The 144,179-nt window shown below is 33.6% G+C and overlaps 1 protein-coding gene across 1 annotated transcript; it reads right to left on the bottom strand.

Annotated features, from left to right (window-relative positions):
* Nucleotides 1–25,941: 25,941 nt before the first annotated feature.
* Adgrl4 (adhesion G protein-coupled receptor L4) lies at nucleotides 25,942–129,810 on the bottom strand. The gene is made up of 16 exons (XM_076863669.1): nucleotides 129,707–129,810; nucleotides 128,209–128,358; nucleotides 75,265–75,417; nucleotides 69,247–69,396; nucleotides 68,596–68,666; nucleotides 67,499–67,678; nucleotides 67,207–67,390; nucleotides 65,777–65,893; nucleotides 61,474–61,679; nucleotides 54,693–54,866; nucleotides 53,249–53,452; nucleotides 51,444–51,664; nucleotides 51,246–51,312; nucleotides 29,205–29,296; nucleotides 27,690–27,858; nucleotides 25,942–27,363 (listed from the first exon to the last, which is right to left on the bottom strand). Exons 1-16 carry the CDS (start codon nucleotides 129,726–129,728, stop codon nucleotides 27,301–27,303), a joined length of 2,223 nt encoding a protein of 740 aa, XP_076719784.1. The 5' UTR covers nucleotides 129,729–129,810; the 3' UTR covers nucleotides 25,942–27,300.
* Nucleotides 129,811–144,179: the final 14,369 nt, after the last annotated feature.

The raw sequence follows: 144,179 nt of genomic DNA, 5'->3' as shown, positions 1-144,179 counted from the left end.
GGTTGATCCCTTTCATTTCTCTTCTTTTCACCCTTATTTTAAAGAAAAAAGAGAAATTTTCTTTTCCTTTGATCAGTTCCATTTTCTTCCTCTTCTCTGTTTTTAAAAATCTTTTTCCTAGCTTTTATTGTGAACATTAGTGGAATTTTCAGCTAATTGTTTTTTGGCCTGAGAAAGATAAATTCATTCAATTTCTGCATCTCATGCTTTTAAAGATTTGTCCAGGAGGTGGCAATAAAGCACTGTATAAAGCTTGAGTCACAACTATCAATTTTAAAATGTTACCTGAAAAAAAAAAAAACTCTGAGGGGTCATGAGGTTTTTGCGTGTAAAGAAGATATGTTTGCAAACAAAGAACATTTTTCACTTGAAAAATCGTAACACTGCATAGATTTAAACTACTACCAATAGTTTAGTTAAACCTTTTCTTCTGTACAAAAAAAATCAATATTGTGGAAATAGCAGGAGTCTGTATGAGTACATGTCTTTGTTGGGGAGAATTAATTGAGACAATCTTTGTCTCCAAAGAGTTTGCTAAGTGTTGTATAAAATATTATGTTAAATCTGCATAAAATCAGAATTAAAAATGTATTTATTAGTATCCATATGGTTATGTTCTCATTTTGACACAAGGGAATTGGTGTGCATACTCTAACTCCTATTAGTGTTAATGGGAATTATATGTGTAAATCCCCAAGTCCCAGAGCATTGAGATGAAAATCTCCATAAGGATTTTAAAATCTGTGTTTGTATTGCTTTTGGTTATGAAAAAAACCCAAAAGTATGGTAGTGGTTCTTATATCTTTAAACTTAGTAGGGATAAGTTGTACCTGAAACAACAGACCCTGAAGTGCTATTTATTCCAGTTAAACATTCGGTTTTGTGTGATGATCAATTCAGGGCCAAAAGCTAGAGAGGTTTCTCAGATTGCCAACCCGGAATCCTGGAATTTAGCCATCCCCAAAGAGCTGCTACAGCTGTTCCCATAGTAGCAAAGGTTGCTCCTGGGTCTATCTTCCAAGAAGAAAAATCTTCTTTTCGATGCCAGTGCAAGCACGTTAAAAATAGCAAAGCTTTTTCCTGTCTCCTGACCCTTGTCTCTGCAGCTTTTTCAGCTTCACCTAAAGGGCTGTTCACTCTCCCTTGCACCTGTTGCTCCTTAGGTTCTCAGAACACTACCTGAATTTGAAGCTGGTTCACAGTGGCCTGTAGAAATAGGTTCTTTCCAGAATGGCCCAGGCCTAGGCAATGAGGATTAAATGTGAGCTACACTGCAGCAAGCAGCAGCTCCTGACGGACAGTTCTGGTTTGGCATTTAACTGGGTAAGTAAAGAGAGAGTTTTGACAGCTGGGAGATCCCCTGCCCTACAGACCCAGAAAATTCTTGTGCCAAAAAAGAACCCTTCCATCTAAGAAGGCAAAGAGCCAGCCAGTCTTTCCCTTAGCCGACTGTCTTCCTGGCTCTGTTTTTGTAAGCTTTGCCGTGGTAGATAACTAATAAGCAAGATGGCTTGAAAAATCTGTGTGGTCTCCAAGCAGCTGTATTCTATGCCTCCGGTGCCCCCAAAGTCTTTCTGGCCTTAGTTAAAAGCCCTTCTGTGCTTGAGAATATATTTCCAGTAGCTGGAAAATTTAGGTTCCTGTCACTGGATGCGATGATTAGCCAATATTTATTGAATAGATCCAATGAGGCCAGCACTGTTTTACACAGATTAAATGAGGGAAGGGGGAAAGATTCCCAGTCTTTTCAGTTTTTCCTCAAGCCTCTTGATTCTCACTAACTGGCATTGAAGTAAAATTATCTTCTATTTCCTTTCCTTCTTTTAAATTGGCTGTATCAACCCTTTCTGTTTCTGCTTGCTGTATTTGCCAGGGTGATAACTCTCCCATATCTATTTGGCCTTTGTATTAAATGAGTTGGGTTTTCAAAGGCATGATTGGAGACAGTGTATACTATAGGTAGAAAATTCCCTTTGGTTTTAGGGAAAGAACAAAGCTCTTTTGTTAGTCTGGATATCCACTCTTCTTATATCTTACAGGTTTTTATTTTCTGAAGTAAAATTAAAAAAAAAAAACTTTATTTTTTTTTCTTTTCTACTTCATGCTCAAGATAGAATGAAAAACTGCAGCAGTAGCACCATGTGTTTAGTAATGATTTGCTTCACTGATAGAGCAAATTGGTTGTTGACAATGGTTGACTGCCCGTGTCAACTGACATTGCCTAATAAGGGAAAGAGGCATTTATTGATTATAAGACAAGAACACCCAAACTGGGGTTTGTCCCTTTAAATTATATTGACTATAAAATGTAGACCTTGCACCTTTTAAGTTTGAATTTAGTCTGATATTACTATTACTTCTAATATTTCCTTATTCATGTTCCCCCAAAGAGTATACACATTTATTCACAGAAAAAAAAAAAAAAACCCACAAAAAACAAAAAACAACCACCACTCCTTAGCAGGTTCTTTACTTGGGAATATTTACACATTCCCACATGCAGAGAAAATTCAAAGAACAAGATAAATGTACTTTCATTTTAAAGGGCATTCTGAGGTCATTGCTGAAATTTTTTGATTTGATATCATTGCTTCCCAGTTGAATATAAAATGTATTTCGTTAGCAGAGGATCCTCAATCCATATCTCGTTTACCGTATTTAAATCCTTAATCCTCTAACACCAATTCAAATAACAGTCCACTTACTAGATTCCAGCTTCGGGTCACCATTCAATGAGAAGTGACAGGCAGTGAAATCAGAAGAACTCACTGGCAGGTAGATAATGGATGTCAAAGAAAGCCTGCAAGACTCACAAACAGCCAGGGTTTATAAATTATCCAGTAAACAAATATTTTCTGAGTACCATGCTAGGCAGTGACCGAAATAATCACCATTCTCAGAAAATTGTCACTGTTCTCAAGGGGCTCATGGTCTAGCAAGGCAGGCAGATACAGAGAGAACTATAGGAGCTAATAACCATCATATGCCTAGTGATTCTAAATGTCACACATCTGCTAAGTACCTAATTCTCACCACCTTGCTAATCTTCACAACCACCTTATGAAATATATATTATTACTTCTATTTTACCAATGAGATAATTAAAGCTCAAAGAGGTGACATTACATGGCTAAGATGTACCTTATTAAGTGACAAAAGCATCATTGTAACCAGGGATTGTCACACTCCTGAGCTGGAGACCTTTCTCCATACCTTCCAAGTTTCTTCTCTTGGGAATGCAAATGATCAAGTCAAATTTTCTGCCAGGAACACTGAGGTGAACAGGTAAGACTTCACAGAGAAGATATCACTTGGGACTAGGAAATAAATTTTCTTGGCACATTTCATTGGCTAATTAAAAAAAGAAGTGCTGGAGTGTTGCTAGGTAGTTTATATTTTATTCCATTTCAAGTTGGGAAAATACCTTGCTTCAAAGCTTTGTTTTTGTATATATTTTTTTTTGTGGGGTGGATTGCATTATAGGCAATTTGGAGAAAATGTTTATAGTTGTACAGGCTGAGAATCTGGTTCTTCCCCAAGACATATTTTAACATATAGCAAAACACAGCCACAATATAGTCCTGCTGTTCAAGAAGCAAAGCTTGATTCTGGGACATATACACAGGAGTGTAACTATTGGAAACATGAGTTAATCATCACACAGTCCTTAACATTTGTAAAGCTTTTATTAAAGCCTCATGTTTTCAACTGGCTAATGCAATTTAAACAAGATATGTAGAACCTGAGAGAAGCCAGAGAAGAGAGTCAAGAATGATGTAGAGTGGCTCAGTCTGCTTCATATAAGAAAATAGTTCTATTGGACAGATCCTCATGTGTAAGGTACCACAGGAAAGATAGTCCAGGGGGCTGGCTGGCCTGTATCTTTTTTGTTAATTAATATGTACACCATTCTTATTCCACAGGAACACCTGCTGCCATACATAATGAACACCTGCATCCATGCAAAATGAATCAAAAGCCTTAGAATCTGATAGGGATGCAAAAATAAAAGAAGACCCGCAATACCAGGCATTTCATTCAGATGAGGGATACAATAAGTTTACAAAGGAAAGAGGTAAGTGTTTCATTCTGACTAGTTATCATTGAAGGTGTCATGGAGAAGTCTGGTGTTTGAGATTGGCTTTGAGGCTTTGGACTGTGGGGGTACTTTCTACTGGTCAAGGAGACAGTGGGAATTTATGGTTGTTGGTTCAGTCTGTGAAAAGACATAGAGCAGAAGGGTTTATGCTGTATTTATGGAAGTTCAGATGGTAGAGCTACAAAGTAAAGTTCATGGTAGAAGTGAAATAGAGGGGAAAAAAAGAAGGACAGTTAAGATCTCAGACCATGAAAGGCTCCAGGGTCACGCTAAAAAAACCTATACTTCTATAGGTAGTGGAAAAATGAGAGCTAATGTTTATTGGACTACAGTAATATCAAGTTTTATAGTGAGTAAATATGCATATATATAATATATAATTTATTGACAGGTGCATGGACTGGTTTCATAACCCAAGTTCACATATTGTGTTTATAGCATATCTGTGAATCTAGATATGCACGCTTTAGATCAAAGGCTGTTAACTATTAGTTGAAACTTCTTTTTTTTATCAAGTTTTTTGGAGGGCAAACTGACTCTATTGGAATCCTATTTTTATCATTTTGAAGAATTAATTAAAAATATGGAAAAATAGAAGTAATGAAATCAGTAAAATTACTCCAATGGTTCAAGCAAAATGTCATTTGAGGCATAGCTGCAGAAATGGCAGCTAAAGGGGAAACACGATTGAGGTATAAAAGCAAAATCAAAAGTAAATAAGGTCCAAGGTTAAACCTGGAGATATAGGTGTCATTAGTTCTATGAGTAAAAGAATTCCAGAATTGTCCTTTTTCTAGAAATACTGAGTGAACTTTCTGTCCTATGGTTGGGTGAAGTCATGTGTTTAATTTGTAACAATAAGTTGTATGTAGAAGTTAGCTGTGTTATTTCTAGCCTGAGTGTTTTTGGCCAATGTGTGACTGCCAGGAGGGTTCCCCCCGCCCTCTCTCTTTTTTTTCCATCTTTGTGAATGACAAGATTTGAGAAAGTGGCTCCTCTTTTATCCTGGTTCCAGATTGCCTACAGGGAGCCTGTTGACCTAGAAGAGATGTGTGAAAGACAAAGAAACCTCTGTCACTGTAGACCACTGAAGCTTTAGGTTTGTTTGTTACTGCAGCAAACCCAATCTGTCTTGACTGATATAGGTGAAGAGGGAACTAACTAACTTTTATTAAGCACCCACATGAATTATCTTATTTAGTTCTCAAAAGGCATTATTAAGTAGATACCACTGAATCCCTATATGAAGATTTGAGATGTATCATTGCTAATAGAACTTGGATAATGATTAGTTAAATAAAGTCAGAATTTGAATATAGGCAGATTTTCCCCTTTATAAGACAAAGGAATTGCAAGTGTGATTAAATCTTGATATGGAAAAATTTCCTAGATTTTCTCATTGTGCCCAAAGTAATTACAAAAGAAAGAAAGATGGAGACATGATTCTGGAAGCAAGCAGAAGTGTGAGGGTTGGGGTTGGGGGGAATCTGAAGATGTGATACTGCTGGCTTTGAAAGTGGGGTAAGGGGCTATGAGCCAAGGAAAGTCGGTGGCCTCTGGAGCTGGAAGGGCAAGGAACAAAGTCTCCCATGGAGTGCAACCCATTTTTGAGCTCTGATTTCCAGAACGATAAGATAAAAATCTTTATTGTCTTAAGCCATTAAGTTTGAGGCAATTTATTCTGAAATGATAGGAAACTAATACAGCAATACTACTTGATTTAGGTATTTATCTGAAGAGACTGGATAATTGACCTGGGGGCTGGTGAGACTGTCCAAAGAGGGAATGTTAAGTGATGTGAGAAGAGCTAAAGACTGAGCCTAGGACAACTGTAATTGACTAGTAAAAGGAGAACTGGAATTTGTTCACTGTAGATCTGCTGTGAATTTGATACTACCTAACTATGGAAGAAATGATGAAGTTGATTCCTATCCAATCACAAAAATAAAAGCCCAAGAATCTAGAACACTCCAGTATGGAAGCCTGACCCAGCCATTATTCTGTAATGACAACAACAACAAGAAGGAGAATTTTATTGTGTATATCATATGCTGGATTGTGTTCTAGGTGCTCTATGTGTGTTAATACTTTTAAATATTGCAACAACCCCTTTAAGATATGCACTCTTATTAGCTTATTTTTGTAATGAAGAAATTATTTGTGTCAAAGCACAATTTTAAGTGAAAGAGCCCAGGTCAGAACTGGGCAGTCTGGCACAGTCTGCTCTTAAGCCAAGAACAGATTAATATATGAGAAATGACAAAGAAGCTATTCTGAGTTCAATTCCCTGTGTAATCCACTTAGTAAAAATTGGGATATTTTAAAATTTGAATTCTTGTTGGTTTCCTTTTTTCCCTGTTTTTAAAGGCAAGCAAACTGATTATAATACCTATTTCATGTGGTTACCAAGAGGTGTACTGTTCTGGACACTACTGGTTAGAGATGATACAGACCAAATTTAGAAAACTTAAAACCACCCTCTCATCCCACTAAAATGTAAAAGGTGGATTTGCTGGAATTACCTTGGATGTTCCCAGCATGGAAAGAGGATTGGAAACTCTTAGGAAGGACAAAAACCAATGCATATCTGGAATCCCAGCAATTTAAGCATCATTAAAATTTCTGCCAATCTCTCCTTCCTACTTCTATTAGCATATAAAAAATCTTGTCCTCTCCAACAGAAGAATACCTCTTTTAATTCAGTAGGAACAGGGTGGTTTGGACTTTTGGAGTTCTTCCTTACAACTTCATGAATATTGGTTGGCCACAGGATTTATTTCTCAGATCTCATTTCCTTCCACCCTTCTAGCCAGTTACACTGGTCCCCTTGCTCTTCTTTGAATTTTCCAAGCATCCTATCATTGCCAATCCCCTACTATAATTATCCACCCGCAAGATGACAACAATAATAGCTAAGTCTATTCGTTACAATCAGGAACTCTTCTATGGACTTTAAATTAATTCATTTAAAATTTAACATTAAATCTATGAGGAAGATGTTATTTTTATTCTCCATTATAACTAATTCATGGAAAGGTATCTTACTATCACATAGTTAACTAATAGCATGGTGAGATTCAAGCCCTAGCACCTGGATGTAGAATCTATATCCTTAAATCTTAACCTTTCATTTTTTTAAGGCTGTTCAAATACCAACACCTTAAAGACCTGACTGCCCTATCTAAAATGATACCCCTGTCATTCTCTATTCCCTTTCTGCACTGATTTCTTCTAAGTACTTACCAGTTTTGGGCATTACATTTATTGTTTGTTGTCCATATTCTAGACTAGTATGTAAGTTCCATAAAAACAGAGACTTGATCTGTTTTCTTAACGACCTGGTACATAGTAACATTCAAATATTGGTTGGATGGATTGAAAGACTGAATTGTGTCTGTTTACTATGTGCCAAGCATTATTCTAAATATCTGGTGTATATGCAAGACCCTTGCATTTTCACAATGCACATTACAGGAGGATTTGCAAGGAAGAAAGCAAACAGCAATTATAACATAAAAGTAATTTTTTTAGTATGCTTATAGATGATCAATTCTAGGAAAGGATAGTGAAAAATAATAACAAAAATGTTATTTTGGAAATTGGTTTCTAGTTCTAAACTAAAACTTGAAGATGAAGGGGTGAACTGTGTGTATATGGGGGTGAGGGTTGAGAGCACACAGCAAATGCAAAGGCCCCAATGTTGCAGTTAGACTACTTTGGTTGAATGAAGTGAGGAGAAAGCTGGGAGTAGAAGCAGAAAGAAGGGAAGGGGGTCAGAAACAGAGAGAAAGAGAGAACCAGTTCAGCAGAAGCCTTGAGAATTCCTGTAAGTAGAGGTATTTGAAGAAAGAAGTGATAAAATTTTGCTGAATGAATAAATCATAGAAAGGGAAAAACTATGTTATTTTAGGTCCAGTTTTTAAAAAATCCTGGGAATGATTGAATGGCTCTGCTATAAGATTTTGTCTGTGTTTGAACAAATTCTACCACAACAAACAAAAATCTAGGAGCCAGATCAGCTCAAAGTTGATCAGTTGCCCACTTTTCAAAGTGGAAAAAAAGAAAGAAAGAAAGAAAGAAAGTAAAGTCTTGTTTCTCTGTAAAAATGTGGGTTTATAGTCTTTAATATTGAGTTAGGTTGGAAGAAAAGAAATAGTTTCCCAAAGGTCAGAATGGGAGCTAGATAAGTCTTGGACAGTAGATATTAGGAGGGATAACCAGACAAACAGTGAATGGTAATTAAATTATAATGCTTTTTTTTTATCTCTCTTATTCATTGGGAAACATTCTATTTGCACTTGTGGCATCAACTTTAGATTATATTTCATTAAAGTCACTGTTCCAGGCATTGGGGACATAAAATTAATTGACCAAGACATGCCCTCAAGAAGCTCACAGTCTAGCAAGACAAAATATAAACAAATCACATTAATACAGGGTGCTCCTTCGCATAATGGTGACACACTGCTTGCTCTGGGGACGACGTGCTGGATAGAGCATTTAGCTCATTTTCACAATCCAGAGTTTTCCACAGCATTGTCAATGGATTGTCTGTATCAGAATCTCCTGGGGGGAGATAGGTATTTATTAAAATCCTGGGCCCATCCAAAAAATACTGAGTCAAAATCTCTAGAGATAGGGCTTAGAAATCTAATTCTATAGTTAAGAGTCCTAATAATTCTTACCCACAGTAAAATTTTAGGACTTCCATCACATATTCTTCCTTTCCTCCAGTGCTGCCTGGTAACAGTGCTGAGCACAAAACCAGCTGCAATGAGCTGGTTTACAGCTCAGTAGAGTGGCAAGGGAATTAGGATGGTAGTCATTCTGCCACAAGCGCATAGATCTGAAAAATTCAGAACTGAAAATAGAACAACACAGATCCCCAAGCTACTCTTCAGATTTTAAGCCAATGCTCTGTTTGCCTATGTTTAGAACCTAAATATTACTGCGGGTGATATGCTTCATTATTTTTTTATTGTCCATTGTGACTTAATTATATCGGAAAACACTAGGCTTTTGAGAAAGTCATTCTCTGACCACTGATAGGCCAATTGTGGTTTTCCTGAGGGTTAAATAAACGTAGTTATCCAAGTTAACCTGATTACCTGATTGGGGTTGGTTTTTCCACCAATATATTCCTCACATTATAAAGAAGAACAAAAGAAAACCAACAAAACCAACAAAACAAAACAAAACAACCCCAAAACCTTCCTCTTTCTTTGCCTCTCATTAAGTTTTGGACATAGGCTTTATTTATCTCTCCCTACAAGGTGTTTGCCTGTGGGATTTGTTATGGTTTAGATGTGGTGTCCCCCAAAAACTCACTTGTAAGACAATTCAAGTAGGTTTGGAGGAGAAATGATTGGGTGATAGCCTTAACCTAATCAGGGAATTAATCCCCGGTGGGATTAACTGAATGGTAACTGGAGGCAGGTGGGGTGTGGCTGGAGGAAGTGGTTCATTGGGGGTATGTCTATGGGGTATATATTTGTATCTGACAAATGGAGTCTCTCTCTCTCTCTCTCTCTCTCTCTCTCTCTCTCTCTCTCTCTCTCTGCTTCCTCAATATCATCTGAGCTGCTTCCCTTTGCCACACTGTTTCGCCATGATGTTCTTCCTCACCTTAAGTCCAGAGTAATGGGGCTGGCCTTCTGTGGACTAAGACCTCTGAATCTGTGAGCCCTCAAATAATCTTTTCTTCCTCTACAATTGTGCTGGTCAGGTCTTTTAGTAATAGCAGCAAAAGAGCTGACTGAAACAGAATTCAATTAGGGAAGGCCTCTGGTGAAGGTCAGTCTAGTCTTTCTGTACTTTCAGGGTCACACATTCATGTCTATGCATGTTCATTTCCATTACCATAGTCTTTAACCCTCAAGTTCTCATATCTAGCTGGCTTTGGTATATTGCTAGTAGTTCCTTTGCCTTCCTTTTACTTAGCTCCAAGATTTAGCAATGCCGCCTGATAAATATTCCTAAAGTATCACTTTCCTAATGTCAATGTGTTAGGCTTATCCAGCCAAAGTACAGAGCTTTTACATTAAATACAAGAGGATTATTAAAAGCGACTGTCTACTTTTTCAGTCTCCATTGTGGTCTATGTGGTTTCATGACATTCTGCTATCTGTAAGCTTCCTCTTATTAACTATTGCTTCCACCTGCGCAATCCTTTATACAGTCTGATTGGCTTAAACCATTGCATCACTCATATTGGGCAGATCCCTTGTTTAATCACTGAGTTGGGTACTCGCCCTGATGTAGTTAGTTGTTAATGTAGTACACTGAAGTGTCTCTCTTCACTTCCTCAGCAGGATGCTGTAGGTGAAGGTTCTTGCAACTTTCCTATTCAAGAACCTAAAATGAATCTGTTAGCACCAAAGCAATGTTCACTTTCTCTCCTTTGATTTCAGTTTCCCTGATGATATGACTCTTCCTTTAAATTTTCAATTATATTATTGACTACATTTCGATGTGCAGTGAATGCTATGTTTAGATAATTTTGCTTTCAATCGCTCTGATAGACCATGCAAGTTCCTGGCCCATAATGCTTATTTCACCAAAGGAGTGCACCTCATTCATTTCCATCTATTGACACATTATATGAGCCACAAATCACCTATTCTGCAAGAATCAGTTCAATCTCCTTTGTACAGTTTCTCAAAGGGTTTGTGTCATGTTAAACCCCACTTTCCCCATTCTTTTTGAACACTGTAAATATTATCTTATTAACTATATCTTATTATTGTGTTCTTTATTTAATGTTTTTAGCTACTTTTTGTGCATCTTATTATACTCTAGTACTCTATTCTTTGTGCATTGTATTATAGTGGGTGATATAGTGTGTCCATCCCAGTTTTAGAAATATAATTAGTGCTCAAATAATCACTATCTAGAAGACACAAACAGAATAATCAATTGCTAAACAGGGAAACCTTTGACTTACAGCTTCAATGAAGATGGTCAGTAATATTCAGAAAGTCAACTATGGATTCAATATGAATCCTCATTTTTAAAAATAAATGATTTTTGTCAAGGATAGTGAATTTTTTTATCCTTCCTCATCAATGCATCTCAAAAAAAGTGTTGTTCTGTTTAAAGTGTAGAAGATAGAAAGTTCCTTGAATGAGGCAGAGGACTTAGGTAATGAAAAAGAAATAGGAAAGACTGAGAAGAATAATATTTACAACACCCATCTTAATTTAGAATGACATATTAATTAGATTAATTTTTGTCCCATGCTACTTTGTAAGATTGTATTTTACCAATGTGGATGTAGCAAATCTTTTACTTCTCATAATTTTTTTCAGTATTATCTTACCAAGAAGAGGTGAAATGTAACTTGTCCCAGTGCTCTTTCCTCTAAATCTGGACTTTAATCAATAGAACATGGCAGAAATGATGCTGAAGGTAGGTTAAAAGTCTGTCAGTTTCTTCTGGGGTTGCTTGGGATGCTTATCCTCTGAATGTTCTCTCTTGGAACCCAAGAGGCATACTATGAGAAGCGCAAGCCACATTCCTTGACCCCCTAGAGATATTCTATTCGATAGCCCTAGCTAATCCCAGCCATTGAGTCATCCCTGCCCAGGCACCTGCCATTGGAGTTAATTGGCCATCCAGAAGAGAGTCTCTAAAACCTCAGCCTTTTCAGAAATCAGTTGTTTGTGTCACTGATAACTGAGGCACCAGACACAAAGATAAGCCCAACTACTGTGTCCTGGTAGAATTTGTGACCTCCAAAATTGGTAGGCATACTGAAATAAAGGTAGTTTCATGATACTAACATTAGGTTGGTTTGTAGGAAGAACAGATAACTAGAACATGCTCCATGCTGCAAGTGCTCAGCATAAGGTTTTACAAAGGACAGAGAATAGTTTACCTCTGCCATTTGAAACATGATTACTTCAAATGAGAGAAACATAGCCTGAAAACAATATTTTAAAATAATTCATCTGATTTTGTCTACTATTCTCTGAAATACTGTTAGTGAGAGTTTAAAAGGGTAAGTTTTGAATTCTGAAAGTTGGTGAAGGACGTTAATTAATGCAGAGAAATGCAAAATAAAGCCCAGAAATAGAGAGTTTAGCAATCAGTACCTGTTTGGGAGAACAATAAGTAATGAACTTGATTGAAATATATAGAAGAAAGTAGTAATGAATTTCAAAAAAAGGAGCAATTTATTGGGGCTTTGATTACTTTGAAAATAAGTTTAGGTTTAGATAAGGACCAATATAATGGTGCTGAAATTCTTTTTTTGTTTGAAAATTACATACAAAACAGGGTAAGAGATTTTTGTGGCAACCATATTTAAATGACAGTGAGGAGTTCAGACAAGCTGCAAAAGTAAACAATCTCATCAAACCGTGAAGAAAATGTCTGACAGAAAACACAAGAACTTGGTGTAGAAGTGGAAATGTTGGAAGAAAAATAAGAAAATCCCGTGGCAAATCATAATTAAAGATTAATTGTAAATTCTTTATTCCTATAGACGAATATTCTCCATAATAATTCCAGAGCATGACAGTAGTTAGAAAGGAGGAACAACTAGGAAAAGAATGATATTTTGAGGGGACTTCAAGTGTTAGTAGTGATTGGTATGTTTTTCAAAACTAGTATATGAACAAAATATTTTCACAGGGCAAATTAAGGTTTCACAGATTAATATACTGTGTTGTTCCTCAGTAGTGGACTTTTTGGTTAGAACTTCAAAATTTTAGTTATTAGCTATTAAGAGAGCAGAAGGTAACATTCTTAGAACTTAGTTTTATACTGGGAAACTATTAGTTATTTCACTGATTTTTATGGAAGAATTTGATGAATAAATAGAAGTGGAAATGTTTTTGCATACTGTAGAATGGTATTCAGATTGTTAATATGAAACTATATAGTTTTGGAGGACTCAGAAGAATAGGTTAGATACTTCAGTTATATCAAAGGATTTGGTTATAGGGATAGAGCCCTGAGAGGTAGTGAAACTGAGCTGGTGTCTGAATTCTATGGGGATATCAAGAATGGGGTGAGATTTCAGCCCAGATTTAATACTGAGGAATACAATCAGGTATTGGGTTAGATGGATCCATTGTAAAGAAAGGAATGGGTGTGGAGCAGTGGGTGCCAGGCAACCCATCTTGGGTAGAAAGTATGCTGAATCCAAAGGTAAGAAGTGTAGGGTCAACAAAGATCAGTCAGAAAAACAGATGTACATAGATGGAAAGAATGAAATCAGAAAGATATTATTGAGGATCAGGACGAGAGTCAGTGACACCAGTATGATAACTTTTCTCTATCTGTGGTTCTCTCTCTCTTTTTTTTAAATTTGTTCTTTTTAATTATACATTTCAATTGAATTTATTTTGATATTATATATACAGGGAATATAACTTCTCATTCTTGTGGTTGTACATGATGTGGAGTTACACTGGTCATGTATTCATATAAACATAGAGAAGTTATGTCTGATTCATTCTGTTTTTCCCATTCCCATTCCCCCTTCCATACCTTCCACTCCACCCTGTTAAATCTGATGAACTACCCACCCACCCTACCCGCCCCCCCCAACACACACACACAACACCTTGTGCTCTTGATGTGGAGTTTCCACTCAATGTTAACAGAACATTCTTAGAAATGATTAACTATTAAGAGTTATATCCTCACTTTTATAATTCTCAAGATTGCTATAGGCAATGTACTATGTCATAGAATTATATGATCTTGTCACATTCTACATTATATCCTGAAATCTCTCAACTTAACTAAATCATCTTTTAAAATTTGCAAACTTTAAGGCTTACTCTTTGTGCTACAAATTTCTATGGGTTTTTCTAAGTACATACTGTCATCTACCTATCATTATGGTATCAGACAGGATAGTTTAACTGCACTAAAAAATATCCCTTGTATTTCACCTATCACCGATCCATCTATCCACTGTCCCCTGGAACCCATTGATCTCTTTACTGTCTTTTAAGTTTTGCCTTTCCCAGAATGCCACAGGTGTCGAATGATCTGGTGTATAGTCTTTTCAGGCCAGTTTTGTTCAGTTAGCAATATGTTTCTAAGTTCATTCGCGTCTTCCTACAGTTTCAGAGGGCATTACTTTCAATCACTGAAAAGCATTTCATTGTATGTATGTCCCACAGTTTGTTTATCCATTCACCTATTGAAGGATATTTTGTTGATTATGAATAAGACTTTTATAAACATTCATGTGCAGGTTTGTGTAGACATTATTTTTCAAATCAGTTGGATGAATACCTAGAAGCACAATTGCAGGATCATATGGTAAAACCGTATTTAAATTTATAAGAAGCTGCCAACCTATTTTCCAGATCAGAAGCATTGAATTTCCACCAACAATGAATGAGAATTCCTATTGTCCTGCATTCTTGCCAGGAATTGGTATTGTCAGTTTTTGAGATTTTGGTCATTTTAATCAGCATGTGGCACTCTCTCACTGTTGTTTTAATTTGCATTTTTCTTAATGATAAATGATGTTGAGCATCTTTTACATGCTTATTTGGAATACATATAGTGCATTATCTTTGCTGAGGTGTCCAGACATTTACCCATTTTTAAATTGGGTTATATTATTTTTATTATTGAGTTTTAGAGTTCTTTGTATATTTTGGATACAAGTCCTATATCACCTATGTCATTCACAAGTATTTTCTCACAACTTTGGCTTGTTTTTCATTTACTTGACAGAGAACTTCAGAGAGCAGAAGTTATCAAATTTAATAAGATCCAATTTGTAAATATTTTTCTTTCATGAATTGTACTTTATATTTAAAAACATCATCAAATTCAAGGTCATATAGATTTTTCTCCTATGTTTTCTCCTTGAAATGTTAGACTTAAGCATTTTATATTTAGGTCTATTATCCAATTTGAATTAATTTCTGTGTAGGTATAATGTCTGCTTCTAGGTTCTTTTATTTATTTACTGTATTTGAGTATCCAGATGATCCAGCACTATTTGCTGAAAATATTGTCTTTTTTTATTGAACACCTTTGTGCATTTATAAAACATCTCAGTTGAATATATTTGTGTAGGTCTCTTTCTGGAGATTAGCCATTGACACAGTGCGAGGACATAGGCCTTGCAAAAATTCTGTCATTAAAGACACCAGGCACTATTTCAAAGGATCCCCAGGACCACCCTCACTTCAGGTTGGCTGCTGAATTTGTTGGTGAAAGTGTCCACCTGCCTAGCACCGTGTGGGTATTTTATAGATGTGGTTAGCATCTCAATCAAATTACTTTCAGGAAAGATCACCCTCCATAACATGGAAGGCCTCACGAAAAAACATTGAAGTTTCCCTGGGAAGAAACACATTCTGCCTTGAGACTATAACATTAACTCCTGCCTGAGAGTTCAGTCTGTTGACCTATCCTACATGTTTTAGACTCAAGTCTGCCTGAGTTTGCACCTTACTGATCTACCCTATAAATTTTGGACTTGCCTGTTGTGTGAGCCAATTCTTTATAAAAATATCATATATATCAGATTATATATACATATAAATATATATCAGGTTATATATAAAACCTGTTTATAATCTAAATACATTACTGCTTTTCTTGATAACTTTACCTAAAATAGCACAAATTCTGAGATCCTCACAACCACTGAAGAGTGATGATTCACTGAACAACTAGAATGCAGGAACACACCATACTTAGGATTTCAGTTTTGTTTTAGTGAAAGTACATGAATTAAAGTCAGCTAAGGGAAGACAAGAGGGTCCTCTCTTGGGAAGTCATAAGCAACACTACCTTCCAGCCAGGATGTGTGACAACATATATAGAGTATTGCCAACCAGGGAAGCTCACCCCAGCCTTTGGCATGCAGTTTTTATTGGGATTTAATTATATAATGCGTTCACCAGCCCTTCCCAGAAGTCAGGCTAATATCCTGAGCATCTAATTCCTCTGGATTCAGAATGAATATGCCATGGTTCAAATCTCCATCATAAATCACAGTGTTAAACTCCCTCTTAGCTAAAGGTCCTAAGCGCCCACAAACACATTCTTATCCAATAAGATATTGCAGGGACCTAGAGATCACCTCCTAATGATTGAGAGCAAAAGTCAAATCTTTCTTTGGGCAAGGTTGGTTCTTCGGTACTTATCACTTAACATAAAAAATAGGTGAATTTGAAATTTCATGAAATTATATTTAAATATGTGTGATAGCTACAATGTTTATAGGTCTTAAAAAATATGTACACTTTGAGATTTTTAAAGATATTGTACTTTTTCCTATAAGAAAGTGGATCATAAGTTATAATGTGTTTAAGTATTTTGTAATACTAAGTTGCCAAACATTTTATTAAGAAAAGTGCTAAAATTGGTCTATTCTGGCATCTTAGAAGTCAAAGCCTATCTATATTATATTATCTAGGATAGGGTTTATCTCTCACATTGTAGGAAAGATAAAACAACACACATGGTCTTTCCTTCACAAATGTATTCTTCCAACAGGATGGCAATTCTTCTAAAGATAGCTGTTATTTTTATTTTTACTTATAATATGATATTATATTGGTCTTTCCCAGGGATTTCATTGCTACACTTTATAAGGGTTTCCTCACTGGTTTCCATTAGCTTACAATGCTTTTAGAATATCACCTCTTGAAAACACATTTAACTAAAATCAAAATCATCACATTAGATTTATCACATTAGAGGCAGCCTAATTCTGTTAGGAAGCAGACTAACTTTTTTTTAAGTATTTATTTTCTCTTTAAAAGTGAGAGGTCTAAGATATGTCAGGCCACCTGAAAATTTATGCAATGTTCATGGGCTGTGGTGTTCTGGTGGTTTCCAAGAAAAACATTTTGCACATAAGATATTTCACTCTTCCTCTATTCTCTCAAGCTGCCCCTGCTGGGTCTGTAGGGTTATTATGTCTGATTCAGTAGTCTGTAATACTCTCATCTCACTTGGAAGTGTTGCATACAAATCATCCATTAAAAGGGTAGACTAGAAGATATCATTGAATGCTGTTTTAAGATGCGGTAGATGTCTTTTCAATTTTGTCTAGCTTCAGGGGAGGCATCCCTGCAAACTGCTTTCATTTAAAGCTTCTTTCATTTCCACACTAATTCATAAATTTGTTTTCCCTTAAACATAACTTCATCCTTTCCCCTTTTGTACGCTGTTGTTGTAGTGAAGCAGGAAGGGACCTGAGAGTTTAATGTCTGGGGTAGCACATATAGTTTTTCAGTCAGTCATCTTGTCTTAAAAACATTCTGCAACTAGATCATCTAGATGAAATCTAGTGTTAGTGCCACAGCCTATTGTAGGTCACAGCCTTTGACCTCGGGGGTCATGGAAAGAGAAAGAATTGAAGTGATAGGCTGACTTTTGGTTTCACTAACTATATCAAATATGAAATAGATTCTTATATTTACAAACATTTCTTCCTAACTTTTCTGATATTGAATATTTGTCTTTTATTTCTAGCCCGACTATGTTAAAATATGATTTTGTAAATGGCACCAGTGGCCGAGAGCAGTGCCAGAAGTGGATGTGATTATACAACCTTAAAAATGCTTGAGTGTGCATTCATTTGTCATGCTGAATACTAATCAATCCATTTTAGCTTAGAGGATATAGCATTATTAGAAGTCTTGCATTGTTAAAATTATAATTGTAGTAAAAATAATACAATTTTTCATATCTCTGGTTGTATTATTTTGTTATGCATTCCACTGTCATATGTAAATTAGAAAATAAAATAAATTAAAAAAACACAAAATAATTTATATGCCATTCAAAGAAGAGAAAAAGTAATCATTAGAATTTTAGAATTATAGATATTTAGAGAATTAAATATTTACAATTGTGCTCTGAACTTAGAATTATTTCCAAAGTTATCCAATACATTTGTAGTTTTTTACATTGACTTGGGATTTTACTTTTATTACTTTGAATATAGAATTGAGATCAAGGTACTTGTAAAAGTTCACCTGACCCTATACTTGTCTGTATATTCACCATGGCAGGATTTTTTTTACTAAATCATTCCCACCATAATATGTATATGGACTAAAACTCTGGGATTTCAAATCCTTCAATCAGTTGTTATGTTCTGTGGGTAAGGAACTCACTGACTTACCTATTAATGAAGCTAGATCTTCTTTTGTTGTTACAAAAGAGTATCAACTATACTGCTGGATTAATTGAATGCAAAAGGATATTACTTCATACTAACAGGCACTTGATTTAATCTCTGAACTAAAAGCTACTCAATATTCTGGACAACTCAACTGATACCATCAAGAATTATGATGAGTGACCATGGAAGAATGTGTAAACTCTCTATTGTACTGTGTCAGTACTTCCTGATGGATACTCTGTGAGGTCCCTCAGACTTTAATTGGACTACTCAAGGGAAAAAAAAGTATTCTGTGTTCAAAAAGGGGTATGGCAAAATGCTGTTAAATTAAATTAAAAATTTTGATTTTGTGTTTTCTAAAACAGCAACAATTCTCCAAACAATATGTTAAAAATTGACAGGCTGACTTAAGTTGATATTGGAATTAGGAAGTGGGAAACAATGAACTATGCAGGATTTCTCAAAAAATATTTACTTATAGAGTGTTTTTTTCCCCAACAGGGCCCTATTACCATTAATCAGAATATTGGTATTCAAAATGTATAGAACACTGATATAGATTTCAAAAATCTACATGGGATTAAATTATAATATCAAAAAATGGTTGTCCAGTCCATATACCTTTGGACTTGTATGGCCTTTATTGCTTTGACTGAAATGTTCTTTGGTGTGGTTTTATGGCTTGCATCATAAACCCTATAGGGAAGAGTCTTATGAAATTCATTGCTTTGTCTAATGTAAAGATATTATTATGATAAGTGAATAAGAACAAGAACATAAAACTTATGGCAGGTGGTTTTCCAAAAATAACCTCAATAATATTTCCCATTCCACATATACTTATGCAATGTGACCTTGCCATTCCTCCATTTAGCAGGCCCATTTCTCCTGTCCCCTAAGCCTGGATGGGCTTTGAAAATGACTGCTTTGGCTGAAGTAAACTTGGTAGTGAGAAGATGTCCAGTCTATACTAATAACAAACCTTTGGAAATATTTGCTTTGGGGATGTTTCCTCGAGGCCCCCAGAATGCATGGTGTATGAAACTCAGGACATGGAAAGACTTGAGTGCTCTGTAGGCAGCTCCTGTTGAGGTTGTAGTGAACAATCATCTGAGCTTGCCGAAGCCCAAGTTAATATCTGACTGCAGTTCATGAGAAATCTGGGGTGATAACTCACGTAGTAAGGCCCACCAATGAATAGGTTTGTTCCATAGTAACAGATAAACAGGTCAGAACTTAAATGGATAGAGCTCTCATATTTTACTGAAGTTTTTAACCTTCATTTTATGACTATGCCTTGTTTTTCCTTTGACTCAACTCTTTATGTGCTTCATCATCGTATTATACATTTTACACTTTATTTTTCCTTGTAAAATGCCTTATATTCATTTTATAAGGAAGTAACATATACACTATTATTTAGGAATGAAATTCATATCATGTCCAAAACAAAAAAAATCCTTATTAATTCACTTGCTTTTTCTTAGTCTTAAAAAGGAAAATGGAAGTTTATGAAGCAATAACATTATACTCCTTCTTTCAAGGAAATATGGTTTTGGTGGGCAAGAGAGAGCCTCTTATGTGTTAAGTGTTGTTGTGGTAAATAAAAAAAAAAGTTTGTCTATGTAGAGTTATTCAGCTTATTCAATCTAGGTAAGCAAATCTACTTGGAAAAGAAAATCACACAATGCTACACAGTTTAGCACAGAGAAGAATGAAGGACCATTTTTTAATCTCTGGGGCTTTTTTATAAGAAGGATGAGTTATGCAGATGAGGTTGGTAGGTTTAGCAAAACATCTGAATTCTCAAATTGGTAACTAATAAAATTCCTAGTTCATTTATCTAAAAAAAATATGCAATATCTGGCTTACTAAATATGGAAACTAGAAATTACCTTTACATAATAACAAAGAAACCTTATTGTTCAGGAAACAATTCTGAATATTTAAATAGCATAAATAATAGCTAAAACCAAATGCATTTTACATACAAGGAACAAGCATTTATTAAAGAATATTTACCCCTTTCTGTTGAAGATTCCTGTATTATTTTTTCCCAAGTATTACAATAGCTCACTTGCTTTTGCCTTTTAAAATAACAGAATTGTGGTTGTGTTTTTTGTTTGTTTGTTTTTCTTGGTGGTGGGGATCAAACCCAGGGCTTTGTGTAGATTTATGTATTAAAGGTGTATGGTTTCTATAGCTTTACATTAGGAAAAATCAAATGAAATTAGTGTAAAATATCCTGAACAAAGAATTTGAAGTGGCCACATAATGCCAGGGTGAATTTCTCCATCTTTTATGAGAATATATGGAAATTTGAGAATAGCAAGATATCTTTGTTTATATGTAGTGTGTTTAAAGAAGATGAAATATTTTTCAAGTTCATTTAAATGCAAATAGTATCTCTATTTAAACAAAAACAGGTTGATGCAAACTTGTCCAAAAAAATCACTTTAATTAATAAAAAATGAAGAACATTAGCCTCTGCAGGGGCAGAGTTTGTACATACATAATGCAATGTGGAGTCTGGGCGGCAAAATCACCTTAAAGAACATACCTCCTGGGGCTAGGGATATAGCTCAGTTGGTAGAGTGCTTGCCTCACATGCACAAGACCCTAGGTTCAATCCTTAGCACCACACACACACACACACACAAAAAAAAAAAAAAAAAAAAAAAGAACATATCTATTGCTGAACATTTAAAATTCTGTGTGACATACTACCAGTTCAGCAATGAATAGCAATGAAATTTGTAGTTACAGGTTTTGAGTAGGGCAGAAAGGGAATTGGGGAAAGTAGATTGTGAAATTGTAGAAAATAGAGGAAGTAAACCCACAATTTGACTTCATCGTTGCTCCTTTTTCTTTTCCTTGCTTGTTTTAGAAATAACTTGCTGATAAGTCAATAATGTGGAAAATCTCACTCCTATGTCTATCTATATTAGTGTGTTGAATCTTTATTGGTGAAATCCTCCATATACACACATACAGTGACTGGCATCTAGTAGGTACACAATCCATCACTGTTCATCCAGATTCTAAGAATTATAGCTAATTTTAGATGTAACTTGCCATGTGCTAAGCATCATATTGATTATCTCCCCTGTATTAAGAGCTTTGATTCTTACAACAATGTTATGAGGTAGGTACTATCTTCATTAAGAGCTTTGATTCTTACAACAATGTTATGAGGTAGGTACTATCTTCATGGGCAAGCAACTGAAGCACTAGCTGAACCCTGCCTGGGACTACATAGCTTACTGTAGGTGAGAGGGAATTCTAATCTGGGCAGTCCTGCCACAGTCTGACTTGTATACACAGGAATCACTGCCTCTCTGAATGTAAAGTTCTAAACTGTGAGAGGTGTTTATTTATACATTCCGTTAGGAGAATTTGGGAAATTGATGTGAGTGGGAAGATCAAATTGGGGAACATTTAGGTGGTTCTGCAGAGAAGTTGGAGGCCCTCAGGGAGCAAGAAGCATTGTTGTTTTGAATAATTACTTTCCTCACTCTGGTCACATAAGGTCTTGCAGAAAAAAACCTCCTGCATTAGATTGAGTGAAAGATGTAGTTGTTATGATTGCCAAGTGGGCTGAAATGACAGAATAAATGACCTCATCGGCACAGCACCACTCTCCAGGAACCAGGCTATACAGAAAAGCAGGGGAATTTTAGGGTAATTTGAACAATATTTGCAGTGGTGGCAACACATGGCTGTTCCTTCACAGTAGGCAGTGGTGGCAGGGAGTCTTTTATAGGTCTCTGTTCTTATCACCTAAAACTTCCAAAGCTTAACTGACTGCCAGGATAATTAACCCCCCTGCATACTGGAGGTTCTTTTAGATCCACTTCTGATACATTAAGGAAAAGAAAGAAAATAATCATTTCAGGTTGTGCAGCCTGGCCCTTAGATGCTGATATATGGCAAATTGCAGCCCAATAGGAAACGAAACCACCTTTCTTAAGGACAATTTTGAAAGAAACCTATTATTTTTTTTCCTATTATTTTTTGAGTACATGAAATTGTAATATACTTTGTAGATTTTATTATTTATAATGCCTCAAAGTAGGAGGTTGAAATTAGAAATATAGTACATTGGCACCAGAAGAGATCTGTTGCAGCTAAGCTCACCCTCTCATTTTATATTAATCATAACTATCATACAAACCTATGATATGTAACATCTGAATGAAATACCAAGTAAAATGTTCCACACATTCAGTTTGACACTGATCTCAGTGCTTGTTCAAACCAACAATCTATGGTAAATAATTCAAGTTCTTTTCATTTAAATGAAACTGCTCAAGGAGCTTTGTGGATCTCAAATCTGTTCATTTTCACTGAATACCTACTAGAACAAGCAAGCTATCTTTACATAGGTGAGAGGGTTATTGTGCTAGTTAGCTCTCTGCTACTGTACCAAAATACCTGAGATGATCAATTCACAAATAGGAAAAAGTTTATTCTGACTCAGTTTCAGAGGTTCCAGTCCGTGATCAATTGGCCTTTGTTACTGTATTAGGTCTATGTTGAGATAGCACATCATGGTAGGGAGTGTGTGGTAGAACAACCTTCTCACCTCTTGGCAGACAGGAAACAAAAAAAAAAAAAAAAAAGGGGAGGGGGAGTCGGGGGAAGATAAAGAGTTTAGATTCCCATAGTCCCCTTCGAGGGCCCATCCCTAATGAACTAGCTTCATCACACTAGGCCTCACTTATCAAAGGCCCTGTCACTTCCCAACAGCACCAGGGGCTGGGGACAAAGACTTTAAGACATGGGCCTTTGGGGAACATATCCAAAACACAGCAGTTATGGGGTTTCAGCTTATAGACATTCATTGATGGTTCACATTTGTCATAGAAAAAAAATAACCGTATTTGTTATTTTCTACAACAAAACCAACCTGTATATCTGATGTTATTTCTAAAGGCACTAAAACTTTCTAGTATGTTATTGCATTAATCCAAGATTGTATACTAGCTATGAGATTCATGGTTCATACTCAATATGGAATAGGATTCAGCTGCTACAAAGAATAAATGAGCTAGCAAATCAGAAAAGCAAATGACAGAAATGTCCTCATGATGAGATTTCATGTGAATGATTTCAAGACAATGATATTAGCAGGAAAAAAATATGGAAGAATATACTGCAGTATTTATCAATGAATTGCCTGGTTGAGGGAGTGAGTGGGGGGCAGGGGTAGAAATAAATATGTAGAAAAAGGGCAAATGGGAAATCACTTCCCTTAAAGTATATGATATGCACTTATTTCAAATTACATGCATATGTAGAAAAGACATCAAAAGCACATTATGAACTGGGGTGGTGGCTCATACCTGCTCAGAAGGCTGAGGCAGGAGGATTGCAAATTCAAAGCCAGTCTCAGCAATTTAGAGAGCAAATTAGCAAGACTCTGTCTCAGAACAATAAAATAAAAAGGGCTGGGGATATGGCTCAGTGGTAAAACACCGTGGATTCAATCCCCAACTTCCTTTTCCCCCACAAAAAAAGAGAGTGCATTGGGCTTCCTACATCCACAAGAGAACACAATTGGCAACAGAAATATTGTTTTTATACTACATAAATATGTGTCTGTGGGGGTGGACAAATCTTGGGCATGAAGCTAGACCTTTACTTTCTACCCACCTGGATGTTGGGTTTTAACACTATGAAGGTTCCTAGCTGTGTGACACTAAGCACTTTTCATATACTGACCAAGGAAGTTAGAATTGCCTATATTACTGTGACAATTAAATGAGTTAGCACAACTCAACAACAGAAATCTATATCAGCTTTCAAGAAGAAATCTTTGCCTTTCAATGCTATACTAAGTTATTTCTCTCACATCTATATTGCAAAACTTAAGGTTTAAGCTGGAGCTCTGAATAGTGACTCCACAAGGAAGTCTAGTCTGTACCCTGTAAGTATTACAGTTTTAACTATGGTGGAAATTCATGAGGACCAAATCAGAGAGACTTCATAGAGTTGGGGCGGGGGGGATTCTTGAAGGGTACGTATGGTTTACATGGGAGAAGACATCAGGTAGAAGAAGAATGCCTGAACAATGGGACTCTTTCTGAATAAATTCTGACTTCAATTCATAATCTAGGATTTCCTCAAATTTTCATGGTGGGAAAATTAGACAATAATATTGATACTTAACGGGAGATTTGTAGGGCATTTAAGATGGCTATAGTAAGGTAGATGGCATATATAGAAAATTAAAACTAACACATATTGTTTCATTTTGAATGGCATTGAATCAAAAAGGGCTAAAGAAATGTCATCATCAAATTAGCATATAAGGCTTCTTGGTTATGCCTATTGTGTAGACTGGGAACTATTTGCTTATAGGCTTTATTATACTTTTAATAATTAGTATATTACATGTAAATAAGTCTTTCCTAACCATAGTGTAGTCATTTAACCAACAGGTATTTTTTCTTAAGGGATTATGGTTTCTGTAGTTAATGGTGAGTTTTCAGTCAGGGAAGTTGTATTTCTTTGATGTCCATTTATCACAGATAAAGATACACTAACGACAAGTAGATGTTTTCCAGAGTAATGATTATCACAGGAGCAAATTCCAGAAAAAGAGAAATTGGTGCACTGTAAGTCGTGGGAAAAGTAAAATGTTTGGTGAGACTGAAGCAATTGGGAATAGGGTGAAAGTGAAAACTGGGGAGGTGAGCAGTTATGAGAAGATCTTGACTGCTGTGCTAAAGAATATAGGCTTTTTTGTTTAATCAGTTATACATGACAGCAGAATGCTCTCTGACTCATTGTACACAAATGGAGCACAATTTTTCACTTCTCTGGTTTAAACGAAATAAAGTCATACCATTTGTGCAATATACCTGTTCCTAGGCTTTATTCAACCATGTATAAGTGAGGGTGATGCTGGAGTTAAGCTTTATCTTCACCTGAATACTGTAAAGATGCTATTACATGAATATTTCCATCGTACTGAGTCCCTGTTGCTGCTATAACAAGTTATCATAAGGTTAGTGGGTTAAAACAATACAAATTTTATTACCTTACCATTTTTGGAAGTTAGAAGTCTAACACAGGTAACCCTGGACTAGAAGGAAGGTCTATAGGGCTGATTTCTTCTGGAAGCTCAGGGGAGAGTGGGTCCTCTGCCATTGGTTGTAAGCTTCCAAAGGCTACCTGAATTCTGTGATCTGTGGACTTTGTCTGCTTCCAAGCCAGCAATGGCTGGTGAAGTCTGTCACACTGTATCACAGTGAGTCTGTCCTTCTTGACTCCCTCTTTCACTTTTAGGACCTTTGTGATTACACTGGGCCCACCTGGATATCAAGGATCATCTCCTCATCCCAAGGTCAGCTGATTAACAACCCTGATTCCATCTGTAACCCCTTTCCCCCTCACCCTGTAATCTCACATGCTCACAGATTTTGAATTAGGATGTGGATGTTAGGATGTGTTAGGATGTGGATGTTTTTGGAAGGCCTATGTTCTGCCTACCATGCGTGGTGGTTTTGTATACATTGATTGAATAGATTAGTTTTTCAATATTACATTCCTTTTAAAACTAGTCTGTAAGGACAATGATAATAATAGGTCACAGGCTTAGAAAGTAAAAAATTATAATGAAAAATTATTCATGGGTTCTCTAAAAGCATAAAAAAGACCTTGGCAAGTAGATCATCTTTCTTGAGAAGTTTTAGAAAAGCAGGAACAGGATTGCTTCATTTAGGCAATATTTTATTTGTTAGAGCAAAATTTGACAAACTTTATTTTAATAGCTAAAGGAATTGATTTAAAATCACAATATTCAGGGTACTGGTACACTTTTACAGGCTGGTAGATACAGAAAAATTACAACTTTTTGAAATAAATTCACTGCTTCTACATTTTAATAAGAAGATTTGAGAATAGATAGAAGCCATACATTGAAGCAGATTTGCTTTAATAGATAATAGAAAACTGTTAGAAAATAGATCCACTGTGAAAACTTCTATAGTTCTCAGTGATTTCTTTGTTATAAATAACATTTTTAAATGTGTACTTTTCTGAACAGAAAAAAATAGCAATTCACTTTATGAATACTTTCATATTTACAATGCCCTTTAAATTAAAAGGGACTATTGCAATGTGAATGATAGTATTTCTAAAATTAAAAATAATAAAGCATTCAAATGTACTAGTCTACCATGATAGGATAATTTCACTACACTAGAAAGTTATAGAATAAAATCCTTCAGCTTTATACATACCATTTTTACACTTCCAGGCATAACAACATTATGTTTTGACACTTTTATATTTTACTGATTATGCATCTGAAGTTACAATCTACGAAATAAGTATAGAAATACCATATACCTCCATCTAATGTTAACTTAAAAATAGTTTTTTTTCACTTGTGGAGTTATTTCTTAGAATATTATAAAGGAAAATGGATATAGCAAATAGAGGTCTAAGTTGTTTTCGTAGAAATTTTAAGTTCAGAGCAATTCACAAAATGGTAAGAGATTTTTATTCAATTATTTATTTTATCTCAAAAGTCTCTCCTCTAGTTTACAGAAAAGCATGTTTATTCAAAGTACATTTCATTGTTACAACAGCCATTTCCTTTTTTGCTGATTGATATTCTGCGCCTTCATTCTCTTATGTTCCTTTTTCTGTAACGGAGCTTATTACCAAGGTGGTAGGGGACTAGTTTCAAAGGCAACATGAGTCACAAAAATATCAAGCTAGTGGTTTCCTTCAGGACATTCATATATTTCTTGTGTTAGAAAGAAAATCTTTCCTTGGGCACAGTGATATCACTCCTGAGAAGCCAATTACTTTCCAAATATCTGCAACACTATTTTTGACATAACTAACTAAGGCATGTAGGAAAACATACTATAACTACATGGTATGTTATTTTATCTCCTATTATCTATATTTCTTAGACTGTAAACAGAAAAACTGATTTAAAAATTGTGATTATCTAATGATTAATCACTGTCGAATAGGATTGAGTCATTTTTATGCATTGGTCATCCATAGCTTGGATTTTTGGTTTCCTTCAGCTATTATCATCCATAATTCTCCATGTTTACCTTAAACATCCAAAACAACAAGGGACATTTTTGAACAATCTGTAATACTCTTCTTGAATCTTGAAAAAAAGAAAATGAAAAGAAGAAATTTTAATCATAATCATGACAATCATATCAAATTATATTCAAATCACAAACTGTATTTGGTTTTCTAAAGCATTATTATCTTCTGATTATCAGAGTATAATAATTAATCTATATTCACATATCTAATATCAGTTTTTTAAAAAGCATACTTCCCTAGTGTTCTCTTTTAATTCTAAAATGCATTATATTTCATTAATAAAGATATGTCATAAATCTATGAGAATATGAACTTTCTATCAATTGTTAGCTGATGCTATATAAATGTATTATGGTGTTGGCAAAATAATAAATTGCTTACCTTTCTAGATAAAACACACAGGAATAAGAAAATGAACATGCCCTGGAAGGCATTGCTGACTGTGAAGAGGTAAGCTGTCACCACAGATGCATGCACTACATGGAGAACCCCAAAGATCCAGGTAGTGCCAAGAAGGAACAGCAGAGCAAGGGCACCTCTTGCACAGGACCTGTAAATGTGTTTGGAAGGTTTCCATTAAGAAAGCCAAGTGTATTCCCTGCATCTTTCAAATTCCTTAAAGTGTATGGGAAATGAATTGTTTGCAAAACCAAGATATCTTTGACAAAGACCATTGATGACTTTGAAACTGACAAGTGTGTGCTGTACTTAGATGGGATAGTCTTAAGGGTCTGCTATTGCACTGAGGCAGGATGTGATTCTAAAATCAAAGTCCCACTATTAAAATATGGCATTTTTACAGGAATTATTGAATCTTAAAACATTTTTATATGCTATACTGCAGTGGGTATGCTTTGATTTCAAATGTAACATATCAGTTAGTTCCCAAAGATAAAATATATCTATCAAGAAGTATTTTTCCCAAGAAACTTTGAAAATTATACTGAGTGTGGACTTGGGTCAGCACATAGCCATGACATCAAAGGAGGCTTCTCCTTTTCATTCAGGTTTAGGAGGAAAAATATAGAATATGAAACTGCTTTTGCAATGTAGTTAACTCAAAATAAACTGATGTCAGAGTACTGATTTTTTAAAAATTATAGAAAAAATATACTCAGACTTACATATTTTCAACTGATTGCCCCTGACTTTGGGTAGTATAATATTCAATCCTGCTCACTGAAGGCACTGCCTTGAACATGAAGTAACTAGTGATTATTCTCATTCATTTTCAATCCAATCATTCTTTACTGCAGAAGGTGTTTTAGCAATGTGCCCCAGAAAATGAGTCATTTTCAACTTTATTAAAACCAGCACACAACATGAAGCTATGAATGGTGAAGACTAAAAGAAAGTAATCGATCAAACATTTGCTAAATCCCCACTATAAATCTTGGGTGAGGATTGAAACTACAGGAGTGTTCCCAAGCAACACCAACAGTCAGCTGTTTCCCTTGTTCCCTATAGTACACTTCAGCTTTTCCTGAACAAACCATTTTTTGAGATCTCAATAAATCAGTTTTAAAGAGAGAGGGTTAAAGAAAAAAAATCATGGCAAAATGCAAAAGGAATTACAAAAAAGAAAAATTGACTAAGTACTGAGAAATGTTTTATAAAGGAAAATTTTAAGACTCATTTTTTTGCCTTAAAACATACTCATCATCTCTTCCCTTTCAAAAGGAAATATATTTGAAAAGACTGCTTCACTTACTGTTTAATCTGTGGTATTTATAGTCTAATTACATACATTAAATATTTTTACCAATAAGTATTTTAAATATGGTGAAGAAAGTGTGAACCAATCAATTAAAAAAACAGTAATTCCAAAAATTATTGATACTTCAAGCTACTTAATCTTTTAATTACTAAAGTTCATGAGCATCAAGAAACACTAACCTTATGTTCTCATAGCAACTAACTTCTGGTTTTAACCCAGCAGTGTGACGAAAGACTTTGTATATGATAACTCCAAAAGCCAAGAGGTTAACCTGCAAAAATATATTAATTTCAAAAATTAGATTATTTTCATAATAAACTGTTTATACACAAAGGAAATAAATAAGTAGTAAAGATTTCAATAAGAGAAACCAAAAAACATATTTTCATATGTTACACTGTATAAACCCTCTGATAGGCAAGTCTGGCTTATCTTTACAATATCACTGAACATTGTTTGTTAGTGCATAAGGTAGTAGTGCAATTGCTAGATTGGGCTAAGCTGCTGGTTCAAGAAACTTCTTTAATTGTTACAACAACATCTACATATTGATGAGTATTATCTCTTGCCAGTAATATGACTCATAAACAATTTAAGACAAATTTTGATTGGAAGCTTCATAAACACTGAAGGAAGTAAATTTTATTCACTGTTTCCTTAAGAAGAACTATTAGAGATAATTCAGCTCTTAAAAACTTTAGTTTGGAAAAGAAAAATTGAAAGCACATTATAAAACTCAACAAGATATCTCTATTTCTATTGCTAAATTTTTTTGAATGTATTTTCTTTTTATGGTTCATCTGGATAATTCTTCTATATTTATATTGAGATTTCCTTTCCCCAGATTTAACCTTAAAGGTTTCAATGTATCAATTCATGAAATAAATATTTGTTGGGAGGCAAATAAATTTTAATAAACACATTCTATTTATATTTTATACTATGAGCTAAATAGAATGTGTAGTGTTTTTACCCTTCTCAATGTGACCACATTACGAAATTTCTTCTTCTTTTCCTTCTTTTTCCTATGGTTTTGGAAATTTCAAGTTATATTTGCAGTGTTAGAGGATTAAATGAGAGGTATGCTTTGAATGTGTATCTATTCTAATATAAGAATGCTAATCATTTAAAATATTAAGTACTATGGAAATATTATCTGATTAATCATTTATTGAATGTATTTTATTAATTCAAACAGATTTTTCAAAAGCCATTTTGAAATGACAGCAGCCAAGCACAATGTTATAATTTTCTGTTAATTCTACTAGTAATTTAGAAGCTTATTGCTATACAAAACTATTTTTTCTATATTTAAGGAGTTTATATAACTTCTCAAAATGAAATTAGGTGATTATTATTATAACAAGCATATAAAATAATGGATCAGAGATTTTCATGTTGTCATTTCTCTATGGGGAGTCCTTGAGAGGAAATCTTAGAGAAATAAGGGGTCTAGTACTTTCTTTCTGTTTCTAACTGTCTATTACTTCTAATTATATGATTAATTAACTCTAATTACACTAATGCTTCCATACAAAGAAAAGACATTAGCAATAGCAAAGGAGAGATAAAGTATAATTTAAATTGATTTAGTTGAAATAGTTTTGCCCTATTTGTATATTCAAATAATTAACTGAAGTGACAATTTAATAATATTTAATTTTATAAACTCTTTAATACCTACAAAAGAGAAATACTTACTATTTTCTAGGTTTCAATAGCTATAGCTATTTGGTATAAATTTAGAAACAACTGTACTTAATTTTACAAATAAATGCACTTGTATTTTTAAATAATAAAAATGTTTCAAGTTTGGTTAGTATAAAAGTGAATGCCGAATCACTGTTGGTTTGAAAAATCTTTAAATAATTTTATGAGGTTTTTATATTGAATTTGTTATGTCAACCAAGAAACAGCTGTAAGATAAAATAACTTTAAATGATTAAAAATGTTTTCTAGATCTATAATTTTCCACTTAAATTAGTAATTTAAAATATTTTCTAAAGTTTCCTAGACTTTTTGTTGTTGTTGTTAAAACTAAATATGGAAAGCAGCTTACACATTTTGGACATACTTTTCTATATCACATGCTAAAATATTGAAGAGAGGAAAGGGAACATTCCCTGAGGGAGGTCCAGATCTGGAAAGTGCATTAATTTTTCTGTAAAAAGGGAAAATATTTACATACTTATAAAAACCAGGTGCTACAAGGCAAGTAGGAGGCTAATTCTTATTCCATAAGCTCATATTTTTTCCAAAAGTTAGAAAAAAGAAATTAAAGCATTTTTATCAAAAAGTGTTACAGTTTTATATAATCAAAAAAATTACATATACATTGGTTATATTGCTTATATACATGGATAATAATATAAACATATGTATTATAAATTTTTATTTATTCTAAGAACTTTCTGAAGGACCTAATAAGTACTACAGTAATGAGGGCTTGGTACATACATATTAATCAATAAAATTGATATGATCTTTTGTCTTCATAGATTCAAGTAAGGAAAAGACTCTATAAGTAATCATAGAGATGTTTGTAAATTCCTAAACTATGATATTAATTCACAAATATAGACTGTTAGGAGAGACAAAAAAGAAGACTGAGGTTGATTAGCATGAAGTTTCAGGAAGTACACTCTCTTAGGACTTCCAGGACCTGATGAATTGTAAGGTATTAGAAGCTCATAGAATGGAGGGAGAAAGATTTTCCATGAGGAACAGCACAGAAAAAAGCCAAGAGACTTGAGGGAGTTGAGAAAGTGTCTTCCTTTTAAACAGCTGATAATGATGGCTAGTTTGTTAGTGAACAAAAGTAAAGTAGCATGCATTGTGGTGGATGAGGTTTGCAGGGACAAATATCACTCAGATTTTACCTTTTAAATGCAAAGATTTTTTATTTATTCTTTCATTCAAGAGTTTTGAATGCACCATGGGCCTTTTCCTCAAGAAACATGGACTATAATGGAGATGACCAGTCAATGGGCAAGTGCAATACAATTCAATAAGGTCCGCACACAGTGGGCATTTGCCCAGCAACAGGAAAGAACAGAAGGGACAGCAATGGAAAATAGGCCTTCTAAGCCAATCTTGAACAATCAGAAGAGACAGGAGAAAACAGTATAGAGAAAATAAGTGATCACTTGGAACCTTGGTCATGGATCCAATTTATTTTTTATATTAACATTAAAAAAAATTTTTAATTTTGTATAAAATTAGTTATACATGATAACAGAATGCATTTCATTTCATTGTACACAAATGGAGCACAACTTTTCATCAACTTTTCATTTCTCTGATTGTACATGATGTAGAACTGCACCATTTGTGCAATTGTACATGTACCTAGGGTAATGAGGTCCATCTCATTCCACCATCTCACCTACTTCCATATCCCCTCCCCTCCCCACATCCCTTTGCCCAATTCAAAGTTCCTCCATTCTTCCCATGCCCCCTCTGCCCATTATGGATCAGCATCCACTAATCAGGGAGAATGCCTTTGGTTATGGGGACTAGCTTACTTTGCTTAGCATGATATTCATATCCAACTCCATCCATTTACCTGCAAATGCCATAATTTTATTCTCTTTTAATGCTGAGTAATATTCCATTGAGTATATATACCACAGTGTTTTTTTAATCCATTAATCTATTGAAGGGCATCTAGGTTGATTCCACAGTTTAGAAATTATGAATTGAGCTGCTGTGAACATTGATGTGGCTGTGTTATGATAGTATGCTGATTTTAAGTCCTTTGGGTATAGACTGAGGAGAGGCATAGCTAGGTCAAATGGTGGTTCCATTCCAAGTTTTCTAAGGAATCTCCACATTGCTTTCCAGATCTATTTTGTTCACTCACTTTTTATGTTATCAGACCCAATGGTCCAAAATACCTTCTGTCCCTAGATCCAATCTGATTCCTCCACTTGGAATTTTAATAGTCATTGTTGAATTAAAAATGTCAAAAAACAAACTACTGTTCTTCCCCCAACTCATTTTTGCTGCTTTATTTTGTTCATTAGTGCAAGTTATCTAATTTTTCTGGTTCAAGGCATATCCATTAGCCAACTCTTCATCTTTACCTTCAAAAAGCTTTCAGAATATGAAGACTACTTACCCACTTTCACAACTACTACCCTGAAACTGGCCATCATGGTGCCTCCCCTGGGCTATTGCAAAAACCTCCCCACAGATCTCCTTGTTGCCATCCTTACCTTCCTACAATCTGTTTCATCTTAGTACTCTGCCTTATCTTTTTACTTTTTTTTTTTTTTTGCACTGGGGATTGAACCCAATGGGCACATTATCACTGAGCTATCTCTCAGTTATAAAAAAAAAATTAAAAATTTTGAGACCGGGTCTTGCTAAGTTGCTGAGGGCCTTGCTAACTTCCTGAAGCTGGCCCAGAACTTGTGACCCTCCTGCTTCAGCCTCCCAAGGTGCTGGAATTCCAGGAAGGTACCCTGATCTTTTTAAAATGTATGTCTGACCATATTTCAAATCCTCTAGTGGCTACCCATCTCATTTGGAGTTAAAGTCAAAGATCTCACGACTGATCTGAAAGGCCTGAAATGACATGGTCTCTGGAATTCCTCTTTCCTCAGGTCCTTCTGTCCAAACTTTGCCTGCCTCAGTCTGCTCACATTGATTCTTTGCTGTTCCTCCAGCACACCAAGCTTGCCCCCAGGCAGCTGTATTTGCTTGTCTCCAAAGCATTGCCATGGTCATTTCCTCACTACGTTGGTTTAAATGTCACCTTACTTACATAGAGCTTTCAGAGTATTTTTATTAAAAAGCTGACAATGCAAATTATAAAGTCAGACCTGAGTTAAATTCTATGGAAGTGGAGAGAATGATGGGTATTTACTATTTTTGGACAATGCAAACTCCATATGACAACACTTTCTTCCTTTGCTTTAGTTACTAGAAACTGACAAAGGTTGTCCCCTTGACCAGATGTTAGACAGGCTCCTCTCAGCCCCTTCTTAACTAAGCCTTGACGATGGGATTCACTGTCCATCCTTGTAGAGGCTAGTTTTGTAAGTAATCCTGCTAAGTCAGTTTACAGAGAATCTTCCCTCCTCTGATATCTGATCATTCTCAATATGTAATCAAAGGACTCATCTCTCATCACTGATATCTGATCTCTCCAGGCTGCTGTTCAGCAAGAACCTTATTAAGTCAGTTTAGCAAAAACTCCCCCTACCCTTGATGTCTCTTAGTAATTATCCCATCACCCTCAACATGTTCCCAGGCTATAAATCCCCAGCTGTCTTTACTGCTTTGAGAGTTAAGCTAATCCCTCTCCCTTTCTGCCAGTTTTGACATCTATCATAATAGCCCTAAATAAAGTTTTCCTTACCACTTAGTAAAAGTCAAAGTGATCTTTTAAAAAATTATCAGAATAATAATGATTTTTACTAGAATAATCATTTTTTCAAAAATTATTATTTAGAATTTTGTTCAGTTGTCTCAAATTTGCTGAATATTATAATACGATATTGGATCATATGATCCAGCAAATCTGAGGTGATTGGTAAAATCTACATTTGCTCCTTTTACATTGCTTGCATTTTTTCTTTATCCATAAATAGATAAGCTACTTTAAATCCTTTTTCCTAACAGAGCCAAAAGCCATATATAAATAATCAGTATCACTTAAAGGTATCTAAAGGCACATGACATTATGTCAAAATTAAGTTAAAACTCTGTAGTTTTCATGGAATAGAAAGCATATTTTAGAAAGGAAAAGTTTTATGAAGTAAGTAAAAAGGGCCTGAAATGAGACAAGAAAAAATAGCTCAAAACAAAATTATATAGAATTAAAAAGTATTTCTGGAAAAAAACCCCCAAAAAACAGTTTGCAATTAACCCAGAGAGGCAATAGCTTTGAGAATATTTAAAAAAATCTATATTTCAGGTTGAACAGTTGGAAGATATTATTAGCACTCCACTTCATGACAGTGGCTACATCTTAACAGCAGACTTGAGTACTTGAGTCATCTTTTGAAATAGGAGATATCACCTTAAGAAAACAATGTCTTTGCAGTTGGGGTTATGGATCAGGAGTAAAGAGTGTGCTGGGCATACTTGAAGCCCTAGGTTAGTTGCTCAGCTCCTCCTCCATCACCACCACAAAAAGAAAAAGAGAAAGGAAAAAAAAAAAAGAAGAGAAAATGGTGTCTTCAAGACAATATGTTTTGCTTACTGGTGTTTAGCTATGTGTGCTTACTTTGTCAGCTGTGTTCCTTCATTATTTATCTCCAAATGTTAGTGTCACAGAAGCACAGAGGCTAATTGATGACTTGAAAACGAACATTCATTTGTTACTATTTTGTCTCAATTTTTAAACACACTTTTAGAGTGTTAACTAGGAGTCTGTGATACCTTTACAGGAATAAGCAGGACAAGGACCTTAGATGGGAATCGTAAGGATTCTGAAATTTATTACTGCACTTTAAAATACAGAAAAGAATGAAAATAGCTGTGAAGAAAAAAAAAATAATCATTTGAAACCATGAACACTTAATCCTAGAGGAAAAACGATATTTTAAATTTGAAATAATTTCTCTTGCTTCATCGTAACTGATATTTATCTCTACAGAGATCTGTTTTTGAACTTCAGGTAGATGCAGTTTAGCAAACACATTCTGTTGTTTGATGGTGTGTTAAAAACTTTTAAGAGCCTTATTTTTTGAAAACAAGAAATCGAAGTAGACAGTCAGTGGAAATGCATGAGCTAATTCTGAAGGATTAGACCTTCAGGTACAGACAACCCAAGGGCCCCAAACTCAGACTTCCAGATGAAGCATCCCAGTCAGTCATTTTCTTAGTCTGTTTCTCAATAATTAATGAAACCATCTATATGCCCTTGTCAGATCTTACCAAAAAGAATGAGAAAATTTCTCTTACAGCACTTTTAGATCCGTGCTTTAATTTTTCATATACATCAAATGAAATCTGGTTCATTTAAGAATGTGTCATGATCTGAACTTATATGTCTTTTTAAATAGTTTTATTGCCTTTAAACTAACTGGCTTAGGACAAACTGCATCTTCCATGAACAAAGGGTGGGTTTCAACTGGGCTACTGAAGGGTCATATAAAATAACTATCCATTCTCAATTTTTAGACCACTGTACAAATAGTGAGGGAGCTATCGATTTAAGCATCAACATTTAAAAAGTATGCTCTATTAACTGTGCATAATTCAAACTGGAATAAAATAGATGAAGCTTTGTCTTCTGTTTGGAATCATCCCTTTAAATGCCTTAGTTTCGATGTCAATCACATAGAGTATCTGAAAAATTGGGAATGTGGTAAGCAGAATAATGTACCCCCTGAAAAAATAGTCTGATATTCTAATCTTAAAATCTGTCAATATTTTAAAAAGGGATTTTGCAAAATAGAATTAAAATTATGGGCTTTAAGAGAGATGATTGTGAATCATTTCCTTTGGGCCCAATATAACCACATGAGCCCTTAAAGCAGAAGAGATTTAGCATAAGGGAGGGCAGGAAAGATGGGGCAGAAGTGGAGAAATGCAAGTAGAGAGAATTGCAGCATGGGAAGACCCCACTAGGTGTTTGGCTTTGAAGACAAACGGGCCAAGTTTTAGGAAATACGGGAGGCCTCTACAAACTAAGAACAACCCATGAAACATCCAGCAAGAAAATGGAGCCTCAGTCCTACAATGACATGGAATTGAATTTGGTTGTCAACCTAAAAGAACATGAAAATAAATATCCTGCAAAATCTCTAGAAGAACTGATCCGGTGAGTTTAGCCAGTGATTTAAGCCTTCCCTCTAAACAGAGAAACCAACTGAGCCATGATGTTCCCAGACTTCTGAGCTACAGAACTGTGAGATCATAAGTTTGTGTTGTTTAAACTGGTAAATTATGCTATGCATTATGGTAGAAAGAGAAAATGAATACAGATAGTGAAACATGGAAATCTAAATATGTTCACATACATACACATTACACATATATATTATATGTACATTATACATGTGGAATAATGAATAATTAGTACTAATACTGAATAATTAGTACTCAATATTCTTAAATAAAATTTTAAATCCATTTTAAAATAAAGACTTTTTAAACTCATCTACTATTGGTGTTTTACATTTGATGAGTAGGCAATTTATATAAAGATTTCTTCATTATTCATGGATTCTTCCATGTTTCTTAAAATAAAGATGAAGACAATTATAACTAGTAAAATATTTCTTTTTCAGGAAGTCATATTTGCATCTTGTACTTTTAAGTACCTACCACACTTTCTTCTGTATAATACTTTTCTTCATAGGATGGCCAGATGTAGTAAATACAAATGTTGGATATCAGTTAATTCAAATTTCGGATATACATTGAATAATATTTTAATATAAGCATGTTCCCTATAATAATTGGACCTTACATAATTTATTGTATATCCTAAATTCAAGTTAATTGAGCATCCAATATTGGTGAATTTGTGAATCTCAAATTTACATATTCTTCGTTTTATAACTGAGAATACTGACCTAGTGGAAAACCCCAAAGCTGTCACGCTTTCCAATAGGCTGATATCTAGTCGTGTGAAAAGGCATCTCAAAGGATGAGGGGGAGATTTTTCAGATGCTTCAACTGTTGTGAATATATATATATATATATATATATATATATATATATATATATATATGGACTAATAAAATATTCCACAGTCGCTCAATGGATGAAAGGGCACATGAAAAAATTGAGTCCAGTAAAGACTACATCCAACTTAGCAGAACTCTTTCCCCTTGATGTGCATGGTGGAGCTAGGCCAGGAAGCAAAGAATTGGGCTCACACTGACTAAATAGCTTTTGTTAATAGAGTAGTGGTTAGAAATAAAATTGACAGAGCTTTGGTGTAAAATGGCATTAGTATAAATTTCATAAAAGTCACATAATTTGGTGCTGCAGTGTTTCTTGACCTATTGACAGAATCGTGAAGAACCAGGAATAAGTTCTTCCCCCACATATACCTGTGCAACACTGCTAGGAAGTGTCTCTCAACATCATGAAACTTAGAGCACTTACATGGCTCAGAATTAGCAGCCTTGGGTTATTAAGAACAAAATTATATTCCTCTGCTGAGTCTACCCCATCTTGGAAGTGGATAACTGCAGAAAAATGGGGACATTGTCTACAATCATAAGAAAAAATGTTGAGTAACTAGAAACATGTTGAAATATTTGACACGATTTGAAAACATAATAGATGTATTCAAATTGATTATAAATATCACAAGAGGAGAGGATCCTTAATAGAACACTCTGGGATATTACAGTTTTTGTCATACTGCAATGATCCCTTGAGATTTATACTTTAGAAAATATCAGTGTTCTCTCACCAAGCACTGTCTGCTGAAGAGTACAATTGGATAAATAGTTGTTCTAGGATAATGTACATTTTGCTTGTACTTAAAAACTACTGTAACATTGAGAAACAAGACACTGGCAAAAATATTTTTGAGCACTAACACTTCTTCATCTTATATTACCATTACCATTATTGTTGTCAATGCTATTATTATATTTGTTTCACATTTATGGCAAAAGAGTTTAAATACCTTGCCCAAGTTATAATTAGGCAGTAGCAGAGCTGAAATTCATAACTAACAGATTATAGAGTCTACATTCCTGAGCACTTTATAATAAACTATCAAACTATAGATGAAGGACCAGTGAGGAGAAGCTAAACTGACATCTGGAACTTAAAGAATTTAAATTATGTAGACATTTATTTATATGAGTGGCTAACAATTACTTAATTTTAGAAGTGGTTAAAAAGAGAGGAGTAAACTACTAAAGAATGGTGATAGGGTTTTCCATTTGGCATTGGCTTGCGTTCACTGGATTTGGAACCAAGTTCACTGGACAAGATACCAAGGCTGAAGTGTTGCTAGTAGTGGATGACCTAAAGGACAGTGCCAGCAGTCCTCTACTGGAGACTCCTGTCCTCACCGCTCCTGTGAATATGATACTTTATCCTGTGCTGGTGAATAGCAAGGCCATACCTGTGGTAGAGTCCAAGTATTGTTTTTAGATTCATGCCATTGATTTCCATGGTGGGATGCCAAGATAAACTAAATGAAGAACATTTCAGAATTCTGATTTTCCTGGGGAAAACATAACATATGAATGACACTGGTACCCTCACATTCTCTATGTCTTATGGAGTCATGTCAGATGAGCCATTGGTTGATGGCGGCAAGGTTCACCCCCTATGCTGCCTTCCAGTCCTCTGTGTCATACTACATATATGCCTGTTAAGGGGACTTTGAGAGCACATTATGTGGTTTAAAAAAGTAACTCTAATGAAATGGACAAAGTCTTAAGATGTCTTCAAGTGTACTGCGGGTTATTTTTTAATACTGATAAAGAGCCTACAAGTGAGCTACTTGCTGACTAGGTCACAATTCCATGTCACAAGTCCATGCCAGTCAGCCAGGTTAAAGTCCATGAAGATCTAATCAGACTTCATAGCACATTATGTAAACATTCAAATTATTAAGTTATCAAAGTATGGATTTACATCCGGTTTTCCATCATATTTTAAAGCATGCAAAACAGTTCAATATATAACTTCTCTAAAGTCAGTACTATATGTTTAGAAGTATCTCTTAACATTTCCTGGTTATAGTGTTTAAAACAATCACATACTTCTTTGAGACGCTCTGTCCTTATGATGAAGTAAGTTAACTGAATCCATACGTGGAAAACAGTATGATGCCAAATGCAAGTGTCCTTTTATAAATTTAAATGTATGTCTCTTTCAGGAAATACTGTTTTAAAAAGCAAAGGAAAGCATCACTGAAGGGATGGGTATTAGAAGAGAGAACTCAGTGAGTAAATCTGCCACACAGTAACATGAAAGTATGGATTTAATTCATCCTTGTGAAGTTGCAGCTCTGATAGTCATTAAATCCAAGTGAAAAAATAAAGTGAACTTACATCTACATCTTTGAACTGCTGTATTTAAAGTGCAATATATATACTTTTTAAAAAATGAAATACTAATGTTTTAGTGAGGATCATATTGAAATATGTTAAATTTTGTTATTTCACCTTTCATTCTTGAAATTTATATTTTCAAGTATGGTTTATAATGTATATATCATATGTAATATGAGGTAATATGTATACACTAGCAAATGTATACATTTTTTCAAGAAGCAAACATACACTTATTAAAGTATATACGTCTTTACTGATGGGTTATTTAATCAAATAAGTATGGAGACCACAGCTTCATATAATATGACAATTTTAAGAAAGCAAAATTTGTACCTTCAACATTACTGGAATAATTGGTTTCTAGAGCCATATTCATCTCATGTATTCAAATTCCAACTGAAGTTACCTGGGCAATTTAGAAGTCTTTTGTGTTTTGCTTTCCTGGTATATAAAGCATGGGTAATATTAGTACTACTTATCTACTAAGTTTATTGTGTGCATTAGATTAAACAATTAAAATACTTCAAAAAGTGCACAATATGGTTTTTCTTGGGGGAGGGGGTGGTGCTGGGAATTGAATCCAGGACCCCAGGACTTTGCAAGACAAGGCAAGCACTCTACCAACTGAGCTATATCCCCAGCCCAATATGTGAGTTTTTAACAAGCATCAATTATCACAACCATCTAGAATTATGTTCTTCTAAATTGTATCAAATATTTAAAGTGTTGATATATTTACATTTTTATTCAACAGTTGGTCAGCATTATTTTGTGATATAGTTTCATTGGACCTGTAAACCAGTCACATGTGCAGTGATCATTCTGACTTCCACATGTGGATGGTCATGACAGATAATGAGCAATGTTCAACCTCTCTTTTCTGATCCTGTGCAGAGGGAGGATAAGCTTTACTTTTCATTCAAATACACTTAGCCGTGTGGTTAGGGACAGCTACCTCCTTTGTGCATTGCAAGTAGTGAAGAAAGATTCAAATGGCTGATACTGTCAGCCATATGGTGTTCTGTTATAAGGAATTTTTATTTTTGAAAAGAAAAACAAATCTAGTTTTGAAAATGGGTATTGGAGAAAAGGTGTTTTATAAGTCCAAGTTAATAAAACAAACTTGAAGTGGTTTATCAGCCACTTTCACTTTCAAATGTCTACATCTTGAAGATAAATAAACTAATAAGCTCAGTCTAACCATAAGCTGTGTTAAGGGTTATGAACTTGATCCCAAGAACAAGGCTAAGCCAAGAAATATATAAACTGGAGCAGGGTGAAAAGATGATCACATGTGAATTTCTAAATATGACTTCAAGCTTACTAATATGTTACCTTAGAGATGTTTATATATATATATATATATATATATATATATCACCTTGATATACTTTTTAAGAGCAAAGTCTCTCCTTCATTTGTATCCACTCAATTTCTAACACAAACTTAATGAGAGCATTAATACTTGATAAAATCTTTGACCTACAAAATATCCAAAGAGTAGTACCTAATTTTGCAAGTATTTTCATTCCACACTACCCAAACTTTTATTTAATTATGTCTTTATTGATAGGGTTATTGTTACGGAAACTTATACAGACTTTTTAAAGGATCTAATGGAACACATTTTTTCCTCAAATAAAGTAGATCTTCAAATTAGAAGTATGAAATGAAGGACAATGAAAAATGGGTGAAGTAATAACTCAAACTTTCAAAATTATTTGCTACAAGAAAAAACAAAGTGGAATTTGAATAATTTGATGGATTGAAAGTTACTTATTAATGAGTATCATTCAAAAGAGCAAATGAATACCTAGACTATAAGTATTGCTTTGTATTCTGATGCATTCAGAATTTTAAGTAGGATAGTTTGATTAGTTGTTGGAGATTCTTAGCAAGCATTTAAGTAAACCAATACTAAATGGAGGCAGAGATATTTATATTAGCAATGTTTTCTTCCATTTTCAACAAGATAAAAAGTATTTTGCTGCCTTCACCAAGTCAAATAGAAAATTTAAAGTTTATGAAATATGTGTGTGTCGGGGGATACTGGGAATTGAACCCATAGTGCTCTACCACTGAGCTACATCCCTAGTCCTTTTTTATTTTGATATGGAATCTCAGTAAGTTGGCCATAGTGGTCTCAAACTTGCAATCCTCCTGCCTCAGCCTGCCGAGTCTCTAGGATTACAAGTTTGTGTCACTGTGCCTAGCTTATGAATAATATTTATAAGATCTGAGTTTTTAGCTCTCCCACAACTCATCCTGAAGCCATTTCTGCAAACCAGAAGGCAGGCAGGAACAAGGTTTACATAGACCTAACAATCTACTCCCTTCAAATTTGTGTGCAAGGAGAGCTGAAAGGACATTTGGCAAGGAAACTGTGCAGAATGTGAGCCCTGAACCCTTGAGCTGGCTTCTGCTACTCAGTGGTTGGGTGATTCTGAGTACACTGCTTCAGCTCATGCAGCCTTGTTTTCTACCTACATAGAATACAGTACAGGCATTGTGGTAGCTGTCATCCACTGAAATGTGAATTAAACTCTAACAACTAAAAGCTGCGTGTAAAACTGAACAAGTTGGGTTCTCTTCTTTATCAGTTACCATAGGATGCATTTTTTTGTTTGTTTGTTTTGTTTTATTTTGCATTATAAGATGTGGAGTAAGAATTCTGCAAGTGTAATAAAGACTGATTCAAAGAACGCTTCACTGTTGCAAGTGCACTGTGTTACACTCAGGATGATAAAATGATCACCTAATGACAATCAGCACATGCACAGTGCTCTTGGTCAAGTTTAAGTGTTTTTATGAATTCTTAGTGAACAGATGCTTGAAGGCTTTATCTGTTAGCTACGCAATAATGCACATAATATGCTTTAGTGTAATCAGTACTTTTTAAGGAATTTGTTCTTTAAATTATAAATAGCAGAGTCCCTTTAGGTACTTACAAACAGATAAGTCAAGATTATAGTACACAGTGTGGAAATCTAGTAAAGCATTATCATTTACTAAATGCTGTTACTATTTTTATTTTATTGTATTAGAGAAACTCTGTGAGGATTAACTGAGATATATTAAAAGGTTTTGAAAGATTAAAAGATTATACAAGCATAAAGGGAGTAATACTTCTAATGACTGTATTACTCTTGCATCATCCACAGTGTTTCCCCTTTCACCATAAAGCTACCTTCATAAGGAAGTACTAGTTATTTCTATTTAAAACAATATTTTTGGATCTCTAATATCTATAAAGTTATTCAATTCTTGTGAAACTTTCTACTGAGTCCCAAGGATACTATTTTTGAAAGTATTTATAATAAGAACATAACTGCCATATATGAGAACATATTAAAACTATCAATGTAATTTTTCTGTTGTTTTTTTAAAAAAACTCCAATTGATCTTTTCTTTTAAAAAAAAATTCTAGCTATTTTTTTTCAAGGAGATCAGAATAACATGAAAAAAAGTAAAGAAATGTTATAGACACTGAAATGCTTATTATAATTATAAAATATGGGGAAAGGTTAGATAATTAAAGTGCCTGGAACCACAGAGGTCACTGAAAGATGCACCTAAAAAGTATGATGCCATTAAATTAAAATATATAATTGTAATATTGATGCTGTTATCCACAATATTTAAAATTACAGTGGGCAGTATTTCTAATAGCACTTTAATGTGGTCATTGAAAGTATAGTGTCCACACCCTGATTGTAATTATTTTTCTTAAGTCTATGTTATTAGTTGAAGAGTCCAAAATGCATTCCTACATGTGGTACTTAATGTCCAAGTCTAGACTACTGGTTCAGATGCACAGAGATAGTTTGCTCCAGGGGACATTTGGCTGTGTTTGGAGATGTTTTTGTTTGCCACACCTAGGTGTTGGTACCACAGGAATCTAGTGGATACAGGCCAGAGATGCTGCTGAGCATCCTCTTATGCACAGGATAGCCTTCACAACAAAGATTTGCTCCAATACGTCAACTGTATCACTCTTATGAAATCCTGGCCTATCATCCTTTCTATTGATTTATATTGTTCAACTAAGCCATTAGAACATTAGTAGACAAAAATCTATTGATGGCAAAATGTCAGAAAAAGAGCATTCTCTCCTTCCATTGGTGTAAAACTCTATTAAAGAAGTTGTTTTGAAAGCAATTTGTAATTTAAAAATCTGTACATACTTGCATTTCTACTTCTGAAGAGCACTTCTTCACAATTATATTTAATGCATAGATGCAACTGTACTGGAACAAGGATTATCTGTGTAATGTTATTTGTAATAAGATAACATTGGAAGCAAATTAAATATTCACCTCTAGGGAAGTGGTTAAATATCACTGCACATTCATAATATGCAATTACAAAATGGTGAAATGATAGATGCTAATGAGGAAATATCACTAAGATATATTATAGGTTACAGATGATTCACCTAGTTCGAACTTGGAGTCAAATATATATATACATACACACAGCCAAGATCTGAAAAGGTATAGAGTACATATGAAGAAATAGACTATGAGTACAAGATGGCATGCACAATTTTTACACAATTTTGTAGTACTTACATTTCCTTTAATTTTTTAAAAATTTGTGTAATTAAAAATATAAACAGAATATGTCACATAACAAATATCTACATAGACATGGCCTGTCTTATAAGAGTTACATAGGAATTCATTCTTAGTAGGTTTCAGTAGGTATCTCCTGGGGAAAGGGAATGAAGACTTTGTAGACAAAGAAAAAGCAATTATAGAGGAGACCACGACAAAAAGTGAAGGAAGTTCTGGGCAAATCTTGAAAAAAGTATGTAAGAGTAGCAATATAACAACACTCAATTATAAGAGTTTGATTTAAATTCTAGTGAAAGCTCACATTTTTTTAAAAAGAAATGCCTTATTTGGACATAGCTTAATTAGTATTTGCTTCAATCAGGCAAATTCTATTCTTTAATACTGAACATATCTATGGGAAAGTTCAATTTCTATTTAAAAGTTAAATTATTTTTACAAACTCTTTTTTATATTTGTGTACTTGAATCTAATAGCTTATGTAGTTTTTGTTGAAAGAATTCAGCACTAAAGATTAAAAATATTGAAGAAAAATTATAGAAATTATCTTCAGTTTGCAGCTTGCTGTACAAAGATTTAGAAGTCTCTTTCTTGTACAGCTCACTCTTTCAAAAGCATAGAAAGGCCTTTTCATGTAGAGTTACAATCTTAAATTTTGAATGTAGTGATTCATAGATAGAATCAATGGGGTCACTGGTTCATTTTTCAGAATTTAAGAGATCCTTAATATTAATGAGTCAACACCTGAGGAAGTACTTTCATATGATCAATGCAGAAAATGTTGCTGTTCAAATAGCTAAGTAGCTAACACTTATCAGAGTAGATTAAAACCTTGAATATTTGTTTGAAACAACATACCTGGGGGTAGAAAAAGCCACCAGTGCTGAACTAATTTGTTTTTACTAATTTATATGTTGTCTCAAAGGGTTTTTATATTATAATCTCAAATCAGGCATACCCGAGGCTCCATCCTTATAAACAAGCAAATACAATTTAAGGTACCCAGTCCTTACTCTATAGATGAAATGCAATATTTCATGAAAAAAATGAAAGAGATTGCAGTGTTCTATCGTGATTTCTTCTCTGGAGTACAAATCTTCCCAGCCTTGTTTAAACAAAAGTATAAAAGAAATCTTATCCCTCATTTAAAGCTATAAAATGTTGCCACTGATTATCTATTTAAAATTGAAGGTTCACTTATATTTTATCTTTGTTCTAGAAAATAAATGCTCTTTAGTTCCATTAGGTTTCTATAGTTTTTCTTTGCTTTATTTAGTTAATTTTTCCTGGCAGAGTTTACTTGAGACATAACAAATTCTATATAGTAATAGGCACATACATTATAATTGCATCTTTCTATAATTAAATGCTGTCACATATTCACCAATATTTTAAAAGTCAATGATCTGCACATACACACGTTCTATATTCAATCTTGCACACATTCAATTGCATATAATTTTTTGGCTATGACATTTTTGGCTTTAAAATTTGTCTTTCATTTCATTTTTGATTATTAAAGATAAAAATAAAAGGGTGATAAGCTTGTCCTTCAAATCGCTATGCATTTTCCATTTTTAATTGTTAATGGATGCTTTTTCAAAAATTTGTTTTTGCTTTTACTATCATCTTGTTGTATTGGGCTAACATTATTTATCTTCATTTACCTATTAGGAACCAGGGCACAGATTTCACAAATAGCTTAAGATCACATAGTATTTTCTTGCTGTTTCATATATTACTATGATTTTATTAATGGATCCATTAAAATATACAAATTATCACAGAGGTCTTTCTAGTTACCTCTATATTCTAGGGTGAACAAAAAGTAGTGTTATGCACATAGAAAATTAATATGTGCTACAAAATAGACCATTAAAAGCACTATATAGGGCTGGAATTGTGGCTCAGTGGCAGGATGCTTGCCTAGCATGTGTGAGGCACTGGGTTCGATTCCCAGTACTGCATATAAATAAATAAAGTCCATCGACAACTAAATAAATATTTTTTAAAAAGTACTATATAGAGTTAGAATCAAATTTCTATGGGACATGTTGGAGAAAGTTTTCATGACTCTGTGCAGTAAGTGGCAGGATTATTGAGTGCAAGGAATCAAGAAAACATACAAGGGAAAGGAAGTAGTGTAACAAGGATAAAATTCTTGAAGAGATTGTGGTGTGAAGATATGCAGTGTGAAATAGGCTGAGAATATGCAGGTTACTGGGAACTTTATACACTAACCTACAGCATTGAACTATAGGCAAAGGGGAATTAGCAGCACTGGAATTAAGAAAGCAGATAATGAATTCAAATCCAAGAATGAAGTTCTAGTTAGGGTTCTTACTAGCTGTTGGTCGAGCAGTGTAAATACTCTATTCCTCCATTTATTCTTCTTTGAAATAAATTAAATCACACATTAAATGCGACACATATAATAGCTCTCATTGAGGTATTTAAACCGCTGAATATACTAATACACAGAGAATGTTTTGATACTGACCATGGACAGACATACTATGGATTAAAATTAATATTCCCATTATGTGAATTTGTTTTTGGGCAGTATATTCTGCATAGTTTAACTTGAAATGAGAAAGAATAGGAGCAGAAGGATAGATCAGAAAGCAATTGCAAAAGAAGTAAAATAAAAGGTGGGTTCTATATTAAGGCAAGGAAGAGTTTCAAGCTTTCATGCCAACATTTACTTGTAGATCAATAGTTTTAGGCCAATCACTTAATATCTTGAATCAAAGACCTGTTTCTTTCAATATAAAATGGCATAATAAAAATATAAGTGATTTAGGGAGATTGAGAATTAAAGTATTAACTATGTGTTTCAAAAGTAGTGGATACTCAATAAAATGAAAATTTTAAAAAATGCTTATTATTTTTATTAATACTAGGCACTTAAGAAAACAAAGGCCAGAATATAGAAGTGGAGGAGAAGAAACAGATGAGTTTATATATGGAGGTAAAAATTTTATAATTACTGACAACCTAGACTCAGGAGTGAAGAATCTATGAAAAGATAATTCTTGAATTTTGCTAATAATAGAGTAGCAGTGATGCTTCAGTTTATGTCAGGTATGACCTGGCTTTCAATGCTGTTTCTTGCCTTGCCCTTCTTTCTCCCTCAAAAGGGATCTGGCAGGCTTACAGGGTTATTTGATAGAAGTTTACGGTCACCCTTTTAATCCTCTCCCCATTCCTTGTATAAAGTAGGATCTACTACTCACTATGCCCATAAACAAGGTCTTCCATCTGATGAAGCTCTGTTGAATGCTTATGGTGACTTATACTGGTGGCTCCCACATCTTACCAGTATCACTTAAATGTAATTATATATTGTTCTTTTTCATTTGTTTTGTCTTGCTCTCTCACTGATACTCTAGCAGGTTGGGATAATTCTGGTTATGTCCTTTATATTCAGGGCACCCAATTAACATGGTGAACTTAGTTATCTGTCTTGTCATCTTTACCTACTAGAAAACTCCCAAACATATGACGGTGATTTTTCAGTCAGGAGATAACTCATATCCCCAAAATGTCAAGTGATCAATTTTGAACATCTGAACCCATTTTAGAAAGAATTTTTTACTTGTTTTATAACATAAAAGACAAGTTTTTTTCCCCTTTTAGACTCTGACAAATCTACATGCCTTTGCTTTTAGCAATTTTAGATGAAAAAGAAAATCTGGACTTTACTCCTTTTTCCATTCCAGGACTTTGGAGTACATGTGGTTTGTATCCATGCAGATACATTGAGATGTTGCAGTAAGTAAGTGAGTATGGTTGGTTTTCGGATAATTTTTTCCATGGTCCAGACTCAGCTCATCTCCTCTTAGAGCTAGAAAATTCTGGTCACCTATCAATGATGTCGAAGCTTCAGGACATCGCTTTAGTTTAATTTGGTTCTTATTCTTGTCAATACTCTTGGCTTATAAAATGGTCTCCACTTAGGTAGTAATATCAGTTTGTGGCATTTATATAGTAGTTCATTTCTATCTTAATCCCTTCTATTCTTCAGAGGGAGGCAGCCATGTCTCTATTCAACCCCTTCCCTTAGGTGTATGTATATAATTTCATTTGATCTGGGCAGGCGTGTAATTCCTTTTTACTTCTCTAAATTTTCTGTGTGCATAGAACAGCTGAAGTTTGTGCATTTCCCATAATTTACTCCTAGGCCCACCATATGATATCTCTTTCTTTTCCTGCTACTGGGGATTCCAAAGCAAGCATGCAGCCTAAGGGAAACTCTAGACAAAAGTAGGTGTTATATGTTCACATTTGGCCTCAAATCAGGAGACACATGTCAAACTCTTTCCAAAAACTGTTCCTCCTACTCTGTTCTAATATACCAAGGAGACATGGAAGTTCTACAGTCCCACCAGCAAACAGGGATCAGGATGATCATTTTTCTTTTACCATGTCAGATCCACTTTCTGCAACATCTTTGGAGTGCCCCTCCTCACCTTCTCTTCAGGAGATGGGGAGCACCAATTTTCTTCCTCACTAGGTGGGGAAAAGAAGAACTTCCTATAGAGGACATTGTATGTACTTCCTCAAAAGCCAAGGATGCCTCACTCTGGGCCATCAGCTCTTGAGACCCTCTCTCCATTCTTCTTTTTGGACTACAGCTGTTTCTACTGACTCTTAGTGAGACCCATGGGAAGTGTCGGGCCAAAAATACTTGATCCCCAATCTTTTTTACTTTATATTTGGACTAGAAACTATCCTTGAACAAGAGAAAAAAAATCATTTAACATCACATTATCTACCTTCCAGCATTGGTATTGAATGGATATAACCAGAGTTAATTAATTCACTTTGCTTCAAAAAGAGTTTCTGCTATTTAAAAAATACTATAAATAAAAGCAATATTTAGGTTTAGAGTAAAACTGAGGTGCCTTGCCCATTTCTTAAGTATCCTGACCTTCTGGTTAACTTGGGGATGATTATCATACTGCAACTGTACAGAAGACAAATTGGTTCATTAACTCCAGACTGGAACAGTATGATGATGTCCATTTAGACTTCTGGAAAGTTTTCAGGACTCATTTTTAGATAAGCCCAGCTGAAGCCTGAATACCTTACTATAAGATAATCCAAAGTTATCTTTTCACTTATATAAATAACAGTTAAAAACTATTTCAGAGAGCACTTTCCCTTTCTTACTTTAGAGAAACATGCTCCCATTTTTCCTGTTTTTAACATAATTTCCAGCCTGCTATTTTTCACCTAATCTTTAAGAATCGCTATTTCATAGAACTTTTACTGGTAGAAAACAGTTATCAGAGATTGTCCATGCTGGAAAGAAATAATCAGTAAAGTTAGAATATCTGTAATATATCTTCACACAAAATTCTCATATCAGCTGGGCATGGTGGCGTGCATGCCAGTGGACAGGGAGTTCAAGGCCAGCCTCAGCAAAAGCAAGATGCTAAGGAACTCAATGAGACTCTGTCTCGAAATTAAATACAGAGTAGAGCTGAGAATGTGGCTCAGTGGTTGAGTGCCCCTAAGTTCAATCCCCAGTATCCAAGGTATAGGAGAACAGGATGCTATTCAGTTTGTATTCTTCTGTGGGCTGAAAATACTGCAGTTATAATAAATTAGCTGAAATTGTTTTAACTGAAATCTACCCAGTGGCTTAAAATATTGCTAGATTAATTGTGAGAATTAGAAACAATTTTCTGTGATGATTAGGGAGTATAATTTCTGAATGCACTTGATTTTATCCACACCATTAAAAAATAAAGCTTGATGAAAATTCTCTGCTTTGCATTTCAAGCTTTTCTCCACTTATCAGTTCTCATGCAACCATAAAAGACTCAGGGAAAAGAATAAAACAGAAAAAAGATATTAAAATCATGGCTAGCTTTTGGTCAAAACATAGAACAAAGTTGTCCAAAATATTGTCACAATTCTTCTACTGACAATTCATTCCATTCTAGAGTCTTGTCATACCTCCCGGATTCATTGTCAGACTATTATATTCAGAATGGCTGTTGAAAACTTTTAGCACTTAGAAATGCTCTTGAGACATATAAAAATGTCTTTATTTAGAATGGAACATATAATACCTGCCAAATTTGTAGGTTTGAAACCACCTTCAATAAGAATTAAAAGGCCCTCTTCCTTGCTGAAATAGGACTATCAATATATGACTTGTCTGCTTCTGAGAAATAGTGGGTTCCTGTCTCTGACGTTGCAATTTAGTTTAAAATCACTTTATGATGACAGGGTACATAAAGATGATAAAACTATAAAGATGACAGTCTAATCTTCAAAGATGACCGATCATCGATAAAAGATTAAATAACGTAAACATCTGCAATACCAGATTATCAGCTGGTTGGCACACTCTTAGTATTGAAGTATACCAAGAGGCTCTTGATAAGTAAAATGCTTTTTCCTATGTTATGCAGAAATCAATCCTCCCCCAAAAGGGGCAAATGAATTATAATTGCTTAGAATTTATAAGGTATATATTTTTCTCAGTTGCAATGCAATATATGTAAAATATTAATAAATCATATACTGTACAGTGTTCAAAATCCTTTCTCCTTAAAAATAAAATACCTGATTGATGGAAATTTTAAGCACCCCTCAATCATATTTTTTTAATTTTAATAACAATTTTATATATACGTACAAGAATGATTAGACATGCTGGTCCTATGAAACTCCAAATAAAGTTGTTTTCTGTGCTAAGCCAACATCTGAAAAAAAAAAACACAAAAAACAGTAAAGTCAATAAGTATGTTTTTTCCGTACTTTAACAAGCAACATTTTCAAAGACATGCTAAATATATTCAGAAATGTCTTTCAAATGTTTAAGAACTTAACTTACACTTTGGTGGTGCCATAATATCTATATCCTAATGCTGCCGAAAATCCAACCACCACAGCTGGGCTGAGATAGCCAAAGATATAAAAATTCTTGTGCAAAAATCCCTTGTTGTAGATAACTCCCACAACAATGAGATAGAGGTGTATGCCTTCAATACACATCCATGCAAAGGCAGCTAAGAAGAAGTAATGAAGCAGCCCAGCAATGATTGAACAGAAGAGCTAGAAATAAAAGAAAGAATCCATAAGCATTTGCTTTTAAAATTATCATAACATAAAATCTTGAATTCCTCAATAAATTATGCCACTATGCATGATGGATGACATTAAAATACTCCTGTCATGTCAGTTTTTAAAGATGTGCTATTTCTAGTTGATTTAGAAGAACTGTGCTTCAACAATAGAAGACATTAACTAGTCCTGTGATAGAGCTAAGTTATGGCCCTTGTGCAAAGACATTCTTTGTATAAATTTACATTGTGTAGAAAATTGTGGGTTATTCACATGTAAACCATGGTATCCTGGTGATTATGTTATATTTAAGTTTACTTCTGCTTTGGACACATCTATCTTCTCCTTTATTTTATACATGCTCAAAAAAGAAAAAAAAATATTTGTAATAAACACTATAAGGATTATTTTTGGAGAAAGGATGATATTGGGAGACAACTGAAAGAGGAAATAGGCATTGAGGGAAGGTGGGAGGTGTATTAAATTGAAAGATGTCCTAATAATGTTATAAAACAAACAAACAAAAAATTAGGTTAGGAGTTTATAGTCCAGTGCATAGTATTTAAAATAAATATGATGGACACCCAATTCCCAGAAGAAAACCTTGATAATTGATTCTTAGTTTCAGTCCTTGGGACTTTTCTAAGGAGAATGGAATTCTGGAGGCATTTTGCCATTGTGTGATCATGACAATACAATTCTGTAATCTCCAACTTCAAGGAGTGCAGAGACATGGTTCCAGCTGCTGCTGTTGTAGGGAATCCATTACCAAGTTCGAATTCCTGCTGGTTGCTGCCTGCCAACCAGCCACCAATAGAGCAGGGCTACTACCATGTTCCTGTTCCTGAGAGATAAGGATACCTTGAACCAGGTGACTTTGGTTCACGGACCTCTCTAAGAACTCCTTGGCAACTGTGCTGAACTTCTTTAGAATTGTTGTATAAACTCTTCACCCATTCCTGTTTTTCCTCTTTTCTTCAATTCCTTTTTTCTCCTCCTCTCTCTCAGCTCAAACCTGCATGGTGCGCTCCTGTGGCCCATTTTATCCTCATAGTCACTTCCACTAAAAAAATTATTGTATATTTGATCCCATTTCAGTGTCTGCCTCTAGGAGGACCTAGATGAACCTAATATGAAATTGTTCGGTAAGACTGCATCCATAGTCACAGGAAAGGGGCATTAATAAAACTTAGGGAATAGGTAGAACCAATTGATTATATTTCATTCTATGAAGTCTAGCTGCTTTTATGTTCTGTTGGATCCTAAGATGAACTTTGTTTCCAATTCTCTCTCTTCTTGATCTTTAATGACCCTTAAAACAAAAAACATTCTTTAGTTTGTTGTGAAATTTTAATTTGTCCCAATAATTCAAAATAATGAGGAACATTTTTGCTTAATGGACTCAAGTTGCTTAGACACATTAGTGTTATCAAACTTAGGAAAGATAACTTAAGAAAAATTTGTACAGTATGTTTGACCCATTAAGACCTTCATTACAATTCATGTTTCTAGGACACAAATATTTAAGAAAGAGAAAAATTTTAAATAAAATAGAGAGTAGGTAAATCTACCCACCTTATTAGTATTTGTATTGATTCCAACAAGAAAAACAAGTTCTGCAAGGAAGAGGCTACAGCAGAGATTTTTGTGAATTGTTGTCCTGGTGCTTTGAATTTCACTGAAGAACCAGAAGGTAAAAATACATATGGCAAGACAAATCAGTGAAATAATTATTCCTAGCTGAGTGATCCTTGTAAGAATATTATAATCTTTAATGCCCTAAGGGGAAATAATAATAAATCTGTTAAAAGAATAACTCAGTAACCTGTCAAAGAAATTACAACATGTAATGAACTTCCTTTTTTGGTGAACCATTAATCAAAAATGTTCATAAAATGTAAAAATACAAATGTGCATTTAGATGAGAAAAATTTTGTACTTTTGAAAATACTCAATATCCAGAAGAATGTGATATAAATCACATAGCACTCAATTCAACAGTACTCTAATCAGTGATTTTTCCCCTTAAACATAGTGTTTATTAGTTTATGGTTTAATGATATTATCATCATTGGTTTCATGATATTGGAAAGACAATTTATTGTTATAATGGGAAATGGTTAATTAAAATGGATTTATCAGTGGTAAGTCCAACTCTTTTTTCTATGCAGTGATTCATCTAAAACACATTAAACAAAGGTATAAGAAAAGCTGAATATGTGGAAGACCCAAATAGCATAGTCCAAAGACTCTGAAATGGAAAATGTTTTATTCTAATTAGATAAGTATTTATCTTTACATATAGAATAGAGACTTCTTTGCTTAATTAACACCCTGAAAAAATAATCTTTAAAATTGACATTACTTTAGGCAGGCTTGTTGGGCCATTTTATAAACTTAATAATGAATTCTAAGTATGAATGGATGCAAATCTATAATCTCATGAAGATATGATTCAGAGATATAAAATAACAAAGCATAAATAAGTAAGTAAAATATTACTAAAGGAAAATACACTTTATGAAATTATTCATCTTAGATTTTTCATGTTTTAAAATATTGCAGGATTCTATATTGCTAAAAACATGATATTAGTTATGTGTCATTTTTGAATAAATATTAAATATTTGAGGGTACTCTGTTACTGTTAAAAATAAATTTTCAATACAAAGACAAAGACCCTTAGATTTCATAAATCATTATAATGTTCAAGTGACGTAAAACACTAAGAATTTATAGATGGATATATAATTTAATATGTAATCTACTAGATATTAGAGATTAGATAAATCATAGATTAGAAATAACCTAAAGTCCAAACTAGATATGTCTTATAAGGCAGGGAGAAAGACAAGAGACTAAAAGAAAGATAAAATATTTTTGGTTTTATAATTATATTATATATGCTATTTATATCCAAGAAAAACATAAAATTAATTATTCTTTTGAACTGTATGGAATAAAAGCAGAAAAAGAAACATAGTCAGATTTATATATATGCAGTGGGAAATTGTCTTACAATTGAAGAACTAGAAGACATCAAAATTGCAAAATGGGTCAGGTGGTTACAACGACAGGAGGTGTGGGTCTCATTTGAGTAGATCAGCTCACAGCCCTCCAAAGACCAGCTGCCATTCATGGTATCAGGTGAATAGTTCCAAAATGCACACTGAGTCCTATACTTATCTGTGATCTGAAAAAGAAACATTTTATTGATGGAAAAAAAGAAAAAGTTACATAATGTTGCTTTAATTTTATTTAAAATACCATTAATACAATTAAAATAATGTCTAGAAAATAAAGCATAAAATGAATTATAATAAATGCAGGTTATTGCTATATGAAAGAATTGAAATTTGTCTTGCAACAATGTTGTTTTATCAATCTTATGTCACAGAGTTGTGATCATTTATATTATTTAAGGAGATCATGGGTAAATTCTATAACTCAATGTATAAACCATCATATGTATCTTTATTTAAAAATGTTCATTATTTACTGAATGTTTGCCATATTTATGTATTCAAAATATAATACTGAACAAAACATATGAAAATGTTTGTACCCGTGACCTTATATCCTAGTTGGGGATGAAAAGTTATTAAATGTAAAAATTAAATCTGGGAAAGAGGAAAATGGAAAGGAAGTTGGTGTGAGGAGGTGGTGTCTAAACAGATAACTCCATGAAGGAGGAGTGAGCCCTACAGACTGGGGAACAGAAGGTTCCACATAGTTGAAGTGGCAAATAGAAAACCCCTGAAGTGAGATGACAGGAACCCTCCAGAAATGTCCAGAAGCCAGTTAAGATACAGCACCATGAACAGGAGAGAGAATACAGCTGATGAAATCAAACCAGAGCTCCATCACATAGACAAGGAATGGTTGTTCGATAAATAGCAGAACTCTTATGGGCAACAGTTGGAGCACTGACACAGTCTGAGTTTGGGGTGAGTCTGAGAAGACAAGGATGGAGCTCAGTTGAAGAGATGACTAGAAGGTTTCTAGATCAGGCTACATGGAGAAAATGAAAGCCTTTATCTAATGGACTGGAAATTCGATCCAATGCCAGTGGAAACAGAGGGACTCTAAGACTGGGGGTCCAAAGTCCACTGAAAGCACAGATGCCATTCAGGAAAAGAGCAGTCAAGTGAGGTCTGTTTACACACTGGACCTCCACCCCCGACCATCCCCCACCACCCACATTTTCTTAGTTCTCTTAATCCTTGAAGCTAAGCTACCAACTTTATGCAGGAAAGGAAAACTGATAGGCTCAAGAGAAATTGGCTTTTGTTACTGATCTTTAAGATCTTCCAATACCAGAGCCAGGAACCTCCCCATGAAAACTCTCTGGTGAAGCACATCACTGCCACAAACCTACTGGAGCATGCTCTGCCTTAGTATTAAACACGATGGATAGCCATGAACCACTAGACACCAGAGAACAAGCTCTCCCCTAACACCAAAGAGGTAGGACCAAGGCTATCCAGCCAAACAGGAAATCAGGAGGAAGGCAATGCAGGCTGCAGATAATAGTTTAAAAACATACACGAAGTATATCTGACAGAAGAGATACTACATTTGTTAAACAATATTAAGGTCAAAAAGAGTGAAACTTTTCCATGAAAATTGTATATAAAGGAAAACTAAAAAAACATTTGGATGAAAAGAGAAATAAAAAATATGAAACTTTTTTTTAAAAACTAGAAGCTTGAATTGAAAGTCTAATAAAGAAAATAAGGAAGAGAAAAAGAGAACAGAGAAACTGGACAAGGAGAAGGAGAAATCAGCAAAGAATTAACAGAGTAGTTTCTAGAATTGATGCCAAAACATTTTCAGACTCTACAGACTCTCAAAATTTCTGCTATAACTAACGAATAAAGACCCATACTGAAGTCCAGCTCAAAGATTTTGGAATACTGAGAATAATTTTAAGATCTGAGAAGTCTGAAAGAGAGACAGAGAAAGAGAGAGAGAGAGAGAGAGAGAGAGAGACAGAGAGAGAGAGAGAGAGGGGATAAAGAGAGGGAATGAGAGAGAACATGTAAAAGACTATAAATTTTAATTAAAATATTAATTGTGTTCTACTTTTCCAGGGTAGCCTTGAAGTTAGAAGATATGAGAGCAAGGTCTAGAAAGTTCTGAGAAAAAAACACATTTATGATTCATAACCCAGTGTCATGCATCATGATAATATCTTGTAGGGACAGATGGGGCAAGACACTGAAGATAGCAGGAAACAGTTTTATTTAGCTGTAGCCAGGTTCAGAGGGCACAGCTTTTGCTGTAATCAATTAATCCCCTGAACCCCAAGTTCAGGTAGTTTCAGAATTTTATACCCAGCATGTAAGAGCAGTGGCTCAGAAGTTCACACTCTGCAGAAGTTCACATAAAAACAGCTTTTTCTTTCCCTGTTCTGGGCAAGTTAACCCTTCAAGGACAACACCCGAGAAGGAGAGAGTGTCTTCTTCCCTTTCTTTCCTCCCTCTGCCAGATGTTACCAATTGGTAACTTCTCTTAGAAATGTAGTCATCTCTGTGAAGCCCCAGCTCAAGGCCAGAGGCCTTGTTAAAGGACTTGTCTTTTTTTTTTTTATCACATTTTGCATTTACAAACATACTTCTACAAAGTACTATACTGGATTCATGTTTGTGAAAAACAAGTAAAGAGCGTTTAGAACCTGGAGTGCTGATGTCTTCCAGGCCAGTGGCCAAGTAAAACAGGGCAACAGGAAAATAGAAAGTTTAACTACATTGAACTTTTTTTGTAGAGTCTCTTTTGCTTATAGTCTTAAAATCAATTATGATGAAGATTTCTGGCAAAGCTTAGTTAAGATTTTTTTGTGTGTGAAGGAGGGGTGCCACTACAATCTAGAAGACACCATGGTAAGGTATAAACACAAAATATTGATACATAGATAGATAGATACTATAGATAGATATGTAGATATAGATGATATATTAATATATCATATGATATATTTGATATATAAAAGCCTATTAGTTTTTCTTTCCTGCATAAAGGGCTGTAGCTTAGCTTCAAGACTATATCTCTCTCTCTATTTATATATATAGAGAGAGAGAAAGAGAGAGAGAAAGAGAGATGATATATATAGATAGATAGGTATATATAGATATGATATACATAGATATAATATATATATATATATATATATATATATATATATATATATATATATATCTCACACACACACACACACACACACACACACACACAAGTATCAATGAGTATTTCATACTCACTATAGCTACATCTCTATGAGATAAATAACCAGATAATGCAAGGGCTTAAAATGTGACCTTCTATGCTTCTTTTCTCAAGTAGCCACCAGAGAATATGCCACCAAAATACACACATAAACCAAGAAAAAGGGTGAGATTGGCTTGGGGAAACATGGAGCCTGATGCAGAAGAGAGGGGACTGTATGTATAGGGTAATGGTGAGAGGACAGTGAGGCTCATGGTGGCACAGCAACCATAGCATAGATCATAGGGACAGCAACTTTACAGAAGAAAAACTTCTGACAGAGAATCACATTTACTTCTGTGTTTTCAAAGGCATCGGGTACCATTATAGAGTTTGGGAACAAATTAGTAATGGATATACAGAAATATAAGCAAACATGTATCAATTACTTTATAGGAAAAGATTCAGCCTCATGTTTCAGCTGCAAATAACACATTCCAAGTTGCAACACTACAGACATTGAAAACTGATTTTATTGGAAATTGGAGGTAAGCATGGGATGATGGGTGGCTCAGGAAGTTTGTCTATCATAGGGGAAAACAGGTAAAAGAACTAAATCTGAATCTTTCAAAGATGACAGTTAGGAGGTAAGACCTATTTTTAGAAGTATAAAATGAAGAGTTACTGAGGTTTGGTGAGATAAAAAGGCAAAGAAACTTTAAGAAGTCAGAGACTTGAATATATTCATTAACTAAGACACTGGAGTAAATGTAGAGAGATCCAGGAAAGATGAGGTAATGGCTGAAGCCAATTCTCTTGGGAATTAGATAGTCAAGGATTTGAAGAGCACCAGACTGGACAGAAGAACGAGGGCTATTGAGAGCAAGGTTCTGAAGGAAGTCTGCAGAGAAGTGCTATCCTCTCCAACTGATTGCCAACTGACCACATGCAAATTGTTTAATTTCCTGAAGACCCAGCTACCTTGTGTATAAAATGTGATAACAGTATATCATGCATATGGATCTTATGAGAATTGAAAGCTTTTCTTCAAAGTAAATCATTTAGAAATGGCATGATAACACTGTTTTGTACTATTCACTAATATTTTATTAATAATATTATTAATATTATTAATATTCCTCTGAGGTAATAAAAGGTGCATAACAGTTAGTCAAGTCACAGATAAATTATGGGAGATTCAAGTCACTAATGCTATTATGTATGAGATATCTTCTGTTTTCTCAGGGAAAATAAAAAGGGGTCAAATTGTCATTCTCAGAGAAAGAGGATGCAGGGAGTAAGTAGAAAGTAAGGGTCATTATTTTGAGTTACAAAACATTTGTACAGGTGGGCGGATCAAGGACAATTAAGTCTTTCCATGAATTATTGTGAAGAGGGTTATTTTTTCTTTTCACATGCATGCTTTATGTTTTGGTTCTTTTCAAAAGAAAAAAAAGTGAAGTGGGTTGTCTTTGCAACTTTAAGCTACAAAAACATTTAGTATCTCTGATCACAAAAGCACGAGAATCAAAACTAAAAATAGACAAATAAGATTACATCAAACTTAAAGTCTTCTCTACAGCAAAGTACATAATAGAATGAAATAACAAGGTACAGAATAGGAAAATATGTTTGCTAACTACACATCAGGCAAGGGTCTAATATCAAGTATACATACAAAACTAGAAACGAAAAAAAAATAGGAACAATAAAAACAGCCTGATTAAAAATGGGAAATAGGCATAAATAGACATTCCTCAAAGAAGATATACAAATGGCAACTTGTTTGAAAAAAATTCCAACTTCACTAATTATCATTGTGAGATATCACTTCACATCTGTTAGGATGGCTATTACTAAAAGACAAAAGTTAATAAGTGCTAGAAAGGATGAGAAAAGGGAACCCTTGAACACTGTTGGTAGGAATGTAAGTTAGTACAGCCATGATGGGAAAAAAATATGGAGATTCCTCAGAAAAATTAAAAATGGAACTACTATATAATCCAATAATCTCACTAGTGATTGTATATCCAAAGGAAATGACAAAAGCACGTTAAAGAGATATCTGCACTCTCATGTTTACTGAAGCATTATTCACAGTAGCAAAGAAATGAGAACAACCTAAGGGTCCATCAACTGATGAATGGATAAAAAAAAAAGTGGTACATGCACACAGTGGAACACTATAAAGCCACAAAAAAGAATGAAATCCCACCATTTGTGACTACAAGTATGGAACTGGAAATAATTATGTTACATGAAGTAAGCCAGGAACAGAAAGACAAGCATCATATGATCTCACTTAATCATGGAATAAAAGATGATGTCATAGAAGTTGACAATAAAATGGTGGCTGCCAAAAGAAAGGAGAATTGGAGGAAGAGAGGAATGGGGAAAGGTTTATTATTAGGTGCTAAGTTATGCTTGAAGAGAAAGAATTTCTGTTGTAATACTTTTCATAGTTGAGTGACCATGGAAAGATGTATACTGTATATTTCAAAAAGCAAAAAGAAAAGATTTTGAATGTTTTCATCATAAAGAAATGAAGTTTTAAGAGACAGATATGTTTAACCTGATTTAAAACATTATGTAATATATACATGTATTGAAATATCATGATACCCCATAAATATATATAATTTTTAAGTATTAAATATAAATTTAAATAAAAAATGAAAACTATGTCCAAGTTTCCATTCTTAAAAAACTCACACTTCTTTTTCTCTCTGTAATGCTTATCATTATTTACCTATTATTTACTGGAGTTTTCTATACATTTAGTTGCTTTCCTTTAGAAGTCTTCATTGAACAATGACACATCTGCATTATGTGTATGCATATGTATGCTTTTGGTTTAGAAAGTTTCTCCCCACTAACATGAACACACGAATATAATGGCCAGCTTCAAGGTTCTTCAAATGGAGTTTTGAAAGTTTCTTTGACCATGTACAAAAACCAAAATTCTGCTGAAAGCCCAGGAAAATCATCAATTGTACAAAGGTAGCAAACAATTCATGATTTTTGAGTTTCCCTATTCACTGGGAACTAAAATAGCTTGGCTAGTTCAAATGGTGCTTTTTACTATATAGCTTTAATTATATTTAAATTTAAAAATGATTTTGAATAAAAATAAAAGAGTAAAGTGGTTTTGGCTATTTATGAAATTTTATAAAAGTCTATATGATTTTGTTTTACTCCACACCCAAATTCCTACAAACATTGTTTTAAATTACAATTATAAACTAAGGACCTCACTTATTGAACAAGTGCATTTATATCTTCAACTGTGATACTTTCTCATAATTCATTTCTTGAAGGCATGAAAACTTCCAAAATGAATAGTGTACTTAAAAGAATAAAACTGAAATATAATAATTTTAGAGAACCAAATATGTAAATTCTTTGGTACTGATCAGAAACTTCAAAGAACACTATGAGTATAAAAATGTTTTATAGAAAAGTTAGTTAAAAACATTTTACTCTCTTAATTTTACATCCATATTTTTAAGCTATAAAACTCACATGTATAAAAGTGACACCACCACAACAAAAAAAGCATTTCTCTGAATGTATCACCATCTAAAAACACAACTTACCTTTATGTGACTTAATGTAAATGTTATTTTTTCCAGTTCATACAATGTGGGTGGATTTGAGTTAACTGAGACAGAAATGACTGAAGAGACGACTCTTTCCTCCTCTTCAGAATTATCAGAAGATTGAGGTTCCAATAAGAAGTTGTCAGATGATGAAAGCAAGGGGCCAATACTTTTATAATATAAAAATGCGACTGCAACATTGCCTATTAATCAAATTCATATGCTTAGTAAGATTCTTATAAAACAAAAATTCTATTGAAGCTTTTAAACATAAAAATTGAATGAACAAAGATTTTACTCTAAGGAAGTCATACAAATACACAGATACCGAAGTTCGGGCCACACTAAGCCCATGTATACATTATAAAACCCATGGAAAGACTGCTATTATTGTCTGATCTCCATGAATCTCAAAATGATCATGAACTGTAGGTTTCCCTTTGCACACACAATAGTTAGAGAAAAATAGTCCCAAATTAAGTTACATCTAAATCTTAATCAACCACAGTATGCAGCATATTCCCTTGAAAGGTAAAATTTTGAGTTATTATTTCCATGTGCAAATATATGAACTGGAGAGATACTGAAGGAAAATTATCACAGATTTATGGAAATCGCCCATTAAGTCTCAAATTTTCAGTTCCACAAATATATCAACAAAATTGACACAAGTAAATTAAAAGAGGTTGGAAATCATAATCTAGAGCTTATATGTGATATTAATATTATTACAATGCAATTACACTATAACATAGTTATATTATTATGGAAATTTATATTATATTTAAGTTTTTGTGGATGTTCCACATCTGGGCCAGTAGGACAAAATGGATTAAGAAAGTTTAAGTTTGCATGAGTCGTGACTTGTCACTGAGTTTAATGTTATTCTCACTGAACATGCTCTTATTTAATGTGTGCCAGAGGAGGAAGTGGATTGACCTGGGATGTAGCCATTTATGGGGTCCCCTGACATTCTACAATGCAGTGTATTTGAATGTAACCCAATACTGCAGATATATAAAAACAAATAATGATACCATCATCAAAACAAAGTCCTATGAATAAAACTGGAAACCTCCTCATCATACTAACAATATGATTCTTAATATTAAGAATTAATAAATAATAATATTACTACTATTAATATCTATTAGTATTCTTCAATATGATTTTGTAAGGCAAAAGTTGCCAAAGTGTATCCCTATGCATATTTCTTATGGTAATTTTAAAAGGCAACCATTGGAGATGTTAACAGATTGCTTGAACTACATATAGCATGAGAACATTTTCCTGACCTGACAACTTTGTACACTTATATCAAAGAAACAAATGGGTGTTAGTGTAACACAGTTGGACTAGTGCAATTAGGACTCCAAGAGATTTAGACAATTATCCCAGGCTTTGCTGTGGAGAGACAAGGGCCTAAAAACCTTTTCAGTCAATACAACATCTAGTTGATAATAGTGATTACTTTGGGGTCGTAATAAGAGATGTCTGAAATCAAATGAAGAATTGAGAGAGCAGGTGAAATAAAAAATTCTATTACTTACTGCTATCTTATCTAAAGACAAATATTATTTAACATCTATTTTTTTACCTTGGGCAAGGGGTACCATAAAGATGCTCAAAAAATCCCTTCGATTACCTTTAAGACTACTGTTTCAATATTTGTTCATTCTCAAACTTTTGAACCTTTTCCAGTTCTCATGATTTTTCACACATTCTATCCCTGATCTAGGTTTGAGCTCTCTTACCAAATCTGTATCTTCTTCAAAAACTAGGGGTCAATCACTAATGGAAGAAATTAAAAACCTGGAGTAGTATGAAAAGAATAGGTCATTTGCTATTAAATCATTACCCATTTTCCCCCATTTTTCTTCTTAATAAAGTTTTATGTTAGTCTTTTTTTGTGCTATGATCTTTCTAATATCTATTAATATTACCATACTTTTTCTAAGAAGTAGATATAGCCTTTAATTCAATGACTAGAACCAATACTTGAGCATTTTCTCAATGGGAAAAAACCGCTAAATTCTGGAGGGATTGTACTTTAAATTAACAATTACATAAATTTGTTAAAGGGTTGTCATTCAGTAACTGTTTTTCCTTAGATTTACCTATTTTGTTTTTTGGCCTCTATTTCCTTAAGATGATATTTAGAAATTTTTTATTACAATGGTCCAATTATGAGTTGCAGTATAAACTACTGGAAAACTATTAGTATGACAGAAATTATGTTTTTCTATATGTTAAAAACCAAGATCAATTGTTTCAAACTAGACTATGCAATGAACTCCTTAGAGAATCATTGTTCTCACACTTCTTTATTGCTACTTCTCTTGAGAATAACTAAAAGCATCTTCTCAACAGGACTTTGTATGCTTCTCTATTTTGTTGTCTAAATATTATTCGAATTTCATAAGTAATTTAAAAGCAAGCAGGTGGAATCTCTCAATAAAAGTGTATTATCTTTTTATTACAAAACCATGGTCAGAGTATTAAATCTTGTTCTTTTCATCCTCAGCCCCTTTCCTTCTTTCTTCTAAAATTCAGCCTATAAAAAATATTAAAAATCAGCTGTTCCCCATGGACTTACTACATATTCCTAAAATGGCAATGTGCATGTTTTAAATAAAACATGTGTTTTAGTTATGAATGCTGTCAATAAGTGAAATCACACACAAACATCACTGAGAGGGTATGATCAGTTTGTTAGATTTGCCCTTATATTTAAGATCCAACCTTGAGGAAAATACATTTTCTCATTCTGTTTTATTGAGAGCTGATATTACTATGCCTTTCAATGTCAGTTTATATGTGTGATCATTAAATATAACAAAGCTACCATGCAATCAGACAGTATCCTTTTGAGATACTAATTCCATGACAATTTCATCATCTGTCACTATAATGGTTATTTTCAATGTTTTTTTTTTTTCCCCAACCTCTAACAATGTCTTTGAAATTTCAACAGTTTGTGTCATTTGGAATAGCTATTAAGTATTATATATATAGACTTAGCTAATTAGAATGTGGTATAATAACTTAGTGTCAAGGGTTCAAAGTCAGTGTGGTTTAGTTATTTTCCTTCGATTATTTTTTGGGGGGAGGTGGTATTGGGGATTGAACTCAGAAGCACTTAACCACTGAGCCACATCCCCAGCCCTTTTTTTTTTTTTTTTTTGTATTTTATTTAGAGAAAGGGTCTGAGTTGTTTATCTACTTGCTAAGTAGTTGAGTCTGGCTTTGAACTTGTGCCTTAGCTTCCCCACCCACTGGTAATACAGGCATGCACCACCACATCTGGCTTTTCCTTTGTTTTATGACTATACGTTTCTTACAATTGTATAGAAAATGACAGGAAGAATGGAGAGGATAATATTGATGAATGAGGGAAAAAAATCCCTGGTTAGTGCAGTGGAAACAAAACAAAACAAAAAGGCTTTCTTCTGAGAATGGATGTATACCATGTTCTTAATAAGAAAGAAATCTCATCTTTTTTTATGAAATAGTGTCTACACATGAGACTCTGGGTGTCTTGTATATTTTTTCATTTGTATTTATGACCATCCACATATTATTTGAAGATATATTCTGATTCATGTTTTCCTAGATAATATATTTTTACCCACATGAGAACAACTACAATAAAAATTCTTCTATCAGCAGAGATTTTTCTAAGCATACTGCTCTGAGAGAGCAGATAAATGGTTAAATTTAAATAGTAGCTACTTGTCTGGTTCTGGTTAGTTGAAAGGGAAAATATTGTTGGGCTGACTTATTTTTTAACATCTTTCTATCTAGTACTGGTTCTGTACTAGATTCTGATAAGCATGGAGATGAATCCATTAAATTTGCACCTTAGTTTCATTATCTATAAAATGAGATATAAATTATATAGTCATTAAGTTAGCTGTTGGTGCTAGCATTCTCTGATTCAAGTTTTTAAATAATGCTGTCTTTAGGTTAGTTAAGGGTTTACTGTACAAAGGCTAAGAAATGACAAGTGAAAAGAGAGGTCTAAATAACTTAGTATTTTATAAACATGATCTATATTTTGTTTCACACAATCTCAAATTTGTTTTCATGAAGAAGAAAAAAGACCCAAGTCAGCTAAAATTTTCCTCAGGTACTAAAAATGAAACTCTTAAGTACAAATTGTAGATATTCTGTAAATAAACATTAAATATTTTTTATATAGGAAAACACAATTATATATGCATGTCATATAATCAAATGCATGACAACTTTTTATTGCAAATTCATTGATACATTGTATATAAGATTGTTAAAGTCCTACCATCTGAATTGTATGCAGCTTTTCTCTTTGGAAAGATCTTTATATAATCTCCGTCCACATTCATATGGGGATGAATATGTTTCATGTGATATGAATCAAAACAGAAAACTTTGAAAGCTGAAACAAAACCATGAAAATAATAAATTCTCCAAAATTAGTTTACTCACTATTCATAATCAATGTATTTGTTTATTGAGAGACAGTTTAATCCATCATAATTTTATTTCAACTTCCTATTGAATAAACATATTCTGAACATATACAAGCAGTATAATTTTTTGTTGTTATTGTTTTGGTATTGGGTATTGAACCAAGGGGTGCTTTATCACTAAGCTAAATCCCAGCCCTTTTTATTTTTTATTTGAAACAGGAGTAAGTTGCTTAAGGCCTAGCTGAGTTGCTGAGGCTGGTCTGAAACTTGCTTTTCTCCTGCCTTGGCCTCCCCAGTCTCCGGTATTACAGGCTATTACAGGCATGTCTCAAAGTGCTAAGCAAACAGTATAATTTATATCTTGAAAATATGATGTTTTAATTTTTCATTTCATTATAGCACTCATGGTTTAATTCATACTGAGTTAAATAAATGATAAAATACATATGCATTCAAGGGCCTTCATACATAATTACTAAACCCAAGATAAGCAACATCTACTTAGAGTATGTTATCTATAACATACCTTACTATCTGAAGAGTGAATGAATTGAATTCGTGTGAGATAATTCCCTTAGCTGGTGATTTTTACCCTTTTGGAAGCAATATCTAGAAATTTAGGGCCCTCATATATCAATCAAAATGCTTACAACGCTAATTTTGATAAGTGGTGAAATCTTGATAATTATTTTTGTAATGTACCATTACATAACAGGTCATAACCCAGAAAATGTAATAACAAAATGCAACGATTATTTCAAAAAATATATCTTGCTTCCTTAGGACAACTTTATAGGTATCCTTAATTTAACCCAAGATCATGAATGAGTTTAGTAATTTAGAAATTGCATCAAGCAGGAAACTTTTTAACTTACCATATTTACTACTTCATATTATCAAAAAGCAAAGGGTTCCTAAACAGATATTTGAATATACTAAGAAGATCTGATGTCACTATCTTTGGTCAAAGTAGATTCTAAGAAGTTATAACATAACTGACTGCAAATAACAGGAAGGTAGTGTGCTCTGTATATTTAAATGCTAAACAATTCAGGGATGGGAAAAGATGGATGTGTCAGGAAGGAAGCAGCATCTCTATAGTCATTTTTTTCTGCTGTGCAGCACTTTGTTCATATAGCTCCTGCACTATACATCGATATTCACTTCTACATTGATAAACCTACCAATTTAATCAACATTGTTTTAAATACCCATCCCTCCTTTGGAGACTGGCTTGGCTGAAAACACTATTGCTTTGAAATTGACCTTCAAGTCTTACCTACATCAGTTGAATTTGTATCAAATTGAGTGCTCTTTTGGAAATTCTGAGAAATCCTTAACGTAACTTGTTCAGCAGTATGCATCAGTTTTGTAAGATAAGCTCTCCTGTGATTCGTGGACAATTTATCCCAGATTATTAATGTATCCTTTTGAACAAAATTATTCATGGTTTTTACAAATTCCTATAAAAGAAAGTAAGTCTTAAAAATATTGGAATCCTTCACTAATCCCAAATGTAGGGAAAAATGTAAAGATGAATTATATTAAAAGTTAAAGCTCAACATACTCACAGTTAGAGTTGCATTAGAAAGGGTGTCCTTGGCTGAGATGGTGTTATTCATGTAACCTAGTAAGGGGGATGATTCAGCTAATATTTCTATATATGTAATTACATCCGTCGGTGAAAGCTCAGTCACAGAATTTCTATAGACTTCTTGTAACAAAGCCATAGGTTCTTTTATCAGTCCCATCTAAGCAAAAATGAGTCCAGACAGGGATCCAATTTAGACTTTTATAGCTTTTCAAGAATAAAACTCATATGTTAAGTTTATTCTAATGTTGGTTTTCTTGTCCTATACATATATATTTAATTACCAGACTAAACTTAAACCAAAACATGCATCAATTAAATCTGAATTATTTTCAAGGGATTAGTAGATAACTTAAAAAGCATAGAGTTTTCTTCAGAAAAGACACAGAATATATTTGAATAAACAATTAAAAAAATCACTTTTAAAGTAACTTTCTATATTCCAATATGGAATTATATCTTAACCAAAAATATGTTAATATTTAAGTTCCTTACTCCTTATAAATATTGATATCCTAAGTGATAAATTATAACTTAATAACTTAAATTAGATTTTAATCAGCCAAAGAAGATTCCTTACTATGTGATCAAAGAGAAATTTGCTTTAGCTGATAGTTGATTGCTCTTGTTAAGATTCATATTTTCAATCATATGACAATAATTTTATAAATGTCTGACTTTATTTGCTCTTTGAAGTATTCACTTTGAAGTTCAAAATCTAATTGTATTCAACTATGTCTTCTTAGAATATAGGATTGGATCAGGAGTCAAAGAAATGTTTTACTATTTTATTTAATAACTTTCTTTATAGGAAGAAGGTAATTTTCCAGTATACTGAATAATGAACAAATTGCATAAATTAAACCTGTAGAAGTCTTCCTCAACACTTTGGAGATTTTAAAACTAATTCTATTTGTAATGGCTACACAATACTTATACCTTATATGTAAACAATTACCACAAGTTGAGAATGAATTCAACTGATACTTACTCTTCTTGAGATAAGACATTGGAAGGATTTTAATTGCAACCAAAATGGCAAAAGAGAATAAATTTAAACTCAGCTTGTCTACTTACTTTTTTTAACGTTTTATTAATATTTTTGGCAATGCAGGCATTATCTAAGTGGCAGTTTTCATTCACATTTTCTGCAGGAAAAATAGATTACATGGTAAGTTTAAAAAATATTTTCCTAAGTTAATCATATTGATGACAATGATCTTGCTCACTCATTCATAAAAATTCATAAAATCATCTTCTTTAACACTAGAGTTTCCATTTCAATTTTAGAATACATAATGGTTTGTAGAATGGAAGAAAGTAGTTTAAAGGATTAAGGAATGAATATTAAATGCATAAAACATGTTGCCTACCTCTTCTGTTAAATAAAACAATACCCCTTTCTTAATTCATTTTTTTTCTTTTTTTTTATTGTTGGTTGTTCAAAACATTACATAGTTCTTGATAAATCATATTTCACACTTTGATTCAAGTGGGTTATGAACTCCCATTTTTACCCCGTATACAGATTGCAGAATCACATCAGTTATACTTCCATTGATTTATATATTGCCATACTAGTGTCTGTTGTATTCTGCTGCCTTTTATAAACACAAATGAATGCTGGCACATTTCTTGGAAATATAACTCTTTGATACTTCACAATTGTGTTGTAAATGTTTTACATAGTTCTTTGACTACACAAAAAAATTTAATAACATAAATTACCTTGGCAGTAAGAGCCATCATTAGGCATGAACTGCGCCTTTCCTGTGGATGTCTGATAACCTTCCTCACAGAAGCAGTTGTACCCACCGTTCACATTTTCACACACAGCGTGAGCACCACACACAACTGATTCACTGCACTCATCTATATCTGGAAATATTTGAAAAATTAGTTTTTTAATTTAGTGTTCAAATAGTTGTTTACTTTGCTGATAGCAGTATTACATATGGTTGGTGATTTCATATCACACAGTACAAGAAAGTAAGAAACATCCTATCATTTGGTAAAAAGCAGAGAAAGCAAGACAACATATTTTTGAACTTAATTTGGCCAATTCATTTTCACTGTATACTGAAAATGTCATTCATGGGCCAAATTCTCAAATTGCTTTCTGAACAGCAATGATTCATCAACATAGTCATTTAAATAATTTCCATCATTGAAATGTAACATTTAGGTGTAATTTAATAAAAAAACAAATTTAAAAATATACTTTAAATTATTTGTTGTTTAGTCTTAAGCTAAATTGATTCTAAAGACTGGGTTTCAAATAATCTGGAGAATAAAAGAATTATTAACTTTCTTTCCAAACCTTCATTTTATACATAAAAATTAATATGTAGCTGATGTGTTATTCAACTTCTTTCAAATTTACCACAACTTATTACTTTTGTACATATTTTACTTTTACTATGATTCTTCATATGCAATCATCATAGATAAAGTGAAGATAAAGTAATAAATTGCACAGAACTTACTTATTTATTATTTATTTATTAAAACCACAATAAAGGTGCTAGGTTTTAAGCTCAATTCATTTGTATTCTGAATTCAAAATTTTATATACTACAATGAAATATGACTTAAAGTTATAAATATAGTATAAATACACTTCCAGGAAAGGGAGTGATTTCAAGAAACTGAATCATCCAGATCATTACTTAAATTAATGCCAAGGTTTTTTTTGGTGTGTGGGGGTAATGGGGGATTTAACTCAGGGGCACTCAACCACTGAGTCACATCCCCACCCCTATTTTGTATTTTATTTAGAGACAGGATCTCACTCAGTTGCTTAGCACCTCATTTTTGCTGAGGCTGGCTTTGAACTCCTGATCCTCTTGCCTCAGCCTCCCATGCCGCTTGGATTATAGGCATATGCCACCACGCCCAATTCAATGCCGAAGGTTTTTGTGTTTAGAAGCCCAGCTGCAATTTCTTAGAGATATTTTCTATTAATGAATGAACCAGTAACTTTAAATTTGCAATTTGATCTTTAAAAAACTACAGTGTTTACCAGTATTTAAAACAGAAGTAATTTAAAGTGACATCTAGCTGGTTATCTTAAATGCAGGTGTTTCTAATTTATCACTTGAAATTGCGATAAGACAAAAACAACCATACTCATAACACTAAAGGCCAGATTTGACAGCAAAACTTCTTCTATATTCTTGAAGTAATTTCCATTAGCTAGAAAGGTGATGGGATTCAATTTTAAAGGTTAGTATCCTCTGGTTCTTCTGGCAAGTTCATGATCTGGACCCTGTAGAAATCTAAGTGCACTCCACCCAAAGATTCTGGAGTGCTGCTGTAGCCTCTTCACCCTGCTTTCCCTCATGTCTATGTGTGTTCAGAAACTACTGCCCACAAAAACAAATGGACAGGAAATAAAGTAAGAGACAAACAGGTTGACTATGACTCTGGGGCTATGGAGAACTATCAAGAAAAGCATTCTTGGCTGGGCTAAAGACCAAACCAGTGCAGACGGGGATGCAGACTAGGGTTATTATTTTTTATTAGGTCAAAGAAGTAAGAAAAAAAATATGGAACTAAAGTCAGGATAGGTCTTTTTTTTTTTCCTGGAGCACAGCTGTTGAAAAGTAACACATGCTGCTGCATCCCAATTGGAAAAACACCCCAGTGAAGTTGTTAATAGATGGATGAAGTATCATAAATAGCACAATATATTTCGTTGGGTGAGCCAATTAATATGTTCTTTGCATACCTGTGTTATATAGTTTTAGATGACTTCTATGGATACTGTAAACGAGGTGCTGACTTCTCTTGATTCCAAAACCATTTATTTAAATGTGCAACATTCTTAATAATTTCATCCCAAATCCAATTTCTGAGTAACATACAAATCTTGGCCATATGAATTCAATTTCCATCCACTCACTTGTACTTTGGGTTTAAATACACAGGACCTTGGTGCTAATAACTGACTCTGTTTCAGCTTTGCCCTGTGCCTCCTTATAACCCTTGGGGTTTCAGTTGGGGTGTTTGCTTTAGTTCAAGCACCCTGATCATTACCCACCTGGTTGATTGATATCCCAGTAACTTGCATCAAATGGGCATTTAGCCTCTGAATTCATCAAGTAACAATATGGTGATCTAATAATGACGAGAGCAGTAATTGTAGTAGTAGCAATATCTTGAGACACTAGCAAAGTTTTATATTTTAACTTCAACTTTATGATTAACTATTAATTTTCCCATTAAAGCAATGATTTTCCAACTACTGCCTGATTTATGCTTTTGTTTCCATAATGTTTTACTAAAATATGAAGTAAGGTTTATTGAATTTGATATCATCACTCTGGGCCTCAGTGGTAGAGTTATTAGAGTTTAATGCAATATTGTTGGGTTGACTGCCCCAACTGGTTATGTGCCTGTCAAAAGAACTTCATCTATTCTTGGAATCTTGTTTTATGCCCCCAGTTTTATCTGATAATATGGAAAGAAGCAAAAATTCTTTTAAAAAAATCCCAAGTCATAAAGGGATGACATTGGTGTGGTCAAATGGAATATAACTTGTCATTTTGCAGCAACATCCTCACTAAATTCTCTTTCAATCTCTCGCAGGGTCTAAATGGCTTGAACCTAAAAAAAAAAAAAAAAAAAAAAAATCTACTGTGGTCTCACCTTTCTGCAAGAAAAAGCACTGAGTTTACTAGATACTAGATAGAAGACTTTAATTTATACTGGATTCTCACACTTACTAGCTATGTGACTTTGGGTAAAATACTTTTAACTCAAAAGAGTGCTGTTTTATAACAGATGTGGAAATACAGGTGAGGGTGCTTGTAGTAATGTCTAGGATACAGCCGATACCTGACATTGGAACTGGAAAATCAGGACAAGTGATTCTATTCACATGTGTTTTTATCAGAGTAGGAACCCTAATAAGTAGGTTTGGCAGTACAGGTTGCTAATGCATTTATTTCTAGGTTGGCATGTCCCGGAATCCCCAAAGCTATAAGAGAAAGAGAACCCACTCCTCCATCTTAATGAAAGGTAAATTGCAACTATGTAACTATTTTAATCAAGCTAGGATTCACAGAACAGGTGTAGTAATTGACCCACTTCCCTACTATCAAATCTATCACTTGACTTCATTTAATAATTTAATATTACTAAGTGCAAGCACATCACTAACAATCATAATTCATTTACTATTTTTTCATTAATAAGGTTATGTTTATTTTTCATGTCTACAACTAGCCAACCCAGTAGTATTTTATCATAATTGTCTTTCAAAACATTATCATATCCTGGTTATGATCATATGATACTTATTATTAATGATAGAGTTTTATCATGTATAATTTTTAGGTGGCAAAGAAAATATAAAAATATAAAATTATTGGAAATAATTTACAAAGACCAAATTTAATTTTAATATTATCCAATACTAGGAAAAAATCTACAATTACATAGAATACCCATAGAAAGTAGTCCACAACAAATTAAGAGGTAAACATTGCTCTAAAGCACAGGGTAAAAAGAAAGAATTCGTGGCTTCTACTCATTGGGCCTTGGGAGTCACTTAAAATTGGATGCTTCAGTTTCACCATTTGTGAAATGCTGATCTAGATCTAGGTCTCTTAGAAATTGGGCATCTGATGTTCTGTTTTGCTGTGATTCCAAGGAGAAGAAAAATATGCACAGTGTTAAATCTCACCCACAGCCTCTGTGACAAAATTATCCTATTTGTGGAAAATATCATATGCATATGGACTAAAGGTAAATAATCTCACTTGGGTCTTTTCTTGCCCCAAATTGGAGTCTTTCATTTTCTACTTACTAAGGTTCTTAATGATTTTAATTACTAGAGTTGTCAAGTTTGGGGATCTGCTAAATTTTCAAATCAAAAAGCAATACACTACAATGTGTTAAACTAATGTAAAAAGCAAATGGATTTATGGTTCTCTGTTCAAATTCCCTGAGGATTATCATTGTGCACAAAAAATATCACTACCGAGTGGCAAAAGACGAAATAACTGCACAGCTTCTCAAAAGAGCTTAATCCTTAAGGACAACAGAAAATGGTGAGAAATAACATTTTTTTCCAGAGAATGAGTTTTCCACTGAATAATCCATCAAACAAAGCAGGTAGCAACAGAAGGACTCAGAACTGGGTATTGGTTTTTCATATAGTTGTTGTGTTTTCTGACTACTTAAAATAACTAAAAAGGGAATTAGCAGAAAGTGAGGGTCATTCCACAGGATCTCAACAGAGATGAATATTGGGAGAAGAAAGATGGCTTACGTTATAAATATAGTACACCTCTTTAAAATGCTGGCATTCAATTTTTTTTTTTGTGTGTGTGTGTGTGTGTGTGTGTATATTTTCTCTGCTGTCCAGGATTCAGTTTCTTCTACAACAGGATTCTTCACTTAATAAGGAATATGAAGGGAGAAATATATCCCTTTGTGAATTGAGTGATATTAATAATAAAAATGATCAGATGAAGACACATGTCTTGTAGGGACAAGAGGTGTTAGAAAATTGAACACATAGATAAAATCATATTAAATTACAGTGATTGAGATGCGATAATTTGGGCTTCTTCGCTAATTGAAACATTTCTACTAAATTTACAGTTACATAATCAGCATGTAATTATTAAAGGGCAAATGCATTATGATATTCTATCCAGATAAGAGACAAGAATATAGGCTTGAGAGGGCAAATAGAAAGGTACTATAAACTTTCTGGGCAGTACTTCATAGATTCCTAGATCCTAAATACATCATAATGCTGTATTCCAATAAAACATTTTCTGCAACCATTAAAGATGAAATTATTGTTCAATAAGAATAGCATTATTTTCTCATATTTTAAATCCTTTATGCCCTTGCAAAGCTTGATCCACTATATTACATGATTCAGTGTGAGATTTAAATGGCCCAGCTATTTAAGTCTCCTGTGGAAAGAATAATGGATTTCTAGATATAAGACTGTGATTCTAGTCCTCCCTTTATCTTAAATGTGTGAACTGGACTAGCCCTTCACTTTCCTTGGCTATAAAATGAAGAGACTAAAATCTTCCTATTTGCGTAAGAAAGTGTAAAGCATAGGTACATGAGACTGGATGATTTCTTTGAAACAGACATTTTACTGATAAATTTTCTTTGACTACTGTTTCCTAACTTACCATGTGTTACTATTAATATTGCCAGACTTCTTAGCTTGCTGATGAGGATTTTATTAGAGCAAAAATCAAAGATTTTTTAGTGTGATCTAGACTAATTTAAATACCTGTTTTATCTAACTATGTAAAGTAGCATCATATTATTCCTGAGTGATTTGCATATGTAGTCCTGAGTTCCAGTCCCATATTTTTCTTTGATAGTATGATTAATTTCTTAGGATCTCAATTTGTCTATTAATTTTTCATATTATCAATCATAATTAATTTTATCAGCCAGTAAATTGAGTAATTTTTAGAAACATGATTAGGATGACTTATTATTCTCAAAGTTAAAAGATTTTTGTCTCTAGAGAATATGCTTTAAAAATAGTTTCTCTTCTTAATTTCTTGGCTAAATAAGGATTTGTTACTGATAAGGAAAAAATGAAGTTTCTAAAAGCATTTATCAACTACGGTTCAATCAGGGAATTTAGTTCAAATATTATTTAATCCAGCAGAATTTAGTTCAAATATTTGTTTAATCCCTGGAGAAAATATGAAGTAATAGACAGGTAAAAATGTTATGTTAGATAATTGAACTTACCTATGCAGATGGTTCCATCATTGGTGATAAAAGTGTCTTGGTTGTTGCTGGATCTAAATCCAGGGGCACACATACAGTAATAGCTTCCCTCTGTGTTAGTGCAGTTAGCATTTTCACCACAGGGCTGAGTTAAATTTCCACACTCATTATCATCTGTGGATATATCAATTTAAAATGTTATTTTCTTATAGTTGTCATGGAATTCATACTATTTTCCATCACCATTTCAGAATCCTTACTATTAACTGGTTAAAGGTAAAGCAATATTTATTTCAAAGAAAATACTGAAGACCTCACCTTTCATACATAGTTTATAATGTGAAGCTTTCTTTATAGTTGCAAAGGAAAATGGTATTTTTTTTCTTTCAAAAGCACTAAACTTGACTACTGAATCTATATTGTAATATTTAAAATTTTGTTATTTAATTATAATAATATCAATAAATATACACTCAAATATGATTTTATAATACTCTTTGTATTAATTCAAAAGAATGCCATAAGATTATAAATCAACATACTCTACCATGTATTTATTTTCATCTTTTTTTCTGTAGCATAATTTTGTATTACTGGTTCTCTTATTAATTAATGCATTTATTCAGCACTGTATACATCACAATGTATGCATTCTTCTCTCTGTGTCTCTGTGTCTCTCTCTCTCTCTGTGTCTCTCTCTCATTCCACACACACACACACACACACATACACACACAGAAAGGAACCATCATGGTACCATGATCCTTACCCTTACATTTTTATAGTTTACTAGAAAAGGTACAGATTCAGAAACCCTTTTTAAAAATCAGAAAGCATATTTACATTATCTATGAAATAAGTAGATAAGAAAATATGTTCTCAGAGGTGATCAAAATGGACTGGAGAAGAACATTTTAACATGATATGAGACCCTGTTGCAGGCTGCATGGGTCTCCCCTAAAGAAATGTTCAATTCTTATTCCCACAAAGTTCGTATGTATGACTATTTTTGGAAATAGCACCTTCAGGATATAATCAAGTTAACATGAGGTCATACTGGTTAGGGTGGGTCCTAATCCAATGACTGGTGTCCATATAAAAGGAAGGGAATATGGACAGAAGCAGGCCCTGTGAAGACAGGCAGAGATTGATGTGATGCAATTGCAAGCCAAGAAATACCAAGGATGGCTTGTGGTCACTAGAATCCTAGAAAGAAGCTAGGAGGGACTGTTCTGAGTACACTTTGGAGGAAAACAGCCCAGCAGACTGACTCCTTGATTGCAGACTTCCAGTTCCCAAGCTGTGAGAGAATAAAGGGTTTCCTTTTAAGCTACCAAATTGCTAGTAATTTACTATGGCAGCTCTAAGAAACTGATAGACCTAAATGGAACAATATGAGACACATAATAGTTGGAGAGAAGGAGTGAAACTGAGGAAGAACAATGTTGGACAAAGCTATGATCATAAGGATGACTGAGACTTTTCTGAATGCCTTGGAGGCCTACTTTGAAAGCAAAGAGTGAAACTATGGAGGACTTTGTTATACAAATAGGTCAAGATTGGAAAATTCATTGAATGTTTATTCTTTATTTTAATCAAATCAAATTTATTTTCTTAAAGAGTGAGTTATATGACATTTAATACATACAGAGGTTGGCTATGACACATATATAGTATACAGCTATGAGCTGGAGATTTTTCCAAATCCTTTATAAATATTAATTCACCTAATCCTTACCTAAGCTCTAGAAGGTAGGTATTATCTTAATGGATGAGAAAATGAAGCAGAGCGGCAGAACTAGCATAGACCTCACATTTAAGTTTTTTGTTTTTTTGTGTGTGTGTGTGTATGTGTGTGGTGGTGGGGGAGGGTTGTAGCATAAGACTTCTTTCTCTTATGATAGCTTCTTTCCAGGCATGTTGAATTGAAATTCCTTTCCCATTAAATTTTAGTCCCTAAGATATGGTAACAATTTATTCGTAGGTAAATAAAGGGGCAGAGATGTAAGAGAAATTTTGAACTCCCCCTCCTCCTCAAACACACACTAAGCCAGTAACTTTGAGACATGTAAGAGCAGAGTTTGAACTGGCCAAAGTTTGTGCATCATGGACCAGGCAGGTAACTTAAAATTGGGTAGCTTGTGAGACTGGGAATTATACACCTCACCTAAAGGATCAAAGACTTCTTAAAAACAGTGTACTTAGTTTCGGTATTTGGCCAGGGATTTGTCTCTTCTCCAAAACAGTATATGGAGGTTGGAGGAATTTAAAACCAGTTGCTAAAAATATGACAATAAAATGCTGAAAAGTTAATATTTTAATAACATTATGAATTCAGTTATCTGTTCTACATATTCAGAAAGTAGAAATATATATATTTATATAATATGAATATTTGACTATATGTATGTAAGCATTCAATCTAAATTAAGTTCATAAAATTAATTGAGAGTGACTCACAAATTGAACATGAGCACCTAAATAAGGTTAAAGAAAAAATAGTTCACCCACGTTGAGTTTGATTCAATCATCTAGTTACTCAAATATTTATGGAATTTCCCAATTCCCAAATGCGAATATCTATACTGGGAAATAAGTAAAAATTAATCAAAAAGTCAGGATCTGTGCCCTCCTGTCAGAGTTCACATTCTAAAGGTAAGTTAACACCGATGCATATAATTGAGTTTTTATTAAAATAAAAGTTTTCATTTATATTTCTAAATTTGAGTCCCTTCACAGCATACTGGGAGAAGTTTATATTAAACTTTAAAAGAAATTGTGCTCTCAGATCAGTTATTGGTAATATAGAAAACGATGAGGATTGTATCCCTGTGGACTATTGTTGCAAAACGATATGTAAAAATGAAGAGAAAAAAGACTCAGCAGGTCTGAAGTATCGGTCAGAGTCCAAGAAAATGAAGCACTTTATATCATTTGACTGAACTATGTTTCTAAAAATAAATTAACAGACGAATATGTTATTTAACTCCAACATATTTTTACTAGTCTCAAGTAACATATTAATAGGTGGGAAAAAAGGATTGATACTGATTTTTTTGTCTCTCCATACTGCATGGTTTTGGACACTTGACCTCTTAGCTTCTTTATTGAGAATTTGGAAATAAAAATATTTCCTATCTCTCAATCTTCTGGAATGGATATATAATATGGGTATATTCCCAATGGTCATAGTGAAATCTTGTTCAGTAAAATACCACTTATCTGAACGTAACCTCACTTCCCTCAAGATAGTGGAGATAGGCAAGAAATTATCTTTGTGAAGTAATATATAAATATGAATTATTTAAATGGCATTAAACTTTCCAGTGTCCACCTTTGTGATAATTAATCTTCAAGGAGAAAATTTCTTTAGATGGGTATAATACAGGAAAATAAAAGACCTCTTCTTTTGTGTTCTTATTTCTAATGTTCAGAATAATTTCCTAGTCATAATACCTAATTGAAGTAAGTCTACATGTAATTTTTTTTGGGGGGGGATTATAAAATGCTTATTTAGATTAAGATGTTTCTTGAAAAATTCACTCTAATATGGTTAAATTGGAGATAGATTTTAAAAATGTTATAAAAAACTTAATAAGAAGAAATATTTGGCACTTGGCATTCTCTCAGCAAATTTCTTCCTGGCTCTTGTCTAACACACTGAGATGAACAATTTTGATCTTTTAGGAAAGGTGTGTACTTTCTAGTCTCACAAGCTACCCATCTTCTGCTGTCTGACACCTGGTGGAGTCAAACTCTAAATGACCCATCTGGTCCATGCTGCACATGAGGTCTCTTTAGAGATCTCAAACTCTCCTCTTGCATTTCTCAAAGTTGCTGGTTCTGGGGGTGAGTTCAAAAGTCTTCCCGTATTGTTCTGCTCTTCTGTCTGCCCAAGAATAAATTGGGCCACATCCTGGGGACAAGAATTTTTTGGCAACTAGGGATTTCAACTCAGTATGCCAGGAAGGTAGCTATCATAAGGTAAACAGGGGTCTGATGCCACAGCACAAAGGTAGGAACAAAGCCATCCACACAGAGCCCCTAATTTACTGGGATCCAGGGCTTCTGGAAAAGATGAACAAAGACCCAGATTATTAGACTGTAATGTATACATAAAAATAAAAGAGGAATTTAGTAGTAGAGTGGAAACTCAGAGAAGGGAATTTTTTATTCAGGTCATGTCAGTATTAAAAAGTCAAAATTATTTGCAGGGATGGTTTACCAAAAAAAAGTGATGCTTGAGGGGCTGGGGTTGTGGCTTAGCAGTAGAGTGCTCTCCTAGTGTGTTCAAGGTGCTGGGTTTGATCCTCAGCAACATATAAAAATAAATAAATAAAATAAAGGTATTGTGTCCAACTACAACTAAGAAAATTTTTTTTTTTTTTTAAAAAGTAATGCTTACATTTCAGTGTAAGCAAGGATTTAGGCAAAGAAAAGGGTTGAGAAACAAAGGGAAGCGTTTACTCAAAGCCCTGATGGCCTTTAGGAATTTTATTATTGTTGAACACTGGGTCTGAGCCTAGAGACTATCAAGCAAAAAAATCTATGAAAGTAAGAATGGTCAAACTGAAAGAAAACACATACTAAGAATTTGGAACTATATTTAGAGGGTCTGGTCTAGAATGCCTATCAAAATGTTTTACATGGTAAATATGATAGATTTGAGTTTCAAAACAATTTTTAAAATCTAAGGAAAACTATGAGTCAGGTAAAGGCAAACTTGATAGAACATACGAGTGAGGAGGAACTAATCAAGGGAGAGTCAAAAAGAATTAGGCTACACCTCATCAATATTTAGACATTAAAATTCAGTGATCTGGAAAGAGATAGTGGGTAGGATTAAAGTAGATAGCTATGAATTGAAAATGTGCCATCTGGATGATAGCTAAATGCAAACATTTTTATTTTGTTTATTTGACTTTTTTCATAATAAAATAACATTTAAAATATCTGTGTGTCTTAGAGATTAACTGGGTTTTTGAGTTGGCTGGAGAGAAAAGAGAAGCAGCAATGGCTTCCAGGTTCTAAGCTGAAGGGATTGGTGGATGCATTGACCACTAACAAGACTGGGAGAAGCAAAAGAGGAGCTTTCTAGCAGATTAAAACAGTGAGGTCACTTTTGTCAAGGAAGGAAGGCACCTCAATTCGTTGAGGACATTTAGATAGAAGTCTTAACTGTTGGAGAGTCAACCACATAGCCATCAGCTGTCTGCTTTTGAGAGAGTTCAAGAACAGGGGATTCACTCCAGCGCTAGGGGCCAGCTTGCTCGTTTCCTTTACATTTATCTCTGAAGAGACCAGCTCACTCTCCAACTCCTGCTTCCATCTGAGTTAAACAGAATGTAGCTGAGGACATTACGGCTTTTAGGTTTTTCCTTCCCACTCTGATGTCATTCTTAGTAGGTTTTTTCCCTTGGGTTTACCTCTTCTCACCAAACCAATTGTTGTTAAGTACAAAGGACTGAGGCTACGATGATGTGAGGGTAGAGAAAATAAACCAAAGAAGCACCTTCACCTATGTGTGTTTTCAGCATTGGCTGGAAGAATCCTTAGGGCTCCACAGGGTTCAGCCCAGCTGAACCATTTTGATAAGACATTCATGGGGGTTTGAAATAATAAACAGATGTGTGTGTTTCAAATATCCTCTCCCAGTATATTTTGGGCAGCTTCTTCCTGTAATTGGTGTAAGTTACTCATTTAGTTGCCTCGTGTTTATATCAACAACTGGATCAGCATGATTTATACCCAATAACCTGATTAAAGAAAGGGAACTTGTTTTTCAGGTACTCTTCTAAATGATACATTTTAATTACTCAGTGGTTAAGATAACACAATGTTCAACATTTTCTCCATTTTACTTATGAAGAAAACCAACCTCAGATGTGCTAAATCATGCTAGTGTAGAAACAGAATCTGGTGAACACAGGTTTCATACTTAGTCTGACTTTAAAGACAAAGTTGTTGTTGTTGTTGTTGTTAGCATTCTAGAGTGAAGAGTACTATGTCAAAAAAATGTGCTTCTCAATAAAATACTTAGAGTGAGCATCTAATTCTCCAAATTCACGAGTGATTCCAGGTGCCCTAGTAATGGCACTCTTTTGGCAATTATATGATTACATTACTTTCTATGTTTACTAAATCAGAATTTTATAGGTTTTATAAAACCTGGGTATTCCAAAATTTGAGTAAGACTTTAGTTTGTATTCCGTTTTTCAATCTATTGACTGAAGACAAGGAAAAATAATTTAAAAAGAGAAAATATTCCCTTCTTTTTTTCCTAACACTTGAGATATTATTGGCTAGGCTCAAATTGATTATAACAACTTGTAAACCACGAGACTTTAACAGCAGCATCACTCTTGTCCACATTTTCCCTCTGGACATGATTGCCAGTATTGCTCTGTAAATTTGAACACTAAAATGACTATAACCATTATGTGATTCCTTGTGAAACAGGCCCTCTATGTCAAAGGTGGAGCAATGCAGAAAGCTTTCTTTTTCTTTTTTCTCCCCCATGCAGCTTGCTGGGCTCATTTGTTTTCAATAACCCTGGAAATTCTCTGATAAGTAATCTCCAATGAACTTAGAAAAATCGTCATTATTAGCCTTCTCAATTTTGTACTTCCTGTGGCTATGGGTTTGTTTTATCTGTTTTTGGTTTGTTTCGTTTTGTTTTTGGTGAACACCAAAGTACACATGTAGGTGAAGAGATAAGGGGGAAGGAAAGGTCAACAGAAGGGACAGAATAAAGGAGAACTACGATGAAACTAGAATGGGTTCAATCAGTCAAGAGAAGTAATGGAGTTATTGTTTCCACATGGAACTGATGTCTCTAGCATCCTCTGTAAAAGGCAAAGAAAGGGACAAAAAAAGGTACAGAATTATATATTTTTTTATTCTCCTCTGGGAATTTCTTTTGCACTTGAATCTTTAAAAATACAAGAATGATACACATCTAACTTATCCCTCCTTACATATAAATTCACATAGGCGGGAGTAACTAAGAACACAGATGAAAACACAGTCCAGTATTGAAGGGAATAATACTTTCCACGTTTCCATTGTCGAGTATAAAGCATAGAGTATGAACTCACATTCTTGACACTGGGTTTAATAAGTCCATCCAATGTATTGGAGGAAAAATGAGACAGAGCAGGTGAAAAATGTTATGATGATCAAGGTAAACAAAGTATAGAGTCACACAAGAATAAGTTTTTATGCTGGGTATTAATATTTTTAGGTTTCTTTAGTGGAAATGTGATTTTTAAACTGTTTGAAGTTGCAAAGTATTATTTTGAGGGTTTTTTGAAAGGAAAAATGTGCCTTTGACTATGGATCAGATTTTGAAAAGGATGCATAGGCAGGGGTTGGGAGAGCGGAAACAAACAATGCAAGCACAGAATTGTCTCTGTTGATGTTTTTGCAATTACTCATTTTCTGAGGGAAATGCAGCACTTAAGAAAATGTTCCCATTTTATACTAGTATCGTTTTTGGTTTTCTCTTTGTCAGAACTATTAATGCACACATATTACAAAAACAAGCAAAGCTGAATATAAGAGGAGGCAAATGGAAAGGAAAAAAATCTTATTTTTCTATACACTAGAAAACTTTCTCTTGCTCATTGGACACAGAGGCTAGATAAAATCCTAACACATTTATTTCAAACTATGAATCAATGATTCTGAAATTTTTCATTCTTTTGTATCTATCAACCTTAATATTTGAGATGAGCAATAGTCTTGTAGTCTGAGATTTAAGTGATGGTTAGGAGTTGCTTTTGAGAAATTAGCCTTATTGATTTTTTTGTTTCTAATAATTGATATAATACATATTCAATGGGGAAAATCAAAGCATTGATAGAAATGTCTTACAAGCTCTCAGTTGCAAAAAAAAAGTTGCTAGTTCACAAAGGAAAAAAGAACAGAATAGTTATCAGACTCGTATAGCATCCAAAGACAGTGGAGTAGCACGTGTAAGTCACTGAGAAAATGAGTGTGTCCCTATAATTCTCTTACCACCTCAAAAAATCTTTCATTCATGGGGGTGAAAGATATTTGTAGAAATACACCGATTTAGGGAGTAAATCACCCATGCATTGTGTGAAGGAAATATTCAGGATAGCATTTTATCCAAACAATAATGAAGTCAGAAGACAGACTTCTACATGGGTGAAGATTAGGAAGAGTAAAGACCATAAGCCTTGCATGTATAAATTCAGATGACATTAAATTCATAAGTCATTATAAGCATAACCCATTAACACCTCCTTGTCACAGGAAATACTTTTCTATTTCCCAGTGGAAGGCCAGAAAATGTGTACAGAACTGAACACTATATATGCTAGCATTTTTCCTGTAAATACATACCTAGAATAAAGCTTGTCAAGTAGGCATAGTAAGAGATCAATAACATAACTAATGATAAAACAAGACAATTATAACAATATACTGTAATAAAAGTTATGTGAATATTGACTTTTTTCAAAATACCTCCTTGTACTATAGATTCTAGTAACCTCAATATAATATTTAACAGAAGCTTGTGATTTTCTTCTTTCTTAAGTCTAGAACTTCCACCTTTTCACATAAAGGAAGCACTTTACAGCTTCTCTTTGGCATATCCACATCGCCAGCATCACTACTCTTGTACTCTGGCACTATCGTAGGGTGAAATAAGAGGTTCTTGAACACAAGCCCTGCAGTCCCTCCACAGTTAACCTGATAACCCAGATGGCCACCAGTGACTAATAGGTGGTTAGGGACCTGCTGGATAGAGGGATGCTTCACATTCTCAGGGAGTCAGCATGAGATTTCCCGAGACTATTTACCTGGACATGTATTTAGAACTTAGGAGTTAATTATTTTTGAAATTTTCTCTTAATATTTCCACACCATGGTTGCTTGTGGGTGACTAAAACTGGAGAAAGTGTTAGATAAGGGGAACTACTGTACAAGTGCTAATTAACATTCTTAAAAAAATATATCCTGAATGGGGAAATTAATTGTCTGGACATACTAGACCTCGTGGCTTTATATTATTTTGGTTAGCATGTAGAGCAGACTCCGGGAAAGGAATTATTGTTATTTAACTTTAGTAAACTTCAAAAATATGAATTTGATAGAAATGGAAAAGACACTGCTAATTCCCCCTGAGTTTTCAAAAAAAATTCAGGACTAAAGGAATTAAAAGTAAAGAGATAAAGTCAAATTTAAGATAAAGACAATGAAACTAATACAAAGTAAAAATAAAATAGTTAACATGAAATAATTTTGGTGAAATGAAAATATCATTCAAGTATATCAGCTATTACACTAAATGGAAAAGACTTAATTCCTCATTATAAGACACAGATATCAAATTAGATTAAAAACAAAATTTAGGTTGTTTGTTTTTCTGCATTGTTAATTCATGTAAATACTGCTTGCAATAGCCTTTGTTCTGTTTCTCATTTTATTCATACTGCATGCAAACTAAGGCCTACTTGAATTTATCTATGCCCATTTTGCTGGCTGCTTCTATAATATCCCATAGTTTCCATCCACTGTGTTAACACTTTTCCATTTTCCTAGTAATAGAAACTAGATTGCTAACAACTTCTCATTACCTCAAATAATGTTGTAATTAAGATTTTGATATTATGTCCTTATGATCCCTTGTGAGACACTTTTAATATAAAAGAAATGTGAACACTGTGTTAAAGACATGTAAATTCTTAATTTAAACGTGAACTACCAGGTGGCAGCTCCATTCTACACTACCTCCTGGATACATGAAGGTTCCTACAGTCTCACATTCTACTTGATACTTTCCATTATTCATTAACTTTGCTGAATATGAATGTTTCAGAGTGATATTTCATTGTGTTTTTTTTTTCTATTTTCAATGTGTTTGAGAACATTTGGGGCAATAATAAACATAAAATTTAAATTAGAATAAAGTTGAAAATAAACAAAGGAAGTTGGAATCAGACAAGTAACAACAAAGTAGAATTTAAGGTTTAAGTCATGAAATAAGAGCAAGAGTGACATTTTATGTTGAAAAAATTCTCAATTTGTAAAAAATTATAGTAGTTAAAAACATGCCAAAATAGAGTCTAGTAACTATAGAGAAACAAGTCACATGAAATTCAAAAGGGAATTAATACTTTAATTTTCCTCTTTCTGAATCTTATATATTCCATTTGGTAAAAATATGAAATTACATCAATAGGTACCAAATATATAATTACTAAAATTCAACAATTAGGATAAAACATTTAATGTAGTAAGGGATATTTTAAAAAAAACAACAACATAAATAACATTCCAAAAAATGAATCTTGATCAACATGGCCAAAGTACTCCTTGAGATATTGACTAGATCTAACAGTTTATGATATGTGGTTACTTTCCCATCCCTCTGCACACAAGCCAATATGAGAGACATAAGATGTCATTTTTATAATTGTGCTCAGACAGTTATTTAAATATCAAAAGGACAGGCACCTTTCACATATTTGTCATTTATTTGTGTTTCTTCTGCTGCTGATGGCTCCTCATTATCTTTTGCCCATATGTTAATAATTTTCTTGTTGACTTAAAAGATCCTTTAAAAAATTATCAATGATTGCATTTAATTGGTATAATATAAATATGTTTGAACTTAAAGTTATTTTTAACTTACTTGGTGGTATGTTTTTTCCCCCTAAGTTCCAGAAGTTTTTACAGTTAACTATTACTTTCTTCTCCTTCTTTATTTTGTTCTTTTATCACATTTATAAAGCATTTCCACCCTAAACTTATAAAAACATTCAATAGTACTTTTTAAATTACCTTTGCTTTTTCTACAATAAAATCTTTACATCATAAGCAGTGTAAATTGTGAAGCAGAGATTTGATTCTCCCAAAATGAGCAAGTCATTTCATTATCATTTATTGAATAATCTTTTATTTCTTTCATCATTTGAAATGAATATGAAGAGTCATATTCAAAATATATTCATTTACTTAAAACAGTTTCTGAAGTGTCTCTGTGGACGGGATTTTCCATATCTATATCACTGACAGCCTAATTTAATTATTAGTGGAACCCTGGTATCCTGATTTTCAGATGTTGAAAATCACTAGACAACTCTCCAATATAATAAGATACTTTGGAAAAAGCTATATCCAATCTACACTTATTACTAAACATTTATGCATTTATCCATACTACTACACTGTACTTCCTTTACCATATCATAAATATTGACTGCAATCCTTTTTCACATTACATTGTACTATTACCTGAAAGTGACTTTGGCATCCAACAATACATAATTCATGCTGATACTGCCTTCTATAATTTGTAATTATAACACTGACTCCCGTATTTATAACATGTAAATATTCAATATTGTTTAAGGATAAAATTTACTAGAACTTTGCATTTTCTTTTAATTTAAACTAGCTATTTAACTTCTATCCTCATTGTTACATTGCATCACTCTGAAAATTTGCCTAACTTTTTCAGCACTCAGTTTAAGCTCAGGTAGGTAGACATCCCTGCCTTAGCAAACTCTCTTCCTGAATCTGACATTGATTATGCCAACTTCACCTACCATTGTTCATTTTATATACATTCATAGAGATTTGAAAGCTTATATATCTGAGCGTGAAAAAGAAAGAGACTCAAAACTTATTTCTCCATAAGCTAACAAGTTTCTCTTGATATCAGACTCATTGCTATTTAAAAAACAGTATTTACCTGACAGTCAAGTCTATGTTAATTTTTTATTTTTAGTAAAGCAAGAGACTAATATTTACTTTTCAAATCTCTCAATTCAATTTAGTTTCCTCATATTCTTCAAATCTTTCATGATAAATTAGGTTGCCCCATTACTATTTTTCAAAGTGCATAACATAGAACAATAATGGACAATAGTGAATTAAACTAGGCATTGGTAGCATAAAATTTAATATTTTAAAAATAAAATTATCTAATGTTTTAGACTACAAAAATAAAATCTTAAAATCCTAAATAATGCATAGAATAAAGAAGAAATCAGAAATCATAATGAAATAACATATCCTTCAGAAAAATGGAAATAAATGTATAATTCACAGAAGAAAACAGAGGTAGCTAATTGTTCTGTAAATAAATATTCGTCTTTTTTTTTTAAAGAGAGAGAGAGAGAGACAGAGAATTTTTTTAATATTTATTTTTTAGTATTCGGCAGACACAACATCTTTGTTTGTATGTGGTGCCGAGGATAGAACCCGGGCCGCAAGCATGCCAGGCGAGCGCGCTACTGCTTGAGCCACATCTCCAGCCCCAAATATTTGTCTTTACTAAGAACCAAAGAAACAGAAATCAAAGTAATAAATGCAAGGTCAAATATCAGCTAAAATTGGTAATGCGTATTTAACAATGCTATTTTTTTTTTTTGAGAAAAAGGAAAAAGAAGTTTTATTGATTTGCTAGCAAAGGAGAAATACAGGGGATTCTTGTTCCACAGGCTACAATTCTGCCCATCAGCAAGAAGAGGGGGATTTTAAAGAGGTGATTCAAGGGCTACATTCCACATATACCCTGTCTGAAATTGTAATTCACTTGTTAATTTGGGAGATAGTCATTTCTGAGATCTTCTGGTACCATCTTCAAAGTCTGGATTACTTTATTCCTATGATGGGTGTGTACTCAAGGACAGTTAAATATGCCTAGAATAGGAAAAAATGGTAATCCTATTTCCCCTGAGATTAGGGAGGGGGAGAGATTAGGGAAGAGCAGGGAGAGAAGAAGAGAAAAAAATGTGTCCATTTGAAAAATAACTTGCAATGGCAGAGAGCAAGGGCTATATTCAAAATATAAAGCAGACTACTGTTACATTCCCCCATTGTCTATTTCTACATTCCATTTCTATGGAAGATGGGTGATGACACCTCCAAACTGCTTCCTGCTGAAAGGGGGTGAAGTTGGGGGAAGTAACCTAAAGACTTTGTTCTCTATCAGGTGGGGCATGGACAGTTAAGGGTAGGTATTCAGCATCAGAGCAGTTCAGAGGTCCACAGTGGCTGATGGCAGGTGACTGGACAAGGCATACATAAGGCAGGAATCATGCTAAGATGACAATAAACAAGACTACTCAGCATTACTTTTTTTGTAAGCAATTAGCATAAAAGTAATTAGTACTTCAGCCAGTCTATAAAGACAATAAATCATATTGTACCAGTGAAAATCAGATCAAGTTTACCCAATATAGGTGGTTAAGAAGATTTGTTGGTCTATAAGATCAGGCTCAAATTGATTCAGAACAAACTTGCAACTGTAGAGAACTTTGTGATCATTATCATTAGACACTCCCACAGAAGAACACTTTCTTCATATTCTCCAGCTTTACTTACTTTTGGTAGGGCTGACACAAGTGTACATCTTAAGTTACATTTTAAAAAAAAATGTTTTTCCTTTTAAATGTCCATGTATGACTGTGCTTAGGCTATACTTTCCTGCCAGGTGTTTAAGACCAAGTTGATCAAACTGATCTTTGGCTTGGTCCTTGTCTCTGATGCCAATTCAATAACAAGAACATGGTTTTGAGAAAAAGGAAAAAGAACTTTTATTGCTTTGCTAGTATAAGAGAAACACAGGAGTCTCAGAGAGGATGTGATTTTCTAAACTTTTTTTTAAGCTAGAGATTTGTTACATTGTGATTCATAGTCAAATTGGTCATGACACAGATACTGAACACTACCCTTGGCTAACACAAATACTTTTTAAAATCAGAATGAATCATAAGATAGAAAGAGCTAAAACTCACAAATATCATCCTCAATATCTTATTCTAGCCATGTCTCTACCCTGACCTTGTGTGTTTTCCTCTTAGGCAGTGCTAGAATCATGAATGGACTGGGGGACAACCATCTATCAATCAGTCAATCAATCTATCTATCTATCTATCTATCCATCCATCCATCCATCCATCAATTCAAATAACAAGAAACGTACAGAAGTAATGAAATTCAACTTGCATTTCCTTTTATTTCATTGGTCAGAATTCATGTTACTTCGGCATTTTAATTTCTTTTAATGCTGCATAGGAGAATATAATGATTTTGGAGAACACTGAACCAGAATCAGTATAATCTGAGCACCCACATATCCTGCTATCAGAAATATAAACAATATTATACCAAGAGATGTAAAAATGGTCATATTTTTCTCCCCAACATTCATCTTCTAGGTAATTTGTCCTGAAATGCTTCAATATGGCAAAACTTAAATAGAAGAATGTCTTGTGGGTAATATAATGGTAAGAATAAGCAAGATCTAAATGCCCAATAGAATATTACAAATTATCTAAGAGTGTGCAAATATTGAATGTAACCTTTTGAAGATTACTGCAAACTTTAGATAATATCTAGAATTTAATAGGTGAACATTATGCAAAACAAAGATGATTCCTCCTGTTGCCCATTGCTTATTGATTGGTCAAAGTATCTCTTGCACCTTTCTTTAAAGATGCTTATTTGAGTGTATATCCTTATATGAACAACTTCATTGAATTATAATGTGTCTGCTTTAAAAAGAATTTGTTCGTATCATGATTTTCCTAAAGTCATTAAATTTTCCAAGGACAATTCAGATTTTTGGCTCTCTGAGCCCATGGAAGTTTATGATTTTACATTATTATGTGTTATAAATAATAGCTAACCTCTAAAATTATCATACCAGTAAACACTATTCCTTCCCCTTGAAATGATAATTATGGTTTTGACAACATTATTGGGTGACCTAACAAAATTATTCTGTGTCCCAGACCATACAAATGGTAGAGTCATTTGGGTGTGAAATGAGGAGTAAGGAAATTTGAGATATTTATTGTTTTAAGTCTTCCACTCTATTGTGTGATGCCTAGGATGCTCTGCAGAATTTTTTACAATCCTTATTGAAATGAATGCTTATGCACACCACCTCCAGCCCCGCCAAATTCACATGTTGAAATTCTAAACCTAAGGTGATAGTGTTGGAGTGCAAGGCCTTCTGCAGTGAGTGAGTGCAGTGCCTTTTTAAAAGAGGACCCAAAGATCTGGTTTGCCCCTTCCACCATATGAAGATTCAGTGAGAAGATGCCAGAAAGCACATTCTTGCAAGTGCTCTGATCTTGAATTTTCCAGCCTCCAGAACTATGAGAAATATATTTCCATTGTTGCCAAGCTACCCAGTTTAGAGTATTTTGTTATAGTAGCCAGAATGAATGAAAACAGGCCTATAGAAAGAAATGCATATTAGGTATTCACATGTGGACATATTTATAAATAAATTGAAAAAAACTTATTTTTCATTAAAAATTCACCTCCAATATGTATTGTGTGTACTGTTATTTTTTTATTCTATACTATTTCAAATGCAACTATGTTGACTGCATAACCCTCTAATGGGTCTTGAACTAGAGTGTGAACAAGAAGATTATATTCAGTCTGAAGTTTCACACTGTTAGACACTATTTGATGATGAACTGCTATGTGGCAGATGCCAGACAATAGTTTTCTGTGATGTTGTACAACAAACTTGCAACATGACTAAAGACCTCATGTAGCCATGATGTTCATATATGGCACCAGCATAAGTATTAAAAAACTCTGAGTCCTTTCTGGGTGGATGCTGGTTTGCAGACTCCTGACCAAATGAGCACATGGAGAATTGGGCCCTTCTTCTGTGTAAAAGCAGTCCTGCATAATGGTACAGGGCTTGCCAAGCAGATCATGGGCAGGATTTCAGTCTTTAATTCAACTATCCTTCAATGTGCCTCTGACATGCCTCAATCTGAATTTCTTTGTTCTCCTTAGAGATCATGTTTACTCCCCTGTGTTCAATGATTGATTTCTCTCTGTATTTTAATTCAATAACTACTAAATAACTCACTTTCCTCAACATTTGCCTACATTAAATACGGAAAATTTTAATGTGTTATCTTCTTCAAAGATGGCATCCATTTCAGCTCTTTCATGTATATCTCACTATACACAAAATACAGTGCAATAATGGTAAGGATATATTTAAATTCTATGACTAGATAAAACTAATTAAATAGCAAGCTCTCATTATAAGATGTGGTGCCAATCTACTTGAGAAACATGACTGCCAAAGTTTACCTTTTCTTAAAAATATTGAACAGGTAAAATTATGATATGTACAAAATCATTTCATTTTATAAGTTGATGAACTCTTCATAAATTTGTCTTCTGTTTTAAACAGTGAGATTATCAAGTTAAGAGGCCATAAATTATTGATATGTATATTTTTTCTTAGGAATAAGTATATATGTGGCATCTAGTAGATACATAATAAATTCTTGTTCAATAAGGAAACCATGAGATTCACATGTTGAATTCTTGTTCAATAAGGAAACCATGAGATCAAGGCTTTTTCTTTGCATCTAGATCTCAAAATGTCAAACATTTATTATCGACAAGCTGTTTAAAACTTTGTATGGAATTCTAATATTCAAACTACAACACAGGTTTTCATGCTCAATAGCCAATTTCAAATCCATAATCCCTTTGCCTCCACCCCTTGGCTGTTTTTTCCCAATCCCAAGTCCCCTGAACCCAGAAAGGAGGCCCTGTCTAAACAGGAGAATTCTCACTCTCAGGGTGCGGTCAGGGTTGTCTTTCTCTGCCTTTTGAGGTCTCTTTAGCAATGAAATCATCTCATTGATTTATGGACTTAAGGTCTACTTTGGGGCTGTAGAAAATGAATATTGGATACTAAATTCCTAAGTTTCATACTAGCAGGATTATCTATAACATTTGTTTGTATTTTTAAACAAATCTGCCTTTAACCTTAAGCATGTTGAAAAACTATTCTTTTTATCATTTATGTCTTGTTGGTCTCAAATCATCAGTCATTTGACAAATTTTCATGATTTCTTCTGAAAAAAAAATTACACATAAAATCAAGGCTCTGGGAAAAAATTAAAGTATGTAAAGAAATACTGGTTTATGGAGCATATAATCAACCTATGGACATTTTTTCAATTCTTAGAATAGTTCATTGATTTAAGAATTGTTGCTTTTCAAAAAAGGTCTGAACAATTTATAGCTATGTAAATTGAAAATGATACTGAATGTAATCAAATATCAGGCTTCCAGCCCTAAAATAATTGCCTAAAGGGTCAGTTAAAAATTGTTTTCCTCCAATGATTTTGCAGCCTTATACCACTGGTTAGAGACTGGGTTGTGTGCAGATGATTTAACTAATAGCACAGACTCAGGAAAAAGACATGATGCCTTATTTTCTGGACCAGTGATCTGACCCAACATGGGATAGTAAAACTGATTTTATAACTTGAGATACGAATACTTAAGTGCAAAAGAGACTGATTCAAAAACTCTGTCCAACTTGAAAATGAATGTTCAAGATCAGAGTGATCCTGATATTACTGTAATGTACATTTCTTTATCACTCTCATGCTTTTCTAGCTCAGAGTATGCAGTTACTGCATTTTTTTATGTTTAATAACAGTCTTTTATGACAAGCCACTGAAGACTTAGCGGTATCTCATTTTTATTTCAGACACTATTTTTGATCAAGGTACAAAGAAGAGAAGGTCGCACAATAACCTTAGAATTAAGTTGTTTATATTCACATATATGATGCAAAAGTAAGTGAAAAGAGCAAGGACATTCTAGGCAGTTTGGATTAGGCTGCATCTCTACTATCTACTTAAAATGTTTTTATGTTTATTTTCCCCCTAGCACTACTGTTAGCAATGTCATTTCAAAGCTAATAAAATTCTTCCATTTAAGTCTCTTTCTTTCTACAATGTTTCATCAATCACTGTGTGCTGTCACAGGGTAATTGCAAATTGACATGCCAAAAAGGGCATCTACATGTCCTCGTCCCCATTATCTTCATACTGGGCAAGATGACAGCCAATTTATTAGTTGATATATTGTTAAACTCATCAAATAAAATAGTGTTTTCTGCTTCTGTAATGTTTTCTGTTATAGAATCAAAGTTATTTCTTTCAAACGTCCATTTAAAGATGGCTGTGATAGCAGTTAGTTATGCCTAATGAGTTTTCCGTGCAGACTTACTGAAAGTGGGTACTTCTTGGTTCTGCTAAATGACTCATAGTAGATATTTTGGTAGAGACATGCAATCAGAATACAACTCTGTTTATTGGTGAAATAAAAAGTATGAAGACTTTAAATTGGGAAGATAAACCCCAGTCCTAGATTTATTCACAAGTAGTTATTTTTTATTTTGGACAAATTACTTAGTTCTCTTTTGCATCTGTTTCTTTTTTCACCTAAAAAGTTATGATATTAATACTTCACCTTTAAATTTCTGCAGAATTATTTTCAGCAATAAATGAGAGTGGCTGTAAATGGACTTGCATAAATAAAAACTGTAAAACCATAATATTTCAAGCATCTTAATCGCTAAAAATAGGAATTTGTGTTATTCACAATATAGAAATTCACTCATGATTATGAATATCTGGTTCTTGTAAAATGCAAATATATATTTTGGGAGATTCTTTTTTAGTGTAAAAACCTAAAATTGTTTTTTTTTTTAATTTAAAAACAATTGCACTTAAATACAACTCAACAAAACTATAGTCTGTATAAATTTAAGAATAAAATTTAGGTGAATAATTAGCTGGTCATTCCATTATAACTATGCTTAGAAAAAAAAAGTATTTGAGCATTAACTCCTTGTGCTTGCTTATTTATAGTTTACAAAACTTTCAGACTAATGGAAAGATAAATACTCTAGAACATCATGCTAACACTTTAGTTCTAGTATTCCTAAGAGCCCAAATATTGAGTATTAATGTAAGAAAACCAAAAAGAGAATTTTCTATTTCTCAAACTCAACAATTTTATAGCAAGAAATAAACTCATTTACCAAGAACAAATCTAACCAGAATCCCCATTTAAAAAACTGTTCTAAAGACTAATAGTTGAAAATGTTATAGATTCTACTGTATCCATTTCCACTTATCTTTTATGAGAAAACAACAACTACATTGATTGAACATGTAGGCGCTAGGCAAAATTAACTATCATTGAAATTGTAATACAAACTTTGAAATAATATTGTCTCTACATTATAGATGAAAATATTGAAAGCATAGAGATATTGAACAACTCACAGAAGGACATAGCATTACAGTGTCAAAACTGAATTTTGCATCTTCCTGTGAAGCTGACACTAGAAAACATGAAGCAGTATTTGTAATATATGAATAAACATGATGCCAAAAGAAATAGTCTTTAATGAAGTGGTAATTTTTGCTTCATTTTAGCTGTGCTCACAGTACAATAATATCAACAACAGACAACCAACAGGAAACCCAAACCAAAACAAAAACCCAGCCTGAAGAGTCACAAAGAACGATGTACGATTTTTATGTGATTTATTAGAATTTCCTCTTCTGTAAAATGGAACTCATGATTATTAGAGTAATTTTTAAGGATTGAGTACCACCAAACATCAGGTGGCCTAATGCTGTGCAAACAGCAGATTGTAAAGGCCAACTTGAATGGCCATGTGGGAAGTAGTTATTATTTTTAACCCACTGCTGAAGTTATGGGACCTACCTCTTTCATGTAAATGTGTATTTATCACCATACCATACCAGTGTGATGAAAAATTTGGACTGGGTCCTATGTCAGTATGAATGCTTAGGTGTAACACTTAAAAGGGAATCTTCAGTAAGGCAGTAAACAGAAACTTATACAATTCTAAGATTAGAATTAATAGGACTCATGAATCTTATTAATTCATAAGCTTTCTAGCATATATTTAGAACTAATGAAAACTACAAAAATATTTAAAAGAATATGACCCTGCTCATGAAGAATCTCTCTTTACAAAATGAAACAGAGCAAATCATACTATTTCTGTAAAATAACCTTTAAAATTTAAGTACTGTATACATTCACTACTAGTACATGGATGTGCATTTATTTAACTAGAAACCAAACATGCTGGGAAATGAACTTCATTGCTTGAAAGATATAGAAAATAGTGTTGGTATTTGGTTTCAAAAACATAAGCTGTTTATTGTCAAAACTTTCCTCAATTCTGGGCAATTCTGTTTTCTGCAATGGTTCCGATTAATTTCTCAAATTATATCAACTTTCATGGCCAACATAACAACTGCAAGTGGTTCCCAGCAAATGCTTTTTGTGCTACAGTACAACTCCCTCTGTTTGGTGCTGCCTATTCCAGTCTACCTGCAAAGTGTGGCAAGTTTGGTTGAGAAATAAGATTGCCAGTGGACTCTGCTCTGAGCAGGTGTAAGCGTCTTGGCTATGAACATCAGGCTGAATTTCAGTTGCAAAGCCCATATTTCTGTGGTTTTAAAGGAAACCAGACAGGTGGAACATTTATTTAGGTTTTAGAATTTCTATTTTTTTTGGTCTCAAATATTATTTCCTTTGCTTTATCCATTTGTCTTCCTTCCTAATTTAGCCCTTCACCCCTCTCTTCTCAGGAGCTATTTTAAAAACATTTAAAATAAAAAAATAAACCTTATTAAAAATAGATTCTTGATTTTGGTTCATATTTTAGAGTTAAATCAGGAACTACTTTTACTGAATGATTTGTGTCTTTTTAAAAAATAGTTCATTTTAGTCTCATAACAGTGTAAACATCTTCTAATCCACTTCATATATATGTATATGTACACATATATAGATAATGCTTATACAAATATTTGTGTAAACATTAAGTAAGAATTCTTCAAAACTAAAGGCGATACATATATATGCTGTATATGGAGATTACCCTTAGTTCTGAAGTATTCTTACTGAATATTCTCTTTATAATTTAAAATATTGTTTTTAAACCTTTCTCACTGACCTAAGCAATTTTAAAAGACATTTTTAGGATTACACTTAAAATTTCAAATAAGATACTTTCTGCAGCATATATACATATATATAATGAAACAATTTGAATAAAATGTAACATATAAGTCTTTCCTAAGTGCTATAAGATATATCCTACATGAAAATTGTTAACTGTTAATAGACATAAGTAAAGAAATATGCGTGTTGTTCCAACAAATTTGTCATTTAAAATGTTTATGATAAATTGTCCTGTTTTTGTGTTATCCTTCTCTGCTCATAAAAAAGTATTAAAATATCCACTGGTGCTAAAGTGGTTTTGTTGTTATATATTGCTTTTCTCATATACATTCATGCTCTATAATTCACCTTTTCAATAATTCCAGGAAGACTTTTGACTATTTTTTAAAAAGTAAATTAAGATTAGGAGAGCTGACAAAACCTTTCAGTAATCATCAGTGTTAGCTTGGATTTCATTATTTAAGTATTAAGAATATATTTGTAGTAATCTTTAGAGGAAAACATAGTCTCTTTTCTTTGCTTGTTGCAGTATATTGGACACACTCAGTTGCAAACACCGCTCCCTTCGGTACCCATCCCAGACTGCACAGCCACAGTGCCCAACCTACATCACACCATCTCCCTCTTATTCTCTCAAGCCTGTACATAAATTTTCTTATTGTCCAGTTTGTCTTTATTGAAAAAAATTTGTACTTTATTTCTGTTTCTTGGGTAACTATTCTGATTTTAAATCATTATGTAATAATTTCCTGCAAAAAAAAAAAAATGGGGTCAAAGTCACAACCTTCTGCTTAGATTAGGCATAGATAGATTAGGACAATCATACAATAATCAATTTTCTTCTACTTTCCAGATATTTATGGCAACTCAATCATGTCACTTGGCTTTGAGTATTCTTTTATAATGTCTCTTTTTAAAAAAATGTGACGCCAAATTTTACAAGATTAAAAAAGAATGAAAATATCTGCACTGATATTTTATACCTTTATACAATATTCGACCCAGGGAAACATTCTCAGTTACCATGTTGATTTTTGACTTTTGCTATAATGAATTAGCACCAACTCCATGTCTATAAACAACACAATGTATTATCTAACAGTCTTAAAATAGGCTTATGAGCTAAAATGTGTTGACTGGGCTAAGTTCCTTCCAGGAAGCTCTAGAGAAGATCTATTTTCTTGCCTCTTCTGGCTTCCGAGGCTTCCAGCATTCCTTGGCTCATGATCCCATTCCATTTTCACAGAAATGGCTGGTTGATCATTTCTCATATTCCATTACTCTATATTCTTGCACATTTTAGGATACATGAGATTACAATAGACCAACACAGATGGTTTAGGATAGCTACCCTATTTGGACATCATTGGATTAGCAACCTTAATTTCACCCAAAACATGAATTCTCTCTTACCATGTAAAATATTACATTTATAGTTTTAGAGGATGAGGACATGGGCATCTGAGGGAGCCATTATACTGTATACCTCAGTTGTGTATTTCATATAGTGAAGAAAAACAAAGCCAGCAAAAGGCAATAATTGAAAATATTTGTCTTTTGAGTCCTATTAGATCTACAGAGTGAAAATATGAAATTATAAATAATTTCTCTCTAGCGGAAAGTTAGAATAAGCAGGTTTTTAAAAAAGTGATTATTAGTTAATTCTCACTCTTGGCCATCATTTGTTTCTGGCTATAACTCTGATAAAATGTGGCAAAAGAGTTTCAGAGTTGCAAGTTTGATTTAAAAAAAAATTACTGCTTAGAATAAGCATCTCAAGATAAATTAATGACATGGCTACTAGGGTACAGGAACATAGATGATGAAAATCTATAGTTGGAACAAAGAGTAAGTAAAGTCATCAATTTTCAGAACAGGAAGAAGATAAACCAACAAGAATACCTCATTTTCATTTTGAAAATGAGGAACCTGATATAGCTTTATGTCATCCAGAATGATAGTGACAGATGCCTAAATAGTAAGAGACTTCTTTGCCACTTGTACAATTATCTTTCCATCCCAATTCTCTTGTTCTACAAGGAACTTCTTACATAGTCCTATATGAACTTTTATATAACAGTTTTGAAAATATTTCCCTTTTTGGTACAGGGATAAAACTTATACTCTTCCCCAAACAACCACCATCAATGACAACAGCAAATTGGAGGAACAATACATAAACAGTGGTTTCCAAGACACTGGACAATAGGTCATCACATGATGTTAATATCTGAAAGAGCGGAAAATGAAACAAATTAAAAAACCTCCCTAGTTTACTGCTTTTAGAGTCTTTTGTCTATAACCAAGATGGAGCCTGATGGATAGACACAGAAGACCAAGGTGAATAGAGTACACAAGACATGGGGGAAAAAACTACAGTGAGAAAGAATCCCAGGAACTGCAAAGGTCTCCTGAGGATTCAGCAAAGTACTAGTGATTACTGCATGTTGGAGAAAAAACAGTTGAAAGGATAAGAGAGAACAGGGCTCTTTGTACAGGTACCAACCTCTTTTGTCCCCACAAGCCATAAGGGAAATAGGACATTAGGTGGAATGTTTAATAAGGTTGGGCTTGAGTACTTTCTCCTACTGAACAATTGCACATAGACATGGAATATTAGTAAAACAAAATGAAACAAAAACTTTTGGAGATAAAATATTCAACATCTGAGGTGGAAAATGCTCTGTATATTAGTTTAAGTTTGGTTTAGTTTGTTTTTATGACCCATGGGTGAAGAAAGGCTTTCATATTTACTTACTAAATTATTTTTTAAAATACATACATATGAGCTTTGATTTTGTTTTGCAAGTCTTAAAATACCTACTTTTTTGAGTCTTTATGCAAAAATTTTCCAACCTCTGATTTAGATGAAATGGACAAATTCCTTTAAAAATAATACAATCAAAAGCACACTGAAGAAAAAAAATAATCTGAGTATCCCTATATTTTTGAAGAAACTGAAATTATATTTGGTAATTTTTCTGAGAAAGGAAATTCAAGGACCAAATGACTTCAGTGGTGAATTTTTTTAAATACTTAAGAAATAAATATGAAATTCACATAAACTCTTCCAGAAGACTGAATAGAGGGACATCCTTTCCAATTCATTCTATTAGGCCATCATAACCCTGACACAAAAATCAGACAAAGACATTACAAGAAATCTACAGACCAACATTCCTTATGAACCCAGAGGCATGAATTCTGAACATAACTGTAGCAAACTTAACCTAGCTATCCATACAAAACATAATACACCATGGCCAAATTGGGTTAATCTCAAGAGAGTCAACATGGTTTAACTCTCAAAAATAAATCAATATATTTCTTCATGTTAACAAACTTCAAAGAATTGTATAATTATGAACGCAGAGAAAGTAATTCACAAAATCTAACATCCATTTATGCTAAAGGAACCCTTAACAAACTTGGAATAGAAGAAAACTCCCTCGTCTACAAAAAATTTTTTATATAATGGTAAAAATAAATCAAATGCTTTTCTTTAAGATGAATGATAAAATAAGGATGATTACTTTCATTTCTTCAGTTAACATTATACTGCAAGTTTTATCTAATGTAATTAGGTAGTACAAAGAAATAAAAGATCAAGTGAAAAAACTGTATTGCTCACACATTGTCTATGGGCAAGTTAAGTGGTTCAACTATTTTTGCAGAATATTTTGTCACTTTTTTATATAGTTACATGTGTAGTTACCCAATGAACTAGCCATTCTCCTTACTTCGAAGCGTTTACTCAAAGAGAAATATAAAAATATATCCACACTCAAGCTTGTATGTGAAAGTTTGTAGCAGTGTTATTTATAATTGGCCCAAACAACTCAAATTTCCATCAGTAGATACATGATTAATAAACCATGATATACACTAATGACAAAGAAGAAGAAAGAAACTGCTGATACATCCCACAATGAATAAATAAATCACAAAATGATGATGTGAAGAAAAAGATGACAGATTTTTATAAGTACATATTTTATGATTTTACATACTTAAGAGATATACAGCTAGTGACAGAAAGTCAGTCAGTGGTTGACTCATACATGGCATGGGGACTGAGACAAGACTGGCTCTGATGAATATATAGAAACTTTCAGGGGTGATGGAAATTTTCTACATATTGATTGTGGTGTGTTGAGGGCTACAGCCAAGTCGGGATGACGCATGGCATTTTTGCCAGAAGTAGTGGTTGAGAGGTGACGCCAGCGAGTTCTTGCGGAGTTCCCATTGAGTTCCAGTTGAGCTCTCCAGGGGATTCCCGGAGAGTTCTCATTGGTTGGGGAAGTGCCCGAGGAGGGATTTTTCCCGGCTGCTGGTTCCTGGAGGAGCCGCTTGGCGTTGGGGAGAATTCGCGGGGAGTCTGCGGGAAGTGTGCTGGTGGAGTTCAGAATAAAGTTTGTTCCTGCTTCAGTGACTCCTGATTTGTGCCCAGCCAGACTGCGGCAGTGTGTTTGTTAAATGGCTTTATAAATTCAAAAAAGCCTATCAAAGTAGAGATTGAAGATGGGTGAATGTTATTTAGTTCAAATTGTGACTCACTAAGGTGATTTTTTAAAAATGCAAAGAGATAAATTCTAACATTCTCTTGAGAAGAGAAAAACAAGGTGGGACGGCTTTATTAGTCAACTTAACATAAAAGTATGTTAATTAAGATCATGTGATGCTAGTGCAAAGAGAGACAAAGGGATTGATGAAATTGAATGGAGAAGCCAGAACCATATTCATGTGCAATTCTGATACATGTGTGAAATGGTGAGTACTTTGGAAAAGGTATTATTTTCTTTTGGTGTTACCAGAATCTGGCCATAAAACATGTATGCTAGCAAATGAAGTGTACAACATGGGTGTCATATAATTTCTTTATCAGAAATTCATTGGAAAGGACTAACACAACAAAAAGAGCAGAGAGTCACCCCATCAAGTCTTTGTAAGCAGAAAATACAAAGAATATAGGCCAGTGGATGAGAAAAGAAATTTATTAATAAAAAAGAAACCAACAAATGTATGTGCATTTCTAAATTAATATTAAAATTAATACTATCCCCCAACAGATGTTGCAGTCATATAAATTTCTGTAATGATTCCTCACTCTGCTCTACCTCATTTATCTTGAACATGTGGAAGAGGTTTGGAGATCAGCTTCTTAGGCCTCTAATAAAATAAAAGGACTTGGCTCTTGGACACTACTTCATGTATAAAATCATCCCAGAATTACAGTTATCTTCCAGTTTTGAAGTAACCCATGGAAATCTATTTTGCTGACTGGGTAATCTCTATGCTTATTGTTATGCTCCTGCTTTCTGGAGTTTAGAGGACTCTAGGGGGATTGTCTTGCCTTTTGTGAAGAATCAAAATAGAATCACCTATAACTGAACTTTTTACTCACACAACTGCTTTTGTTTTTAAAGCATAGGGCCTACCATATAGCTGACATTGCAAAAGTGAAAGGCCATGTCTTTGACCACAAGAACATGGAAGATGAAAAGCTAAAAGTTCCAGGTAGAAAACCACTTGCAATAATCAATGCTTGAATTCCTCTCTTGTGTAATCCCTCAGACAATTGTTGCCAGGTATCTGTTTTTAATTACCATAGTTTTCTCATAGCTATAGTCTTCAACATGTATGATATAATGTTCCCCTTTGAGAAGGATTCCCCAAGATACCTTACTCTCCTTTACAAATATGCACAAGAGCAGACTAACATTTATTGAGTATTTTCCGGTGTTGAAATCTGTAAGTGCTTTACATGTGCTGTTTCAATTGATCCTTACAAAAATTCCCCGCGGGTTACATTTTATTAGTTCTGTTTCACCAGTTAGAAAATTGGAGTCAGAGAGGTTAAATTTTCAAACTTTACAAAGGTAGGAAAGGCCTTAAAAACAAGTTAATGCCAAAGATCTCATCTTTTTTTTCCTTCTCTATTTGCATATCTGTAAATGGGTTGAAAATCTAATGTTAGTGTCCCAAATTTTAATATTTTGGGCTGTGGATATTTATCATTTTGGATTGCAAATTCTAGAATTGGATGCAAGTTAAATTCAATGAAATCACATCTCTAAGTATATCTCAATAAATCAAAAAAACAAAATAAAACAAAACAAAAAAACACTGCAGCCTTCTCTAACACTAGCATGCTTATCTCCCTCATGTAACTGGTCTTAGAAAAACAAGCTAAGATTTTATGATAATATTTAATTGGTGAGGCTAGCACTTAAAACTAAATGTTGTTCACACAGTCATGAGAGTTACATTCATAAAATATAAATACCGTTTCATTTCTTTAAAGGTCTTTGGTGTCAAAATTAACTTCCAATCCCTTAGTTTGGAATTTCTGTCATTTTCCATGGGCTGATATTGAAGTCCCTTCATAAGCAGACCTGGGCTGCATCCCTCTTCTTTCCAACTTTTAGCCAATATTTCAGACCTGTTAGGTACCTGAAGATTTCCAAACATCTCATGTTGCTCATCTTCTGAACTAGTACACATTGTCTCTAACCATCATTTTCTAAACCTTACATTAACAGTGAATAGTAATGTTTAGGACACAGCTCACGTTTCATCTCCCAGCAGCACTCCTCACTTCTGATCTGCACTCACAGTCACCACATGCATACACATACACCTCCAAACTGGGTGGTACAGGCATTTCTTCTCCTATGAGCTACATTTTCTCAATGTGCTTATTTTGGCTGGGGTCTAAATCAATTTATTTACTGTTTGACATTTTCACTGGGCCTTTCTTCTGAAGAGCCAGGACTTGGTTTTCTTTCTAATGCCTAACACATTGTCAGTCAAGTATAGACACATAATAAATAGTAAAAGCAAAACAAAACAAAATGCTGTTTACAATATTACATTCTCTCCAGCAGAGAACTATAAATGAAGTCCATTTAAGTGTTTTATAATAAAACAGTGCTGATTTTTTACAATTAAAAAAGTTTTCCTTTAAATTCTTCAAACAGAAAATTTTATAGCCACTAAGGAGTTCAGGCTTTATTTATAAAGTCAGAAAATTTACAAAAAGTCTTTAGCAACCAGTTTACCATTGAGCATACTAACTACAGGCTAATGGAATTTATGAGCAGTTCTAAAGAAATATTCTATTTCTTCACAGAATTATAAGGTTGAAAATGAATCAGAAAGGTCATGTGGCTCATCTGTGATATTTAAATCATCCCAGAGTGATGAAAAACTATACTATTTGTGAAAACCTCCCCAAAGTAGATATGACAACTTCTCTTTGTAACACATTCCAGGACTTAACAACTTTGCACTGAACGTCTTTCCCTAAATGTTCCCTATATTTTCTAGTGCTAAAGTGTCAGCCTATTGCATGAGCATTGTTGAAGCCCTAAGCCTGCAGGTTAATCTCTGTGTGCCCAGTCATCACATACTGGTGCAGTGTAGCCATGAGTAATTTTTTTAGTCTCAGGTTGAATAGCCATTTTCCAGAATTGTATCAATCTTTGGGTATCTGTTGGAATTCTTGCTGAAAGCATCATGCTCTCTGTGCTTCTCATTTCTACTCTTTCCCCTTGGCAAGCCCTTCTCCCAGGCAACCCATGTTATTATGCAAAATTCAAAGAACACAGAGTAAGAAGGATAAGCTGATCAATAAAATAAAGTCAGTAGATTGAAAGAGATGAAAAGTCCAATATCTGAAAGTAAAATATATTGATTAATATGAAGTGTTCACTCTGGTGGAGAAGACAATATGGAAAAATGCTGCCTGTTATGAAACTATGATTTTCATCATGTCCATTTCTTTCAGAATATCTCAAACTATTTTGTGTCAATTTATTCTAAAATTAATTCAAGTAAAAAGTTATGTGACTACTTTTTAACCCACAAAATGCATACAATAAGGGCATCTTCCTAAAATTGATTAGAATATGTAAGTTAATTTAGAAGGTTATTGCATTGAGTGCGTGCATAGTAAATGTTAATTTATGTTATTTGCAGTATTTGTTATAGTACGGATGATCTTTTTTCACTCTTTAAATATAAAAACCAAGCTGTATAATTTTAATTCTCAAAAAAGCCCTGAAATGACAAGGAATATGGTCTTACAGAAACAAAATAAATCTGTTTAATGTCTTAGTCTTTCTCAGTTCTACAAACGAAGCTGCTGAGAATAATTAAAATATCTGTCTTGTGTTGTGAATTAAGTTTCAGTAATTATTAATGTAAAACAAAGGTTAAATACAAATTTAATGATTTAAATTATTAAATATTCTTTTATGTCCCTTACTGTCCTTGCCAGACATAGGGAACATTTTAATATTTTTACTTTATGTTCAATATATACTGTAATTCATTTTCAACTTCACTATTTACCACTTTTCTCCTGGTCTTCTTTGTAATCTGCCTCCCGTGTCTTTTATGTGTACAGTTACACTTTAACCCTCAATATCTTTTAAGTAACATGATGATAAAATTTGCTTCATTGATCCTTAATATAATTTTTCACTCATACATTCTAATTAAATTTTAGTTTTTGAATTTTTTTTGATTTATTATGTAATCCTGAACTTAAATTTCATCTCATTCACTGAAGCAGCTTTCTATCCGGAAAATTTCACTTATATTCTCCATATTTGCATACATCACATTGTAAAATATGTATGCTCCTTGAGTGAGGGCCTGACAACTACATGCTTCAACATTCTCCTTGAAATGTAGGCCCACAGCTCAGATGGAGATGGACTTATACATAGCATTCAAAGTGCTTTGACTATAAGTTGTAGAAAACCTATTTCAAAGTGCCTTAAGCCATAAGGCAATTAATAATCTCACAAGAGAGAAAAAGTGCAGCAGTAGAGCAGCTACAGGGCTGATTAATTTAGTCACCAACCATGTCATCAAGCTTATTTTCTCAGGCTCCTCTGTCATCCACAGGATGATACTTTCTCTTGGGCTAGGTTTCTTCTTGAACACAGGCGACTTATAATGAATTTTGAATTTCTATTCTTACAATATGAGGACAAACTTAAAGAGAAAGCATAAACTTGAGTGTAAAACAAAGCTTCAAAAGAATTTTGGGAGGTGATGGTTTTCAATGGCTTCTTTGGGAGAGAAGACAAAGACTGAATCTGCAAGGTGGAGCTAGGATTGAGACAACTGTCTGAGTCAGGACTTTAAAGGGCTACATATGCAGAAATAAGATGGTCTTGGAAAAGATCCTCTCCAGGAAAAGGATAAATAATTTGTCTTGGCCTAAGTTTTTTTTTGGGGGGGGAGGGGGCATGGGGTGTAAATATTTAAAATTCATAACTACATGTCTGTTCTATAAAAAGTCCAAGCTGACAAATAGCAAAAAGTATCCCTGAGATGGTAGGAAAGAGAGAAGAGTGACTAGAGGATATAAATATTCCTTCTTATAGAAACATCCTTGAGATAGGCATCGCAGAATTCCCACACATGAAGACTTGTGGAAATAATTACACATTTGAAATTAAAAATACACACATACAAACAACCAGCATTAGTGAAGATCAGCAGAAACAATGACTAACAGATTCCTTTACAAATGAATGTATTTGGTACAGAGAAAAAAATAAGTATGTTTAAAACATTCAAGAGGTTGAATTTAAATATGTGATGGAAACACAGTTCTATTAAGAAAGACTCCAGAGAAAGTAGAAGCTCTAAAGTAAAAGTAATAATAATAATTATTATTATTATTATTATTATTATTATTTAGTGAATTGGCCATACAAAAAATTAAATGAAGCTATATAAAAAATGTAGAAGTGAAAAATCTGGAGAAAGGAGATGCAAAATGATTTTTTAAGAAAGTTCAGAAAACATGAAAGATAAGAAGAGCATTTGATTAGAACCCCAAGGAAAGCAAATGAGTCATTATTTTGAGGTAACAGATAAAGCTTTTACAGAACTGAAGCTATGAATGTTTAAAATCAGAGAATATAAAGCAAAAGAAACAAGAAGAAATCTAAACATGGAAACATCAAAGCAAAATTTCAGAAAGTCTAATACACAGATGATATTTTAAATAGGGATGCAGAAAAGATAGGTGATATGTAAAGGATAAAGAAAGTTCTTAGGAAAAAACATCTTTTAACTCAAAATGTTATATTAAAATACAAGAAAAAAATAAAGACTTTTTCAGGTAAACAAAACCAAAAGTATTATCAGTGGTGAGTCTTGGGACAAAGAATATTGCACTCAGAAGTAATGAATGACAACAGGGAGCAATGCAGAGAAGAAATGGAAATATCTGAGTAAATATAAGGCAACATTATTAAAAGAATGACAAATTCAAAAGGAGAATACAGTGTAGTGATTCAGAACATGTTTTCTATAGCAACCATGTGTTTGAAATACCATTCAGCTAATAGCTTACAGAGTATTATTAGGCAAAATGTGTAAATACCCACATCTGAAAACAGATATTGCAAGATTATATGAGTCAATATGAGCAAAGATAGCAGGAAACTTTCTAGCAAAAAAAAAAAATCTTCTTCTTCTTCTTATTATTATTATTATCATTATTAATACTTATAAATACTAATTACTAGCCTATAATCCCAGTGGCTCAGGCTGAGGCAAGAAGATCATGAGTTCAAAGTCAGCCTCAGCAACTTGGCAAGGTCCTAATCAATTTAGTGAGACCCTGTCTCATAATAAATAAATAAATAAATAAATAAATAAATAAATAAATAAAAATAAAAAATGGCTGAGGATATGTCGAAGTGGTAAAGTGCCACCCCACCACCCCCAGTACCCCCTGGGGTTAAATTCCCAGTACCAAACAAAACAAAACAAAACTAATGACTAATTGGGGCAAAGGAATTAAAAATACTATGCTACAATATCAATGAAAAAAAAATGAGTGTGTGATTAATATTAAACTATTTAACTTCTTGTAGTTTGAAGTATATGAAGATGCTAATTATTATTTTTACTTGTTTAAGTAATGTTGCAAACTCAAAACTACAGATCCCACAGGTCCTACTAAAAGAAACAGAATAGGAAAATGCATTTGAAGACAGAGTCTCAGCAAAGTTTGAACGTATTCACTACACAGAAAAGGCTCATCAACCAGAAAACTGGAAACTTAGCACTAGCCTCTGTCTCTGGCATGACAGCAGTCAATGCTCAAATACACAAAATATGGTACACAAATTTCTGATTAGGACAGTTTGGCTTAAAAACAGTATATCTGGACTAAATTTTTCAAGCATGAAGGGAACTTTAAGATACTTTAAAACACAAAGGAAAACAGAATATAGTGTGGCTAACCATTCTACTTTCTACATTTGTTGAAAAACAACAAATTCAGTGAAGAAACTCAGCTAATTTCACTTAGAAATAAGCCAAACTCAGAAAGACAAGTGTCTTAGTTTTCTTCCATATGTGGAAGTTAGAGAAAAGTGGGGAAAAAAGCAGGGGAAAATCTCATGAAAACAGAACCAAGACCAGTAGAATGGAAAAGTGGGGAGAAGTAGGGAGAGAAAAGAAAAGCGGGGTACTGGGGAATGAAATTGATGAAAGTATGATATGTGCATAAACAAATATGTCATAATGAATCATAATACTATGTACAATTGTAATGCATCAATAAAAAGTTATTAAAAAAAGAGAATCAGTTAATGACTACATTGCATGTAACAAGCAAACAAACAGAAATAGAGACTATAGTGAAAATGATTCAAGGTAGCACTAATCTTTTATAATAAAATAAAGACAAAACTACTGTGTGAATCATGGTAGGACAGAGTATTACTTCTATAATCTTTGACAAAGTAAAAACAGTATAAGCAATAAAAAACAGGTATAAAGGGAAGAGAAAGAAGAAGAAATTGTTAGTGTGATATTAATTTGCCTTTTATAGCAACTGATCAATGAGTACTGTCTGAAGTAAAATTCAGTTAAAAATTAACACTCTAATTATATTTATATAACTTTGCTTAAATATATTATAGCATTTTAAATCAATTTTTTGTTGATTAAAGATAGAAATCTGCAATCAGTAATTTGTTCCATTCCAATTTCTTTTTCTTCTGTTAACTTTTAGTAAAACAAGAGTAGACTTATTTCAGTGAAATAAGACATAAATGATAATTGTTATAATAGTCTATCTTATATTCTCTACATCATCTAAATATGCTATTTTTATACATTTTCATGAAAAGAAAGATAACATGAATGATGTTAAATAAATTTCTAAAAGTGGGTTTAAGAGTTGGGGATTTGAGTGAAGGCTTGCTTTTTCCCTTGACTTTTTAAATGGCTTGAAATTCTTACCATATGTATATATAACTTGTATAAAAACAAAAAATTCACTAAAAATATATTTATGAACAAAATCATAAAACTTATAAATTTAACAATAGCATCTATATTTTTTTAAGCATTGAGTTGGTTCTGGCATGTTTCCCAATGATAACTTGAGATTAGTTCATAGTTATTATATACTCTCATTTCCCATCTAAAGTAAGATGATAAACCAGAGAAAATTTATGTAACTTCTTTTTAGATGTTAGAAGGCAGTAGTGGCCAAGCTTCAGCAATTTATGAAAACCACGACTCACACTTAAATTTTGTTCAGTTTTATTTTATAAAGGGAATTGAACTCAGAGGCACTTTACCAGTTATCTACATCCCCAACGTTTTTTATTTTTTAATTTTCAGACAGGTCCTTTCTAATTGCTTAGGGTCTTGCAAAATTGCTGAGACTGGCCATCCTTGAACTTGCCATCCTCTTGCTTCAGCCTTCAGAGTTCCTGGAATTACTAGTATGTACCATGGTGCCTGGCTGCATATTTAAGTGCTTAAACAGCAGTACTATGACTAATTGACTTTGTTCTCTTGGTTAAGGAAGTATACAAGAAAGACTGACAATTTTTTTAAAGCAGTATGTATTCAATATTTCTTATTCAAACTTTTACAAGTTGGGGTTGAAAATAATATTTTGATACTAATAAAATAAAACTGAAATCCAAATTCACACTGTGTTTCTACTCAAATTCAAATATTTTCCAAGTTGTTGACTCATCAAAACTAAAGAGCAGCTGGTGTCCTATTTGAAATAACTATAAACAATCTAAGTTGAAGTCTCAAAAGATTATCAAAGGGATGAAAAACATGTATCTTGGAAAAGAGACTGGGTGAATTCTAAAAATGAATTTGACCATAAGGGAGGTGTTCTGTAGCAATAAGATGCTTTGAAGACACTTTAATCTCAACATGTGTGTCATGTAACAAAAATAGATCAATCATGGCATGATGGTATCCTTTAAACAGGATATTTTGGAAGAAGATATAAGTGATATTTTAAACTTCCAGTTTCAGATGATTTTTTTAACCAAGAACATTAGTTAAAAGTAGAAACAAATCTCAATATCTAACTCACTATGTAACAGAAAGCATAATAATGACAGTTTCTATACATGACTTAAGACAGTAAAACAGTATGTGAGCGTGAGCGACAGGCTATTGTGGTACACTTGTCAGAGTGCCTCATTGGTACCATAGGTTTCTAGATGCCTGAGGCAATGTGCACTAATGCATATGCAGAGAATTCTATTGATACAAAGAAAAACAATGCTCATATTGCTTAATTTACTTATATTTTATGCATTTCCACTTTGGGGCATTTCATAATGTGGAATGATACAAATATAACTAATAAGCAAATGTACATATATTGGATGATCAGTCTGAAAAATTTTGAGAAATTAGGATAAAAAAATTTAGTAACATTAATTAGAATGAGGTGTATTCCCATGATAATTATAGTTCAGTAGTCTGTGTGGAGAAAATTCCTAAGGCAATGTGTAATCATCACTGTTAAGGGATGACAGGGTGGTTATCTACAGGAGAAGGCAGAAAGTGAGGCACCATTGGAAGTTTACAATGTGATGTCTTGCTGTAGACACTGGCAAATATTTCTTGGTCATTTTATATGGGTAATTTCTTTGCTGTAATCATTTCTTTTTCAATATTGCAAGACTCCTATTATTTTCCTAGATAGTTCACAATTATTTTCTTTTTTGTATTCACCACTCACACATCAGAATTAGCACATGAGGATACTCCAAAGCCAGACCTGTGGCTGTGTCTACAAGTAAGCCAGAAGCCTTCCCAGCTCTTGACCCTTACTAAGCACTGGGGTACTTTTTAGTGCTCTGTAGTTTGTGCATTTTTGTCTTTGTTGGATCTACTCTTCTGTCTAGCCATTTCCTCTTCTATCCTACTCTTTAATGTTTTTTTCCAGCAGCCTTTTAAGAAGGTCAGTTTCCACATTGATCCTTCTACTTATCTTTTGACAGCCAAATAACAGAGGATTTTCAGGCACTTGGCTGTCATTTTTTTTTCTTCCTTCTCGGAAATTGTCCAATCCCAGTATAGATTGGATTTGGTTACCATAACTGCAACAAAAGAGTTCTTGCTAATGTCATCCTTCATCTCTACACTTATAAAGTTGTTGGGTGTTTCTCAATTTCCACTGGACATCTCAGTTGTGTTTAGAACTGTAAGCTCATTCTTGACATACCCACTCTTTTATGCTAATCATACACTTTCCCTCCTTTAAGATCACACTTTGGAATCCTGTCAATTTCCCTTATTGCTTCTAATGATTACAGGTTTGACTCTTAGGACTTGGACTTGCTTCCTTCTTATTCTCATTCAGTCAGCTTTCCCTATACAATGCTTTTGATAATATTTGCTTTCATGTCTATTATTACCACCATTATTCTGTTAGTGACTCCAAAAATTATCTGTACATTGAAACTTTTGTAAGTTTCAGAGCAACATGAACTAGGGTCTCCATTTAGATAAATAGTATGTCAGTCCTACCATGTCCATAATTGACCAATTATTTCTCTCCATTTACATTTCCCTTTCTAAATGATGGTATCAATAGCCACCCAGTTGTTCATTATGCAATCTTAAGACACATCTCTCACATTTGCTTCTCTCTTACTTAGAATATCCAATCCTTCACCAAGATTGATAGATCTCTACATTTATGTATTTCTCCCATTTGTTTCCTAACTTTTTGCATAGCCATTTTGATTAAGCTAATATTGTCTCTTGCTGACCAATGTGATAGCCTCCTACCTGCTGAGACAACATCCACACATGGGTGGTTTCCAATTCATTTTCCTTTGTAGAAGTTAATGTGATATTCAGAAATGCAAATATTTGGAGATGAACCCAATTTTCCTATAGAAAATATCAGAGTCCTACATAGACATGGTTGCTGAACAACTTTATAGATATGTCCCCTCTGATTACAGCCTTTACTTAGAACTTCAACATTTTTTGTTCCAGAAATTTGCATTTCTTTTTCATTCATTTCATTTCAAATGGACTTCTATAAGTCCATTTCCTGAACAGTCACTTCTCACCATTCCCATCCTCAAGCACATGCCTCAGGAAGTCAATTCCCAATTCAATTCTCAGCTTATACATTGCCTCCTTATGAACATTCTCTCAAATCATTAAGAACTCATTTGTATATTTTTGTTTTATTTATTTTTTTATCCTCTGAGATTCAATGAACACCATGTATGCTTGTTTTTTGCTTTATATTTAAGCTAGCAAAGTGCCAAATGCATTATAGGTGCTGCACGGTATTTACTGAATGAATTCGGTATGAATTAATGAATGGTAAATTATTCATGCAAGCTTCCAATTTCATTCATCCTTAGTGCTCTATTATTTTAAAAAATGTAATCCAGACTAATTGTAGAATTTATTTTTAGACTTATGGTAGGGTATTATTTTTTCATGTTATTATTAAAACATTTTAAAATGGCAACTATTTTTTCTATAATTTAGGAATATTGACAAATTAGAATAAAAACTGCAAACTATATTAGAATTAAAACTAACAACTATAAAAGCAAACCAATTTAAATTATAATATAGTAGTTTCTTACCAAATTACAGAATGAAAGTCAGAAACAATGCATTATATGAAGGACACAAATGCTTTATTTCAGGACATTTTAGAAAAAGGAAATTGATCACCAGCTTTTGAAGAAATGGATTAAAAATAATAGTGATAAATTTAGACTGGGGAAAGCTCAATGGGAGTTTCCACCATTGGCCAAGTGCAAAGAAGTCTGTTTCAACTTCTTAAAAGTACAAAACTGAGCTTTAGTCTCAAAAGACTGTATTTTCATTCTTAGTTAATTGGATTCATATTGGCATCCCCACTTTTTATATACTGAAAAGGTTTCCATAGTAGTAAGCATTGTGTAACTCAACAAGATAACTAAAGCAGGTAACATTTTAAAGAGGAAAAGTTTAGTTAGCTCACAATCTTGAAGGGTCAAGGGTGTGGCACCTGCATTGGCTCAGTTCTGGTAAAGGACTTCCTGGGTCCTGTCACATTATGGCAGATGTGCATATATACATATATGAAAAAAGCTTAAGTCACCCAGTAGGAAGTCCCATACTTGCTTATCATTGACCTAATGAACCACCAGGCCCTTACTTATCAATAGCACCATTCTGGCAACCAAGACCTCAATTACAATGGGCCCTTGGGGTATATAATTAAATAATTAAGCTACTTCCAAACTATGGCAGTTTCTAAGAAATTGCAAAGGGTTCTAATGCCATAAGTAAGTATGTGATTGTCTTGAGTTGACATAAATTAAACCATATCTCAGAAATGTAGTTGAATTGAATGAAAGTGTCTAGCCATAATTCCACTCAATCTATCTTTGTTCAGGATTAGATTATACCAATGGATACTTGAAAAGTCATAGGAAAAAAGAATAATGGTAGGGTAATTCTAATCACTTTTTTCAACCAGATCCTGTCGATGTATACAAGTCTTTTCACCCCAACACTGAAAATCCTAAATTCTCTCTAATAAGGTTATTTTATGGGTCAGTGGTTTTTCTCAAGAGTTTTAAGAATCTACCTGGAGATGATATAGATCACTTGAGATGTAAGACATCAAATTCTATTATTTGAATCAAAATAGTGCCAATTATTCAATTCTTCTACCCTATAAAATAAGTTTACTTTCCATTTTACCTGAAATGATTTGGCTAATATATATATTCCAGTAAGCTTTATGCCGAAATATCCTTCAAGGCTTTTTAACTGCATGGTGATAATTAAAGAAATTTTCTACACAGGAAGTATCATTTATCTCTCTCCCTTCAGCAAGAGACATGTTCAAAGTAAACAAAAATATTTAGAATTTTCTAATAAAGAGGTTTGAACAGGAGTTCATGTAAGCACTATTGTTTTCAAACAATAAAATTTGTGATGGATATTAATATATTTGTTGATTAATCTTGAAAAATATTCTTAGGAAATAACTTTTATCTGAGAATTTACATTTTTAAAATGTTTCTTATATATTTTATGTCATTCATTATGCACCATGCCTTCAATGCTAAATATCTTTTATTGGGTAATTTGATTTATTAGTGTGTTTATGCATGTGTGTGTATGGGTGTAATAAATCATATTTATATGTATATATATATATATATATAAACATATATATATATATATATATATATATATATATATATATATAATTTGTGAGAAATTAGATCTCAGATATTCTTTGTAAACATGCTTCTATTTATTTTGGAGGGGTTAGTACTAGGAATTTAACTTAGGGGCACTTGGTCCCTGAGCCACATCCCCAGCCCTATTTTGTATTTTATTTGGAGACAGGGTCTCACTAAGTTGCTTAGCACCTTGCTTTTGCTGAGGCTGTCTTTGAACTCTTGATTCTCCTGTCTCAGCCTCCCCAGCTACTGGGCTTACAGGCATGTGCCACTGCACCCAGCTTAACATGCTTCTATTTTAAATACAGTCTTTTATCATGGACAGGTAATTTGTATTAAGATTTAAAGAAACTCCCTCTTTAAAGAATGCTTACTGGGAAGTAGGTTTTTTTTCCTGAATTTCTTCCCTTTGGACACAGTAAGCCTAAAATGTAAGTAAAGAATTAACAAGCAGATAACAAGTAAGCATTAATATGTTCCCGTTTCATGAATATATGTGTTGCTATTCATGGAATCTGGGAAAAACAGAAGAGCAAGTGTTACTACATAGGTGACATAGTCACAGAACTTTGCTGCTCAAGTAACCTTCTTCCTGTTTCTTGAATGGTCTGGGAAGATAAAAAGAGAATATATCTACCAAAAACAATTTTAAGAGAGAAAATTGTTGACAGATATACAGTAGTAAGAGTTTACATTTATTGAGGCATTTCTATGTGGTTAGTATTGTAATTAAGTGCTTGATTTTTATTATCTTAGTCCTCAATGACCCTTTTGATATAGATAAAACTATTTATATTTACTAGATATAGAAAGTAATAAATGCCAAAACTGAGACTCACACCATGGATGCCTTCCTCAGAGGATCTGCCTCTTTCATAGTTCTGCCTCCCACACAAAACCATAATTCTACTTCCCACTGAACATAGTGACCTATTTTTATGAGCTTTTGATCAATTTTGGTTAAAATCATCCAAATTCATTTTCTGAATTTAAGTGCTTAGACTTGTATTTTCACAGTGAATCTCCATCATAATGCTTCACCCTCTGATACCTACTTTCAGATCAACAATAGCTATTTGCTTTCTCTTTAATATTTATTATTTGTACCTGATACTCTAGTATTGAGTACTTATGTTTTAGAATTTTATTTGAAATTCTACTCTGTAAGTTCCTCATGTTTCCATTATATTTTAAATGTTTTTGGAAACACACTTTGTTTTCAATGAGGAAAGGAATTAATCTGTAAATATAGTAGGAAGGTATTTGTAGTAGTAGGTCCTTGGATTACAATTTGGGAATAACTAAAATCTTTTATTAAACTTGTATCACTGGTAATCGATAAAATATAAGTTTTATGTCCACAACATAATAATGTGATTTGTATTATGGACTACTGTCTAAAACCTTGCTTCAATGCAGATTCACTCTATACTTACTTATTCTAAAAGGAACCATCTGATGTTTTTCACAGGATAAGTATAAAGACGTTGTTGACAACATACCTTATATACAAACAGAGATTTGATAAATTATGGTATAAAGGTGTATTAAGAATTGCAATGCAAAAAAATTATGAATGTAATGCACTCCTCTATTGTGATGTATGTAAGAAATAATATGGGGTAAAAATGGGAGTTCATAACCCAGTTGAATCAAATGTATGAAATATGATATGTCAAGAGCTTTGTAATGTTTTGAACAACCAATAAAAAAAGAAACATTTTTAAAAAAAGAAAAAAAAAACACCGAAAAAAAGAAATAATAAATAAATAAATAAATTGTTGAATATAAAACAACAATTAATACCTTTACTGATATATTTTTTTGACATATTTGTCCACTAACAAACTGAAATTCCAAGTCTAAAACACATTTAAAAGATCATTCTTCTCCACATGGTATTTCACTATGAAACTGCAGCAATGAAGATAACATTAGTTGAACAAGCATAACACTATAATCGCGCATCTGCTTTCCTTCCCGCGTCTCGTATACAGCAGAGATTTGTTGTTCTTTTTGAGTATTCTCAATAGGTTTCTGTATTTATAAAGGTCCAGAAATAATCTTCAGAACTTATCCTCCATATGGAACCAGGAACTGCCGGAAGAGCCTTTCTGATACAAAGGATCTACAACTCTTTTATTTCAGAATATCAAAATATTGTCACAGAGACAAAGTTATCAAAGCAACTGCTAGAATGACCTTAGCTTCTGTTTAATTTGATCAAACCTGATTGATCTGTCTGAACATGTCAACCTTAATTATCAAAGACCAAAGGCTGTGCGTATTCCTTTCTAATTCCAGTTCTAATGGTTAAACATAACTTCATTTGTACTTTTAATATAAAATTCTTCAAGACGTAGGATGTGTTCTTGTCCAGCAGAGGGCCAACAACATGAAATCATAAACATGACCTACGTTTCAGTTTGTATATTAAACATACAAAAGAGATATAAAGTGAGTCAATACCTGTTAAATAACCTAACATTTAGATGCACGGAGAACACTGACCACTTAAGTAGGTGCCAACGTTTTAATGTCTTGAAAACTACATACTATATTTTAATGACTAGTTCAAAATGTAAATAATTTTTATTTGTCTCAATATGCTTCTAAGCACATACTTTCTTATGATTTTATAAACAGAACATCTGAAATATTAGAAAATATAAAATACTGTATTTAAGCGTTAGTGATATAATTCTTAAATAAATTAAAAGACTCCACCTTCAATATAGTAAGTGGACTAAACATAATAGTTGTCTCACTATATTTAAAATATAGTTACATAAGACCCACTTGTTATGCAACAGCAGGGGATTATTTAGTTCCTCCCTACTAGCAAGATGTAGCTTCTTTCCTTATAATGGTAATGAAGTGATTAACTTTCTCTTTCAATGTGAAGGAATAATATGGTTCCAAGTATGTATGGCTCCTTTAACCTAGTTGAAACAGGTTGCCAGATATTTCAATTAATGTGTACCAAGGTCACAAAATCAATTTCTTATCAGCCAAAAACACTCATACAGCAAATTTTATTTTCAAACCATAATCTCTAAATTAAATCTGTGTACCTAAAAAATACAGCACAGAAACTCAGTCATTGGGTTTTCTCCCTGATAGCATTTTCACAAATGGCACAAGGTTTTGTATGCTATATTTAGCCTACAACGTTTGGTTAGATTCTAATCTTCCTAGAGAAAGTCATTATCTTTTCCCATGGCAAATAAAGGACCAAACTGTTAATTTCATCCTTAAAATAAGTATAAGGTTTGAACAGTTTTGACATTCTGCCTATGGTGATTTATTTGGAAACTTGTAAAATATTATAAAGAAAATCTATGAATCTGTATACTAACCTGGATTTCTTGGTAATATAAATTATGTATCTGAACACAAGAATGCACCAAAAAAATCAAATCATGTTAATATGGAAAATAACACAGCCTCACAGTAAATCCCATGTATAGGAAGTTTGCAGGAATTGGGTTTGTCTGACCAACAACACTCAAGATTATCATATTTTTAATGGAAACTCTTTGACTTGAATATAAAATACCATTGTCCATTATGTTCTCATGAATACAGGTCTTTCCTATATTCCAAATGTTCTCAATATACCTTCCCTCTCATGATATCCTCATTCTCCCCCTACCAACAATTACACATGAAACTATAATAATTTAAGGTCGATACCTGCCATCTATGAACCAAAACAGGTAAATAAACTAAAATATTTAAATAATCTTGGCATCTTAAAATTCCGAAATTCTACTTTTATACCTATGAAAGTATAGTTTTATCTATTTTTAAAATACTATCCAAATGTTAGATACACATATGCAAATATTTTATAAGATATAACATGTAGTGGTAATCTCTAATGAAACAAACAAATTATATTGTGACTTCAAATCCTTGGGACCAATTAGATGCTAGATGGTTGATAAAACACAGGATATAAAATCCTACCTCAAATAGACAGAAAGTAGAAAACTAACTGAGATTATATAGAGTTTCTCAAATCATTTTTCTGACATTTTCCTAAATATAAAATCTTTTAAAAATAACTTGGGGGGGGGGGTACGGACGAGAAACTTGTGTAGATTGATACAGCAGGAGTGGGAGCTGTTTATTGTAGGACAGGAGGGGTATATATACATTACACACAGTTTATCTTAATTAACATAAACTAGATACAGCAGTCAACCAATAAGGAATCTCCACACTTAATGGCTTGCTGGCATTACTTCACAAACCACTCCCTCTGCAAAATGCCAGGCGCCATCTTGACATGTTTACAGAGTCTAACAGTTTGGATGTGAGGTGTTAAAGTTTGGATGTGAGGTGTCCCCCAAAAGCTCAAGTGTGAGACAATGCAAGAAGGTTCAGAGGGGAAATGATTGGGTTGTGAGAGCCTTAACCAAATCAGTGAATTAATCTCCTGATGGGATTAACTGAGTGGTAACTGAAGGCAGGGGAGGTATAGCTGGAGGAGATGTGGCTTTGAGTATATATTTGTCTGGCAAGTGGATCCATATCTCTCTCTCTCTCTCTCTCTCTCTCTCTCTCTCTCTCTCTCTCTCCCCTCCCTGATCATCATGTGAGCTGCTTCTCTCCACCACACTCTTCTACCATGTTGTTCTGGTTCCCTTCAAGCTCCAAGAAACGGAGCCAGCTGTCCATGGACTGTGACCTCTGAAACTGTGAGACTCCAAATAAACTTTTCCTCTTCTATAATTGTTCTGGTTAGGTTCTGGTCAGGTTTTTTTTGCTGTCACAGCAGCAAAAAAGCTGAATAAAACAGAGGTGAAGAGTAAAATTTACTTGGGTAGGGTTAATAACAAAACTTTTTGTGTGGATAAAGACAATATTTATATTTTTTATATATTGAGATTATCAAATTCTCATAAAATGATTTAAAGTAGTAAAGAGGGAATTTGTTATTTCTTCCCTATTTGTTTTTGATCATTTATCCCATTTTAAACAAATTTAGGGATTGAAAATAAAATAGAATTATTCTAGTATCAAATTGTAAGAATTGCAAGACTTGCTTTATACATATTAATTCAAAAAAAACCCCTTCATCTTCAATTGCTTACGGAGGAATAAATACAGCTCCACATAAAGCTGTTCATAAAGGTTGGTTCATGGGAAGGAGTGATAAGCATGAGACAGGTATTATGAATAGCAAAGACTAAATTTCCTTTTTAACTGAAGAATAAGCCATCAAAGAACTATTATGATTAGAAGTAAAAATTTCATTTTCCTAAGGGCTAATGATTTCATATTTCCTAGTTTATTTTAAAGACATATTTTATATATTAGACATGAAAAGAAATAACATAGAGTGATTTTTGCATTCTCTAAAGAGACTGGCCAAGGTTCCTCAAAAATAGAAGACCATCACAAGTTATGAGTGTCAATATTACAACTGACAGTGCCTTAGAACATAATGCTTCCTAATTCATGAACATGTTCAGTCTTGCATAGTTGATCACTCAAAATGAAGAAGGAAAACAAATATTTTATGGATCAAACCTCTGTAAAGTTTTTGACTCTAACTTTGATCATTTATTTAAATTTTCACCTGGGTATAGAGGTCATTTTTATTTACAGCAAAATATTTGGGAATGGGATTATATCTAAAGTTATTCTGTATATGGACATTTTAAAATGTATAAAATCTAGCCAAAGCAAAGTATCACAATAATGCAAATAGAGCAAACAATCACAGTGTGTTAATAGATTCAGTATAGGTATGAGCAATAAAAATGGGGCACCATCCAAAATTGCAGTGTTTTACATGTTGGATCAAAGGTGTTTGGATAGTTTCCAAGGATACAAACAAGTATAAAAAATGGTGATTGTTGAGATCCCCCAGTCACTATTGAAAAGCAGGCACACCACATTGAAACTTATTTCAATAAAATGTATTAAAGTAAAAACAAAATGAAATTACTAGGAGAATATGAAAAAAAACCCTATTATTTATAATGGAGAGAAATCCAAAAAGGCCTTATAAAGAAGGTGACATATCAGTTATATCTTAGACAATGAGTCAGAGTTTATAATATTTCCAATATTGAAAAGGCCCAGTTTCTCCTCTCATTATTCTGCCCCATTTATTGAACCTAATATAAAGATTATTTGATGTCTGACAATATGTATTATCCTTTGAATGGAGAAATTTTACTTTAGACTCCTTTTTTAGCTAAGAGGACCTTGGATCAATTTCACTCTCACCATCTCTGGATATACTCAGCTAAGTTCTTTTGGAATTTCAACCAAGGGTAAGTTCCATTATGTAGCATTTCCCATCCTCGCCCCCAGGTGTTAGTTACATGGTAATTATAACATCAGTCAAAACACAACCCTCCTGCCCTCTCCCCAAACTGGTGTGCACCATTATTCAATGAGAATACTCTCAATTGTATGTAACAGTGACTAAACCCCTAAAAGAAAATACAAAAAAAAATCATTGTGTTATATCCTTCCACCTGGTTTTAATTGTTCAAGTGACTCCAATATAGTGCTTCCCTCATTGACCAGATTATATTGAATACCTTACTTTGGGGCACTGTAATAGAAGAGGGTTCTTTGAAGATTGATTCAGAAATTCCTTTTAAGGGAGGAAGCCACCAGAGAAACATAGAAAAAAAATTGTCGTATTTGCTCCAACCTCTAATGATTTGTGGCACCTATCTAGTAAGATTAGGACAAGAACTCAGATCTCACATTCTGGCTTAGCAAGAAGAAGTATCATAATGTGATAGTTATGAGTGGGGAGTACCAGAATAGATGGAAGCATCTCCTACAGTTGTCATGCCAGCTCCGGAGATTAGTTTAAATAAGAACAGAGGAGACTGTGGACAACTGCACTATTATAACCATGAAAGTTATAAGTATGTTAAAAAAAGAGTTTGAACTCAATCAAATGGAACTGAGGCTCTTACTGGCACAGTGACTATTCCTGGTTACTAGATGTGGTTTCATTCCTATGTAAATAACATTAAAATGTGGGAAAGCGCAGGAAAATTATGCAATTAGGTTGACTAGTGCTTTGTCTAACCCATAAAATAAAGCTGAAGATGCAGTTAAGAAAGGTCTGAGCACAGATAAAAGGAAAGATAACAAATGGGTAAAATCGGTATATTATAAAAAGGGGGACTGGGCTGAGCTGATATTTTCTGAATATCTTGACTACTGAAGTCCCAGTGTATTCTACATTGATGTGCAAATAAATTCAATATCTTTAGCTTCCCTATTCTATGTGCTAACTGTCCTTGCAGGATAAGAAATCCAGAAATAGGAGACTTTAGCATCAATATTATGGTGGTTTTCAAGTACTGTTTGCAACACTACAATTTACCAGCTATGGTCTTGATACCTCTTGCTGCAAAAGAGAACAAGAAGAGATTGGAGATGTAAGAGGTTGAACAGAATCAAGGATCTATGCAAGTAGGAAGGTTTCTGTGATGATAGCTCTTTTGTACTTAGAGCCTATGCTATTTTGTTGTTTGAATACAAAGGTTTCCAGAATTTCCTTGAGCATAAATAAATTGGAGTTTTACTCTCAATCTCTTTTGCTCTTCCTAAAAGTATCGCTTTACAGGCCATTTTTTAATTATTCATCTTTACGTTTTTATTGTTGGCTTTTCTTTAGTGACTGGTCATGCTTAAATGACCCTCCTGTTTATAATCAACAAATAACATTGATTATCACAAGTAGCTTGCCCCAGGTTTTGACTGTGAGACAGGCAAGTTATCATAAGAAAATTCAGAATTCTCTGTGCACATGGGAGGGCATATTGCAGGTAGCATAGGTTGGAAGAAAACAGAAAGGTAGATAATTTTTCTAAAATAATCAGTAGCATCAATTTTCACTGTCAAGAGTTCCTTAAAGGAACAAGCTTACTTCCTTGCCCCCTTATCTGGGGGCAACGGACAATGGGTAATAGAGTGCCCAATTTGTGTAGCCCTTAGGAAGTAATATTTCAACCAATCACCTAGATTTCTACTCCATTTCTGGAAAGAGAGCTAGCATCACAGGAAAAAGATTTGCTGCAATCAACTGTGTGTGGGCGGAGGCCCCCTTTTATGACACCTGAGTCTGTTTGGCGAAGTTCACTTTTCATTTGTGGACTCCTCATGGCCCCCTCTAATTTCATTGGTTTAGTCAATGAACATGGCTTAAGGGAAGTGGGTGAAGAACAAGACCTAAACACAAGATATCACAACCCATAAACAATTGTAGCTTCTTTGAACTTTTTGTACCAGAAATTAATGTGAAAACAACTCAACTGTTTTGATAACGTTGAAAAATCAGGTGCAGAAAGGATAGAACCCAAATAATCCACTTTTATCTCAAGGAGATTCACTTTTCTTATTTATAGTTCTACCTCAAAAGGTAGTTTGAGAATTTTACAAGGTGGTTCTTTGAATATGCTTTCTCTGGAAAATTATTTAATCTATAAATTGGGGATAATACCAGCTTTTACTTTTGAAAGTTGTTGTTAGGATTAAGTTCATAAATACACATAAGGAGCTTAGCTTAGCTCACAGAAAAACAGTAAAATCAACAACAGTATATTACTTTTTTTGTTATTCAGTTGTAATTTTGCATTATTTAGGCATTTAAGAGACTAAATTGAGAAGAAAAATAATAGAAAGTTAGGCCAATAGAAGACTGGATAATTTTTCTGAAATAATCAGTATTTGGCTGTGAAGTATACTGATGTCCATAAAAAGAGACCAAAGGATAGTGCCAGAACAAAGAAAATGTTACCAATTTTGCCAAATATAGTTTGCAAGTTTAAAATATGACTGAAGAGTAGATCTATAATAAGTAAAGCTGAAAATGGAAACTCAGGGATTTATTTTGTGGTATTAAATGTGCACTTCTAGGGTGACGGAGATATAGTTCAGTTAGTAGAGTGTTTGCCTCACATGCACAAGGCCCTGGGTTCAATCACCAGTACCACCAAAAGAAAAAAAATTAGGACTGGGGATGAGGCTCAGTGGTCAAGTGCCCCTGAATCTAATTCTTTGAACCGAGGATTTAATATATTTTAAAAATCCACAATTAAAGCAGATTTTCACTTAATTTTAATTTGTTAGCAATTCCTAAAAAAAATGGCAGGATAGAAAACACAAGATTGTATAGTTTCTATGTTCACTTTGATTACAAAATGAACATGAATTCTAAAAAAACAATATACAATATTTATTGTCATTGATGTATATAATATCATCAATTATTACATAGTAATAGTTATCTCTCATGTATCTATTTATCTATCTATCAAAACAGATGTTTGGACTTAATGATATGCTTAAAATAATAGGCTCACTTGGAGAAAAGGCAACATTTTAATATCAACTCAGTATTTATTGTGATAAGTAGAAAAAATATTGTGAGAAACTTTATTGACTTAACATAGAATTTTGAAAAACTCTTTATGATTGTTTAAATTAAGATTCAGAAGCTGTGTGTTCATTTTCACTCTTTTGGTTTTATTTCCTGTCCTATTAGTTATCAATATTACTTTTCTGTTTCTAAATATGCAATGAATCCATCTGGATAATACTCATTAGAAAGTGGTCAAAAATAAGAATTCTATGTGAAAGAGAATTTTTATGACACCTCATTAGTGTTATTTGGAATAAACTATAATAAGAAACCCAAAATTACATGTTTATAGTAAACCTTTCTTAAATATCTATATATTTTTCTTATTTGTATTTCATTAATTATTAAAGTTGTCCTGTGAGATACACTTACAACAGGATGATTTTGGAAAATAATTCCTTTTTTTAGAGGGCTTTTTTTTTAAGAGAGAGAGAGAGGAGAGAGAGAGAGAGAGAGAGAGAGAGAGAGAGAGAGAGAGAGAATTTTGATATTTATTTTTTAGTTTTCGGCAGACACAACATCTTTGTTTGTATGTGGTGCTGAGGATCAAACTCGGGCCGCACACATGCCAGGCCAGCGCCCTACCGCTTGAGCCACATCCCCAGCCCAGAAAATAATTCCTGAAGCAGCTTGCAAAACTGACATTGACAGGTCAAAAAAGAAAAGTTTTCCAAAACTGTGGAACCTATCAGCAAAACAAAAATAACACAAGCCTTTTTTTTCCTTATCCTTCTCAAAAAAAAAAAAAAAAAAAATACTAGCCTAAATAAAAGTTTGCAGTGGCTTATTGTTCCATTTTTCTCTTTCAATGTATTAAAGAAACTTTCAATCTTCATGGAGTGAATATGATTTAGGAAATTCCACCTAATTATTGTAGCAGTTTTATTCTCTCTGTTGTGTAACCTCCTTTTGAAGAGAAGAAAGAGGTCATATTTTTAGTACATGGAAAGGATTTATAAAATTGAAAAAGATATTTTATTTATTTGGATAAACTTCACAGAAATCTGCATCCTGCAGTGGAAACCTTGAGTTAATTTAGATGACCATTCCTTAAATAGGTTTCACTTTCCATTCAGTTACAAGAAATGCCAAAGAAATATAAAACTTATATTAAGGAAATCTGGTATACTATCTAGATGTACCTCAGAGTTCCTACTTTTCCAAAATTTAGCAGTATTCATTCAGTTGGGAAATTCTTCTGAAGTAGGTAAAATGCATTCGTTTTGCAAAAATATTTTGCTTCCCCAAAGATTTTTAGCTACATATCTATGATGCATAACATGCCTGTGTAATATTATTGAGTCATATATTTAAGTTCTTTTAATATTCTTGAAATATTATCTAAAGATAAAGAGCCAACTCCTCCTAAACATTTTAATTTAAAAAAAAAAAAAAGAAGGAAAGAAAGGTAGGAAGACAAGAAAGAAAAAATGAAGAAAGGAAATAAGAGGGAAGAAAGAAGGAAGGGAGGAAGGAAATACGTGCTGGCCTACTACCAACTCTGTACCCAAAGTTTCAGTATCACAAAAAAGTAATAAATATATAAGGGTAGGAAAAGTTTTAGGTGAATTATCAGAGGAGCTGAGCGTTCCTGATGGGAACGGAAAGCAAATATAAAAAGATAGCCATTGAAGACTTGAGATTTAGAAGTGTTTAGATTTAAAATGGCTTTTCTGGAGTGACTTGAACCAGGTAGTTTTGATCCATCCTATATTCTAGGTATGCAACTTCACAGAAGTTACACATCTATGTGATTTAAAGGTAATTCATAACCTGCAACCTATTGCACGAGGTAAAGTGTGGAATTATCCACTTGTGATAATGTTTGGGCTCATAATATTATGGATTCTGAAGCATATCAGATGTTTGATGTTTGGGTTAGGAATGCTCAACCCTGTCCATATCTATCATAGTTAAATGTAAAATATTCTAGAAATGAAATTCAAAGATGAGCAGTTAGAATTATTTTTCTGTTTACATTTCTATTGTGGAAATTATGACTTCATTAAATATTTAAAACTTACTATTTGTGAAGCATGGTTTAGACAGTATAGTTAATTGGGTTAACTGATATGTGTACACTTGTAACACCTACACACACACACACACACACTCATTTTGTGTGTCTTGCATCAGTTCTGATGCCTAGTGATGAGTGTCCTATTTATTGCTAAGGAACAAACTAGCATGAAAGCAATCACTTGTCCTCGGCATTTATATTTTAGCCCAGATAGAATCCTGCTGAAGAAAAAAAAAAAAGAATCTTGCTGATGAGTTATTTGAACTAATACTTCTCCAACATTCTGAATCCATGGGCTATTTCTTCCTGTTAGATAGCTATTGCAACAGCATTTGCTCTCCTTTTACTAGTGCCCTTGTTCTCTAATTTGTTATAACTTTCTTCTAGTTGAATTCTAGAAGTACATATTTGCTAAGTTGGCTGAGACTGACCTTGAACTGGCCATCTTCTTGCCTCAGCCTCCTGATGTGCTGCGATTACAAGTGTATGCCACCATCCCACACTAGAAACATGTATGTTATTAGATATGATGAAAAAAAATTCCATTTAAATGCAAGGTGTTTCTTCCTGTGTGTCGGCACCAATACTTCATTATTTTCCTTGCGATATTGTTTCACAATAATCATGTTTCAAGCTATGAAAAGATTCCTATACTTGTGCACAAGCTTTCAATACATCTTTCCTGACCCTTTCTATCCTCATTTGGGGAAATCATTTTTTCCTCATTTAGATTCCATAAGGTTCCCAAGAACACAGCTGCACCTAATGAGTTTATCTGCAAGTAAAGGGACTTGTATATTCATCCGCTCACCTGCACATGCATTGAACTAAGTGCTTCCCTTTATATCTGCTTCTAATTTCTAGTTTGAGATGATAATGATGATAATGATGATGAAGAAGGTCAATAAATATTTGACAGAAAACCGAGTAAATAACATCAATTCACTACTATTAATATTTATTTCCAAGGAATCCTGTAATCCAATTTGTGTAAGTCTAGTTCAATACTTGTTCTTGTACATTTAGTGAGATTGGGTTATATCTTAGGTATATGTAAGAGACCCAAATTTTATAATGGTCATGATGGTGATGATGCTAGAAAGAAAACAACATTTATTTTTAAATAAGTAGACACCATTACAGATAAACTCCTATCCAGACATTTCTTATTAGTGCAATATAAATTGTAGAGAAAGATAAGAATTGTGAGGAATGTGTCTAGAGATGAAAAAGTCAAAAAAGGAATTTTCTAACTCAAAATATAACCCACTCAGCAATTGAGAATACAATGTTTTAGGTTTAATTCTAAGGAACATATAAGTGTACCCTCTGAGAAAATATGTCAAAAATCTGTTATTGAATTAGTTAAGAGGTAAAAAAAAAAGATGAAAAATATCACTGTTTAAACTGTGTTAGTTTTAGACAGACATTACAAACCTCAGGTAATAAATATTAAAACAAGTGAATAAATAACTTTCTTTAAGTACAAAAGGGATGTAAGTTTAACATGAACATAATAAGAAAAGTGATTTCCACTATAAATTGTGTTCTGAGTGAGGAGAAATTGAAGGTCAAAAGGTCTAAATGTCTTTTTGGTTTTTTTTTTTTTTTTTTTTTTGCTGTTTTGTTTTTTCTGATGGAAAATATTTTCTGTATTTTAAGTGGCTATTGACTCAGGCAGTTGAGTAAAAAACAACTGTATTGGATAATGGAAGATGCTTTTTTTAAAAAAGAAATCATTAAAAGCATGATTATAAGCTGGTTGGCTGCTGAATGTCCAAATTGTGAAAATTTATTGATGTTAATGACGGTAATTATGGCAGTTGAAAAGTATCTAAATAACAAAAAGGCAATGCTGCTTATGAAATACAATGATATAATTTGTAATGATTAGTGGAAAAGCATACTAATATATTTGATGCAATATTTTGAAGGTCACTCAGCCATCAACTTCCCATAATGCCATTCAATTAAATACACAATAAAAATCTATGATTATTTATGGAAAGTATTTTGTAGTGATCGTAGAATAGTATATTACAAATTCTGGCTGTATGTAAAAACAGAAACGCCTGATCTAATGAACCATTAAGCAAACTGTAGCTTTGCTGTACATTTTTTAAACATTAAACTAATTATGATGAGGTTTGGTCTTACTATATACTACATATTTAATCTTTTTAAAAGCCTATCAAATTGAATCACGAGATACAACTTGTTTGTGCTAGAAGCAACCACATGCAATATTAACAATGCACAATATCCTGGCTTAATTGGAAAAAGTCCATGTTATCTTAAATACACTTAGAAGTATAATACCATACAGCTGTAATTTGAACTTGCCATTTAATTATATATAAAACTAATTTATATGACTTGAAACTTTCTCTCTTTCTCTTTCTCTCTCTCTTTCCTACCTACACAGAATTCTGTGCTATCGACCTAGTTAAAATTAGTTCCTTTTGAAAATGAAAGAAAATAAATAAAGATTGAGTGAAGCTTGTAGGGAGCGGAGGAGTGCTGCTGCTGGTGGAAACCACACACAAGGAATCACCTAAATTCGTTTATCAAATAATGTTTTGTTTACTAAGTCAATGGGCACCCTTGGAGGACCCTTGCTGGCAATCTCTGGTCTGTACCTTCAAGTTCTATGAAAGACTCTACTTCAGAATTAGAAGGTCTTCAAAATTTCCTTCTATTCCTTTCTGCCTCCCTTCCTTCCCTTTTACTTCCCACACTTAAGAGTATGCAAAAGAAAACCTCAAATTTCTTAGTATCCTCAACTTTAGCTAGTCAAATGTTAGAAAAGTCTCTAAGTACCACCTCTTTGAGTGTAACCTGACCATGAACCCTCTATTCCTGTGCTCTCAAAGTACTGACTCTGCTCTTGGCACCTAAATGTTCCAATTTAGGTTCTAGAACAATCTTTAATATTCACAACGAAAGATGGATGCACGTGGTATCATCAAAAATAAAAAAAAATACAGTATAAATTTACATAGGACATTCAAATTTGTTTAATTAAGCTTTTTTTCAATAGCCTGCAATCTAATGGGATAAGGTGAAACAAGTTAATTTCTGGAAGACCATAAATACCATCATATCAGAAATTGAATTTTTCAGTAAAATCGATAAAAGATAATAAAATGGCGTACCTTTACAAATTGTGACACCATTTCCTGTAAATCCCAGGTTGCAGTAGCAGGCTTCAACTCCATTGCGGATTTCACATTTTGCATTTGAGAGACAGGGTGTCTTGGTGCAATTTTGAGTATGGGCACACTTCAACAAAGTGGAAAAACCCACTAGATACAACAGAAAAACATAAAACATTTTTTTCAAAAACATCCCCTCATTGTTGAGTTAGAATATAATAAATACAAATATTCCTCTTTCTTTCCATTTAGATAAATGGATCATGAAAATTTCCCAAGGGAACATTTAGCTAAATAACAGCACAAAAGCAACTAGGCAAAAAGAAAAAGACCTTTTTTCAATTTCAATCCTTATCAAGTAAAGCTTGACAAAACTAAAATATAATAAGCAGCACAGTTTTGTAATAAAAACTGTGTTTCCAGATCATTGTGCCAAGGTGATCTAATATCATTCCTCACAGGTAACTGCAAGATTGTAAAGCAATTTTTCTCTTTTGGGAGTAATTATTGTAATTTTTTTTTTTCAGAAATCAAGGAAATCTGTTATTTGGGTCTTATATTCAAATATGTGTTATTTTAAGATGATACCTTATTATCTAGGAAGACAAATGTAATTGTTGTCTATTCTTTCCTCTGTGTTCTAATGATTGTTAATTCTGCTTATCTTATAACACATTTTTTTTTAATATTTTCTTACATTAGGGGAAATTAAAACAAAATACAACATACTGTTCAAAGATTGATCTTCCAGAAATGGAATATCACCCAAACACGACCAACAAAAACAGAACAAGATTTTATTTCAAAGTTGCTGAAAATAAACTTGGAAATGCTATTTTATGGACTGTTAAGATAAGAAAAAGCATAGGGTGTTCCCCTTTTTATTGTTGTTCCAGGTCTTCTCAAGAGAAGGCTTGGGGACCAACAGTTATGAATCATGAAGTCATTGTTCTGAAAACAGACATCTGAGATAAATTGTCCCTATCTGGTACCAAGAGATCCTTAAACATTCAATTCTAAATCCCAGGCCCACGTAGGACTGTATATACTGTCTAAACCAGAATTAATTCGCCTTCCGAGATGTGATTTATTATCTTTCAGGGCAGCATCATCAAAATGGTATTTTCAATGAACCCAAAGTCTGGGCAGGCAATCCCCTTAAAATGTCAGGAAGCCTCCCACAAGTGCTAATGGCTTGGATGTCCCAGGTTTCTTGGGGGTGGGGTGGGGGATCAGAAAAAAATGGTCAAAGTCTGAGTCTTTGAGGGCTTTGGGGACTTCTCCAGTAGGAGTAAAAAAGTAATGTCCCTGAGCCTTGAATACCAAGCTCTAGAATTGAAAGGCCAAGGAGAAAAACATCCTGAGAAGTCCTGCGTCAGTCCTCCTTAGAGACCCTGCCAGATGTGCTTACCACGTGAGCTCCACCTGGTAAAAACTCCCATTCCTACAAGTGACTTTCCCCCTGCTACCGCGGTGACCAGAGACGCGGAGCACTCACCTAGGAGCGGGAGAAGCTTCATTGGCGGCGGCCGCGGCGGTGGGGCTGGCAGTGAGCGCGGCTGGCTGTGCGGCACCCTGTACCCTGGATGGCGGGGCGGTCGCGGCAGAGTCCGGCTGGGCTCCTTCCCCCGTGACGCACGGGCTTCCTCCGGACACTTTCCGGCCTTTTTTGTGTGAGTTTGTGTGTCAAGTCCTGAGTCTGCAGGCCACGTCCGGCCTCTGGACCCTTTCCCCAGGCCACCTGGGCTGCATTCTCTGCCTGGTGACTATAGCTGCCAGGACTATTGTAGATCCCCTGTGCATCTTTTGACCCCAGGAGCAGCTCTCAGAGTGTCACCCTCAAAACCTGTGTTCAATAGTCAAAAATCTCGGGAGACCCATGGAATAGCTTCCTGAGGGCGTACAGAGCTAGCTAGATTTTAGGGGTCCTCCCTGCAACCTGAACTCCAGGATTCAGCCTCCTACTGTTCAATAATTAACTTCCATAAGGAGCAATTGACCAAAAAGTAGTCAATAGACCTGGGTTCATGCAATACAGCATTGCCAATACTCAGTACTCACCTTGCTGGAACTCAGGGTTACAGGGAGAAGAGATTAGAATTGCTAAAACAACTGCACACACACAAACAAACAGACAAAAACCAAACAGCTAAAACAACTGCACATAAATAAATAAATAAACAAACAAAAAAAATAGAATGATAAAAACCAAACAGCAACAAAATCAAAATTTCAAAAATAAAACAGCTTCGGACCATTTTTAAACGGTTTCACTTAAAATACACTTGTATCTACTTTCTTACCCCAGAACAATTTATGCATCATGGATGGTTTTCCTTTTGCTTGTTACTGAATAAGTTCATTATGTAGAAACATGATTCAGGTTGGAACATAAAAACAATTCTAGCTTAAAAATTAAGTATAACCGGCAGGTAAAATAATATGTAATAATGGGAATGCAGATCAGTGGTTTCGTAGAATGGGAAAGAGGAGTGAATTGACTGCAAAATTTGGGGTAATGGTAATATTGCATATCTTGATTGAGATGGTAATACATGAGTACAAGCATTGGTCAAAACTCATCTAATTGTGTACTTAAAATGGGTTAATTGTATTATATGTTAAAGAAATCAAATTCTTGGTAAATTTAAATAAAATCAATTTAAGGAAAAGAAATGACTGATGTTCATACCATCTACAGTAGCCATTGTGCCTGGAAAGAGTTGGATTTACCCTGTCAAATCTCAAAGTCTGATTCACTGAATGTCAACTGTGAATGGACATTTTATAGACAGCATCTTCAAAACTATGAACAGCTGTGGTCCCCCTAGCTCCATGGAGTTTAACAAAATAGTGGTGGTAAAAATCAAAATTAGTCATAATGACACATCACAAAGACATTAAGTGCTTAAGTATAGACACATTTCCCTGGCTCTCCACAGCATTTTCCTGGATCCTTTCTAATTTAGTTTAAAGATGACCAAAAATTCCTAAGAGTAATACCACAATATGTGAGGCTAAGGAGGCACAGAGTGTTACATGCCTTGGTCAGAGTCACAGTTATTCTTATAGCTGGGCTTGATTCAATCTCAGGCTATTTTGCTCTTAGTTACCTACTATATTCCTTTTGTAGTGGCCCTACCCTCAGGAGGTTGTTGAAAGAATGAGAAGCCATCAGATAGTGCTACTTAAGGAACTTGAAAACCCTTAAGGTAAAACAAGAACAACAACAAACACAAAACTTTTCTTTTAAAGATTTCTTTTATCTTTCTCTTTCTGCTCTTCCAAACTCTTCCTACTGGAGATTGAATAGGGAGTGGGGGGAGGAGGGGTACACCTGTACCACTGAGCTGTATCCCTAGATCTTTTTGTTTATTTAATTTGTTTGAGACAGTATCTCACTAAGTTGTCCAGGCTGGCCTTGAACTTTTCATCAGTATGTCTCAGTCCCCTGAGTAGATGGGATTACAGGAGGATACCTCTCTTTTTAAGCAGGATACCAATTCAATAGAAAAAAATCTGGTAGCAACGCAAATGATGGATTTTAAGAAGATACCAAAGACAAGGAAGCAAGAATAGACTACAAAGAGTACAGGCAGTAAACAACAAATTCCTGAACAAGAGTAGAAGATATAGGGATGGTGAGGTAAGTATATGTTTGAGGTAGAGAGTATGCAGATTTTCAAGTTATGTGAGTGGAAGAGAGAACTATTCTCACAAAGAGGAAAGCTATGATAAGAACTACCTTTGAAGGAGAAAAATTGAGCCTATTTTTGCAACATAAAATTGGAAGTACATGGATAAAACAGATCTGACTCTGTTTAGGTGAAACTAGTTCCTTCATATGAGGCTAAGTTTCCATGTGCTGTATATACAGAGAAACTAACTTCAAAAGGCTTAAATATAGAATTTACCCCATATATCTGTTACACATGCTTAATCTTTAGTTTTATCCCAAAGAATAGAGAAGACAGCCAAATATTTTAAAATATAAGTCTTCTCTGTACATTGCTTAAAAATTAGCAAAAGAGATTTAAAACTTGAATTTCTTATTAAAATATTTTTCAAGCTTTCCTTTCACCTGGGCATTCTTTCTAAAGGTAAAAATCTATTCATACTTCTCATTAAGAAAATGATAGATTACAGGTGAATACAAGTGTTTACTACTATACTTCTGGTTTACAGATCGCAAGTTGCAATATCAAAATTGTTTTAAAATATATTGATTGAAGAAGCCTGTATTCCATAAAGGAATACATGTAATCACTGTGTAACTCTGAATCCATCATCTTTACATTACTTACACAGAAGCATTGAGAATTTTCAATAAAAAGTTTAATTGTCAATGAAAGAAACCATGATTGAAAGAGGTGTTTTACAAAGGAATATTGAACTGTATGTCTAAACTTTTATCAACACATTTCCTTTGGGTGCCATTGGGGCATGTTTGGCTTTTGAAGATAGAATGATCACTTGGAGCTTAAATGTGGCTAAGTATGGCACATGGAAGTCAAGTCACTTTAAGCTGCCTACCTGATTGTGATTTTTAGGAAATACACCACTGTATTGGTGTATTCTATCATCAATGTAAGATCTTATCATATTTATGCTTACTTCTATCTGAGGTCTGTTTACAAATGCTGAATTATACAGGATTTCCTCAAAAAGTTTTTGGACAGATTTGAGTTTGCTATGGAAGGTATTCAATGTGAAGACCTCAGTTTAGCTCTAGCTTTTATCTTGAATGGATTCTTTAACTTTATTGGGGATCAGTTGACCTGTTACATGGAAATTGGGATAGTGCATTACCTGTCGGAATTATCAAACAACCATACTTTAAACATTCAGCTCATCTAAATACAGTAAATCAGTGCACAGTTGATTAAAAAGACCTTCCCAAAAGTACTGCAAAGGCATCTACTAGAAACATAATGCTGCTCCTGGACCTTCCTTCCTGAGGTCTTTGAGACAGTGTCTTAATTCTCACCTAAGTGTTAATGTGATTGGATTCTGTTTGTCAAACCATGATACTGAACCTCCAAACCTTAGTCATCACAGTTCATTTGACTTTCTCAAATTACTGGACTTTCATCATCAATTTGTTAACTTGGGTCATTTCTCATGACTTCACACTATCACAGTTCCTATAGCACAGCTGGATTACCATCTACCACATCATTTTTCCCTGAGCCTCAATTTTTATCAAAACCAGCTTGAACAATGTACAAATGGCAAAAGTACTCCAGAAAGATAAAGAAAGAAAGAAGACTTTATCACAACAAAGTAATATTGAAAGTTAAAAAAAAAATGGTTTAGCAAAGTGAAACTGGAACCCTCTCAGACTATGGGAACTCCCATAAGGATAAGGACTGAGCTATCACAAAATGGACTTCTTTGTTAAATGCTTCTTCTTAATGTGGTCTCTTACTTTCAGAAATTAGCTGGAAATTGCTTGTCTCAGAGGTCCTGTAAGTATACAGATGCATTTTTTATTACTGGAATATCGAAGTATTATCTATTGAATTTAAATTTAAAATAAAAGTCAGCAAAACAGTTCTATTTACAGTAATTCTAAGTTCTGGGGTGGGGGTGGGGGACAAATTCTTTTTTGTCTAGTGTTAACTTTATAATGTAATATAGAATATAATTTCCACTCAGGAAAGAGATGTTGCAATATTCAAACATAGCTCTCTGAAAATTTGGATCTTTATAATCTGTATTAATATTTGTCAACATTTTGTAATAAAAATACATTACAGTGTTTTAATATATATTTCTACTTAGGTATCTGTAATTTAATCATCTAATTATGAACATCAAGTTAGTCTTTCAAAGATCATTTTTAAAATTGATTTTCCAAGATTACGAGTAGGAACATTTGACGGGCTTTCCTGCTAGTAACCTTCTCAGTGGAAGGTGGTACAAAAAGCATCTGCTAATTTTCAGTGTTGCATGGAAGGGAGGAGGCCCAAGTTCCTTCCCAGCCTGGTTGTTCAATTGTTCTATGACCTTCAAAAAAAAAAAAATCACTAAATCTTTCCATTATTCTGTTTAACATTCACAAGTGTCCCTGTTTTGTATGGTTTCTTTTCTCCTCAAGGTTCCCTTCATAAGATTTATAAATGAGTACCAACACTTAGGAACAGAGAGAGAGAGAGAGAAAGAGACCTGAATCTATGTTAATTTTGTTTGCCTTTTAACACCTGTCTAAATTATTTCATTAATTTCTTTTCCTTTCTTTAGGACTTTTGCATATTACAAAAATCTAAATCTGACCACATTTTATAAAAGGACTGCGCTCTTGAAACAGAAACCACGTTACTCACTTTCTATTTAATATTGTTTCACTTTTAACTGTGCTTTCCTCATGTTGTAGCTCTGATTATTCATACTTGATTGCTCTTCTTCATCAAGTTGTCTAGAATAATGTCCTGAGAGGTTACTGAATCCATCAGGATGTATAAGTAATTTAAATTATTCTTCTTAGATTTGTAATACATTGTACTTTACATTAAATTTCATCTACCTTTATGTTCTTCAATCACTAGCTTATTACATCTTCTTACACTTCTCTACAATGGCTCATTTCCTTAGCAAAATTAAATATTATAATTATGTCCCAAGAGCAACTATGATGCATTGTTATTAATGTGCAAATTGAAGAAACAGGCTTTTGGCTCAGGTCTCCAGGGAACAGCATTCCTACCTTCCTATTACTTTGAAATTTTTCTTTACATTCTTTTTTTTAAAAAATATTTTTTTAGTTGTTGATAGACCTTTATTTATCTATATGGTGCTGAAAATCGAACCCAGTGCCTTACACATGCCAGGCAAGTGCACTACTGCTGAGCCCCAGCCCCAGTCCCACTGTATATTCTTGGTCTTCTACTTTGTCAAAAATCTCGGCTAGGGCTGGGGATGTGGCTCAAGCGGTAGCACGCTCGCCTGGCATGCGTGCGGCCCAGGTTCGATCCTCAGCACCACATACAAACAAAGATGTTGTGTCTGCCGAAAACTAAAAAAATAAATAAATATTAAAAAAAATTCTCTCTCTCTCACTCTCTCTAAAAGAAAAAAAAAAAAATCTCGGCTAAGATAAAATTTTTCTATTGTAACCTGTGTTGTGAATAGTCCTTTGTGAGGAGGAAATAGATTAGAAAATAGAAAGCTATTTGGAAGTCTAAATAAAGTATGTTAACTGATACTCATTTATGATTTCTCTTATTTAAAAAAAATATTGTAAATGTAGGTGTCAGGTCCTCAGATTGCTTCATGTCTTCATTTAAAACCATAAATAAACATAAATAGGACTGTCTCCAAAAAACTGAAAATGTAATTTTGCCTAAAATAATTAGGCAAATTACATGTAACCATTTGCTCTTTCAAGCTATGATGCCATAAAGACATTATTGATACATAACTTATCGATTAACATTTTTGAACCAGGAACTCTCATAAAGAGTTTATTTTAACTATTTTACTCTTATATGTCATAAAAAGCTATTTACCAAAAAAGTTGCACTACTTTCTGCCAAAATCTTCCTTTTTTGACTTTCAAATTTTTAATTATACTAAATAATCTTTATTCTAGAAACTTATTCTAGGGATTTATCCTAGCAACATAGTACATAGTTTGATCATTATTAAAGTTGTCAATACCATTTGGGTTTTTTGCATATGAAATTATATAGACACATTTGTTTTTCATTAACTTATAAGAGAGTTATAGAAATCTAAAACATTGATCAGACTTAGCGATGTTTCCAGAAACATCTCTGTGGATGGACTTCTAGAAAAGAAAAAAGAAAAATGACATCTTTTGAAAGTCAATTTTGTTTTTGAAGCATAATAATTTTTAAGGTATGAAGAATAATGATATAAAAAAATCTAACATTTTATTTTTGTGACAAAATGCAGTGAAATAATGAAGAGGTTTTTTTTAAATAAGTAGATGAGCAAATATTTACAAGAAATTTCCTTAATGAATATTAAGGAAATTTAAAATGGGAAAATTTCTAAACTATAATTGTAGTTAGCTGTGAAACTGTGTAGGTATGAACAACCAAAGTTGCAACTGAATTTTATCAACAAAATGGACCCTTAATCCTGAGGTTGAAATTCTATTTTAGTATGTTTCTCATTTTGTCTAATTAAATTAAAATATAAAAATAAGATTATAGTACAAGCAGTTGACATTTTCCTTAATTGAGGCAGTTCATTAAAAAATTAAGCTATATATTAAAGATTTAATGTAGTTTTTATTAGATTTTTACTATGCTAAATATCAATATTTCTACTAAAACAGCTAACAATATTATTATTATCCAGATTTGTTTTCATAATTATATGTTCTTTTATTTTTAATAAATCCAGCATTCTATCTTTAGCAATATATCTTCTAAATATGTTCTTCTAAATATGTTCCTCCCATATTTTTGAGAATAAAATGTTTTACTCATACTTGAAAGGAATCACTTTTGAAAACTTTATAATAATGCATACAACTAAAATTATGATTTCTCTATCTTCCTGTCTTTGAAAAGCTAAAATTAATTTTATGAATTGCTTTTACTTTCAGTGCTAAGATTGATAAGGTTGATGTGTACAATATTTAAGTGATGTATCTTGTTTACAATTCTCTGTGGTCCATTACCAGTGCATTTGAGAGGAACCATATGATTATGGTCTTAAAGGTTGTCCTATAAATATACTAATTTTGTTCCATTTCCCTACTGTCCTTGTCAATAGAATAGCTAAAATTTATCCTGATCTTTTTTTTTTTCTGAAGGACTTACAAGACTGTCAAAAGTATGGATTAATTTTGTGAATCTGTCATAAAATGCTCCCACCTAAAAAACAGTTGTGGTTGAATTTAAAGTGTATTTCATACTTTCACTGTACTAAGACTTTTTTTAAGGGAAAACGTGGTTAACAAAAGAACCTATTCTTATTGGAGTCTTTAAGTTCTAACTTCATGGATTTTTTGAAGGCAGCATTGCACTAGAGAAATCTGTGTATGGTAAAATGTTGTCAGATGCAACTTTGAAAGTGTAGTGTCCAAATCTCAAATTAATGATTTATTATTAGAGTATAAGATCATTTTGGAATTGAATTATCTATTAATTATTATTATCCAATAAAAGCAATAGTCTGTATAGAATAGAATCATTAACTAAGTTACTTGGAACAATAGTACATAAAATGTTTTTGAATTCCCTGCTTTATCTCAAAAACTTTGTCCCAGTACTTATTTATCACGTAATGATCACAGCTCCATTAACTTCCAGTAACTTCATCTGCACAAGGTGATGTTCAATTTCTTCATCTTCTGAAGCTGAATGCTTTGCTTCAATCTACCAGGTCCAGAACAGGAATTGGTGTCCAACCAAGCCTTGCTGCTCTTAATGTACCTGCACACCAGCTGCAAATAATTGCTTACTTCCATAGTCCTCAAGAGAAATTTAGTTTATAATGAATATTTTTTTTTATTTTACAATGAAGGGGAACAATTCTAATTAGATGATTGGGAGACTGATAGAACTGTGTAAGTTGAAAAAAAAAGCACAGCACGAAGCTTCTTCCATGCTGATGAGTGGTTACTCTAGTAATCAAAGGCTCTTAGCCATATTCCACTAAAGCTTGTTCCGTATTAACCTTGGTAGAATCACAAGAAGGTTGGTTTTTCATTATAAAACACACACTCTAGAGTTATTTAATCCAAAGCAAGGATTTTTTGTTTCATTTAAATAAAAAAGGAAATAATTCAACTATCAATTTAATTTTGCTGCTGCTTCAGGTGCAACATTAGATATCATAGCTGGATTCACCAGGTTTCCAGCCAGCATTACTGAGAGTCTACAGTGTGGCATAATCTGTGTGACATCCTGGATTCCCAAAGTTATAGTAGCACAAGTGGCAATATCTCAAATGGCACAGAGACTGTCATTGGATTCACTGGACAGGGAGCCAGCTGGAACATGGAGTTTACCCTCTGCCTTCTTGAGCAGGATGAGGGTCTAAACTTGACTTTACAGTGGACTCCAAGGTATCCAGGTAGTTTCCCAGACAACTGTTGTCAATACCTAGGATAAAAATGGAAACTTCTTGGCCTCAAAATTTACTGACAATTCTTTCTTCTACAACTGAAAAAATTAAAGTCCTACTTTTCCCATCAAAAGAGAATGAGAGACCCTCTCCCCTGGAAGACACATCTGTACTTCATGGACAGAAGAGAGATCTGGACAATCGTTTTCTGCAAATGATGGGTAGACTGGGAGGCCTGTGTCTTCTCTTTTTTTGTTGACCCTTGTCTTCCATCTTAGCCTCTTTGTTATTGCTAATAACACAATGCTGCACACTAGTAAATTTTAAAGAAAAAAGGATAATTTTGGCTCACAGCTATGGTCCAAGGTATGGTCCAAGGTTGAGAGGCTGAGTATGGTGGTGACCTTCTTGTTTGCAGCGTCTCAATGTGGCATAGGGCAAGGTGAGAGACAGGAATTATGCCAGAGACCTGGCCAACTGGCTTTTGTATTAGACCCATTCTTCTTTTTTAATATTTAGTTTTTAGTTTTAGGTGGACACAATATCTTTATTTTTTTATTTTTATGTGGTGCTGAGAATCGAACCCAGTGAGAATCGAACACATGCTAGGCAAGTGCGCTGCCACTTGAGCCACATCCACAGCCCCAAGACCCATTCTTAAGATAACTTGCTGATGAGTCACATGAATGGGTTAATTCATTCAAGACAGCAGAACCCTAATTACTTCTTAAAAATCTTACCTAGTCTTATATTTTAATAACTCATGTGAGGAATTATGTTTCAATATGAGTTTCTGAAGGAGTAAACTATATTCACACCACAGAAGCTTGTATACTTACTTGGTCAGGTACATTTTAGGATGTATATTGTACAGGTTTGGATTGATGTCCAAGGGGATTTGGGTCTTTCCTCCCTTCTTTTAGGGCAAGCCTAAGAAAATGCCTTTTTCAGAGGATAACAGTCACCTAGAAGACAAAAAATCTGACTTTAGGTTCTGGTTGTCCAACATCAATGACTGTGGAGTCCTGTAGGTTGTTAGGGGTGGCAGATAAAGCTGGCTCGTGATGGGAGAAGAGAAATTCTTTCTCTAATTTATCTTCCTGGGTATCCCAAGATGAGTTCTCAGTCCTGCCCCTCATACGATAAAAGTTGACAAGATATGTCCTAGGCTTCAATGATTTTAGAGTTAAATAATGTGTGTGGGTCACCTTTTGGTTGTTGTGGCCAAAATGTCTGAAAGAACAACTTAGAAGAGGAAACATTATCTTGGCCCATAGTTTCAGAGGTTCAGTCATGGTTAACTGACCCTAAGGCAGAAATGTCATGGCAGAAGGGCCTAGTAGAGGAAAGTTGCTCAGCTCATTGGAGTCAGGAAGAAGATAGAGAAAGGGAGGGGCTTTGGAGAAGATAAATCCTTCCGGGTCAGGCCTCATTGACCTACTTCCTTCAACTAGTTCCTACCTCCCAGTAGTCCATTCAGCTATCAGTGATGACATCATGATGCAATGGTTGCCTTAAAGACTCACCTCCCAAACCATGCTGGTTTGGGGATCATGGTTTTAGCACAAGACCTTTGTGGGACATTTAGATCCAAACTATAACATAAGGATAAATCAAATATTATGATGCAACGAAATTGTCGATAATGGTATAAACAAGTCAGACTGCTGGAGAGCATAGCAGAATCTTCTTGTTGTTTCTCTAACAAATATTTCTGCTTAGCAATGGTATCTTGTACTTAGAGCAGTGAACCTAGCCTAGTAAGCTAAAGCTTTTGCATTTCCTAGTCTATCCTGCCGCTGCTATCCTTGAGACTAAGTTTGGCTATTGAGTGTAAGTACACTCTTTGGATTTCACTCATAGAAATCTTAAAATAGATGAGATTTTTTCTCTCTCTGCTCTCTCCATTCTGCTACTTATGACAAAGTGGTAAAAATTGGAACTCTAGCTATTCTCTTGGAGTAGAAGAAAGAGCTACAGCTTTTGCAATGTTGAAGTGATAAACCTGAAGATGGTTGAGGCAATGCAGCCTCCACAAAAGTGAGGCAAAAGTGGATACTCCTAATTTTCTTTAATGCAAGAAAAATTACCTCCTGTCATCATTATTTTGGAATTTACTCCTAAGTATATATAAACGTAATCCTAACTGACACTGATTTCAGAACCATCAATGGTTTGGTTTGGAGTTGACAGGGCTAGAGATGAGGATAGGGTCATGCTGTGGCAGGACCCAGGCTCATTCACTGAGATGGCAGTCACTTCTGTACTAACACAATACCTGGACACTACCAAAATTGCTCTTGGCTTCTAGTAATTAATGACCAAAGCCTCAGCAAGAAAGTCAGAAGCTCAGGAGGAATTAAGAACTTTGGAATAAGACTAGATTATCACAAGGCTCAGAACTACAATTTCAAAGAATAAATGTATTACACATACACACACACACACACACACACACACACACACATACCCATATATGCATATACATATATGTTAACGTTACATGTATATGTATATTAATAGGTGGGGGTGTGGAGAGAGAGAGACAGAGTGTGTGAGTTCTGGACAAAAATGCAAAACTTGAAACTTACATATTGTATTTTCGTATGTAAGTACAACAAAAATTATCCAAAATTAAAATCTTCATTTTCACCATTTTTTCACTTATTGAGTCTAGTGATGAAAAAAAAATTAAAATGTTTTCTCAATATTTATTATGAGTTCAATGTTATATCCCTCTATATCCAAATTTTATGCACATATTGAGCTTGTAAGATTTCCATTAGCTTGTGAACTAAATTAAAATGAGTTTCCTCATTGAAATATAAATGCTAAACGCAAGTTCTTCTGTGTGGCATACCCTATATAAGTGACTTAACTGCTCATGACTCCATTCTCTGGGTTTTCTACTTGGTCTATTAACAATAATGACAAACCTTCAAGATTTCAAAGAAATCCATAAGTATTTTACCCAAAAGGTTATTGAAATGCTTTCAGAGAGTTGACATGGTGGCTTTTATAGATTATGAAGGCAGTCATTAAAAATAAGATAGTATTTATTGGAGTAACATGAAAAAAGTATCCCAGCATGCTGTAAATGATAATGGAAATCTTTGATTAATTTATTACTATCACATGGAGTTTTTGTAACAGAATCTTAAGCTTTGAGTGAAGCAAATGTGGTTTATTGATAAAGTCTTTTGGCCTCTAAGTCCTTGATATATTAAGTGAAATGCTTAGAACTTGTAACTTTACTAATAAAATCACCAGTTTGAGTTTCTTCTCAAATGCAATTTTAGCTAACACATATTGGTAAATTTTCTTTTGAGTAGAATAAGGATAGCTCTTTTATCTTTACAAGTAATCTCATGATAGCTTTTATCAATCAAAGACACAAATCTTTTGCTGCACCTCACAATTTGGATAACAATGATTTTTTTCTTTTACAATTCATTTATTTTAGTAAAGCATTGATATTGATAGCTATTCCCAAAATAAAATTTGGGAAAAATATTAAGAAATTAAAAACACATTTTAGTTGTAGATGGACACAATATCTTTATTTTTTATTTATTTATTTTTCTGTAGTGCTGAGAATTGAACCCAGGGCCTCACATGTGCAAGGCAAGCACTTTACCACTGAGTTACAACCCTAGCCCACATTAAGAAAAAATTGAAGTGTACTGTCCAGTTTTAAATAAAATAGAGATCCAGAAACATGGTCTATTATCAATAGAATAAGAATAATCTCTTTTCACATTTTGAGCACATATTTATGAAAGACACCTTTTGCCCTGTGATTTTTGATTGTTTATTTCTTCATTCTCCATATCCTTCCATCTTTATTTCCCTATTTTGACTCTTGCCAATGTCTATCTTAGTGCTTCTGCTTATGTATAACTGTAATGCCTGACACAGACAGCAAGCTCCCTCAGGGGATAAGTCCTGTCCTGTCATCTATAGATTTGTGATTTTGAGTCTCATCCTGTACTTAGTCATTGCTGCCCACTGTGGAAATCTACCCTTCAGCTATTAACAGCAACGATGCCTAAGAATACCTCCCACTCCAAATTCTCTGCAGTTGTTGGTTAATTAGATAAGCGTTCAAATAAAAAAACAGCTGAACTGATGTAAGAGAGTAATTTCTCAATGTTCATACATGCCTTAAAGGTATTTTTAAACCTTTTGATGTAGTAGTTTTCAGTTTTTATGTATATTCTGAAATCATGCCATAAGCCAGTCAAAGTTGTATGTTAATATAAAATTAATGACAGTGATACTAAGGGGAAATAGATATATAGGTGCTTTATGTTTATTATTTTGCTAATTTCAAAATGTTGTGCCAACATTTTGTATCATCTGCTCTTTTAATTAAAAATAGTTTTAAATTCATAAAATAAAATGAAAATTTTAACACAATAAATTATAAGACATGCAGTATAATTGTATGGTTTCCAATCAAATATCAAAGAAGATAATGAAATACTTTCTGAACAAGAAACTATATTTTATTATGAAATTTTAAAGCAAAATAATATTTGAACTTTCTGACCCCCAAAAGCACTATCTTGAAGTGTCACTGTTGCCAATGTGAACTCAAGAGTATATTTTTGGGTAGATTATTCCCTGCTTCTGCTGAAGCAGCTCTTTTTGACTCTGCATTAGTTGAGAGAATGATGCAGAGACAGACTATACAATAACTCCAAATACTTTAAATCCTTCATCTCCAAATAATACATCTCTGAGTTGATAACCTTGAGGAGATCTTTTAAAATAAGATTTTAGGTATTTTTTTCTGACTCTGCAAACTTTTTATTGATAGCAAGCTATATATTTTGTTTTTGTTACAGTAGAAGTTTCTTGGTTTGTTCTTTAATTTTATCTCAGATAGATAAAAGTTTGGGTGCAAACTTTACCTATATCATTTTCCATACTATTTTTTCATACTCTCCTCATTGGAAATATTTTTACAGTAGAATGAGAATTACTCTCAAAAAAAGGATTGCAATAAAACAATATATCTACTTGTTCAAACTCATGGTTAGTCTATCTGGCTAGACTTTTAGAGTTGCAATTGTCTTTTCATATTAATTGTTTAATAGAGTTGACAGTTTTTATCTGAAAAAAATTATGACAAAGCTTCATATTTTTTAAATGCTAACATGATGGCATAATACTAACAAAAATAGGTGTAGGGGTTTTTTAAAATAGCTCTGAATACTGGAATGACTAAATACAAGCATTGCAAGCACTATTTTAAATGGATCTTATAAAGACTTTTCAATGCCAGGAAAAATAATTATGGTATAATTTTAAGAAGAGAAAGATACAAAATTGCATTTGTAATAACATTAACAATAATAACTGCAATAGAGTAAATGTTTGTTCTACACCGTTATTTTAAAGCATTTAGTAGATAGAAATTTATGTACATTTTGAGGTGACCCATGACACAATTATGCATCACCACTTTAGGAATGAAGTTTTAAAAATGCTGTCATCTTAAGTACCTGTCAATAGATAACTGGAAAAGAAAATATGGTATATACATATACAATGAAATATTATCCAGCCATAAATAAAAAGAAAATTCTGTTATTCGTGATAATATGAATGAACCTGGAAGATATTACACTAAGTGAAAAAAGGTAAATACTAGAGACAAATACAGCATGATCTCACTTACATGTGGAATCTAAAATAGTCAAAGTCAAAGAAACAGAGTAAAATGCTGGTTGCCAGGGGCTGTGGCTAGGGAAACTGGGGAGATGTTGGTCAAAGGGTGCAATGTTTCAGTCATGCAGGATGAATAAATTCCAGAGATCTAATGCACAGCATGGTAATTACAGTTAATTACACAGGCAGCCCACTGCATCTGCAGATTTGATTAAAAAAATTGGTGTTTGTACTGAATATGTACAAATGTT

Source organism: Callospermophilus lateralis, chromosome 7 (genome assembly GCF_048772815.1).
Source record: "Callospermophilus lateralis isolate mCalLat2 chromosome 7, mCalLat2.hap1, whole genome shotgun sequence".
NCBI classification, from domain to species: Eukaryota; Metazoa; Chordata; class Mammalia; order Rodentia; family Sciuridae; genus Callospermophilus; species Callospermophilus lateralis.
The sequence above is the reverse complement of the archived record's forward strand: the minus strand, read 5'-3'. Positions and strand labels throughout refer to the sequence as shown.

Bases quoted from the DNA above. Each gene is read 5' to 3' on its own strand.
- Adgrl4 (XM_076863669.1), bottom strand. From the start codon at position 129,728: ATGAAGCTTCTCCCGCTCCTAG. The intron at 69,397-75,264 runs GTAAGTTCAATT...AAATATTTCCAG, and splicing joins TGATGGAACCATCTGCATAG to ATATAGATGAGTGCAGTGAA. The intron at 54,867-61,473 runs GTAAGTTGTGTT...TTTCTTTTTCAG, and splicing joins TTACATTAAGTCACATAAAG to ATCACAGATAAGTATAGGAC.